This window comes from Orbicella faveolata, unplaced genomic scaffold (assembly GCF_042242905.1).
Source record: "Orbicella faveolata isolate gen_17 unplaced genomic scaffold, um_ofav_v1 contig_1, whole genome shotgun sequence".
Taxonomy (NCBI): domain Eukaryota; kingdom Metazoa; phylum Cnidaria; class Anthozoa; order Scleractinia; family Merulinidae; genus Orbicella; species Orbicella faveolata.
In genome coordinates, this window is record NW_028301536.1 from 33,269,188 (window position 1) to 33,383,412 (window position 114,225).

The 114,225-nt window shown below is 39.0% G+C and overlaps 8 protein-coding genes, 1 long non-coding RNA gene and 1 pseudogene across 11 annotated transcripts; 4 read left to right on the plus strand and 6 right to left on the minus strand.

The window, feature by feature from the left end:
- Positions 1 to 344: 344 nt before the first annotated feature.
- LOC110054112 (uncharacterized) lies at positions 345 to 12,303 on the plus strand. The gene is made up of 10 exons (XM_020760447.2): positions 345 to 479; positions 4,192 to 4,529; positions 6,202 to 6,428; positions 7,213 to 7,317; positions 7,760 to 7,854; positions 8,093 to 8,246; positions 8,632 to 8,695; positions 9,969 to 10,234; positions 10,683 to 10,842; positions 11,470 to 12,303. Exons 2-10 carry the CDS (start codon positions 4,211 to 4,213, stop codon positions 11,637 to 11,639), a joined length of 1,560 nt encoding a protein of 519 aa, XP_020616106.2. The 5' UTR covers positions 345 to 479; positions 4,192 to 4,210; the 3' UTR covers positions 11,640 to 12,303.
- Positions 12,304 to 13,622: 1,319 nt separating this feature from the next.
- Positions 13,623 to 34,025, plus strand: LOC110054192 (echinoderm microtubule-associated protein-like 2). Of its 2 annotated transcripts, XM_020760548.2 has the most exons (25): positions 13,623 to 13,686; positions 15,462 to 15,701; positions 16,341 to 16,613; positions 16,865 to 17,100; positions 18,186 to 18,283; positions 19,071 to 19,246; positions 20,284 to 20,370; positions 20,718 to 20,838; positions 25,238 to 25,387; positions 25,993 to 26,062; positions 26,761 to 26,862; positions 27,401 to 27,499; positions 27,732 to 27,869; positions 28,278 to 28,377; positions 28,892 to 28,938; positions 29,023 to 29,145; positions 29,361 to 29,525; positions 30,206 to 30,337; positions 30,718 to 30,788; positions 31,219 to 31,310; positions 31,402 to 31,499; positions 31,698 to 31,785; positions 32,200 to 32,295; positions 32,669 to 32,799; positions 33,181 to 34,025. In XM_020760548.2, exons 2-25 carry the CDS (start codon positions 15,506 to 15,508, stop codon positions 33,313 to 33,315), a joined length of 3,024 nt encoding a protein of 1,007 aa, XP_020616207.2. In that variant the 5' UTR covers positions 13,623 to 13,686; positions 15,462 to 15,505; the 3' UTR covers positions 33,316 to 34,025. The 2 variants fall into 2 exon arrangements, with proteins under 2 accessions (XP_020616207.2, XP_089129241.1); XM_089273115.1 differs by lacking the exon at positions 20,284 to 20,370.
- On the plus strand, positions 21,700 to 24,377 carry LOC149118816 (uncharacterized). The gene is made up of 2 exons (XR_016201900.1): positions 21,700 to 23,294; positions 23,387 to 24,377. It is a non-coding gene; the product is annotated as an uncharacterized LOC149118816 (long non-coding RNA).
- Positions 34,026 to 40,133: 6,108 nt separating the features above from the next.
- Positions 40,134 to 53,615, minus strand: LOC110054183 (cytoplasmic aconitate hydratase-like). Of its 2 annotated transcripts, XM_089273142.1 has the most exons (23): positions 53,532 to 53,615; positions 53,371 to 53,466; positions 51,820 to 51,988; positions 51,237 to 51,374; positions 50,301 to 50,381; positions 49,433 to 49,502; positions 48,998 to 49,060; positions 48,370 to 48,490; positions 47,823 to 47,962; positions 47,554 to 47,725; positions 46,968 to 47,068; positions 46,399 to 46,606; positions 45,961 to 46,165; positions 45,313 to 45,397; positions 45,000 to 45,156; positions 44,567 to 44,631; positions 44,055 to 44,114; positions 43,340 to 43,444; positions 42,791 to 42,933; positions 42,123 to 42,270; positions 41,489 to 41,611; positions 41,155 to 41,340; positions 40,134 to 40,718 (listed from the first exon to the last, which is right to left on the minus strand). In XM_089273142.1, the coding sequence occupies exons 1-23, from the start codon at positions 53,539 to 53,541 to the stop codon at positions 40,605 to 40,607; spliced, it is 2,760 nt and encodes a 919-aa protein (XP_089129268.1). In that variant the 5' UTR covers positions 53,542 to 53,615; the 3' UTR covers positions 40,134 to 40,604. The 2 variants fall into 2 exon arrangements, with proteins under 2 accessions (XP_089129268.1, XP_089129271.1); XM_089273145.1 differs by lacking the exon at positions 50,301 to 50,381.
- Positions 53,616 to 55,095: 1,480 nt separating this feature from the next.
- Positions 55,096 to 61,467, minus strand: LOC110054181 (uncharacterized). Its single transcript, XM_020760521.2, has 2 exons — positions 58,443 to 61,467; positions 55,096 to 56,998 (listed from the first exon to the last, which is right to left on the minus strand). Exons 1-2 carry the CDS (start codon positions 61,194 to 61,196, stop codon positions 56,564 to 56,566), a joined length of 3,189 nt encoding a protein of 1,062 aa, XP_020616180.2. The 5' UTR covers positions 61,197 to 61,467; the 3' UTR covers positions 55,096 to 56,563.
- A 4,110-nt stretch (positions 61,468 to 65,577) lies between these two features.
- LOC110054182 (uncharacterized) lies at positions 65,578 to 79,110 on the plus strand. The gene is made up of 14 exons (XM_020760523.2): positions 65,578 to 65,718; positions 66,877 to 67,116; positions 67,673 to 69,097; positions 70,032 to 70,286; positions 70,733 to 70,873; positions 71,243 to 71,338; positions 71,826 to 71,923; positions 72,392 to 72,450; positions 72,673 to 72,751; positions 74,357 to 74,462; positions 75,085 to 75,199; positions 75,925 to 76,079; positions 76,733 to 76,847; positions 77,776 to 79,110. The coding sequence occupies exons 1-14, from the start codon at positions 65,692 to 65,694 to the stop codon at positions 78,015 to 78,017; spliced, it is 3,153 nt and encodes a 1,050-aa protein (XP_020616182.2). The 5' UTR covers positions 65,578 to 65,691; the 3' UTR covers positions 78,018 to 79,110.
- A 1,616-nt stretch (positions 79,111 to 80,726) lies between these two features.
- On the minus strand, positions 80,727 to 84,977 carry LOC110054139 (uncharacterized; annotated as a pseudogene).
- Positions 84,978 to 87,730: 2,753 nt separating this feature from the next.
- Positions 87,731 to 89,601, minus strand: LOC110054140 (solute carrier family 25 member 44-like). Its single transcript, XM_089273166.1, has 2 exons — positions 88,824 to 89,601; positions 87,731 to 88,052 (listed from the first exon to the last, which is right to left on the minus strand). Exons 1-2 carry the CDS (start codon positions 89,520 to 89,522, stop codon positions 87,864 to 87,866), a joined length of 888 nt encoding a protein of 295 aa, XP_089129292.1. The 5' UTR covers positions 89,523 to 89,601; the 3' UTR covers positions 87,731 to 87,863.
- Positions 89,602 to 90,695: 1,094 nt separating this feature from the next.
- Positions 90,696 to 94,464, minus strand: LOC149118817 (solute carrier family 25 member 44-like). The gene is made up of 2 exons (XM_089273160.1): positions 92,606 to 94,464; positions 90,696 to 92,045 (listed from the first exon to the last, which is right to left on the minus strand). The coding sequence occupies exons 1-2, from the start codon at positions 93,308 to 93,310 to the stop codon at positions 91,857 to 91,859; spliced, it is 894 nt and encodes a 297-aa protein (XP_089129286.1). The 5' UTR covers positions 93,311 to 94,464; the 3' UTR covers positions 90,696 to 91,856.
- A 4,304-nt stretch (positions 94,465 to 98,768) lies between these two features.
- On the minus strand, positions 98,769 to 101,074 carry LOC110054187 (beta-1,3-galactosyltransferase 5-like). The gene has a single exon (XM_020760533.2). It carries the CDS (start codon positions 101,025 to 101,027, stop codon positions 99,996 to 99,998), a length of 1,032 nt encoding a protein of 343 aa, XP_020616192.2. The 5' UTR covers positions 101,028 to 101,074; the 3' UTR covers positions 98,769 to 99,995.
- Between the last annotated feature and the right edge of the window lie 13,151 nt (positions 101,075 to 114,225).

The window sequence follows — 114,225 nt, forward strand, 5'->3', positions numbered from 1 at the left end:
AAAAGACCCCGCCGATCATGTTTTGACTTTGTGTAGTGTTTGCATTAGATTCAATAATTTTATGCACGAACTGTTTGCTTCCAATGTTTTGTTGCCGTACATCTTCGGATTATACCTGTTAATCGCGTAAACAAAAGGTTTTCAATTAAAAAAAAAAAATTTTTTCCCACTGCTACAATGCTACAATGATTTGCTAGAAATTTGCATACGAAAATGTAAAATCTTGGTTTTACTCGGTAAGACGTTGTTTTTTCTCCTAATTCTTTTCAATATTTATTGTCATACTTGTTAGCGAATCCTCGTTCAGTATAAATTTTTCATCATTAGAGCGCCTTGTTTACGCATGCGCTGTAGCCAAACTAAAAACACCTGAAATTACTAGCGTTTGTGATGCAAATGGTTAGATAATTGAACATAGCCCGAGATGAAGATTTGCCCGCATTTTGTTTCAGCGATTGACTGAATTCTCGCTTTTCAAGGTGAGTGTGGATGCACATTGTGACTTTGATATGAATGCGAGTTTATTTAAATGTTTGATTTTGTATCGCCGGAATATTGATCAATCATGCTAGCAAAAGTAGATCGAAGTTTGCAGATAGCAACCCACGCGAGATAAAAAGCATTTTCTGTTCCTAGCTGCATTTCAGTTTACCTTTCACGCCAGGCACCAATCTATGAATTGTTCTGTTCGTGTATTTATTGCTACTCGAGAAACAGAATGGAAGCGTGCCAGGGATAGAACGTAACAAAACTGATTTCTCGACAACATAAAGATATGTACGCTAGACCATTTATATAAGTTTCCCAGACAAAATATTGTCAAGACAAATACGAATTTTGCAAGCGGTTAATTGCAGATCTTTAGTTGATGAATATTTTTTTTCACTAACGAAAGTTATCACTTGAAGATACCAATTGCAAATATTAAAAATGGTATTTCCCAGGTCGTGGTTTTTGCGTCACCGATTTCAACTAAGCTATCTCCGACAAACGTTCAATGTCGTCCAAGAGACCAACGCGAGACAACAAAATTAGAATTACAAAATAATAAATTCTGAGAGGGGCTTGAAAATAAAATTATAGTGAACGTTTAAAACACAAGAGCTTAAATCACTTTCAATCTGTAGCATGCTGTGATCTCGGTGAGGCCTGATATTCAAATTTTTCATATGCTTAAAGTTAACATGTCATAGCGCGAAATCATTTGGGTTCGATATCCCGCTGTACCTCTGAGACTTGAGCGTTTCCCTCAGAGCTATATGGCAAAAATACTTTATTTTTGAAAACGCCATTACATCATGATGAAGAAATATTTTTGTCATCTTCTCCGACATTACCCCAGTAAAGTACGCAAGCAAATGCAGATTTGAATGGCGGGGTAACTTCAAAAAGGGCGAAAGACGAAATAAGCAATTAAGTTAACTGATTTGATAGGCAAAATTTGGTGCCAGATCAAGGAATACCCATTTGTTGAATGCAGTTATCATTTTAGTGCCATAGCGAGACGAATGCGATTCACGGAGGGCCAATTTAGTTTACTTTCAAATTTTTATGCGATGCGTGTCTTCGGGGTTACATGCTGCTAGATATTTTTCATTAAAAAAAGAGAAAGCGATCTGTTTTTCACCCTGACCGACAAATTTACAGTTTTTCTAGGCTGTCGCTAATTGCAAATAGATAAACAATGGAGATTGCTTTTTCATTATTTAATGTTTCGTACTTTTACATGCACAGACGTAAAAAATATGATCGCAAAAATCTATACGAACAAAAATTTACGTTAAGTCTACATAGTTGGCATCTTTCTTTTTTCAATCAGGGAAATGTCTTCTAATTCTGCTCAAGGAGCTGTCCTGATTTTACTTCTCATTTTTAATTCTCTGATTTTAATTCTCATTTCTGTCGGTTCTACGATTCTTGATTTCTTGAAATTTTCTCATTAACGACTTATTATCAACTTAGAAAGAATTTTGCAGGAAGGGCGTAGTTTTTTTTATCTTAGTCAAGATATCTGATGTCTGCTTACGTAGAGATTATCAGCAAGTCCTCTTTTTATATAGAGGACTTACTGATAATCTCCACGTATAAAAACGTTGTCGGTTATTCTAAAGGTTGCCCGACAGTTATACATGTCTGCTGTGCCGTTATACAAATATCGTAGTTTGCCAAATAAAATACAATATTTAGAGAGGAAGCCACGTCGACCTTAGCTGGTTTTCATACGGGTCCTAAATCCTTGTTGAATTAGAATTTGGAGATTTGGAGAATACCTATAAAATCCTAAATTGTGATTATAGGTCGTCATATCTTGTCCTTGTTGTAAAATCCGCCGTTAATTGCAATGCATGGCTCGCTGCATTTGGAACGATTCACCTACCGCAAATTGCCATAACACTGTTAACAAAGCGCACATAAATTGCAATCCTGAGAACTTAGATAAAATCTTTTGAAGTTCCGTTAAAATTACTACAGAAATGTGAGAACTATCTGAAATCGAATTCTTGTAAAATTACTGTAATATCCACTGTTTGACCGTCCCAGAGGCGGGTTACCTTGATGGTTGACTAGCTGACTATATGGGTGGTGGGTTGGTTGGTTGGTCGAGCTGGCTGGCTACCTGGTTGACTGGTTGGCTGGCAAGTTGGTTGCGACAGTTTAAACAATTTAAGAAACAGATTGTACCAGTCGACCCGGAATGACATGACAGAAAAAAAAAATCACACATTTATATGATTTTTTATCCTTTTCACAGATTATTACAAAACAAGACGGCGTGCTAATGTTACAATTTACGACCAGTCTATTACAAATAACCTGACAACATGTTATTACTCATGTGCGATAGGTGTGGAATTACAAATGTGAATAGCTTTCTTAAAGAAACAAAAAAAAACTAGCAATATGTTTGAACGCCAAAGGAACTATTTTGACATTTAACAGCTTGGAAAAGCTGAATTCCCAAACCACAATAACCCAATTTGGCGCGAAAATATACACCGATGTATGTCCTCCATTGGAACGTCATCTGTTCCTCGAAGCTCGAGGAACAGACAACTCGGAGAAGCTCGAGTCTCGAGCTCGCTCTCGGAAAACTGGTCGCCTCGAGGAGAGATGACTTTCGCAGACAAATTTTTCTTCACATGTTCGCGCCAAATGGAGTTATTGTTTATGCTTTTACAAAATTTGCTATGATATAGTTTACGATAATAGACGTACGTGATGCTAAAAATCATTAATCACAGCAGTATAATGAACATGTCCGACATTCATGATCTGGAATTTTCCACAGAAACCCAATTTAATTTCTTGCAATTGTAACATACCAAATTCCTTTAAGTTCTAAAAGTAACCGGCAACCCTCGTTACTTTCGGATTTAGCAGCCTGTTCCTCTTGATTTATTAATATTTTTTTCTGATAAAACGTTGCGATAGGAAAAAATTTATGAGACGCAAAACACAGGGTCATCTAAGGCAAACATTACATCGGCTCGGTTATTGCTTTCAGTTTGTCTCTATAAGCGAGTCGATCGAGTTGTGTTTGAGGTCGTGCGTTGTTTTCGGAAAAATGCTGCTTTAGGCATGTTAGTCACACTTTTGAGTACACTTTTTCCGTGCGTTGTAGTATGCATATATTAATTCAGTAGCTGTGTTCTGAAAGTCTAGTGTTTCTTATGAAAGTCCAGTTATAGCTATTAAAATATGGTGAAAACCACAGGCGACTAAGAGTCTGATAAAGAAAAATGAAATTACTCCTAGGCGCGGACTTTTTTTGTTACTGATCAATTAATATTTTTCATTATTATTTGTGTGCATCGGTTCTACAGTTCTCGCCAGGAGGTGGCGCCTCTAAAGATTATTGCCTAACACTATAAATTAACAGAGTTTGACAATATTGTGACACAAAGCAAAACATTCGCATGTCTGTAGGGCAGTTAATACTTATAAATGACCGATTTACACTTTGACTTGTACCAAGATCTTAGGTAGGCACTCTCTCTTGCTCTCACACTCTCTCAGGAGTGAACATGCACCTTACCCCTTGAAACTCCTTGAGAAAAAACTAGTAAAACGTATTTCAACTACTAAAACGTGTTGAGCAAATGCAAAATTTACACAGCCAATGAATAGCCAAACCTCGATATTGTCGTCTAGTTATAACCTAAATTAATATTCTTGTTCTTTTTATTTTAGTAAGAAAATTTCAGTTGTTATGTGGCGAGTCATCGTACTCTGCATCGTGGTGTTAATCACAGCGACATCAGTTTCTGAAGGATTATTTGTCTCTTGGGATAAAAACGCCAATTTAACCAAAGATGACATATACATTAGCTACAAGCGCATTTACGTGCCTAACAAATTTGGAAGGATAACTCAAGAGTTCAGGAATCTTACTTCACACACACTGGACGAGCGCTGCCAGAAAGGAATGCCGCTGTCCATATCATGGAGTTTAAACGAGCCGTACTCTGGAGTACTGGGACCGAAAATCGGTAGAAAATTGGGTTTTGCTGCGCGCGGAATATTTCCAAGTAAGTAAGACCAACTATTTTTGATGTAGCTTGGAAGGCCTAGAGCTCGTAACGTAATGTGGACTAAAACGTTTTAAGTTTGGGTAGCCGATTTGGTTTTCCTGTCGATAATAATTTTCGATTTCGTTTTCTGAGTCTAGAATATTTTATACTATAGCGCAAAGCATTTTGCAAAATGAAAAAGGTGCGTGTTTGGGAAAGCTTGTATTCCCCTTCCGCTAGCTTGGCGTTGGTTTACACAGGGAAATTGAGAGAGATTTCTATTCTTTTTATCTTAAGCTTTTTTATCATTCATATCGTTGGTAAGTCTTATCACAAAAGAATGACTTACTCTCTGGCTCAGGGTTCTTGCTCGCCTTTTTGCCTTGAAGTAATTTTTTCCTAGTAAGCTAAGTCTCCGTCCCAGGTGGATCAACGATCTCGGCTGCACGTGCTCTTTTTCCTTTAGAAATCTTCCTTATATATACGATACAGTGATGTCAATGACGGTCAGTAAACGTGACTTATATAATGAGATCGAAAGTATGGCGCCGAAGATTACCTAGTTAAATTTATCCATGGAAAGTAAGCGAGACGCTTTCAAACGACATCGTTAAATTAAAAGCACATGCGAAAATATACTCTAGAATTATAACGTCCCCGTTCCGTCTTCAGGCCATTAATTTTCCCTGGAATAACGTGTTTCGTTTCTTAAAAGAAATTAATGCGAACTGAGTTTTAGTGATTTAGAGTGTCATAAAGGCTCTTTGTGCCATCACGGAAGCCATTATTGTTCCCCAGAATAGCGTGCGGCTAAGTAAAGGAAACTGATATCCCTGATTTGATTTGCATGTAGCGTTTTAGAGCAACTTGCATTGCTTCATCAAGCATCATTCATCACTTTTATAACGCACTGTCAGTATTTCGCGGATTGATTGATTTAAAGATCGCTTGAATTTAGCGAAGACGTTTGGATATGTCTTAAAAGTTCAATAGCTGGAAGATCATCCATCCCTGGAATTAGCGCAGGATTATTCAAATTGTTTATTCTGTCAACTCTAAATGTCCTAAATGCATTCCTAATTGACTTTGTACATGAAAAGAAAAGAATGTAACTCGAAAATCAGACTGCTACTTAATAAACTTTGCCACCTTGCGTTAAATTTGCTACATTTGAATATATCCAAGCTTATCCTTAGTCGGTCTGACGCAGAAAGGAAGCAATTCTGTATAATTACTTCGGTTAAAGGAAGATTCGCCCCGGGCTTTTATCAGTTGTAGGTTCCTGGCTACGTTATGAGGTTGAAATTAAAGCTGCGGACACCGAAACTGTTGCTCGAACGTGTTGCAATATTTCATGTTTTGTCATATTTATCGATATGCATCCCCAGGAAAAATCGGGTGGAAGTGTGCGGTCCGCTTCCCAAAATCCTTACCCCATTTATGACCCAAATCTGCGATTTTCCCCACCCTGTTAATGACCTGACCAAAAATTCGATACCCTATTTATGACCTGAATGGTAAATCAATACTCTATTTATGACTAAAACGGCTGAAAAACCATATCCTTTGGCGCCGCACGTAGCTATATAGCCCATATAAGGGAACACCCCCGGTATGCATATGAAGTACAATTTTAGAATTTTAACGGTCATGTAAATTGCGATCAACGGATGTAAATTGTGATCAACAGATGTGGTTCAACGGCTTGTCCACCACTGCTGTAACGGAAGTGAAATAGTGTATGGTACATTCATGAAGAGCATAAGGGAGGCAGAGGATCACTTTTCCGAACAAATGTACGATTTCACATTCCCGGTGTACAGATCCAAAATGGACAAAGACCTGTACAGGGACCAACCGTTTGTGACTGTGGTGGCCGCACCAAGAGTCGTATTGCTGGTCTACGATGGACCTCAGGTAAAAAAAGTTTTGAAAGTTTAAAACTTTGCAGTTCTTTCAGACAATTATCTGCCTACCTAATCCTACCATTTAATAATTTGGAACGATTCGCTGGCATACCAGGCGAGTTTGGTAGAGCCATGGCTCATAGTATGTCGAGACCTATAGTCGAGCCAAAATCCACGTGCAGAGAACAACGACTGCCCTGAAGCGTACCAAAAAAGACACGATTAGGTATTAACCAAACCCACGTTCGGCCTTAAATCAGGCGATATCTCCCGTTAGTAACTTAATATCGCAAGATATCAACACAGTAGACAAGGTTTCTCATAGAATAAAGGTTTAGCCATTGTTTTGAAACAAGAGAATCGTATTCTCTTGTTTCGGAAAGCACTCTCCAGAGATTGTGCGTAGCGGTCGTTGTGATGAAAAATACACGAAACTGCAGTGCGTCGTGTGGTGCTTCGTCTAGGTCATATTGGGTAGTTTTTATTCTCTAATCATCATGGAGTCGTAAGGTAAGGTTCAACTCTCTCCGCTTAGCGATCATAGCAATCAAATGGAAACCAACCTTTAAAAAAGGGTGTCCGCATTTATAAGAGGTGATATAAAGCGGGGGGCTAAAATAGGAGGCTATGGGACCATACAAAATGTATGGGGATCATGATAGAACATGCTGTGCCGTGGGGCTTGCAGAGAGCTACATAGCGTGGAAGAGGGGCCGTAACAAGTGCTCGGCATGAGTGGCAGGGAAATTATTCCTTTAGCTGAAAGTAACTTCGTTTCACTTTCTTTCGCCCAGAAAACAAGAACACAGAATCTTGCTGACACCATATTTAATGCCTGGCCGTTCCTGATATTTATCCTGGCAGCAGCTGGTGCATCTGGGATGACTGTCTGGTTATTGGTACGAGTTAAAATTAGGATAGTTGAACAGAAGAGCACTACGTTAATAACTAGTACATAGACTAACAAAACAAAGAAATATTTGTGTTAAGCGTTAATTTTCAGCGTTCTCTGATAAAGAGTGTTTAAAAACTCGTGAGTTTTCGGCTTCCTGTCTAAAGCCTTTAAGAAGATGTTCTTGAAAAGATGAAAAATGTTTGCGAAAAGCGAGTGTAAAAAATTATCACTTACGTTTTTTTAACATTTTCTTTTCGCTCGCATATATTTTTCGTCTTTCCTTCTTACAGTTAAGCTTTAGGCTTTAGACTGGAAGTCGAAGACTCACGAATTTTTAAAAATTCTTTAGCATCCCAGTGTTGTCAGAGTGTTGCACTCCGTACCATGTAGTTCAAAGTAATTAATTTTTTCCCTGTCATTGCTCGTTTCCTTTATTTTCCCCACAGGAATATGTTTTCTTCTCAAAAGAATTCTCAAGAAAATTTGTGAATGGTGCCTGGGACGGTTTCTGGTGGGCTGTTGTTACCATGACAACTGTAGGGTAAGTGATAAATGTTAAGGCCACCTGCAAAAGGACAGCGTGTTTGGTTTTGGGTGATTTAGGATTGTTTCACCACAGTGCTTCTCTATGTATCGACATTGCTGATCTGAAATTATGTGTTGGCCAGTTGACCAAACGTCGTTCTGTTTGGTATTTGACAGGAATATTAATGTTGATTTCTGTTTTCACAGGACAGTTCACATGAGTTTATTGTATCAAATCTTTCTTTTACCATCAGTTATGGCGACAGTTCGCCGAAGTCCCTGCCTGGTCGACTATTCTGCTTCATTTGGATAATAACTGGTATAAATATAATATCCATATTTACTGCACTGGTCACAGCCACAGTAACGGCATCAACACGGCCGTACTTCAACATTCATGGCGCCAAGGTAAAGAGATGTCTTAATGAAGCTTATCACTCCACACTAAATCACTCTACACTTCTATAATAGGTTCCTTCAAAGAGAGATTTTTCAATCAAGCTAAGGCCCTAACAAGCGAGAGGTTTTCTGATAGTTGAAGAAAAACCTTAAGTACAAGCAAACAGATCAAAAAATCGCATTCCCGTGGTCAACCATGAAGACTACAAATTTCATTTTACAAAGAGACGCCATGAAAATGAATTCTCAAAGGTTGTCCTTATATAAAAGGAAAACCTTCGAGAATTTATAAGACCTTATTGAATATAGCAGTTATACTTAATTTATATTATTATTGATCAACTTTTAATCGTGCATGGTCAATTAATGTTGATATTTAAATCATATCCATCAGATTGGCGCAGTCAACGGCAGTGAAGAGTTTCGTCTTGGTGTCAGTATAAACTTTGACATGCAAGGTAGGACAATCGAGTTTAAAACAAAAATTCTTCAAAGGCTAGCTATAAAGAGGTCAATTTTTTTTGTATTTATCCATATATGGAATTTACGGCATCTTGAACAGCTCTGAAGGAAACTCTTATTAAAGTAATATATATATACAGTCCAAACCTATACAACTAGTTTGATATTGCTTTTAGAGTAGTCCTTCTCTTTTATCTTCTCCTGCTCCTCCACCGCCACCTCCTCTTTGATCCTCCACCTGCTTTTCCTCCTTCTCTTCCACCTCCACGTCCTCTTTGATCCTCCACCTGCTTTTCCTCCTTCTCTTCCACCGCCACCTCCTCTTTGATCCTCCACCTGCTTTTCCTCCTTCTCTTCCACCGCCACCTCCTCTTTGATCCTCCACCTGCTTTTCCTCCTTCTCTTCCACCTCCACGTCCTCTTTGATCCTCCACCTGCTTTTCCTCCTTCTCTTCCACCGCCACCTCCTCTTTGATCCTCCACCTGCTTTTCCTCCTTCTCTTCCACCGCCACCTCCTCTTTGATCCTCCACCTGCTTTTCCTCCTTCTCTTCCACCGCCACCTCCTCTTTGATCCTCCACCTGCTTTTCCTCCTTCTCTTCCACCGCCACCTCCTCTTTGATCCTCCACCTGCTTTTCCTCCTTCTCTTCCACCGCCACCTCCTCTTTGATCCTCCACCTGCTTTTCCTCCTTCTCTTCCACCGCCACCTCCTCTTTGATCCTCCACCTGCTTTTCCTCCTTCTCTTCCACCTCCACGTCCTCCTCATCCAGTTTTCCTCCTCTAACGGGCACCACCACTTTTTTTCCTCCATCAAGACTTAGTGTGAGTTTATGTTCTTATTGTTTACAATTTAACTTTTCAAAAGAGGTTTTCGATTGAGTATCGTAAATCCAAAATTAAAGTAATCACTCTGGCCAATCACAAAGAACAAAGCCAATCCACTGAACCAGTCAAAACTCGAATGTAAAGCGCGGGAAAGAGCGTGCGAGCGAGTCTCTATTGGTTTTGGTTTCACTTCTGACCGGATGAAAAAGTGGCGCGAGTTTTTTTAAGCCAGTCGCGGCGCAGATAGCGTAACTGATCATCAAATGATGATCTTTTATCGTTTAATTACCAGTGATAATGATTAACCCATTTGACATAGCTGTTAATTAACAGTGAAAATTTGCTATCTCATACTATTTACGGCAATTTATATATTTCAAGTTCACTGCTGGATGCAGGATTTCAACCTCTGATCACAAGGTGTCACTTTCATTACAATAGCATTCAGCACCCCTGCATCGATGACCAAAGCAGTGAAAGAGCAAGAAGTAGACGGAATTTTGATTGACAACTATGCACTGACAAGGTTTTCTAACTTGATGGAGAAGGAACCTTTCCGCGTGGAGCGCACCATTGAGCATCCAATCACATACGGCCTTGTGCTTCCATCCGGGTCACCAAACACTGAACAATGTGTTCGACGCTATATGAGGAACTTCAATCATGAAATATTTGAGCGAATTGCAAAGCACCTTATTCCTATTAAGGTAATAAGTTTGAAATAAGAATATTCTTAGGATTTGCTCTATCGGCCAGCAAATCTCGAGGAACATTGTTTTCCTTCCGTTGAAATTGGAAAAAAAGCAAACTACATGCATCTATTCTAATTCCGTTTCATGGTCTACGCATAAATTGCTTTCAACGAAAAAAGGCGACCCTTTCATAAACCTTAAGTTTCCATAGAAAATGGAACTCCTTTAACATACAGCATCTGTTATCTTAACTTTTCATTTACTGAGGTAACCTCGTTTTAAAAATTGGTTAAAATGAATTAGCGTGAGTAAGATATTATGAATCGGCCTTTGGTGACTACCTAAATGAAAAACTTCTACACCCTTTTCTATACTTCAGCTTGAAACTAAAGGGACCCCGTTCAGATTCTATATCACGCCAATTTACCCACCTTGTGATAAAGAAAATCTTTTCTTTCTCCAGAGTAAACGAACCGACAAGAACTATGCTGTTAAGGCGACGGAAGGTCTCTTCTATCAAGAGCACATGTTTAGTTCTATTGTCAGGATCGGAGTCATTATTGTAGCCAGTCTTGTGCTCATTGGACTCATGTGGGAGTTTGCTTACAGAAGACGCAGGCATGGTACGTCATGGACCTTGGATAATGGACAATAAAGTCAAATAGAACAATAGCTTGGCCATTGTCTAGCTTACTTAGTTTGTTCCAAGAAAATGTTTTAAGTGGCACGGTCTTCTTACGATAATTTTTTTGTTAATACTTTGAGGTGTAAAAACACTGACAAAGATGGATAATTCGTCTAATGGGGAGACAGACAGACACACGAACAGACGGACAAACGGATTGATCGACGGAAGGACAGACCGCGTCTGTCTTACTCTGATTGATTGAACGATTGAACGATTGAACGATTGAACGATTGAACGATTGAACGATTGAACGATTGAACGATTGAACGATTGAACGATTGAACGATTGAACGATTGAACGATTGAACGATTGAACGATTGAACGATTGAACGATTGAACGATTGAACGATTGAACGATTGAACGATTGAACGATTGAACGATTGAACGATTGATTGATTGATTGATTGATTGATTGATCAGCTAACAAACTTTGGGCTAATTTTATGATTAAATAGCTCAGGCAAACGAAAAAAGAAGCAAGCATGTGAAAGTCCAGTTAGTTTTGACGAAATGTGTTTTTTTCTGTAGCAGGCTTCAATTGTCTATTTTTCCCGTTTCAGTTAAGTCAAAGTCAAGCAAGCCGGTTGCCGAGGAAACGCAAGAAATGATGACTTTGCAGTCCAGTGATGATTCCAAAACGAGCAAAAAAGAAGAGCTTGTGCTTGGTTACAACAAGTTTCATCAGCGCTGGATGGAACAGCTGTTCAACACGAAGTTACGAAAACCATAAAGGACAATTCTGGAACCTTGCAGTTGCGTTCTTTTTTATTCGTCAAAAAAAGAGTGCGATACTGACGAATCAAAAGCCATAGGACATTAGAATGGAACCCAGCCGATTTTCTCATTGATGACAGATGAAAACTTTAATACAAAGTTTGGGAGATCTGAAATAGTCAGAGCTCAGACTAATTCGAGGAACTTCTTTAAGAACAATTCAAACCTTGAACTTTCTGTTCGTCATAAAATTTCCCCACACTACTACTAGTACATAATAGCCCTTTCCACGGTTACCTTTGCTCATTTGCATTACAATAAAATCGAGCATGTATGTGAAACAATTTCGGGCTATTTTGTAGTTTTAGCCCGAAATTGCCTCGCATCCACGTTGGATTACATTGTAATGCAAATGAGAAAAATTAACCGTGAAAAGGGCTATTCCCACAGGTCTCTGTTCAATATGCAACATGCATTGATATGTATCTCATTTATTCGGCTACAGCTGGGTTAGTACAAGAAGAATTTGGAACCCCGACGGATGAGTAGATGAACAGAATTCTATTGTATTGATATTGACACTCCTATAAGAGGTCAGAATACGTCGTTCTTTATGTAAATAAAGATTCTGAGTATGTATTTGAATAAGAGACACTAAATTAAAAGATTTTGTCCCAAGATTTCATTTAACAGTCATTTTTTTATGAAAGGAAAGGTTTGCGATGGTTTTTTAAAAAGTAAGAACTCGCTTCTGTTTGGTTCGTACGCAGGTCAGTTTCTCTGATATCAGCTTTTATTACTTAGACACAAGTGTTTTACTGGAGAATTAATACACCACTCGTAAAATTCATACGAAACTGCATTCGGGACTCGAGTGACGTATTTTCCATATCCTCACTAGAGAGGATATTGATGACGTCATTTCCCGTCAGTTTGTCCAGATAATAAACAGAAAATTACACGGTGGCTTGAAGATATGGATTTTATTTTGTCGTGTTAAAAACGATATATTACCACTCGACAATGAAATTCATATCTTTGCGCTGCCTCGTAATACACCCTATATGTATTTACGGTTGCCGTCAGCTAATTAAAACGAAATTGATCTTTTCAGTCCACGAAAAAATTATGGATTAATTGTACTTGCGAACAGCTGCGGCAGCCACTCGTGGAATAACTGAAAAGTCCGATCTGTTCACTCCCTCGGATGTCAAGTTTCCTTTCTTCTGCGAAACATGACACCTTGACTTTTTACCTAGTAGTCTTCTTTTTCTCTTCTTGATCTTCTTTTCCTTTGTATGAAATCTGTAATGAGAATAACCAGACAAAAGAATTTTAGAAAATTTGCAATTTCTATAGGAAATATATCGGTCTGTTTGAGAATCAATTGGGGAGTGTGTTCTTGAAAAGCACGTCTTCAAAAGGCTTATTATCACACTGATTTAACCATTTGTAATGCATAATGCTATCAGAAATGAAAAGAAAGTTTCCAAATAAATTTTCATGCAAAAGGTCAGGTTTATATTCTTTAAGAGAGAATTTTATGGACGCTAGAAATTAGAATGATTTGTATAGGAAGAAGACGCTTTGCCCTCCAGTCACGCCTCAGTGGTTTACAAATCCTTGTAATTTTGCAAGTTTTCAAGCTGCCATAAAATTTTTGTATCTCTTTTTAAGAGCCTCGGATTTTCCCTTCTTCCTAATATGTTACCTCTCTTTCTATCTCCAATAATTACATATCAGGAACTTCCTTTTGTAGTGATTAATAATGGCAAAGGTTTCTGGAGGGCAAAGCTTCCTCGCCTTAAGGCAAAACATGTTAATTTTGCAATATTCAAATCGTCATTTAATCTCAACCTTACACGGCATTGTTCTGGAAATTGGTGGTCTGGCTATCTAAAACATGCTCTTTCCAGTTCTGAAATTCATTTAGCTGAGGCTGAAAGTTTAGAAATTATCGGTCAGGTGACCAACATTGTTGTACCAGAAGTTAATAGTGCCAGTTTCCCGCGCGCCAAATCTTAGAACATGGCGGACCTTAGCAACATGGCCGCGGATTCAAGGTAAGGTTGTCGAGAAAAGCAGTCCTCGTTTGGAAGCAAAGAATCGTTAGTTAAATAGGACCCGTCAGAAACGTTCAAAGTTACTTACTGTAGTCATGAGTATTACAAGTGTTTCAGTGATATTTTTCTAAGTTCACTGATGGGTAATCATAATTACTCTTAAATCATAAACAAATTGGTTGCTTAGGATCACCTAGCGAACTCGTACTTTGCATGTTATTGTGCGTGGCTAGCAGGTTATTAGATTTATAAGCTTATTATCCGCCTCTTTGGTGGTTAAATCTTTGACTTATGTTAAGTTTATGTGGGAATGTCCACGATCGAATACCGTAATTAAATTTGCAATGTTTTTAACTAAGATTTTATAGCAGCACGTCAAGTCTGACGAAGTTGAGTTCAGCGTACGATTAATTACCAGCGTTTATTGTTTAAGCTTAATTTATGTTCAGTTGTATATAAATTTGGTATAAGTTGAGTTCTTAAAGAAGTTGACAGTACATGAAAACATCACTGACAGATAGCCTGACGTCTATTAATATTTTCTTTGGGATCCCTCTCGTGCCTCGTATGCAGACAATGAGTACTGAGAAATATTATTGCGTTCGAAATTATTTTGTCGCGGCAGGGGTATTTTGCAGAACGCCGAACGCCGAATACCACTGTTTGTTTACGGTTTGTTTCACTTATGTTTGCTTGCCGGCTATAGCTTTTATTTGTAAATTGTTGCAAAGGGCAAATACAATATAGTGCTGTCCTTTCCAACTATAATGGCAAGCAAACATTGCATTTGGCATTCTGCAAATTTTGTTATGACTTTTCTTGGGTGAAAGATTTCTATTGTTAAGGACTTTTTGGAGATTCTGCCATTTTTGCTGAAAATAGCATGTATCCGTTTCGTTAGACCTAAATTACAACTGCAAATGAAACTTCCTGTTTTCGGTGGTGGTATATTCCTCCCGGAGGGGGAGTACTCCCTTATATGGGCTATATAGATATGTGCAGCCCCAAAGGGTATCGTTTTTCTGCTGTCTTGGTCATACATAGGGTATAGATTTTGGCCATTTTGGTCATAAAAAGGGTTTGGTTTTTGCACTCTAATCTTGAATTGGGCGTGTGTTTTTTTAAAAAAAGCTACTTTTTCATCATTATCGATAAGACCATCAACAAAATCCCTTCATAAATTATATTTAGAGCAACTGTGCCAGCCGTAATGGTCAAAAATAGGGTATTGAATTTTTGGTCAGGTCATAAATAGGGTAGGAAATTCGCAAATTTTGGTAATAAATAGGGTAAGGGTTTTGGGAAGTGGACTGCCCTTCCCACCCAATTTTTCTGGGAGTACCCCCCAGGTTTATTCCAACAGACAAATACAAATGGCATTATAACAGCCTCACCCTCCCCCCCACCCCGCTCCTTGAGGTGTTAAACGGACGATCATGATGATGAACTAAAGAATGTGGATAAAAATCTGCCATGGATTCCCTTACAGTAGTTGTTTTATTCAGAGAAAGAAAGGACTTTTGATGGTTACATTCTAGATCATTGGACCTTTCTGGGTCTGGTTTTAGACTAATAGGACCTTTTTAGGGTCTGTTGATTTGACCTCATTCACAGTCCTTGTTACTTGTATAACTTGATACCCCACCTCTATGGACGGTCATAAAATTGTTTTGTAATATTTTTATTTGTTTAAAATCAATATAATTTTCACATACATAGCACTCGTAGAATGTCAGGTATAACTCCTGCTCATGACATTAGTTTGCTTTCCACAGGTCATAATGACAATAGAGAATGATGAAATTAACATGGGTGAACCATGAGTACATCAAGATTTGTGACCAAGATTGTGGGTGGAAAATTAGTGACAGTTCCAGAGTACCGTGATCCATCCTCCTCACGGCAGAGTGGCTACAGTTTAAAATCAACCTATCCATGGGGAACATTTGAACCTGTTGCCTCCCATAAGATTGGAAGCAGGACATATCCTGTCCTTCCACCTATCTCTAATCATGGTAATATTAATTACTATGTGGTGGTTTGAATTTCTGTGTAGTTTAATCACCATATTACATGTAAGACCACTGAATTAGGAAAAAAAAAATTAAACATTTTGCAAGATAATTTAGGGTTAAAAAATGTTTATGTACGGCAAAAGCAAATCTCTAAAGACCAGGATAAGATCAACAATTGTCTCTCATGTTAACCCTTCTGCACAGATCTCACTTTGCTGGGTCTATAAATCATGACCTTGAACCAGAAAGTTTCTCATCTGGCCTTTATACATTCTGTTTTTTAATTTATTCAGTGACTTATTATTTATGCTAAGGGATATTGTCTTGATGTACATGGCATAAAAAAATAATATTTTGTTGTTGATAATCAATCTAAAAGTATTCTTCTCATTAATTTGTGAAATCTTTGGAGATTCTCTGGTAGTCTTGGGTATCAATTTACTAATGTATATATATAATTTGTTTTGAAACTTTAGCGGAAAATTAAATTAAACATGCCCCTTGTGTAGAACCAGTCACTCTAACTATTTATTTTTTTAGCACAAATGGATATTTCCCTCTTAATTTTAGATTTTCTTTACTTTTAAGTAAACAAAGTTTGATTTATTTGTGAACATTTTTACCTACAAACGACAACAGGCCGATCAGACCATGGCAGTTCCGAAAGCCAGCTTGCTCAAAGAGTTACAGATGCTCTTGCTAATGTCAGCAAGCAGAAGCTGTTAAATGTCAAACACAAATTTTCACTGCTGGATAAGGACCACTCTGGGCAGATCACTACAGAAGAACTTCGACAAGTGTTCCTCAATTACCAGATATTCATTCTTGGGCCTACGTTGATGGCGCTTGTTAAGAAGTTTGAAGTTGATGGCGGAGGAGTACTTCATGAACCTCTGGCCACATTTTTGCTAGGTCAGTCAAATTTTTGTTTTATACAAAATTAATTAAAGACAGATTTTTCTTTTGCATAGCTAGCAGAGATCACTATAAACCCTTAGCTACAAAAAAAAAAATTTTTTCTCTACTTTGTGTAAAATACCAAACTTAATGTTAAGGTAAGTTGGTAGGTTTAAATCAGCTTAGGGCACAAAGATCAGTAAGAATACGTGTGCAATGAAAATAATGATTTTCTCTTCTACTTTACATTTCCCCAACCTCTGCAGATTGCCATTCATCTACAGTACCGGGATTGCAGGATAAACGGAAATTAAGTGCCGCTGGTTTGTCTAATCCTGTGCGAGTACATACTGGTCAGTCTGGTGTTCAGGGTGATGCTGAGCTGTTGTTGGAGGTTGAAAATCAGTTAATCAAGGATGGAGGAAACTGGGATTACAGTGAATTGAAAACATCATTTCAGCATTGTGACAGAGGAAGAACTGGTTTCATAGGAAACAAAGAGGTGCAGTTACACGTCTTACATGTACACTGTTAGTAGTGCTAAGTCTGTACATACTACAGGGGCACCCCTATAAAGCGGCCGCCTATTAAATGGCCACCCCTATTAGGCGGCCAGCAATCAAGGTCCCAATGATGGCTTTTCTATTGTTTCTACCTCTATTAAGTGACCAACCCCTTTTAAGTGGCCACAGTCCATTTCCTCGAGGGTGGCCGTTTAATAGGGGTTTGACTGTATACACATTAATAAGTTTGAACTATTTAATTTGTAAAACAGTTAGCTGATCATGACATTCACTACATATAGATTTATAAATAATTTGTAATTGGACCGAGTGGAGTATAATTCAGAGAGTAATATTATTACTGGGCAAGTAATTTCCAAATTTCCAAGAGTGCACAGTACGAGGCCATTTTATTTTAAAAACACAATAACTTTCTCTATATATAGTACAACAAGAAAAATTAATCATTATCAGTACAACATTTTTGAGATGAAAAACAAATTCCTTTCAGCTAAAATGTGTGCCAAAATGTGGGCAAGTGTTTTCCAAGAGTTTTCCAAGCAGCAGGGATCAAATGAGTGTCCAGTTACCGTTATCCAATTATATCTCATTATAAAAAAGTCGTAATTGTTTACCTGTAATTTGACACCTTTGTGATCATACACCAATTACAAGACAAATAGGAGTGCAGAGAACCAATCCCAATTGAGAATTTTGGTATAGTTAACCATTAATGTAGAAAGTGGACTGTCATCCTGAAGTCCTGGCTAGAAGCTTGAAAGGTACTTTATATTAGGGAAATTCCAATAGAAAACTGTTTTTCACTTGCAAGCAATTTTTTCTTATGAATTCCAAAACAAAATGCAGTCACAGTAATCAGTTTATTAATAATGTTTGAACAAAATAACATCAGGTACAACATTGTTAAAATTATTATTAACTTTGTTATTATTTATTTTACAGTATCAGACTACATGTAAATTATGTTTTTTTTTTCTTGTTTTGCTGTTCATTTTTTTGAGGTCAGAATTGAGATTCATCATTTTGTATTTATTTGACTCTTTTTTGTTGTAATAATTTGCAGTTGAAGATGTTGTGTAAACATCACAATCTTCCTCTCAGCCGATCACTCTTGGAAAAGCTGCTTGGCAGGTTTGATACTGATGGAGATGGATGGGTAAAGTGAGTACAAGTTACAGTCAGCTTATTAATAAAATTGATATTTATTTATAATATATGAATTCTATTTGAAATTTAATATCGTGTAAAAAGGATAATTATATACCTGCCATAAGGTTCAACTCTTATCAGCTGTTGTTAATTTGCATCTAGGCTAGTTCCTGAGAATAAATCTTGAACTTGTAAAATTGGAAATTAATGTTATTCAGCAATATTATAGTTTATATCAATTAATACAAATCAATTTATTCATACATTTTGATTGGTTCCCACTTATATATTTCCTATTGGAGGACAGATGAGTAGATTACGTCATTAAGTCAACATTGTTTTGCATTTTTTATGGAATTTATAATTAAAAACAGATAGATTCCATGTTGCCATGCATTTGTACATGTTCAGTAACAGATCACAGATGATGTCAAAATGATGTATTAAGAACATTGGTGACACACCTGCCTAACATCTCATGTTACACTTTTTTGTTCTTACTACGCAGCAACATGGAATCTATTTGTTAAATAATTCCAAACCATGGTTGAAACAATAATGCATGTAGTGTCCTTGAGCCTAGTACAACTTTAAATTGGAAATGTTTAGTATTTTAGCACAGACCACAAAAAAATTTCCCCTCAGAACAAATTGAATTATAATTCTACTGTGATTCATTGCTGAATATTTGAGGGCTATTCATCTGAAGTTTTTACACAAAATATACATGCATATCCATGGAATTCTTGTATTGTTTAACTTAGTTGTTATAAAAGAAAATTTTCATCTTTCGTTGTAGCTGGAGAGATTTTTCAAGATTCATTGAAAAAGCTATGTCTGTAGTTGCTCTTGGGAATTCTTTGAGATCAGAAGAGAAGGCTGCAGCATCAAATAGAAACTACAGCAGAACTGGTGCAGCTGTCAAAAAACACCACAGCAACTTGACAGCGAGCACAGAAACACAGACCAGCTCAGGTGTGGTAAATACAGTATAATATGCTATTCATTCTACTTTATTAATTTGGCCTGATTGGCATAACTGGTGTTGATTAACATGAGTGTAAGACTAGTGCATGCATGCCTCAAGCATGTGTCACATACAGGGGTTTCATTTATTTAACATTTTCAGCAACTGGTCAGGCAACGTGGCAAAACATTGAACTGAACCTATTTATAAGAAGAACTTTCCTCTAGATGGTCAAACCAGGGAGGCAAAATCGTCCTTGTTGCTGGTCAATTTGCCTGGTGCACAGACCCTATTAAAACCAGCCTGCACGTGACATTCTGCACTTGAGGGTTGAAGTTATCATTAGTCATGTCTTCCAAAGAACTTCAACCACTAAGGATTCATTCATGTGTTGTTACTACGGGCAAATGTTTGACCAGGAGCAACTTGTTTGTATTGTTTAATAGTATCCCGCTCAGGGAGGAGGTGTAATTATATCACACTGTACTTCTAGTTGCGGTCCATATTTATTTAGTTGTTGTGAAATAAAGCAATTTACCCTGCACTGGGATAATGTTAAAAAGTCTTTCCTGATGTTGATCAGTAAAGAATAATTACCAATAATTTAACAATGGTTAAAACTTTGTCTCTATCAACTGCATCCTTTTTTGTCAAGTTAAACACTTCAGTCTTAATTATAAGAAGCTCTGCGTAATAACGTTCTATGTAACAGGATTGGGAATTCTTTGCTGCTATGTTAACTAGTGGGTTGATAGGGATTAATGCTACTGGCCAGTTTGTTAAATTGTGATGATCATGAAAAAATGAAATTTGTTTCATAAGTAAGCTGTGTTCAGTGTTTACGAGTAAGGTGAACTCTATTACAGTAATCATCGCTGTATGTGTTGGACTTATGATTGTCAAATTCTCTCTTAAATTAAATTAACAATACCAAGTTTTGGCAATATGTTGATGTGTGAGGCTACATAAAATAAATTCCATATCAGGTGCAAATAAAAAAAGTAAATAAAGTAATGTAAACTGCTTGCAATCTTTAAATATACAGATGGCAATAAATATGCCTCTTTAAGAAGACAGTCACTAAAACACAGTGAAAGTGATTTTCAAAAGTCAGTATGGCCAGAGGATAAAGGTATCGTAACGATCATATAAAAAAATGTAAAATAAAGGGCTTTACTATGCCTTTCCATAAACTTTTGTGTGTATGCTCAGATTGCTAAGTAAAGAAGTAAAATAATTTGGACAATTACTAAGTAAAATGAATTTTCGTTTAAGTTTTGAGACGGACTTTTGTTTCCAAAAAATTGGTAAATTACTATTATTCATCAGAACAGTTAAATAAGACATTAAGAAATAGAATTAAGAGTTGTCAACAAAGTGTACATAGCCCAAGTGAATCGAAATAAAATTTGTGATGCAGCACGACATGGAATTAAGCAACCTTTAGGATTTTTTAACACGATTCTTGCCTTTACCTAGAGCCTGACCCAGTGAAGCTCACGCTACGAGGCCGTAATATATATTTGTACCCACCTGATGGGTACCTTGATATGGACACATCACCCCACCCCCCTGAGGAAAAACTGCAGTTGGAGTGGGTGTAAGTAATGCTATTGTTTGGTTTATTCTTCTGGCCCCAGTTGTTTGAAAGCCGATTAAGCTAACCCAGAATTAGCAAGAATTTTGATTTCAATTTTGTAACTTTACAATAAGGTTTACTGTTTATATTGTTTGTCCTTCTCTTTAGAGTTTGAATAATCTCAAACTACACAGAACATAAGCAGTCAAAAACATTTTATTCAAGAAAAATTAATACTACGGTTAACTTTTAATCCTGGGTTAGCGTTAACCGGCTTTCGAACAATCCGGCCCTGGGGCCCGTTTCTCGAAAGCCCCGGAATCTTTTCGGGCCCGAAAAGCCATTTTTAGTTAATCGGTATTTGAAGACATAGAGGTGTATACGCCTGAAACTTCTTGTGTGAAGAGAACCTCTGTTCGTATTAAGAATATATGATTATAATGTAGATAGGACCCTGCACGCGCTCTGATTGGTCAAAAACCCATGTTTTATCAGGGTTTAAAACATAGAAAAAGCGTGTTTTATTGTTTTTGCCACATTACCTCTATATCATAAAGCAAATGAAGAAGCCTAAGCCGTATCTCAAATACCCGTCGTGTCTTTTCACAGTATAATACACGGCTTAGGCTTCTTTATTTGTTAAATAAAACAGTTCTGTAGTCAAAAGGTTTGAGATTCTGCTACGGCTTTTCGGGTGCGAAAACGTTTCGGAACCTTCGAGAAACAGGCCCCAGGGGCCCGGAAACTTTTCGGGCCCGCAAAGCCATTTTTAGTTCATCTTTATCTAAAAACGGAGAAGTGTATATGCCTGAAACTTCTTGTATGAAGAGAACCTCTGTACATATTAGAAATACGTGAATAAAACAGCTCTGTAATCAAAAGGTTTGAGATTCTGCTACGGCTTTTCGGGTGCGAAAACGTTTCGGAACCTTCGAGAAACAGGCCCCAGGGGCCCGGAAACTTTTCGGGCCCGCAAAGCCATTTTTAGTTCATCTTTATCTAAAAACGGAGAAGTGTATATGCCTGAAACTTCTTGTATGAAGAGAACCTCTGTACATATTAGAAATACGTGATTAAAACAGCTCTGTAATCAAAAGGTTTTAGATTTTGCTACGGCTTTCCGGGTGCGAAAACTTTTCGGGAACTTCGAGAAACGGGGCCCCTGGAGTACATTTACACTTTATCTTAACTTTTTGCGTTGTCCAGTCAAGACGGTGTTGATCCATCTCTTAGACACAGCTAGCTAGGACAAAAATACATAGTCAGTTTTTGCAAACGATGACTATGGGGCACTTTCAGTCTTCCTCCGTTTCGTGTTACAAACAACTTATGATTTAAATTAATAAGGAGGTGTCGCACTCATTATTGAAGGAGATGGAAAACTGGGCCTATGGATATTCCTTAGCCACAGTGTGTGATTTCAAATAAGTACTCCCGAAATAATTGCCCATTTCCCAGTTACCTTGTGCCTCTGTTTTAAACCTTTCCAGAGGTCATGTGATTTTTTTCATTATAAATACACTGAAGTGTAAAGGGCCATGTTATCTTGAACAACTAGCAAATGAAGGCGAATACACGGCTGGAACTCATGTGTAGCTCATATCAAAGTGGAACTTTTCTAGTGGATGAAATTGAAATACACGCACTACTTCTACGAAATAAGATTGCAGACATACAAGATGAATTTACTCGAGAAATGAATCACTTCGTGTATGAAGAAGCGAGGCACTGTTGTGAAGGATGTGAAATGGATGACCTTAGTCAGATACATTAGAATTGTATGATGAAGGAGCAGGAAGAAATATGGATCTGTCACTATGAGGAAGCAAAAAAAAATTAAACGTTGATAAACTGTGATCAGCGATAGAAGAACAAATACACAAGAAATTAGATGTTTATCTGGAGGACTCATCGTTGGAGTATTTACTTTACCTTCTCAACATGGATGAGACAAGTTTATATTTAGTGAAAAAAAAACTTTGAACGAAAGCAAGATGAGAATCAAGACGAATGGAGTACGAGTGAAATCAAGTTATTGATATTAACAACTGAATATTGTTTTTGTACTATTTCAAAAAGGAGTGCGAGGGTTTCATCAGGTTTCCAAACGCGAGAAACAATTGAAACCACGAGGCCGCAGGCCGAGTAGTTTTATTGTTTTCGAGCGTTTGGAAACCTGATGAAACCCGAAGCACGAGTTTTTGAAATTACTTCTCTAACAAAGAAAAGTGGTTTAAATTATCATTTGAATAAGTTTTCTCAATTCAAATATTATATTTGAGACGTGAAATGTGATTCTATCACCTAATTGCTGCTCTGTGGCAATTTTTGAGTATTCATCATTGTCACGTTGTTACCTAGCTGTTTGTCAGTTCTGAGCGAACACGTTGCTTCGCAAAGCAAATGGCAGAGTGCAGATTTAGACCTCCTAAAACTCGCGAAGAAGAGGAAAAGTGTGTGGCCAGCGCTATTCCGAGGTAACGTATGCGTCTAGTCTCTTAAATGCAGGTGAAGATAGTAAATTAGTACGCCTTAGAACTGGGAATTTCTAACGTTAGTGCCATTTTAGGTCGGAATTGTACAGCAAGGTTGAAAGGGAATCAAGACACGAGGTCGCCACCATTGAGCGAGAATTGAAATTTAGAAAAAGAATGGCCCTTTCTGTTTTGGGGAGTTTAATGACTGTACCGTTACATTTGACGTTTACGTGCAGATGTTTGATTTCTACTACAACCCCGTCGAGGCAAAGTATGGATCTCGAGCAAACTACTTTTCAGTGACACCGACCCTCTGTGTTTAGAAATCAAGGAGTATGGATATTTACGTGGACATGGCAAGCGAGTCGCATTTGTTTGACTTCTCCTAATGCCCCAGAGACCAGTTCCTCTTCAGCAACGAAAATTAAAATGTGATCGGGAAGTTTAAAGACGAGACGCGTGGCATTGAAGAATTTGCCGGCCTGCCACCCAAGATGGACAAGTTGAAAAATAGTCATTACTCTACAGTCAACAACAAAACGGTAGAGAAAAAAGTGACTAAAGAAACTGCAAAACATGCATGTCATCAAACAAAGATCAGGCACGAACACTGTAAACGATGTATATTTCGTCGAGAACAACAGATGGCATTAATGAAGCAACTTCAATCATTTCAGCATAATATCTTTTCCATCAAACTCAGCAAGATTGGCTTGAGTCCCTTCGACAACAAGCGATGCACTTTGGGCAATGGTTGTGAGACGTTAGCTTATGGACATTGCACTTTGAGAAAAGCTAACTTAGATCAACGTGGCCAGGAACTTATTGAATTATTAGTGGATTTGTAAATAACTTTATATTAGTTAAGGTCCCACTAGTTGAAACAGCTCTCTTTCCTTACTTTCTCTCGATTTCGCTGTTAACTCAGTGAATTGGATCACTCGTTTCACTTCTTATTACTCATTTCTAGACATTGTGTTGGTTATGTAAGGAGAGACTAGATGTGGATCGCTCTTGCGCGACTCTTATGTAATCCCTTGTAATTAAGAACAGTGTAAATAAAACAGTGGAAATGAAAAACAATGGCTGCATTACTGTGTGTTCACCTACAAAAGATTCTCTCCAACTTCCATTCTTAGAGGAAATGTTATTGAACTTTTTTTTTTTTCTGATTGTATTTTTAGTACCTTTGTCAGAAATTAACAAAATGTATTTCTGGAGTCCTAGTTTTTGAAAAACTCACTCGTGCAAATTAATTCCAAATTGAACTCGAAACCGTATGATTACCTATACAAATTCAGTTCAGCGCATAATTGTTCCATTACTGGATCTGAGAATGTATATAATTGTTCAAGAATTGTTAATTTCCGTCCTTGAAAAACACGAATATTATGTGTTTTTAGTTTGGGCCTTTTTACGCATCTTGAAATTAAGACACTGCGTGTTCTACAGTTCGATTAGTGAAAATTACACTTGATTTGGGAATTATTCTCAGGCTTCATCGAAAACAAAGACGTGAACAGTAGGTAATTCCCATGGGTTATTTTCAGAGTTAAAAATTTACACTTACATGCAAGAACTCTGCAGAGTTTCTTAGTTGGCCTCAGTTCTTTTTCTCCGTTTTCTTCCAGTCTATGAGAATTTAAATTTGCATGAAACGGAACCTGTTGTTGGAATACATTTTCGTATGAATGGTTTTGCACGAAGACTCGTTTGGACAAAAAGACAAAAGGCAACTCGAAAATGGTCTATTGTATGCACAATGATGTATTGGTATGTAACTTCATGTATGCCTTGCATAAGTGTGACGACCACTCAACTCTCACAAGCCGGCGACTTTTATTGCGTGCAAAAAAACGAACTGGTTCAGATTCTATAAAAAGAAGATTACTTCTTTTACTGGCAGTGAACATGATTTGTTATTTCGCATTTTTTTTCTCCAGGTATGGTTACCGCGGACGAGACTGTCGTAATAATCTCTATGTGCTTAGTTCAGGGGAGCTCATTTACTTCACGGCTGCAGTGGTCGTGTTATATGACGTGGCAAGTCACAAACAGCGCCATTACACTGAACACACAGATGACATAAAGAGGTAATGTGTTTAGTACTTATGCTGGGAGGCCTTAGAGCTGTTTTCAATTGATTGTCGAAAGTAATCAGGCAATTAGTTTGGTTTTGCTTTTACTTGTACCACGGTTTGAGATTGGCTGAGTAGTCTAATTGATATAAAGTAATTGGTTTGGTTTTGGTTTTGCGACACTCAAGTGAAAACCGCTCTATCTTGGAGTTCGCTTGCGTCCCTCTTAGTTAATATATAACAGGGTTCAAATTTATCGCTTTCGACCATTTTCGAAAATATGAAAAAATCTATAATTTTGAAATTTTGAAATGCTTGCTCCATGCACCATTGAATTTCTCTCTTTTGAGCTCTACGTTATGATAAAGATGGGAACATTTTGAAGCATTCCTGATACAACGAACTGTATTATCCAGCCACACAAAAGCTTCAGAAACAATTATGTATTAGAGGTTTTTTTGCGAAAACGTCCTCAAGCCCTGTAGAAAATTTTCTACCAGTAAGCTATCTTCATGAAGTGAGTCAGTGTAATGAGTTTCTTTCAGCGGTAGCAGCGAAAAACAATTGGGATCAAAAGAACTCTGACTATTGACAGTATCAATAACGTCTTTTCATTGCAGTTTGTGTGTTCACCCCGATGGTGTTACAGTAGCGTCAGGACAAGTCAAGGGGCACGGAAATGATGCAAAGGTTAGTATAGGCCAGATTTGGTAAAATTTCAAATTCTCCCTACTGGTGTCCACAATTTCTCAATAAATAGTCCGTTCTTATTATAACGTCACTTGTGCAAAGGTTTCTGGTAGTTGCAGTAAAGAATTTTGGTAGCTGTAGTTATCGCAGGAAATATAAAACGTGATCACGATGGGCAAAAAAAATTATTTCGGTGAAAAAGTCTTATTAAAACCTCTTGAGAGTATTCTGTTTTTTTTTTTTTTCAGAAATGCCAAGCGGAATTTTGAGGCTTATTCATACTGTACAACATTCTCGACAGTTGGTTCTAGTTTATGACCTTTATATGGATTCCGTAGCAATGCTGCATGTTCGGAAAATTCGTTAAGTCCAAACCAAAATAATTTCTGCAATGGCGCGACGTTTCTAAATAAAGATAGAATACTCTCAATAGGTCGAAATGATTTTTACGTTTTTATTTCTCCGTTTTCTCCTTAGTTTTAGTTTCGATTGAGTAGATATCAAACACTCAAGACAGTGATTGACCATTTTTCCAAACACCTCGAAGTTCGTCTAAAGTACTCCGCTACGATACGGTTCATTTCTCGGGGTTTGGAAATGTGGTCAAGCACGGTCTTTCGTGTTTGTTACGTAATATTATTTATAAACCTAAACTTCTTCAATCTTGTTCTAACTCTTTTTGTTTACCATCATGACAGCCACATATTAGAGTGTGGAATTCCAGCTCTTTAGAGACCATTTGTGTGATTGGTGTGGATTATTTTGAAGATGCAGTCTTCGCGCTGGCGTTCTCTAACAAGGTGAATAACACATCAGCTAATTAGCATAAATTGTTATTTGTTATCCGCCGGTAAAAAGCACTTTTACAAGAAATTCAAACCTCAATTAAGTTTTAATCCTGGTTTAGCGCTGGTTGGCTGTGGAGTAAACGGTGGGCTCGTGGTGGAAATTGAAGCTTTTGGACAGTCCATGTACATTATTATTAGCTATTATTTACCCACGAAACGCGGAAGAGCTCGGATGAACTCGCTATAGAGTATTCGTTCATCGAGATATTACTAGAATTGGGAATGAGGGTTTTATGTGGAGGGAGGAAAGCTGGATAACCCGGCGAAACATCCTTAGAGCAAGATCAAGAACCAACGACAAACACAAACCTTTTTTACTGTATGACGCCAGGTCTGGGATTCGACTGAACCCGAGCCACATGGTCTGGAGGCAAGCGCTCTCGCCACTGTGCCATTCGTGCTCTCCTAGTGTCAACATACGCTTAAGCGTCGTATGATGGGCTCACGCGGTGCCTCTAGTAACGCTGTATTTTCTGTTTGTTTTCATCAGAGAAGCCAGGGAGAATATCTTGCATCAGTTGAGGACAATGAATATCACACCGTGACAGTGTGGGACTGGGCACGAAAGAAAAAAATCACCTCGGCCAGGGTACGATCTATCGACTGATTCGTGCATGCTTCAAACAATTTATTGTTTAAACTGGGGGATATAGTTAGGGAAATATACTTCCACACACTATATGTAGAATGGCTGGCTATTGCGTTATGTAACGTGTATAGACTAATCATGTCTGAATGAGAGGAGTGCCAACAGATAACAAACCAAGATTTTTTTTCTAATGTGACATACGTGTTAATGCTGATTTGCTATTCGTTGTTAGGGTAACATGAATCAAGTTTTGGCGGTGAGCTTCTCGCCGTTCGATAGCCGTCAGTTCGTCACGTGCGGTAAACAACATCAAGTGACATTTTGGGAATTAGAAGATAACAAACTCAAGCAGTCAAGGGGAAGAATGAGTGTAAGTTAAAGGCGTTTTTCTCTCTCGAAGTCTAAACCGGTGACGGAACTCTGGCTCTCAGCGAATTACTACCTCCATTAAGTAAGGATCCTAAGAATCTATGTATCGATGCCAGGTTTACCTCCGCTTTCTGTAGCGCTCCTAGGAAATTATATCGCAAGCCAACCCCGGCACTCTTTCAGCTTGCCCTAATATTTTATCAGTGCGCATCTCTATTGCTGGGTGGAGAAGGCACTGTGAAAGTTTTCAAAGGTGACTCGCTAAAGATCAGAACACTGACTCTGGCCAGCGCTCGAACCAGGACCACTCGATCCGGAGTCCTGTACGCCGCCATTGTATGCCACGTTTAAAATTTCCATTTTGCTTTAATAGTTCTCGTTTTAACCCTTTCCTATTCTGATCTAACAGAAAAACCACAGACCGAAGTATGTGTCGTGCATCGCATTCTCTTCAAATGGCGATGTAATCACTGGGGATACTGATGGCGCCATATGTGTTTGGCCAGAAGGTTTGTGTCCCAATTCCAGTTCTAAAGCCTTACTGAGCCTTGAGAGCGCGACTTTGTCAAAGAATGTCGTAAATTTGTTGACTCACGACAAACGCAAATGAAGAAACACGCAAGTTCTCTAAGCTAATCACTGGCTCAAAGAGTTCTAGAAAGACCACTGACAAAACGCTATTTTCGCAAGAGCAATTGTTATTTGTTATTATTTGTTATAACAACAACAACAACAATCTTTATTTCGTGCCCAAAAAAATAAACGATTTTAAAATGAAAGTGGTTTTCTGAAGTCGATAAGAGGACTCACGGTATCAATGACAATCTTATTTTGTTTCATCACGTTTATCCTAACCTATGTTTACTTAACAATGTAACATGTTAAAGCAATTGGGCAGAAAATGTACTATCGTGTACCATTACGTGTCATTGCTTATCAAGTCATAATCTTTGAAAGCTTGTAGTTTTGAAACGTCTCTACTGGCTTCATAGTTCCTCTTCTTACTAACAAATCTTTCAACAGAATCCAATCAAGTTGCTGAAGAGCTTGGGGTTAGGAACGCTCATGCAGTAAGTATGGGTCTTATTTTATCGATATTTTCCTAAGAACAGAGATCAGTGAAATTGAAGAACTAACACTACACTTGTTACTAGGGCTCAGTCTACGCTCTTCTTGTTCTACCAAACGGTGCGATACTCTCAGGGGGAGGTGGTGAGTCAACAGTGAGAGCCTGGAGTAGAGGACCGAAGTTAGTTCCCACAAACGTCGAGCTAAAGGTAAATGTAAAACAGCAACTGGTTATAAGCTACTTCGCTGAAACATGGGCTTAACGCGCCATGAATATGTAGTCTAAAGGGACGGTAAATCTACATGTACATGTCTTTCCAGGCTGGTTATTAACTCCGGTTTCTTATCATAAAACAAATACGAGTATTTCTGCTCTTTACAAATTTTAAAGAGCGCCTTGATTGATTATCTATTTTCATCGTAGATGCCGAGGGATGTGAGTGGAGTGCGATCTCTAGCTTTAGGGACTGTAGATCATCAGCAGCTTTATATTGGTACAGTCGATAACAACATCTGGTGTACATCACTTAACGCGGGCTCAGAGTCGCCTCTCGTGGGGGCTGGTGCCAAGCTTGTCAAGATTATGGAGGTCAGTGATCCATCACAAGAAGTTTGTAGTGGTAATCTTTATACAGTAATGGCTGACTATCGTGCACTGTATCAAAGTTGACAAGTGTGAAGATCTCGCTCTCTTTCCTTTTTTCCACCAGAATAAACGCACATGATTTGTTCCATGTATTCCTCTCATATCCTATCTTGCCTATCAGTGGGATTTTGCTGCGTTCTTTTGGTGAAAACGGTCCCAAAATTCTAACTACTTTCGCTCATATACGAAATGCACCTAGAAAACCAAGAGGAAGGTATTTTAGGAGATAATTCTTGTTAGTAGAGCTAATTGTCTAAGTGATTTTCCAAGACAAGGTTTCAAGTTTGAAAAGTCTGCGCGACCTTCTCAATTTGAGATCACAACCTCTGGCTCGAGCGTACGCAGTTCATGATAGCACCCCTTCACTAACTTCAGTGCTCTAGTATGCAAATAACCGTTATACAAAACTGTACCATTTCTCAGATTTCCATTAATGCAACTGCCTTTTGGCTAAATTTGACCTTTCGAATTCACACTCACAGTGTTGCCCTTTGTTTTACATGCATGTTTTATTTTAGAATTTACGTTTCACTCGAGACTACTGTACACTACCAGAACACTGAATCAGTTGTCAGTTGAAAGTTTCGCTGATTTTTAATGTGACGCTAAATCACGTTTTGTAGGGTCATTGTCAAGATCTAAGAGGACTTGCAGCTCATCCCAGTACTCCCGTGTTTGCCACGGCCGGAAATGATAAGATAGTTCGATTGTGGAATGCCGCTGACCGACGTGTCGTGTGGACGAATAATAAGTTGGTAAGTCCATTTCACATAAACTTCACTTCTGTTGCAATTTCTGTGTGATTTCGTATTTTCCAACAAGCTCTTCGTCAACTATCACCCGAAACAAACCTCAAGATCACAGTGCAGACGTATTATTAGGGAGCGCAAGGCACTGGCATTATGAGCTCGCGCTCGTTCACCGAGCCGCCATGTTTGATTCAGGGTGGGCCGGGATGGGATAGCGTGAGAGAAAAGATTATCAGACAGTGAGAGAGAGAGAGCGATCTCAGGCTACACTTGCATCTAAGCCTGTCGACGGACTGGATTTATTTGAACTCGTCTATTAAAATATGCTATAATACTTTTTACTGACTAATGGACCCTTGAATTGGAGTTTTTCTGTCATGTTGCAGGCATCAGCTCTGCAGGCGGCTGCTTTTCATCCTGATGGTAGCTCTGTGGCTGTTGGATTCAAAAAAGGAGGGTAAGAATCAAAGTACTCAGTAACTAAACTATAGGTAAAAGCCAAGTGGTCTATACAGCTGGAGCTTATCCCGATTTCTGTGGCACCAAGCGACTAAGAGTATTCTACTCCCCCTGGATGGGGTGCTAGTAAACTGGAGTTGAATTGGGTTACCCCCGCCATTAAATTCACCGTTACCTATTTAGACACCTTGGTGGAGGGAAGAACTGTGGGAGTTGTGTCTTGCCCAAGAACATAACACAATGGCCCCGGCCAGGGCTCAAACTGAGATCACTCGATCCGGAATCCACCGCACCTCTACTGACTAAACTATTGTAAACTTTAAAAGGGATTGATGAACGTTCGTACAAGATTGATGAAAATGATATCCAGATGGTGCAGTAAGCAAAGTAACGCCACCGTTGATGCAGGTTAATTTCTTTCCTTTCAGGTGGATGCTGTTAAATGCAACGACTGGAGAGGCTATTCTTGTGCGAAAATCTGAACCTCCGGAGACAATATCAGAAATTCAATTCTCCCCAGGTAAACGGCCTATTGTCACTAAGCGATTCAATGTGTGAGCTTTTGTGTAGCTGAAACAGACCTAGTATACGTTTCCGTGTTTTGTTTCTAGATGGAAGTCACATAGCTCTTGGCTGCCACGACAACGATGTATACATATATGAACTACAAAATGGAGGAAAGTCGGTTTCTCTTAAAGCTCGTTGCAAGGTAATGCAGTAACCCATGTTTCCGTTAGTTGGTGTTGCTTTGTCCTTGTCTTGTGTTTTGGAGATAAGATGCACATCCATAATTTTGTTCTAAATCGTTGGGTTTTGCAGATTGATAGTTCTGCATATTGTTTTGAAACTTGGTCATTGCAAGTCTTAAATAGCGTGTGTAGCTCTTAATTTTCCGTTGTTTTCGCAGGGTCACACGAGTTCTGTGAGTCACTTAGACTGGTCCAAGGATGGAGAAAAACTTCAAAGCACATCTAGAGACTACGAATTACTATTCTGTAAGAGTCGTGTCTTGTTAACTTTACATATTGCCACAGAACATAGCAAAGATACTTCAGCGGTAGTGGAAACAAATAAACCGTTAACGAGTTGTACAAATGCTCGTAGAAAGAACACCCCAAGAAATTTTCATTATCATTATCCATTTTGTAGCAGTTGTCAGTGCTCTAGTAAGGTTGTTTTTAGTGCTGATATTTGGGTCGCGAGTCAAGAGGATATCGCTGCAAATGAAGAGACTCTAAAACAGTGTAAGGTAATCTAAAGGCTCGGCCTGATAACGACGAAAATGGCCGTACAGGAACTGTAAATTCGCAGTGAAACAGCGAACACATAAAGACGTAACAAACTGACACGATTAAAGCAATGTTCAGACTGTCAGAAGAAATTTAATTAACTATCCTTTTCATACGCAGGGAACCCCTTGCAGGGAGAACAGATAACCCAGGCAGAGAGCATGCGCAATACGGAGTGGGCCACACACAATTGTGTGTTGGGTTACCCTGTTATTGGTGAGTAGCATGTCAATACTAGCCTAGTGATTGACCAAAGTATATACATCACTCGACGACTGCAATATTATTATCAATATTAGCCCAGTGACTCGGCGGAACAACTTTAGTTTCAGTTGCATTCGGATTCTTGTCCGTGAAAACTGTTTGAACCTGTGGTTTTAGCTCAGTACGTGTCTCTGAATCGACCAGCTCACGAGATAACGTCTTGGGTGGCCCTGTTGTTTCTAATTGGTAAAAAATGATCGGCCGAAATCGAGCGTAGAACGTAAGGAGGATTTGTCCCTCACGGCTCGTCACAGAAGAAAAGCGAGGATTTTATTCGTTCATTGCCGTTTTGCAAACCCATCTTTCTCTCTCTTTTCTCTCTCAGGAATCTGGCCAGATGGAGCAGACGGAACAGATGTGAACTCTGTGGACCGCGCGAAAGGAAAACAGTTAGTTGCAACGGGTGATGACTTCGGCAACGTAAATCTGTACAGATATCCCTGTGTCAGTGAAAAGGTGCGTAGTTACTTACGCTTATTCTCCTATTTTGTTCGTTGTCAAGTCTTCTTACCGCTGTCTGTGTGTTAGGTGGAAAAACCATGTAGACTGTATAGAACCTATAGACATTTAATATAGACTACCAGGCCGGGCGAACATGCAGGGCCTCAAAAAAGCCGATTGTAAGACTGGTCTTCCTTTGTGCTCAAATCTGACATATGCCTTCTGAGAGTCACTTTATTTTTACTTGACTGACTGATTGCCACCAATTTTTGAAACTAAACGATGGCCAAATGAATTTGTACTCTTTGCCCGTGATCCAATTTATAGATCACTGTGGTCCGCAGCTCTGCTAACAAGTTTGATATTTAATTTGTTTGTTTGCTTGCTTGTTTTCAGGCCGAGCCCAAAATTGTGCAGGGTCACAGTGCGCATGTCATGAATGTACGGTTCCTTTCCGATGACACCCGACTCATCTCCGTAGGCGGTCGGGATGCGAGTACCATGCAATGGAAAATCGTGAATTCCGCGTAATCAGGATCGTGGTACCGCGCAAATCACGGTCATTTAAGACAATAAAGCTGCTGTATAAAGTATTTTTAATTAATGGCAAAGGGAGTGTGTTATGACTCACACGAAATACGTAAAATTCCCGTTCATGAAAAAGTAGTATTCTCCTTTTAAATCGGCAATATGAAATATATTTTGTCTGGGGACTCTTTAGCAAGGTTTTTCGCTGTCTGATAGTTCACGCAGTCTCAAATGTAAGGTATGCCCCAGGGACGGGCGATCAAGTAGCTGTTCCGGGAATTCGTTTCTGGAGAACGTTACGCTTCATTAGAACACTGGGTTTGAGAAGCCTTGTGCTGAGGTCTATTGTTTTAGGCTGAATTTTAATATATCGAAATTGGTCTATTGGTGGTATGCTGAGGGAGAAGATCATAGAGGCTTGAACTGCTTATTGCGAGATATCGCCCTCATCAGCCATTGACAGGAACTATTGTAGTTTCGGCCGTTAGTGACAGACAAACTAGTGTCTATTATTAACATTTTGCGCCTTCGCAGTACACAGTATATCGTACTAAAATAACAGTGGGGCAAATGTTAGAGGTAGTTCCTTGCGTGAGAGGCTATTTTTACGTTTCGTTCATAATCCTCTTGTACTCACACAACAAAACAATTGTACAGACACACTGGTATGTCCAGTTTGTATACATCCACAATAAAATCGTAATTCAATTTTCCATGTGAGGGTTTTATTGTGTTAAGTTTCTTTAATATCATCAAATATAAAAAAGGGTATAGCTCATGAAGATAGAAATCTATAACCTGATGGGCATAAAAGCAATCATGTTCAAACGATTGTTTGTAAGTTGTCTTTCCCGTTACGAGCCAAAATAGCTTCAAAATGAAGGCTGGAATAACCAGCGTGTGTAAGGGAGCAGGATTTTAAAAGAAATGGGTTGATGGCGTGGTTACAGTATTGTTACCATGTATCGGATCTAGATACATTAGGCGCTCTTGGTTCAGAGTCGCCATCCCACAGCACTCACCGAGTAAGGTGAAAAAAGCTCAAAAGCTTACGCGTTCAATTAGTATAGATTTTGCTCAACCAGAGTTGGAGTTCACCCCTGAAAACTTCACCATTTTGCTACGAGTCGAAGAAAAACACGTCAAAAAAACTGCCCACTGACAAAAATAACGTTGCTGCGCGTATGGAATGTAGTAACGCCTACAATACCGATACTGGTCTTGATATCAACGTCCCATACAAATGTTTTTATAGGTGCACTCGCCTATTTTAATGTTTAACTCTTTCATAGAGATTATGCCGGCTCGACACCTTCCGTGGTCATTGCTATTGTTCGACGACATCGGCCTTTTTTGTGAGAAAAACAAAGGGTTGAAAGAGCCTACGCTTAGCTGATCAACCGAGCGCGAGATTTGAAATTGTCTTAGGACTGATTTACAGGGTACGACTTTGACGCATGCGACAAACTTACGACAGGCCTACGACATAACTTAGGACCATTTACACGCGCACGACATTTTCACTCACAAAACTTAATATGCAAAGGTTTGCACCGGGATTTACGGAGCTAAAGTTCTAAAAAACAGTAAACAAATATTTTAGCTGTCCTGCGCTTTGAAAAACCTTTCTAACGAGATGTTTTTCGCTTTAATCCGTTCAGTACTTTTCGAGAAACAACTTCATGTGAATCAGTCAACAACTTCGTCCGCCATTTTGGCGGAAGAAAACTTCTCTTTCGTCCCCTACTCAGTAGAAATTTGTCACAAAATACGTCATTTTCTATCGATTTTGGCTACGACAGTCACAGCGTTTTAAAACATGTTTTAAAATCATGTAAAGTTTATATGAAATATTTCATATATGAACTGCGGTTATAGATGAAAGTGAAGAATGATCATCGCAGTTAATTTTCCAATTTTGCTTAAATTGGAAAATTAACTGCGATGATCATTCTTCACTTTCATCTATAACCGCAGTTCATATATGAAATATTTCATATAAACTTTACATCATTTCACTCCTCACGGGAAGACATGAACTCAATTAATTGACCTCACTCCCAATGTGTGGCTTCATAGCTCAGTTGGTAGAGCATCGCACCGGTATCGCGGAGGTCACGGGTTCGAATCCCGTTGAAGCCCTGATTTTTTTCAGGCTTCTTCTTTCCAGTTGCTTAAATTGGAAAATTAACTGCGATGATCATTCTTCACTTTCATGTTTTAAAATCCTACGACAATTTTTTTTGACGCACACAACAGTCGTATAAGCGAGTTGTAGGTTTGATTTACACGAAACAATTCATGTCGTAGGCCTGTCGTAAACTTGTCGCATGCGACAAAGTCGTATCGTGTAAATCGGTCCTTAGATGAGCGAAACAACAAACGCCATTCTCTCTGGTGGAGGGTAAGTGAAATTGTTGTCAAAGACAATGACAACCTACCGGTTCACAGAGTGGTATATTTGTTCTAGCGCATATTTTCGGGAGGAAGTTGGGGCTCAAATTACTTGCCATTTCGAAACAAACGCTACCAGAGGGGTGGCAGACTGGTTCTAAAACTCATTCCTGACTTTTATTATTGTTGCTCAGGCCAAACAAGTAACAACTTGATTAAGGTGACTCCCAATAGTTTTACGATCGCACGCGCGCTGAGGACGAAAGCTCGAGTAATTTGCGCGCGCTCGAAGGAAAACGGCAGTGTTTTTGGATATTTTCTGACGTCAGCATGAGCACAAAAAGCAAAACTGGCAGTGGATTTTCTCGCGTTTCCTTCGGTGAAATTCCGTAAAATTTGGCAGATTGGTAGTAAATATTTTACTTCAGTCGGAGCTCGTTTTTCAGGGAAATCTATAAGACCAGAGTTTTTACAGCGGTAAAAGACATAAATTTGAAAAAATCGAAAAAACTGCGTTTACAAACCCTACTTTTTTCGTGTTTAAAATCTCGCTGGAGGCGATGTGTTGTAAAAATTTTGGAAGATTTCACCGAAGAAAATTCAAGAAAACCCCAAATAAAGCCACACAAACAGTGAAAAATACATTTGTTTGGATATTTATAATTCAAGACTAAAGCCCAAACTTTTAACAGAGATGATAGCAAAACACTATTTAATCATTCGTTATTACATGTAATAAGTTTGAAAGGACTGGGTCTGAAAGCGAATGCAAAAACAGTATTCAAAACATAACACTTGCGCTCGCAACGCCATAAATGATTACCCTATGGAGTCACCTTAATCCGCGGGCGTTTTCGAAATTTAAAACTCACGCACTTTTGGGCGTACCGAGCATTTTTAACTCACTCACCTTTTGCACGCGCTTTTTTGCCACGATCGCCCTGACCAAGCAGTCAGAAACTCACTCCGCTACTTTTGCAACATTCAAAATCACTCACTTTCGCGCTTTTGTGGCTCGAGCCAAACAATTCTAAACTCACATGTTCCGCGACTCATTCAATAAATTTAAATTTGCACACTTTCGCGCGAGCCCAACAGGTTTTTAAACCCTTTCCCGCGACTTATTTAAAATTCATAACACAATTGTGGCGCAAGCCAAACAATTATAAAACTCGTACCGCGACTAATTGAAAATTCGAAATCAAGAATTTTCGCGCGAGCCAAACAGTTTTTGCAATCACAAACTCATTCCTCGACTTGTTCAGCATTCAAAAAAGAAAAAAAACATCCTTCACGTGTTTCAAGTGTGCTTATAAGCGGAGCGGACTATTTTTTAGTAAAATAAGAAAACTAACCCTTTAGTGGACTATAACGTCAATTGCCTTTGAAATTCGCGCTTGGTCAACGTCATTGTTCCCTTGTTTTATCGTGAATGGTCTACTTAACAAATTGACGTCAGTTTTTTATGCGTCTGTCCTCTTATTGATAACAAATTGCGTCATAACATTGTCAAACTGGCTGTGGAACCACGAGCCGCAGGCGTGTGGTTCCACAGTTAACTTTGACAATGTTATGACGAGATTCATCATCAATAAGAGGACGGACGCATAAAAACTGACGTCAATTTGTTTTTTACAATAACAAGACCCCAAAATGGTCAAATGCCGGGAATAAATGAGGGGAAAAGACGCCGTAAACTTGCCGTAAACAAAGATAAGTGAATTTTATTCAGAATGATGCAAACATGGTCGATAGCTCTTCTCGGTTTTTCATTGGCTACTTAAAAAAGTCCATAAAATTTCATTGGTTAAAAAGTTGACAGTTTGAGAGCTGAAAGTTGAACTTGAAAGCTTGCATGAACTAAAATTTTATCTGTCTGTACTCTTATTGATGATAAAAATGAGCCAATCGGCGCGCGGGAAAATAGACAGTTATTGTAAAATAAGTATTTGTAATGCTAATGTAAATTCATAGTTAGTATAGAAGCGTGTCTTAGTTTCCTTTCGTTGACATCCGAAGTTCATTCAGCTGGTTAGCAGTTCGTCGAAAATGTTTTCAAAGTTTAAGGTAGAAAAGCCGTCGCATGTCCTCAACAAACGCGGTCCAAGACATTTTGAGGAGGAGAAGTTAGCCAATATACTCTCCCTTCCACTTGTTGAGGCCTAGGACCAACAAATTCGTTTGATGCGCGCAGAAATCGAGCGGCTAAAGGCGAAAGAATCCATTGACCAGGCCATCATACAATCCCAGGTAACGGAACTGACACTCGCTAGAGCCGAAGCGTTCCAGTTAAGACAGGAGATCCAGCTTCTTCGAGACGAGGTGGCATGTAGTCGTCTGCAAGTGGATCCCGTTAAAAACAGAGTCAAGTTCAACGTAACCAGAAAAACCTTCTGGGAATTGGGGAAGTCTGCAAGGTCGTTTAAAAGGAAAAAGATTGGCGAGTTCTTTCGAAATGCAGCAGAAAAAAAATTACCTGCGGAATTCAAACCAACTGAGGTACGTCTCGGTAACTTCTGATGTTATTTTCTTATTATTTTACGGCTCATTCACAATCACTTACAACTTTTCAAATTGTTTATCAAGTATCTATACTGAAACACCACATCTTGCTATACACAGATTAAATTCGACGTTAGCGGGAAGGAGCTGGTCATTCCACTTTCATCGAATCCTCAACCAGAACATGACGATGACGATGATGGATATACTCGTGAAATTGTCCAGCGTATTCTGGCGGCAAAAGATGACGGGCTGGTGAGCGACAAAGCATACCACGAAATCCGGATGGCCCTCCCTGAGCACGTTCGTGCACAAGTACCCCCGCTTTCTTCTTTGCTAGAAGAGAGAAAAAAACAAAATGGAGAAATCAACATTAGTACTATTCCGGAGTTAAACACCTTAGCGAGGCCTTAATAATAAGTGCATTTGAGCTCAAAACATTGACTTTAACATTGGAACAATCAGGTTTTTAAAAACCACCGCTTTTTTGAAAAAAATAGTAATACTAAGACAATTATTTTACAAAACAACAGAAAAAAAGATTCACGAATTGATTACACAACAACAAACGGTAATTCGCTCAAGAAGGCCTTTGTCCACTGAATGCGCGAGACCTAAAAATGGCTAAGGCCCAGGTCAAACGCCGTACTTCACACGAGCCGAACCCAATTCAACCAATTAGACTCATGTGAAGTTCGGCGTTTGACCCAATTAAGTTCGACTGATTTTATTTGGAGCGGCTGAGGCGTTCTTCACACCTGGCCAGCCGTGAAGAACGCGTGAAGACCGACTTTGGGTCAAACGGCGATCTTCACATGAGTCGAACCAAACGCGTAATCATAATAATACGCATAATAATTTTGACCTTACCTTGAAAAACCACTAAACAGGATCGCTTTCGTTATTTATTTGGTGTAGCAGATCGGTTTGACTGAATTAAGTTCGACGTTTGACTCAAACAGGCGTTCTTTTAATTATTTGAGTCGACCCAAACTGTCATTGGGTTCGGCTCATGTGAAGTACGGCGTTTGACCCGGGCCTAAGATTCGAAGACACATATTAAGAAAGAAGAAGAAAAAAAATTCAAGTACAAAAGATCTGTTGCCGTTGTTGCTTTTGTTGTTGTTGTTTTTTTTTAAGATTAAAAGACAGAACAACTGAGACCGCGCTCGGCACGAATGGTATACGTCTTGGGCGTGCTGCCGATTTCTCGAGGCAAACAATTTGTTACTCCCTTTCCAGTGGTTTTACAAGTAAAACAGTTCAGTTAAGGCTTTTTTTTTCTTTTTACTTAGTTACTTTTTTTTTCGGTTGTGTGCTCCGCTTTTTTTTCACCGCGCGCCATGTTAAAAAAAGAAAACAAAAGGTGTGATATAATCACACCTTTTTGAAGACACAGTATCCCAGAAAGCAAATGTTGAAACCTGTGAGCTGATTTTTTTTTTTTTTCGGAAAATTGTCTAGCGGCAAAATTCCTAAATCAAACACGTCACTGTGGACGGAAAAAATTGGTCGTGGAAAAGTAGATTGTAATAGCGGAGCGACCTCTCGGTTGGGCGCCGCTCTTCCCGTCCCCTCTCCCGTGCGCCTTGCTCTCACAACGCGATAAAAATGCTGAAAATTCTGAGTTTATTCTTTGGGAAAGCCGAGGTGGCTGGTTGACTCGTCCGCAAACGTCTCCGAGTCTCCGACGTGAGCGAGAGTCGACTGAGGGAAAGTGTAAAGCAGGGATTGATGGGAAGGGAGAAGCAACTGTCCTCCTTCCCACAACCCACCGCGCTCCCACGCTTCTTCGTTAATTTTTACTGAGGGACGAGTCAGAGGTGGCTGGTGCAGCCTCGTGTAAAACAGTCATCGCTTTATGTACAAAGGAAATACATTACTCTACATACAGGGTGAACTATTCAAACAACAGACCAATACTCTTGCGTGTTCATCTCATTTATTTCCAGACGTGCACCTCCTTCATAGTCTTCTTAAATAGGTTTCCAGTTTCGTGTAACGACATCTAACCTAGCAGTTACTGTAGTGGAATTTTTTTTATTTTTTTTTCCTCTGATATTCTTCTCAAATAGTCAGACCTGCGCATAATTAAAAATATGATTTTGTTTCCTTTCGAAAAAATTCGGTAGCCTTCCTGATATTCTTCTTAAATAGTCAGGTTTAATTCATATTTTATGTACATATTTTGTAGTTGAAAAATTAAGGAAAACTTCTGTTCTAGCGTCCGGTAGCAATAGACATTTTAAAAACACAACAGTAAATGTTATGTGGTAATCCGTTTCGTTTCCACCTGTCCTGTCGTACCCCACCCCTATTTCAAAAAGCGTTGGTTTGGCGTTCGAGAGCATTATTCAAGTCAGTGTTCTCGGGTATTTGACGCATGTTGTTTCTTCTTATGTGAGCATACTCCTAATCATGTAGTTCAAGATGCCTCCATGTTTGAAGTACGCCAATTCCACATCTGTGTCAAAACGAACTTTCACTTTGAAAGTGCGCCCACCATCCAACTAAAAAATAAAACAACTCCATCAATCAATAAAATCAATTAATCAACCAATTAATCAACCAATTAATTAAACCGTCCCTCAGTCAGTCAGTCAGTCAGTCAGTCAGTCAGTCAGTCAGTCAGTCAGTCAGTCAGTCAGTCAGTCAGTCAGTCGTCAGTCTGACCAATCGATCACTATACGGCGATTACATCAATACACAAAACCATGAGCCTTCTCTCTTCTGGTGTTGTAATGCCATCATATGATCGCCATATGTTGCTGCGTATCGTTAAGCCCTTTCTCGCGCAACGATTCCTTTCTACCAAAGACTATGTGTATCTTTCAGTTCACAACCTGTGCAGTCTTGGCCTATTCTTTCTTATCCAAATTTAACATCACATGTTTTTTTGCCTGCTGTTTCTGCTAGTTGGGAGAGCTAGAAGGCTTGCTTTTCTACCTTAACATCCACTGTTTGTCCAGTTTTCAGGTCTTCCGGCACCTCAATGGTGTAGCTTTCTTTTCCAGTGAGTCCCAGGCTCTCTGAGTTTTCGCCGGGAAGATATTCAAGAGGCATGATACCCATTCCTACCAAATTGCTCCGGTGAATTCGTTCAAAACTCTCCGATATCACCGCCTTGACGCCCTGAACAGAAAACACACAGTTGAAGAATTAGCAAGAAGTAAAAGAACATTGAAGAAAACCCGGTGACCTTATTGTTACTGCGCTGTGCTTCAGCGGCCTTCATAAGTAGACTCTAACCCCTAATTCCTTTATCTATCATTTCACACACCTGCATCCAAGGCCCCTTTGCCGCCCAGTCACGTGACGATCCTGACCCATAATCCTTACCGGCCAGGATGATAAGCTGTCGTCCTTCTTGGCGGTAACGTTCAGCTGCATCAAATACATCCATCTGCAGAATACAGACAACAGTATAAACAGCAATGCAGGAAACGGTAGAATAACCCGCTGAATTCCCATGCAGCCAACACCTGCGTTAAATTTGTAAACACAGGACTTTTCTTTCACGAATTTTAAAGCCCCTCTCATAGCGCACGCAAAACAAATTCTTGCAGTAGACGAGACGGGCTCCAGTAATGAGAGATTAACGAATTTTGACACTGAACAATGACAAAAATTAGTAGTAAGAATTCAATAAGAATGCAGGTTAAACGGTATTCGAGCATTGACCCGGGTTGGTTGAAATATGGAAGAAGCAATTCACCGGATAAATCACCATCCAACGGATAGCGTGGTTTGTTTTGTTAACACTTATCCGGCGGATAGCGTCATCCTCAAACAATTTCGAACAACTGGGGCCTTGAACAGTATAGCCAACTTCTCAAGACTTCCAGAAGTCCAAGTGTGCCACTATCACCAAATTGATAAGACACAAATAACTAATAAACAGTTTATCATCATACCGTATCTCCAGAAGGAATGTGAACAGTTTTAGGAGCAGCTTTTCCGATGAATTTGTTGACCAGTCTTATGTTGGCAAATGTTCCACGTGCCATTACAGCATCGTTTCCTCGACGGGAACCATATGAATTGAACTCACGAGGAGCAAGCCTGAAAAGACATTGAAAGCCAACATTCACTCCATGTACTCACGCTTAACAGTGAGATCATGGTCGGTATTCTCACCTAACTAAAATCGGAGTCTGATAGACTTTGATACATTGTATTGAAAATTCCGAAAGTAACGGCCCCTCGAAAGAAACGCTCCCCCGAAAGTAACGGCTCGAATACTTAAACAATAAAATAATATCACTGTGACTGCAAAGATTACTGGACAATCCAGAAAGCACATGTAAAGTACCGGCTACCCGAAAGTAGCGGCCTCTTTTCCCTGCTAAAGACGAAATTTCGGAATACTGGTAATTCAGTTGTTTTTAAACTTACATCAAGATACACGACGACAGAATAGAGAGCGAACGCGGTCAACCTCTCGCAAAAGTGTGATGCGAGCCCAGACTGAGCGAACTTGAGTGGGAGTGGCTTCAAACACTACTGGCCAAACTAAACAGCGAAATCAAACGTTCATGACTGTTTTAACAGACGAAGAATACACAAAACTCAACAAACATACCCTCTTCCAGCCAGATAACGTGCAGCAGGACTGGTGCGTGAAATGCTGCCAGCAGGAGAGATGTGATCAGTTGTCACAGAGTCGCCCAAGTTCAACAGTACAGCGGCATTTCTGATACTTTCACGGCTCGGCAGCTCCTTAGCCTGTTCGTAAAATTATAAAGAAGGGAGTTTCCACTGAAATTGTGTGCTTACTTATTGTGAAAACTTCGCTGTGCATCACACTGCCTTTGAACATTTAAAATCAATTGTGGCTCAAATAAGGTCGTCAGTCATGAGAGAAACGATACCAAGATTTTTTCCAGGATTGGTAAAAATCATTTTCTCTTGTAAAAACGTAACTGCCAAAATTCAAGTGCTACAGAAACAATTCTCGTTATCATTATCAAAGTCTGTAGAAAGTTAAAATAAATAAGGATTTTCAGACTTTTTCCTGACTTCTGATTTACGAGTTCTTTAATCAGATACCTTGTACCTTGAAAGTTGTCACATCAGAACAGTACCACAAGAAAGCAAACCAAGTTCATATTATTAAGTTATAAATTCTCACCATTGTTTCAAAGAAAGGTGGATGTTTTATGTAAGTTGATTTCTCATCCCAAGGGTACAACAAACTGTTTGGTGCCTCCAGTGAGTTCCACCGAGGATTACCACTCTAAAACAAATGGAAATTTACTCTGTTAGAGCACTTTTCACCTCTGTACAAAGTAGAGTTTGTATTTAATTGGTTTTGGTTTTGCATTTGCATTACATGTCTCACGCTAAGCGATAGGCTAAAAAACCTGCGCCACTTTGTCATTTAATCAGAAGTAAAACCAAACCCAATCATAAATTGCTCTCACAAGTTTTCCCGCGCTTCGTGTCGGCTACACGTACATGTAATTGTTTCGAGTTTTGATTGAACTGCACTAATGAGGTCATTTCTAATGACAGTTGTGTAACCAAAAATAACATAGGAGCTTTCTAGTCATCACAGAATGCTCACTGGAAAGATCAGAGCTCTTTCAGATAATTTAACAGTCCACGAGGTCAGGAACAGTCGCAAAAATCATATCACAATTCATTGTTGATTTTGCTGAACGATCAAATGACCAAGATAACAAGTTCGTTCTTGCTGGCTAAACTAAAAGCATTTTGAAACAAAGCCAAGTCAGGGCAAACACATATATTCGCATGTTCTCTAGTGATCTGTACTGCAGCAATGAAAGCTGCTCTGACAACACGACTTAAGACAAAATTGGTAGAATTCATAGAAGTCTTCTTACCGTTACTTTGGCATAGACCTCTTTGAACATGGCAGGAATAACATACTGTCTCTCTACCACCTGTGGATAATATTAAAATGAACAATGGAATTTGTCATCAGCAAGAAAACAAAAAGGTTTAGAGACTTTCGATTTAGCTGCTTTAAAAAGGTGAGAACTGAAACTCTAGCTGGAAGAACATTCAACTACAAAAAAGTGATTCAAGTTATTTGGATGAGATCCAAAAATCACGTAGCCTGTGAACAGGCTCCGGCTGCAAGGGTTTGACTGCAGTTGGAAGGGCCAATGAACTGGCTGAGGGTGAAGTGGCCGAGGGGGCAGAAAATCTTGTAAAAATCATGCCTTGCATTTCTCTGAGTGCTAGCTTTTTGTAACAAGTACTAGTTGCAGTTACAACTACGACTCTACAAATTAGGTTTTTAAAAGACGCTGACATCTACTAGCAAAAGTATTCCTTCCCAAATTTCTGGAAAATGAGCATTGTGGAAATAAATATCACATGCAATGCTTACCTGGAGTTCTTCCCTTGTTGGCCAAATGTCCCTAAGGAAAACTTCTTTTCCATCCTTGGAAATACCTGCAGTATGCAACAGAAATCCCTTACTATTTGTTCTATTACATGTGTAAATCAAATACACAAAAATTCCAGAATCCAGAACTGGGAAATTTCTATTGTATAGCTGTTTAAATTACACTTTTTGGACACTGACTTACGAAAAAGCAAAATGTTATGATACATGTAGCATTTAAACTTTTTTAAAAATTACCATAACTTTAAATTCAAGGAATGTTTCAGGAGTCAGTACTTTAAAGATAATTTTCTCAGAGTTTACCCCTGGAAGAAAATGTAAAACTGCAGGGGTTTTGCAGGAATTCTAAGAGCAGTACAAACCCTGCAAACGTAACACAGAGTGGTATGGTGTTACTGTGATTATATTGGCTTACCAAGTGGCTCCTTCTCAAAGTCAATGAGCACTGTGCCAGCAATGGCATAAGCAATCACCAGGGGAGGGGAGGCAAGGTAATTGGCTCTTGTTAGTGGATGGATCCGTCCCTCAAAGTTTCTGTTTCCTGACAAGACACCCACAGCAACGAGGTCACCCTGAAAAGTAACAGACAGACAGTCAAAGATGAATTGCAACACAACGTTGACACCAAAATAATTAATCCTTCACAGGTCTTATCTTTTTGACTAGAACAATAACACTGTATTTATAATTCAAAACTCATGCAACGGTTTTCAACAGAATTGATTTACCTTTTCTATTGCTTCTGATACTGGTTCAGACAAAGGTCCAGAGTTGCCAATACATGTCATACAACCATAGCCTACAACATTAAACCTACAGTAACACAAATAGAAAACAATCACATTAAAGGTACTGAACACGTTATCTCTGTGCAACAGAGCACTACTAACAAATCGGGAAATCACAACAGAATCTAGCGCAATGCGACAAATTTCATAAGAATTGATACAAAGCAGGAAGCACAGTGGCCTAATGGTTTTGTGTTGAAGTTCAAATCTGGTCCATGTGGTGTAACTTATTATTTAGCAGTACACTACAATACTGAATGCAGCCTTTCCTAGGGCTTTCATTAACGTTTTCATCAGGAGGGCAACTGGTTTTGAATCAAGCTTCTCTTTAATAAAAACTTCCCCCCAGATAGTCAAACCAAGCAGGCAAAATCATCCTCACAACCAGTCAAATTGCCCAGTTCCCAGCTCTTTATGAAACCCCTGTTCTCATAGAAGACCACACTTCTACCTTCTGTTCATGCTATGGAAACTGTTAATTGAAGCACAAGCTAACTTGAAACTGGCTGTCATTCATTTCACTTATGAAGCACTCGTGATATGCGTTATACCAGGTACACTGTAACTTCAAGTTGTACAGAATCCTACCCTAGTTTTTCCAGACTTGGTGTGACACCACTCTCCTGCAGATAGTAAGTCACCACTCCCGAGCCTGGTGACAAACTTGTTTTGATGTATGATTTGACACCAAGTCCCAGCTCAACAGCTTTCTTAGCTAACAGCCCTGCTCCAAGCATTACTGATGGATTACTAGTGTTTGTACAACTAGTGATGGCAGCTATCACTACAGAACCTAAAGAGATAACCAACAAGATAGAGAAGAAATTAAAACCTGTAGATAAATCCAATAGGAAGTCTACACTTTTCTTTAAAAATAGATTCCCCAACACCAATGGCATTCATTAAAAACAGACAAAAACTATAGCTTAAAAGAGGTAGGAAAAGCATGAGAGCAATAATCATTATAAGCATCAGTGAGTGTAAAAGAGACCAATCAGAGCTGATAAGCAAGCTTCAGATTCTTACCATGCGACAACTTGAATTCTTGGCCCTCAAATGTGAAGGGAACCTCTACATTCTGCTTTTCGGCTGGAATTCCAAAACCTTTAAATCCAACCTTGTTGTTCAAACATTCCTGAAAGTCCTGCTTCATATCTGACACAGCAACCCTGTCATGGGGTCTTTTGGGCCCTGACAGTGATGGAGTTACAGTGGACAAGTCCAGTTCAACAATCTGCAAAAGTAACATTTCACAGTAACCACAAAAGAAAACACATGAGTAGATATCCTGTCTTGTAACTCATCATTAGATAGTTTCCTTTTACGAAACCCTTGTTTAATACAAATCAGATATTCACCTTTGGTGAACAATCCCTATGCAATGTCACACATGTAATTTACTGGGCAGAAACTTCACTAAATGGACGTGTAGACATGAAGAATCTCTCTCCCCTAATCAACTGTATGAATTCTCCACATCACTTATGCCAGAATTTGTTATTATTGCATCAGGAAACATTTTCCACAGCATCCATTAGAGGCTGGCTGTCTCATCAAAGTGTAAATTCCTGTGTAAACATCTCTACCTATCCTACCTCAGAGAACACTGGATCATTGCTTGGGTCTGAATAGTCTCGGAACATTTTTGTAGCTCTCATGTAGGCTTCGACGCATTCAATATTCTCTTCTGTGCGGCCTGGTGTAAAAAAATAGAACAGATTATGATCCAAGATACTGCTTACACACAACTGTACATGTATATTAAACATTGTAATGGCATAAACACTGTACATAGCTCATTACCAGTTGCCAAGATCAAGGCTCGTAAAAAAAAAAATAGTGCTATAGGTACAACTACTTCACACTGTCTGAGTTTATCCCCTCTTTCACAACATGAAGTAACTAGGCCACTTCCCACTGGATGGAATGCTAGTCCAATGCAATTTAGCCCCCTGTATTCTGCCGGATTGCCCTAACCACGTGCTGAAACACATTTGAAACCTGGGTCACTTGATCTGAAGTCTGAAGTGTTAATCCTTACGCTGCTGCATCTTGCCAGCATGCTATAAAATAACGGATTCACTTGATCTAGAATTCCTGCAAGATTTGATATTTAACCTAAAGATTACATGCTACATGTGATCAATAATAACGATGAGTACCAGTAACTAAATATTTTACCTGTCTGTCTAAGATACAACAGACTCTTCTCATCAACTGGAAAGAAACCTACAGTTGCACCATACTCAGGACACATGTTAGCAATGGTGGCTCTGTCTGCGATGGACAGATGAGCAACACCAGGTCCAAAAAACTCCACGAATTTACCCACAACACCAGTTTGGCGAAGGTGCTGATGGATTAAAACAAACAAAAGCACATGTTAATTTAGAACAGAAAATTTGAAAATAAAATGTACAGGTATCTAAAATGCAAAATTGTCTCTTTACCTTTGTAATAGTGAGCACAACATCAGTAGATGTGATAAATGGATTCACATGCCCAGTAAGCTTGTAGCCAACAACTTTAGGTAACACCATACTGATGGCTTGACCCAACATAACTGCTTCAGCTTCAATACCTCCAACACCTGGAAAATGTTATTCCAAAGAAAGCACTTACTACTGAATATTTTACAAAAGAACAAAGTAAACAAAGAGAGCCATTTGCTATGAAGTCAACCATTCACACACATCATAACCAGTAATTTTATTTTGAAATGCTCATGGATGGAAGCGCTTGGATTCCTGGTCCCATTGTGATGCACTTGGAGTTCACACTCCCATTTAATATCTAATTATCTTCTGCAAGTGCACTAAACAATCATATGGTCTAGACTATGCAGGTTTCTGATGTCAGGTTAGACTTGACACTAATTCTTAGATATAAAAGGCAGAGAACGTACATAACACAATCATTACTGATAATTTTTTATGGCCAAAGCCAAGTTAACATTTTCACTCTTGTCCTCTTCAATGGTTAAAAATAATTTCTCACCCCATCCAACAATTCCAAGCCCGTTGATCATGGTTGTGTGGGAGTCTGTTCCTACAACACTGTCAGGGTACAACACATTCTCCATGTTGAAGACAACACGGCCAAGATACTCAAGGTTGACCTGAAAGCCAAACCAGTAACTAAGCAATCAGGTTTTGGAACAAAATTAAAATTGAAATCCTGGGATGCAGCAGAAAACAGGTTTTTGCCTTGCCAATGTTGGTCTCTAAGGCCCTGGTCAAACCTCGGACTACACACGAGACAAACTAAATTGCAAATTGAGTCAATCCAAATGGGTAAAGTTTGGCCATTGGGTCAAACTTAATTGGAATTTAGACAGACAAACACATTCTGATTATCTGAAGCAGGCAGATAGGACATGTTGGACGATCTAAATTCAGTTGGACAAACTCAGTCAAATCAAACTCAAACGTACCATGAACTTAATTCGCTCAGATTAGTTCATCTCATATGAAGGTTCACATTTGGCCTGGGCCTAAAATGCACAACCTCATTGAGGAGTTTGATTTAATCATTACTATAACAATGATTATTAATGCCTAGTTCTTTAGTTGCCTATCAAATATATGAGCAAGCTTCTAATCCATAATATATCAGTGATACATACCTGGTGAACTATGCCTGAGCCAGGTGGGACAATTGTCATATTCTTGAATGCTTTTGAGCCCCACTGCAGAAATAACATAACAGATACAAAGAACACTTCCATGAGAAGCTTGTTACAGCATCAATATGCAAAAACACAACTACAAAACAGCACTGCACATTCAGATGTACACCAAACCAATTATATTTTGAGAATGTCATGTGATTTCAACCATCACATTTCAGTGGCCACAAAGAACTGTTCAGCCAATCAATAACTTGAAATCCAAACTATGAGAAATATTATTATTAACCATAATTTTATTTGACATTTTTTGGCTAAAAGTAAGAACAATCCAGCTCTTCATCTTGCAGATAAATAAGTGAGTAAGCACACCAGCAACATTACAAAAAAATTACTCAAAATGGACATGAAATGAGCCAGTAAATGGAGTACCTTCAGGAAAAGAAATCTTTCCTTGTTTCTCATAAACTCCATTTCCTGATTCTTCTGAAGTGCAGTAGAGCTGTAGCAGAGGAAAAACCACAGATAATATAGTAATATAACTATACAAGCTTAGTAATAATTATTAGTTGCATAAAACCATCCAGGAAGGAGAATAGTATATTTAACAATGTTTTAATAACATGACAGTAAGGTGATCTTTGCTTTAACATTATCACTAACATCGCAAATTTAGAAATTCACCTGACTTGAAAACTAGTCAGATTTTAGTTCTTCATTTTTGATGCATTTCTCTAACAGGGCTTTGCTATTTTTCATATACAGCATAATTTAGAAATCCACCTGACTTGGAGACTAGATTTCAGGTGTTCAATTTTAAATTGTTTCTCTTCTGTTTGCAACTGATCCTATATATGGCACAGACACTGTGCTGAGAACCAATTCTATACCATACACCTGCCTGAATAAATTGAAATATTCAACTTTGGGATGGTGTGTTTCTTTAGGAAAATCCAAGACTGGATTATTAAATTCACAATGGAATTTACATTAATTTTCTTGGATTTATGTGTGCAGTTAAAGAAACCCAATTTCCTTTTTTCGGATTTAAGAATCTAATAATTAATTTTTTTAAACCAAGAAATGCATTCTTAGATTATACCACTGAATGCTGATGCAAGCAAAGATCACCCTTTTCATTACAACAGAAGTGAAGGAAACTTTTCAACTTTTACTTCTGTTCTTTCCAAACACCAGTAGCCACAGAAATCACCATTCAAATTGCCAATGGTGAGTAGAAACAGCACTGCAAACAACATTTAATGCTTTAGTTCAATGAAACAAAAGAGTGACATCGCACCAGTCAATGGGCATCAAATGAAATGGACATGGATCGTCCTTCTTAGGCCAGTTGCCCCCTGGATCAAACAACCGACTCTGACTGAAAAAAGAACATCAGATATTCTGTTCTGTTATAGTCCTGATGTAACCTTGAGCAAGTTAATGGTCTGGACTTAAATAAAAGTATTTAGAAATTCAAAAGAAATAAATGGCCTTAACAGAAAGGTTGTGTTGAAAGCATTTTCTGACTGGCCATTGTGGAGCAAAGAGCCTCTCAGAGCATTTTGAGACAATATTAATAATACAGTTTGCAAACTCAAAAACAGGTATGAAAAACAACATCACCTCACTGTTATTATTTTAAAGCCATATCTTGATAGCAAAATGAAATAAAAATAGTATCTGCACAAGTGATAAAGACAGAAAAATAAGGCAACATGCAGGAAAACATTTTTTGTTTTTTTTCCTATTTTCCAGATAAACAATCTTTGGTAGCTACTGGTGTTAGGACACAGGCTTATAAATTTAAGTCTGGGTCAAGATAGAAATTCTCCTGACTGATTGCCATACATTTCTTCTCTTGTTACCAAGGAGAATGCAGTGGTACATACATCTCCATCCATTTAAAAATATTGTGCAGGCAAATTAGATCAGGATTATTAGATAAGAATGTATATGAGGCATGAATTATGGAAAGCAGTACAAGTTTTTCTCTGGGCTGCACTGCAGTGATTACCAGGAAGCATTTATTTTAGATTTTTTATACATACAATTCTCAAAATAATGTTCTTAGCAAAAGCGAGCACTGATCCAAAAAAAAGGTCTCCTCAACCAAATGTTCACACCTCATTCTGGTTGATATGCACCCCTCAGTTTTAAGGTATCACTAACTCGACAAAGAACCTTAGTCAAGCTTACAGACTGGTCTCGAAAACCCAAACAAAGACTTACGTACCTTCTCGATACATCAACCTGCACTGAATGATCAATGACAAGATCAACAGGGCACAGTGGGTTGATTCGGCTTGGATCTCCTCCAAGTCTTTTAACAGCATCCCGCATTGCAGCAAAGTCCACCACAGCAGGAACACCACTGAAAAACAAAAAAGTATGTTTATTTCTCTTCATGGCATCAATAAAACTGATGGCATGGCTGAAAGTTGTTGTATGAACTCTTTTCCACTTGGGATCATGTGGCGTAACTTACACTACAGTACAATAGGCCATTTCCAAATTACCACCTCTTTCTCAAAGTGAGCCTTGGTGCCGATCCTTTCACATGAAAATGCAATTTCATTCACATGCAAATTAAACTCATTTTCATATGAATGGTTGTGCACCAGGCTTTGCTTTGATAGAGAGCAATAGGTCAACTCAGAAATGGGCTATTAAGGTGAATGTTATCTAGTGGTCTAAGAAGATAATTTTTGTTGTTTGCTTCACACATACATTAAGTCTGGTAAGTGGAAAATATCTAGTACATACATAATTATCCAATGACTGGTTTACAAGAAACATTCATCTTTTGGACAACTTACGTAAAATCCTGGAGGATGACTCTTGCAGGCATGAAAGGGATTTCAACATTTTGTTTCTGGTTATTCTCCCAGTCCAGTATATTTTCAACATCCTTGGATTTCACTTGAAAGCCATCACAGTTACGAACGGCAGACTCCAACAGTACCCTGATTGAAAATGGTAGGCGGGCTGCAGAAAGTCAGATCAAATACATCAAGTATAAGAGCAATGAAAAGATATCTGAATGACTACATGTATTATGTTTAACCTCTCAATCCTCTTCTTGCCAAATAGACATCTGAGATCAGCCAGAAAAATTCCATTAATATTCAGGTAAAATAACTCTATAGTAAAGAGATCCATTAGATTGTACAATTTTTTCTGTATATGTAGGACCACAATCAATTTATTTGCATATTTATTACACTTTCAGATTGTTAATAATTGTTTGTTGCTCAGATTGAAATTTTCATGTTAAGGAACAGCCAGTCTTCAGATCACTGTAAAACTACATGTACAAGTACAGGTACATTCATAGTCATCAGTGTGATATTTGTTTACGATCATAACTCAGGAGAACCAGTATTTTCCTCGATATTTATAAGTCAAAAGAGTTTAGGAGTCACCAATTCTTTCAAGTATATATTGTGTTATAAACACCATTATCGCACGCTAACTGTAAACAAGCTAACCTGAGCATTACTTAGGCTAACCTGAGTAATATTCAGGTAATCTGAAACAGTATTAAGGCTACCCAATGCAATATTCAGGCTAACCAGAACAACAACCAGGCTAACTGAAATGCCATTCAGGCTGTCCACAGTCCTTTTAGGCTAACCAATCTATTACTTCAGCTAAGTGAAGTGCATTTGACTTATAAATCAGGTAACCTGATATATATACTCAAGTAGCGAAATTGAAAATTGTAAGAGAGATGTTTGGTCACTCAAGTTACTCAGTAAAGGCACAATATAATTTAAGGGAAGGTCAGACATCAAGGTCAAGTCCAATATTGATATTTTGCAACCAAGCTCAAACCACGTGGGTGAAACAAACAATTCTAGAAATGAATTAGCAATCTTGTTGATGCATGTCATCTAATAGGTCAGCAGTGACCACAATAGCAAAACAGGAATTACAGATGATATGATATATTCTACATTTCTTCAGAGTATGAATTAATTTAGCAGTAGTGAGGCAGTCAATAAAAAAAGCTATTTCCGGAGAAAAAGAAACACAGTTAACTAATTAAGACTCTCTTAAAGCAAAAAACTAGATTAAAAACTGAAGAAATGACAAGAATCTCACAAACATCAAAACGTTTTCATTCAAGATCACATGAATAATCACAAGGGGCATAGTTCACTACCTCACATAAATTAATTCTATATCAATGGCGTCGAAAAATTAAATACAAGATTGTGCGCTTACAGTGAACTTTAGACTATGAAATATGCCCAAAGTATGTACATATCACTGATCAAGAGTAGTCGTACAGAATAAAATAACTGAACTTGCCCCTCAACTTTTTGAAGGGAAGTTCGTAGCTTTTCAACTTGAATTTGCCATACCATATCTTTCTTCGTTTAAGCTGGACACATCAAAGTACCGGTATTCTCCACACTTCAGGGGAAGGGTCTTGATCTGAGCAGTGTACTGGCTTTTTGCTGAAGAAAAAAATAAAGTTAAAAACTGCACAATGCGACGAACGTGAGACACGACACGTACTCACCGGCCGCCATATTGGCCTCGAGCAGGATTGCCTAACAACTGACTGACCAACATGTGACATTTCACTACACTAGGTGGCGCGCAATGCATTACTGTAATGAAAGCTACTCTTGCGTTTACGCCATTCATATTTTAATTTTCGGTCCAGTAGGTAAGGATTTGGGTTCAAAGATTCCACTCAAATGTCTCACTCGACCCGGCTCTATCGCAAGAACCCATTTTTAGCAGAGCAGAACAAATATTGATGAGGTAGGATTTCATAAGCAACACTCATACTTGTACAACTGTTTCTGTCACGCAAGATTTTGAGCGCCACGTAGAAGATATCACACAACGCAAGAACGGGTGAACGGTGCTGATCCCGGGTGACTGACCTCAAGGTAAGCAAAGATGATGATCCCGGGCAAAGATTATCCTTAGATTTTTGAGTACACGTTATTTAAAGTAGAGAAAATACATCTTAAAAGAGGGCAGCTCTTCAGTGACTGTGACAATACCATAAGGCCTCCTAACAGCACAGCTTGCAGGGGCTGGATAAGCATTTGACATGATTTGATCGGTACTTGCGTCTGCAGTACCGGGGTCTGTACATACAAGTACCAAGAGATACTGGTACCAACTGTTTTGATCAGGAGTTACTCTTTGTTAATGGGCCGGATTAAACGGATGTTATTTCACACACTTGTTACCACTTTTAATTCAACAGCAACTAGCTAGTGAGAAGAACACAAAACCTCAGTTTACTTTGCATGCATCATTGGAGAGTATTGAAATTTGCCTTCTTCACAGCTACTCAGAATGTTTTTTTTTTCTCTCCAACTTCCTTTCCTGCCCCCTGCCCTCATCTCCTCGCCACAAGTCAGACCAATCAGTCATGCATATACCAGCTCATATCACGTGTAAATATGCACACAAAGCAAACTGTTCAAATTTATTCCTTCCTTAATATTTAGATAGTATCCAAATTATCAAGTAATTTGGACATGCAATATCAGTTAATAGGTCATATTCGTATTCTTGGTATTGGAATGGAACTAGATGGTGCTATCTTGCCTGCCTGGGATTACCCACTGTGTCCCAAAAGAAATAGTGTTCTTTTTCCATGTAATAAATCCTTTATTGACCAAGCTTGTCAGGTCAACATGGCTGGATATTGGCCTCATTCCTATTTTGCATGTTTATGGACCTTGACTCCATCTCGGTCCATAACCATGCAAAAAGATAACTTGGCCAATATTCAGCTATCTAATGACCTCACACTTGGTCAATAACCCATATATCGTAGTCAAATTTGGAGATAATTACACGAATTCCAAAATTTCTCTGACAGCCAAATTGGACCTTAATGGCAGTCCTTGGAATTTTTTTCATCCAGTTATTTCTAAATTGGCAGTATGTTGTCCTTTTACATAATACAATCCTTGGAGACCAGCGGGAGAGTGGCTAGCTCTTCCGCTCTTAAAGTAAACTTTCACCCAAAACTATTGCGTCACTCGAAAATATCAAATCATCCCGACTAGCTGCCCCTTGGTCTCCCAGGATGACATAATACAAATCCAAAGCAATTTCTTGTATGTATCTGTTTATTGCAAACCTACAAAGTATATGGCATGGCTTGAAAAGTCAAATATATAAATACTATAGGTGGTTCCTTTTTTATCATTCTAAATATTAATAATTATTCATCATAATTATCTTTTAACTACATATTATTTTTGTTAAATATCATTACTAGATCAGCTCTAAAATACTTTGCAAACTTCCTATGAAATCATTGAGATCTATTTTTAATCATCTACTTGGGAACTATTTTACGGTTTCTAATTTAGCTTTACCTTGAATTCTAGAATCAATCTCTATATTTTCTAAAAGCAGCTGCATTTTAGTGATGTCTTAATTAACTTTAAGAAGTGAAGATTAAATATACATAACACTTAGCCGCATGGTTGCCTTTTACACAGCTAGTTTTATAACATACTGCAAAACTCAACATGAAAAAATCAGCAGCTATTGCTGTATTGAATAATATTCTATAGCCTCCTAGATTCTCATTTGAATACCGGTACTCTCCATCAGATAAATACACTCATATTGCCTACATATAATATGCTCATGTTACGATGCTTGTATCAAAGGAAAACAAGACTAAAACAACTAGGCTAAGCACCACTGTGAAGTGGCTCTGATCCAAAGCATGGTCACAGACTGGCTCCAACTGTAAAGTTTGAACACAGGGAGCAGTTGAGTGAAGGGGGGAGGGTTGACTTGTCAGACTGTTTGGAATAGCTACAAGTGAAGTCTCAAGTTTCAGGCCAATACATCATTATGGGCAACTCTCTGAGTGGTAAAAACACTCCAGGAAAAGTGGATAACCAGCAAATTTATCTGCCTCTCACTGCTTTCAGCTGCTAGGAGGATTTGTACCATTTAAGACCTGTGTAGCAGAGGGAAAGGAGAAGGTGGCTGTGTTCTTAAGTTAAGCTCTAAATGGGATACTGTCCTGAATGTTTATTGTCTTTTTCTCTCTCTTTGGTTGCAAGTTGGTTATGCAGTGGGGATGGATTAGAGCTGGAAGAGTATTACCAGATACTGACTGAGAAGTCTGCCTAATGCAAATAAAGAACACAACTTGGTAGACAATCATTAGTAATTTATAACAGCATTGAAAGAAACAGAACTCAAAATGTTGTAAAATTGACCTTTTTGGACAGTCTTAATGCTGACAAGTTTGGGCAGTAGATAGACATGGCAACATGCTCCAAAAAGAAATCTATCACTTCTCCTGTAAAGTATTGAATGACTACCTCTAAACTACTTTCAATGTACTTCCAACACTAAAAGAGTTGTTCAACAAAAATGATCTCCAAAAACTGATCAATAACTAAGTTGTGTATTGGCTTGATATAACCTCATGACAAACATTTTAAGATGATGTAAAGATTTCAATCAGTTTAGTTTGATTTTGGAAAGTTACAAGTCTTCTAGCCATTTTCATTCCTGATTACTAGTTTTAACTTCACAATGATAAATCTATCAAACAACATTTTCATCATCCTCATCAGGCTCGGCAGCATTTTTTTCAATAACTCGGTATTCCCCATCACCGGACTTGTGCATTCCCATCAATGCCTCGTCTGTTTCAGCTTCCTGTTTCTTGGCATTGCTCTTTTTCTTCCAGCAGATGACTGCAACCACCACTCCAACGACAAGCAGGATTGCAAAAACAATGCCAAGATATGCACCCCATGGCCACTTTTCATCATTCTTTGCTGTCACTGCAGCAGCATCTCCGTCAGTTGTAGGCTTAGTTGGTAGAAGTACATTGACAGGAAGGCAGCCATAGACTTCCACACGCATATAAATACGGTCATTCCAACTTTGTGGCAGAAATCTGATGAATCGCGATCTAACTGCTAATGCCAGGCTGTTTCTCACAGTAGTGTCTGAGTCATCATTTCCTTTGAAAACCTAATGTAAAAATTCTAGTTATTTTACTATTTATTGAAGGAGTAGCCTAACAACACATGTGTTACAGTTTTAATGAATTGTAGATCAAAATGATTTCAAACCAGTTTGATGTATTTTCTGGTTTCAGGATTATGGTGGGTTAAGACAAAAAACCTGGAACAAAGGAAAACGCAATGAAACTAGTTTGAAATAATTTTGATGCACAATTCATTTCGCATTGTTATGCTTCCACGCATGCTCACCTGCACAAACACGGATAAAAAAACTCTCATTCTAGAACACTGACGAGGATAGTACCTTTAAAAATGAATTAGCCTGCCTTTATCATCAAGTAACACTTTTCTGAGAAATGTTGAATGCCACGGCTATAGCTGGGAATGTGTTGGAATAACGAGAAGAACAAGACATCCTGCCTTTTCTACTAGGGTGATGGTTCGGCTTTGGCGGATAACCTCTACCTTGACCTTCATTATTCTGGATATCACAAAAACCTCATCCAATAATTGTTTGAAAACCACCAAACCCTGGTACGTGGTCGAATAATAATATTACATGATAGTATTTTGTTCCTCTATTTTGAATTCTGTTTCAAGCCTCTTCAGTCATCCGCCACATTTTCAATATGATCAAAATAAGATAACTCGATCTTTTATATATGACTTAGCCTCTACTTAGCCCTAAACATGGTCCCTGTTGAAAAATAGTAAATACAAGACAATAATAAGTTCGTACACCCAAAACAAGGCATGGCTCCTAAGTGATGACACCTGTGAAATTTGACTTAAACTTTGCAAGACTTGTACCTTTTGAAGGGCCATTTGCCACTCTTAATTGTAGAACCTACCCTTTTCTTAAATTTTGACCTACTATTTTGACCTCCCAGTTTTCATGATCAGATTTTGTTGACTGTTGGTATCTGGATCCTCCTCATCCAACACATTACATATGTTTGCTTATGAATACGGTACATCATCGAATTGGCGCTTATTTCAAATTTAGGACAAGATGAGGACGCCTATTGAGGGGGATGCTTAATCGAGGGGGGGGGGGGCGGTGCTTATTTAATTTTTCCCAAATCGTGGCCTGACATGATCATTTTTTTAATACATCATCTATGCGTAAACAACACTACATATTAAGCTGTTTATCAACATAAAATGCTGATCCTAAAGTTTAAATCGTGGCAATTTTTTTCCAAACTTAACATGTTCACAAACTGAAACAATGCACAAATCTAATACTACGCAACAAAAACTATACATCCTTTGTTGTCTCATTACTTGTCAACAAAATGGGGGGAGTGGAGGGGGGAGCTTATTTTAAATTTTGGCTGATAGGAGGGGTGCTTATTTGAATGGGGTGCTTATTTGAGGGGGGGGCGCTAACTCGAAGATTTTCGGTACTGTAGGCTGTCAATTTGAATTTAGACTATGGCTACTAGTACCTTTGGCTTCTCATTTTCTCTGTATTCATTCCACATTTCTCCATCATCACTCATGCTGAGCTTGTATGCTGTCACATAAAATGCATTTGTGGATTGTCCTTGTGTGGCAACAGCTGTGATGTTGACCTCTCTCCTGAAATCAATCTGCAAATACTCTATATCCCTGGTGTACTTTGCGTGCCATGCTCGCCCTCCTTTGGCATTTAATCTTCCTTCATATGGCTGATAGTTCTTGAAGTAAGTTGACGCTGTTATTTGGTCATCCTTTATTTGACCATTTTCCATGCCAAGAGGTTGACCACAGCCTTGGTCTAAGATTTTGAATGAATATGAAGAGACTGTCAAGTTTCCCACTTTACCATTTTGTACAGCATCTTGAAGGATTTTTACAGGCTCGTAATCAGCTTTATCATTAAATTGAAGGTCAAACTCTGCAATAACACTACCATTTCGTAGGTTGGTGACTTCAACAGCTTCAAACGATGGATCTTGACGAAACTCAAATCTGATTGCAGCCTCTACAGTTTGCTTTGCCTCTTGGTATTTAGCACTGTTTTTGTCTTTGAGTTCCTCACTCCATGTTAGAGACACAAATCTAAGAGATGTCTTGATTGTTTCAAATTTCTCCTCCTTGGCTGTGGCTGTTGGTATGCAAGTTTTGGGGTCACTGGCACCTTCCTGTACAGTTGTCTTCTTGCTTGGACACATTTTGCAGTTCTCTTGAAAATGATTGTTGGCTTCCTGGTATCTGCCATAGGGGCAGGCATTGCACGCTTTCTTGATGGGATCAAAAAATTGTCCCTCACTGCAAGTGGCAAGACAAGATGAGTCATCTGACTGTTCATCGCTGACTGTGCTTTTACCATCAGGACATTGTTTACACTGTTCTTGACCAAAGTGATCCTGGTATTGCCCCTTAGGGCACTTTTTACACTGAGAGTCAGATTTATCCATGTACCAGCCCTTGCTACAACCACACTGAGAAATATTGGACTGTCTTGTAGCCTGAGTGATTTTATTTAAGCCACATGGCTTGCATTCATTGGAATGATGCTCTTCAAGGTCCTGATATGTATTCATTGGACAGTCATCACACGTATCTGTGGAGCTGTTGAGAAACTGTCCTGGTCCACAAAGTGTGACACATGCCGATGAATTATAAAACTGCCCTGGTATGCACTTGCTGTAACAGTCATCACTGTCTTTGCTGCCCACAGCACTTGTAGTCTTCCCCATATAACATGTCTTGCACTTAGTGAATACATGTTTGTCAACATCCATATAGGAGCCAATGGGACAATCTTGGCATGAAGCACTCGAAGTGTTCTGGAAGGTACCAGATGAACAAGGGTCAAGGCACTCTGACACGCTTTGAGCCCCTGGAGAAATGGTCTTCTTTTGATCAGGACAAGGAACACATTCTGGGTTGAGCTTCATTGAGGAGTTTTGGTATGTGTCTAAAGGACACCATTCGCACATCTCAGAACTTGCATCCAACCGTTTGCCTTTCATGCACGCATTCATGCATGAATTCTTGATTGGAGTCAACATTGCAGTGTTGTTTTTCTTTGTGCAGTTCTTGGCTCCTTCAGATGTAAAACTGCCAGTGGGACATATTTGACAGATGTGAGATGTACCATTATATTCATGATGCAGAGGGCAGGTGGAACATACAAAAGTGTCATTGCCAGGGACCTTGATGTAGTCATATTGATCATTACACAGAGGGGCAATCTTTTTGGTAAATGAACCCTTGTCGGCCTTAAATGATTTATTGTCTTTCTTCATGACCAATTCGTCAGAGTCCAAAATGGTTAGAAGCTGCAGGCTTTCGTAAGCTGTGACTAGCTCTTGAAGTTTTGAATTGGCTTCTTTCAATGTTGGCGGTTCCACTATGCGATCTGTAATAGTGACAGTTACCTTCGCTGAATTATTGCCATTCGTGCAACTGAGGTTTGTTCCGTTACAGTTGCCACCTGAACTGAAACACACACCCTTGTTTTGAACGTCGCTGTTATTTTTGATGAACTCCCCGGAGGCATTTTGGACTTGTTTCCGATCGATGTCCTCACATGATAGATTAGCATAATTAAAATTCACCGTCGCCTTGACTTGCAATGGTTTTTGCACCCTCTGACAAGAGAAAGGCGTGCTATGTTTATCAATGTCCCACTCTCCTTTCACGAGATCACACGTTACTTCTTTATTTATTGATAGATACATGTGTGACGGTTCGCACTTCACTTTACACTTTCTTTCACGATCACTCTCAGAGCATTCGAGCAACCCATTCGTGACTCCTCGACAATTGCACGTGTGTTGATACGGTTCAGAGGCAATTTTCCCGCGAAAACTCGAAGGGCCTTTTTCGCCTTGACCGTTCTTAAACAAAATAAACAAAGCATTACCTGAGCTTACATAAATCGAAGGCAACTGACTGTCAGCTTTGGGCCCGAGAATTTGGCCTTTATTCGGCCCAGGACCGTCCTGGATTTCAAAGACCGCTCCGCTTGCAATGTTCAATTCTTCAACGACGAGCTTCACCCTCGAGGACTCCAGGAAGATAACACGGCTACACTCGGTGCCTTGTTTCATCTCATTCTCGCTGGAGAAGTTCAACGAAAGCGTAACATTTTCCTCGCTGATTTCGTCGAAACCGCACAAGTCGACGATGGCGGCTGGCGATGCTAATGTAAGAATTGTCCAGATGCTCAAGCAAAACAAACCAGTCGCGATAGAAAGATTAACTGCCATTTTGCTGGCCTCGCTGAAATGGCAAAATGAAAGCCCCGATAGAGCGAAAAAGTCTTGATTTTTTTCCCCTTTCGATATACCACCAGAAAATTCAACGTGGTCGCCTTTGGGAAACAAAAAAATTAATCAGAGCGCCGCAACCTCGAGTTGAAAACACGTGGATTTGTAAATATTCATGTGATTTACACCCACTCAAATGTTAACAACGACTTTCGTCTGAATAAACAGCTTGACGTGTATTTGACAGGCTTTCTTGGCGATGGTATAGCTTGTACAATATTGAGGAACTTTTGGCTTTATAAGGAATTTAATCTTTGCAGAACGTTCCTATGGCATTATAAAAAGAAGTCTAATATTATCAGTGTTAATGTAGCGTGAATAACGGGAACTTTTGTTGTTCCAGTTTTTGTGTCGAAACTAGGACGGTTTGAAAGGCCTGGTTATTAAAAGTCTATTATTTCTTATCTTTCAATCCGAAACTTGAAATTGGACCAATTACGTCTTGGCAAAAACAAAACTAATCTACATTTAAAATTGGTTTTGTCCTTTTGATAACTCAATAAATTAAATAACATAAAGCTTTTGTGATCGTGGGAAGCCGAATTTTGGAGAGTTTTCGCGACCAATATATACAGAAACAGTTTCTTGACATCCGACCGAGGACATCCTGTGTAGTCATATTTGAATTAACCAACACGAGTTTCGTGTCTTTGGCGCGACAGTTGTGAAAACGTGTCAGTCACGCCTTGAGACATGTGAACCGCAGCTAAAACACAATATATTGCATTAAGAGATTGATTGCATGCAGATCACAGTTCACTTTTGCTTTGTGTGGCACCGGTCGACAGATACCGCTGGAAACCGCCAAGGCCCGATACTTCTTACTTCGACGCCGTACTTCACATGATCGGAATCAAATTCAATGAATTAAGTTCGTATGAAGTACGGCGTCTGAATCGGGCCTAAATTGGCCTTTTGCTATATTAAAATAGCTTCTGAAAAAGACAAAACTGCTTTATTTATTTTATCGCCCAGCGAGCCATACTCTTTCTCTCCGCCTACTGTTTTTCAAATCCCACTGTTATTTGTAAAAAGCCGCCATTAACATCTACTATATGTTCATTTATCGTTTATAATTTCAAGCTTCTTTCACAAGTCTAGCCTGCATTGTCTCAAAATGCTCAAAATACCAATAGTAGTTTTGACTTCGAAACAAAGTTGTACATGTATGTGTAATTCCTGATAACTTGTAATTTTTCAGTACAGTGTGTTGTTTTGTCGACTGTAACGAAAACAGTTAACTTGTTTCTCCTTTTGTAGCGGCCATAGTGGCAGGTGGGAAACTGTTTGTTTCGGCAAGCACATGCCGTTTCATAATACGTTAATAACTTTCAGGCGCATGTGTTTTGTTTGTTTAAAAATTGAACACTGTTTATACGCGAAGGAAACGCTTCGGACAGCTGCCAACTTTTTCTGAAATGCTGTCGGAGTCGGTCGAGGCTGCCAAAACTCGAGCCAATCTTTAAATTTTTGCCAAATGGAAAGAAAACTTTTGCGGGTTCTAAATTTTTCTTTCATTTTCAAACGATCTGTTACCCCTGGTTCAAGATGTTTCCTGTTATCTATTTCGGTATCGACTTTGGTGCCAAAGCTTTTCAGTTCGCGTCAGTTGAGGACTGATTAACGAAACAGAAAACTTCTAACGACCCATTAAATAGAGGAAAGAACGTTCCAGACATTTTATTTTAGTTTTATCGCCCTCATCCATTACCTTCATTTTTTTAGTTTTCAATAGCGGTATTTTCTCATCCCTACTTTTGGTGGCTCGTAACTTTTGCGCAGTTAATACTTAATAAAATCCGGGTTAATATGTTAGCCTAAATGTGTTAGTATCTTTTAGTGACTTTTGTTTTGAATAAAAACCTGAAAAAAAAAAAAAAAGAATCAGTCTCGATTTTTGGGAGTTCCTGCTTTCTGTTGTTTGTGAGCCTTCGAGATTGGGGGATTTTAAGTAACAAACATGTTTAATTGACGAAACCGTAAACACTGTGACACAAACTCCTAGTCTAGATGATATCTGTCTTTAACCATGAAACCCGGATGGAACAATCAATCTGTCATGAGCGCGATCACTCAACCACTACACCCACTCTCTAAGCCAATACTGCAGTCGTTTACTTCCAGTTTTGGCAGTTTACTTTGCAGCTGTTTTCGCCGGAATATTTGGGTCATCACGCGTGGACACGAATTAATCTAAATAACGGACTGCATTCCTTCATCGATCCTACAAGCAAATAATGTGGTAAAAACACATTTCTTTGCAAGTTGTCAGGCAACGTCATTATGCTGAAAAACGTTGAACAACTGGATACATGTGCGAACTGCAACCCGCTTCACAAGTTGCTACCTCCCGCTCATTCCCCCAGCCATTGTAAGAGAAAATGCCTTCTTTTTTTCAAACAAGAAATCCAAACATCGTTACGTTCCCCCATACTCCACTCCCTCCTCGCGCTGCTGCCTTCCTGTCCCGTTTAGTCTGCCCACTTTACCGTAGCCAAATTCGCAGTTAGCCAATAGATCGTTTTCACGTGACGTCATCACTTTCTAAAATCCAAAACTAAAGAGCCACCAAAGTTTTTATCCTCATCAGGCATAAGAGGCGGTGTATTTATGTCTGTTTACAATTTTACAACTCAATAGCTTGCTTTCTTTGGAAACCAGAGCAGTTTGAATTTCAGGGTTATGGAGGTGTGTGACACAAGGCTACGGTCGAGTTTGTTGAAAAATATATACTTGTCCCATGATTTTGAGCCTTGTTAGAAGTTAGAGCATTTCGAAAAGTGCTTATGTAAATGCTTGTTTGTTCAGTAATGATTATCAGTCACGTAGACAAGGTAAGGTAAAGTCTGCATGCGAGCCAAGTGGCCCATCAGGCCGGAGCTTATCCCGGTTTCTGTAGCATGAAGCGACTAGGAGTATTTCTACTCCCCCCTGGATGGGATGCTAGTCCATCGCAGGGTTACCCCCAGCATTAAGTTCGCCGGTACCCATTTATACACCTGGGTGGAGAGAGGCACTGTGAGAGTAGAGTGTCTTGCCTAAGAACACAACACAATGTCCCCGGCCAGGGCTCGAACCCCGACTGCTCGATCCGGAGACGAGCGCACTAACCATGAGGCCACCGCGCCTCCCTTGGTCACTTAGATAGCCATGGTAAGTTTTTGGTGTACCACGGATCGGATGTACACCAACATGGCGTTTTCATACTGGGCTCTGTAAATTTCTGCGAAACATTCGACGAATATCTGAAGTTTGGGGAAACGCACAGGCCTAAAACTTGGAGAAGTGTCTTATTTAGTTATCTCCTATAACATCACAATTTCTTAGCTTTTTTTCGATTTATTTTTTTATTGCGTGACAGTGAAAACGATCTATATATAATACAAAGAAGCCATTTCTAGTGTTCTGATATCAGTCAGAACATGCGGAGTCCGCGTAGCCGTCCGCGGATGTCTTTTTTTTTGGCCTCGCGCTTCGCGCGTGTGCTCGTGTATCGCGCTAGCCTAACTGCAGGCTACATCGAAGTCACTGACCTGATATGGCAAAGAGATGTCATTGTCACTTTATTTCTGAAATGGAGCTGAACCCTCCAGATTTCTTGAATTAGCTGGTAACGCACAGGTTATAATAAATACCTAATCGTACCTTTTGGTACGCTTTGTGGCATAACCACGGGCAAGAGTCATAAGATTTCCCACTGTATGACATTTGCAGATGCATGCAGACTACATTTAGGCCTAAATAGCGTTCAGCTTAGCTAGCCTGAATGTCACTCAGGTTAGTCTGTTTACGGTTAGCTCTCGGTAGTCGGCAGTCTAGTCAGTCTGCAAGTGCAATACACCTATCCAGTTGTGCCGTTTTGCCAGGCGTTTTGTCATGGGTATACGAACCATGGCTCGACCAAACAGTCAACTCACGACATGCCCTCGAAGCGTACCAAAAATTGCTATTAAAAGGTACGATTAGGTATAACAATTTAGCTGTCAGAGATTAACATCGATTAACAATTCAACAAAGGAATCCCAAAGTTTTTCGAGGCTACTTCACGCATCAGATAGCTTATTGAGAAATAAAATAGCTGTTAGCAGCTGATATGAATACAATATAAACAGACAGCATGATTTAGCCTTCGATTCGTACCTTTAAACTCTCCAGGTTTATTCCGTGAGAAACTGAATTTACAACTCCACGGCCTCCGGGACCGAAAAAGATGTGCAATAAAAGTTGGAAAACGCAAACACCGCTATTAAAAATTGCCGCCATTTTTCCACGGCCGTAGAGGACTGGTTCAGCAGGCTTTATTTGGGATTGTTAACCAAATATGGGCAGCTTTCCTTTACATCCTTGATATTCAGCTGAGTTTTCGTGTGAGTGCAAGTGATGCGAAGTTCTTTTGTGTGGTGTTCGATAAAAACACTCATTATTGAGCGTACCAATGAATGATGCAAAGCAGGACTCAGAGGTATGAGAAAGTGTTCTGTCATTTGCGGAAAATAGTGGGTGATGTCGCTTCAGAGCTTACATGTGCACGTACGAACGAAATGCCATTTCAGCAACTTGACGAAATCGTCGTCAGCCACGAGCGAATCTCGATTTCAATAAGTTGCTATTACTGCATGTGGAACTGCCAGCCGATAGTCCTAGAATTGTGTATTCTTAGCATGTGATCGACCAACATCTTCCCTATCAAGCCAGGGTTAAGATAATACACGTTCTGTGTTGACTTCTAAGGGAGAGATCATTGTATAACTGCAGGTGACTTGCTGTACTAGTGGCATAGTTAATCGAGTATACAAAAAATAAACAGATCTACGTCTTATTACTTTCAATCCTGTTTGCTTGCTTCATTTTACCTGCAAGCAACACCATCTTCAGCACTTATATTATTCTACTTCTCTATAAATCAGCTAAAAGTTACGTGTATCTTCTGCTAAATGAGATGAGACCCTTCTTGGCCTCTAATGCAAAGAAAACTGAGTACGCTGTAAAGTGACTGTCTGTTGATCGGTATAGTTCACCGTTATATTTGGCCCAAACTGATCGTGTGCAAGTGTCTCACTGTGCGCAATCTGTGAAGTTGATATACTCATACAATTGCAGTTTCCTCCTGCAGTTTTTGTTGATGAAGATAAGAACTTACCCTCCTACATGTAAATGAATTTTAGCTAAAAAATAGCTCAGAGAAGTAGTTTTTAGACTCAAAGTTTTGCAAACCAAAAGTATATGTATATATACAGTAAAACAGCAAATGAACACAAATTGTGGGTGCAAATCGGCTTCTTGTTCTTCGTGCATTTGGAAATCAAGCGTTCAAATACAACATCAAGTGTAAACATACAAATTTACTGTCACCCAATGAAGAATATATTATTGCCAAAGCTTCAAGTGCTATACAGTTTTAAAACTGTGAATGTTTAAAAAAACTTATGTCGTTTTCAGAAATGCAGTTTAGTAAAAAAATTAAGTTAACAGAGTTTTTATGTCTCAGCAGGAACATGCTATTTTTGTATTAATATAATAGCCTGTTTAGCCCATTAGTTGTAGTCTGTCACTTGCCTAGGGTATGCGAAGTTACTGTAACTGCATCCTCACTGTGTCTCTATATTCATTTGTTTTGCAGAAGTTCACCTCACATTCCAAACTCTCAGCTACAGTTCCTGCATTTGTTCCTGGAGAAGTGTACACTGGACCAACGTTCTCCAGCAGCCTTGTTATCAACTCTAACCTTTCACCCCTAGTACCTGAGTTTAAGCCTTCGGTCTCTTTTACATCTTATGCACCGCCTTACAAGCCTGGACACCATTTCCAGTATCCGTACCATCAATCTTATATCAAGCAGGGAAATATTGAATGGCAACAAGTAAGTCATCAGGACTTGTATGAAAGCATATACCTCCATGGTAGAGTGTGACATGCATGGCGGCCAAGCTTTTCTTTTAGTTTTTTTTTCTAAAAACAGGTTCCTTTGTCTTATTAGGGTCATAGTGATATTCCTCAGTATTAAAAGACCTTGAAAAAAAGTCAAATACCATAATTCTCATGAACAACTGATAACTCTGAAATACCGTTTTCCAGTTGTATTTTCCTTCCTCATGCATTTTTTGTTTTTTGTTTCACTTTTCGCTTGATCGGAAAAGAATGACTGCTTGTGGGCAAGTTCACAGGTTATTTCAGAGCCAAACCCAATGTGTACTGGTGCTATATTTGGAGTAAATACTAATTAGAGAACAAGCAATGTGCAAATTATATTTGAAACGGAAAACTCTGCCTACATGTGCCTTTTGTCAAGTACGTGTAGCTATGCTAACAGGGAATACTTTAAAACCTCAGGAAAAAAACTATCCTAGAGTCCCTCTGCAGCATTCCTTGTGATGTACAAAAGTTGTGTTAATTTCATAACATCTTTTTGTCTCTAGAATGTACCTTTCCAAGCATACCAGACAAGCTTTTTACAATCTAGGAAAAGTACTGCTAAAGCTGGAAAGACTGTTGCAACAAAGAAAAAAGAACAAAATAAGGAAGGACAAAACACTGCAGAAAACAATGGAGGTGAAAACCTTGCTGATACTGACAGCACTGTTGCTGTGAAAAGGAAAAGGCGAAGAAGGAAGAAAAAAGGACTTAATGATTCAACTCTGCAACAGGACCAAGAGGAATTAAACTCAGAAGATTTGTCTGAAGTCCAAAGAGAATCAACTGTAGTCCCAGTGAAAGATGATTCTTCTGATACAAAGCATGGGAATCCAAGCTTGGAAGAAAAGAAACTGTGTTCAAGCAGTGAAAAAAATTCTACAACTTTGCTTTCCTCTCTGAACAGCTCTTCTGAAAACACTGCTGACAGCAAAACAAATGTTGATGTCACTGCTGTTGAAAGTTCTAGTAATACAGATCAACAATGCCACAAAAAGCAACCTACTGCTCCTAACTTTACTGTGAGTTACAGTGACAAAGTAAAGAGCTTGGCATCAAAGAACAGTAACATAGCGAGCAGCAATTTGAACACTGAAAAGTCTTGGGTCAAGGATTTTTCTCCAGACAGTTCCAGGGTGAAAAAGGAGAAACATACACAAAATTCTGAATTCCAGGCTGGAGAAAGTACATTGACAAGTAATGTTAGTCACGGGAAAACAAAGGTGATAAAAGGTGGGAAAAGAACTGGGGAAGAAAGAGGATATAACAGAATAAAAAATGATGAAGCTTCGAAATCATGTACCAGAAATGTTGAACAGATTGGTAGGGAAGGAAAGCAAATGGGAAGGAATAATATTTTAAAGAAATTGGCATGTGATGATGATGACAACTGGAGGCTTAAAAGGGATGATGCAAAAGCTGTAGACCCTACTGTTTTAAGCAGAATGGAAAAAAATACGAAATCAAATGTCAAGAATTGTAACACTGAGTCTGTAAAGAAGAGGACTTATCAAGGGGAAGAAGATGCAGAGTCAAAGAAATTTGATAAACGTGCTAAACATGATAAATTATCCAGTCATATCAATGTGGATAAAGAAGGGAAGTCTTCAAAGAAGCAGCAGAATTTATCTGAATTTGTCTCAGCTTCACCAGTGAATGAGGCATGTACCACAATGTCTAGCTCGAGTATAGGTAATGACTTACAAAATGGCACTCAAAGAACATCTGACTCCACAAACAGTTTGTCTGTTGCTCCCTCAAAAAATAAGACATTAGAAGGGGAGTTTCCTGACTTGTGTGATAGTGTAAAAATCAAAAGACAGTCAGCTGTGGACAATAGAACAACAGATCACAATGAAATGACCAGCTCTCCAAAGCCATCTGCTCCTATGTCTTACAGTGCTGTGTTACGGTCAACACCTCAACCTAAGGTGAGTCTCAGACCTGCAGGATCTATAAATGCCACTACATGTGTAGGTGCATTTTATTTCTTTACTCCCCTTAAGTGGTGATTTTCATAAGAAATAATTTTGTTAACACTTGACAATACATGTTTATTAGCTATCCTTCCCTCCTTTGGGCGATGGTAACAATCCCTGACTCTTGGTTCCTTTTGTGTAGGTAGCAGGGGTGTAGCTAGGGTGGTGGTGGGGGGGGGGGGGGGGGTCCTGGGGTGCCTGTGACCCCCTTTTTGTAAGTCTTTTTTTTGAAGGGGCTCAGTCACGGTATTTTGAGTTATTTTGGCCACATACAAAATTACCTTTAAATGGTAGGAAACCTGAAAATAACAGTTTAATAAGATAGAAAAACACCAAAGAGATAATGATAAACCATAAAGGGACAAGGATGGCTAAGGATGGAGAAGATTAACACGGATTACAAAGATCAAATTTGAAAAATTGAGGCTAAACTTTTCAATATGCACAAACCGTGACGTAGCTCCTTTAAGCAAACAACCTTCAACAGGTGACAAAAACAACATGAGAACCTGGTGAGTACCCTCACTTGACACAGTGTGACTCCCATCTTTGAAAAATCCTTGGTATGCCCCTGGGAAGCTACATGGTACAGGTTCTTTTGCAGAGTTGCCTGATAATTTCACTGGCCTTTAACTTTCCACTTTGTTCTGTAGTGTGTAGTCAACTAGTAAAGTGTGATAATGTTGTAGCTACATGTATAGTTTTTTAAACAACTGAGATTGTGTAGGTATCAGTATAAACTGAATGGCCAACATGTTCTGGCACAGATTTATGGTCTAACCAAAAACCCCAGTGAGGTATATATTTTTTGAAAGCATATTTTTGTTATCTATAATAAACTATTTTAGATTAAAATTAATTTATTGCACTTAAATAATTATACTAGCCGGTTACTGCCAGTCCTGCATGGGAAAGTGAGCATCCTACAAAACAAGGGGGCCTGTTAAAGGTGCCACCTCAAGCCACAGCAGATGGTGCAGACAATGAAGCTGAGGCAGAAGGAAACAAGCAAAAGAAGAAGAAAAAGAAAAAGAAGAAGAAAACTAAAGAGGCTGGAGATAAGGCTCAAGAAAATGCCTCACCAAAAAGAACTGAAAAGCCTATTCAGTTTGACCTTGGTGTCGTGCTTCAGACCATTTCAGTAAGAGTGTATTTTGTGTTTCTTATTATTCTCTGATAAAAGAGGACTTAATTTCCAGGGGGTTTACTTATGCCTGCCTGTAATTTGTGCTAGATGAGAGAAGGGTGAAAACAATCTCCAAGCCTGCCTGAGACTTGTATTGATACATGTATTTATCGTGATTCAGAATACCATGATACAATATGCCATGGATACACAGTGTACTAAATGCTCAGACTCGAGCATCTGTGGTCTTTAAATGTATAATTGCATATGATGCTTGTATAAGCTCAGAATTACTTGCAATTCTGGCAAGAAAAAAACAATTTTTGCATAGTGAACATTGAAAACACAATAATGATGGGGCAGAGAATTGATAAATGTTTCTTCACTGTTTTGTATTTCTTTTTGATTACAATCAATTGCAAAACTGAACAATAACACAATTGTGATTTGTATTACTCTAGACTAGTGGTACTGGCAAGAAACAAAGTAGTAAAAAGCATGTGATAGCCTCTGGTGTACTGCCAAATCAACTGTCAGCTGCTTCAACCTCTGAAGTTAAACCTAGCGTGAAGAATGTACAGTTGCTCAAGAAAGACGACAAGGTAGATTGATAGTTAAATATTATTTATATTTACTGCTAATCCCCTTCCACAGTGTAAGCTAAATGTACAAATGAAGGGTCTTAGTGTGTATTTTTGGAGGTTGTGCTCTTTGATACTGTCACAAGCAAAGAAAATGGAAGTATGATGTCTGCTACCAATGTACATATGCCGGCTTGCTTAGTAGTAGCAACTGTAAGTCATAATACAATACCTGTAAATACAATACCTGTAAATAATGTCCATGGCTGTACACTGCTTATTGTCATTCTCATCTGAAACAACTTGCAAAATTGTTTTGTTGCCAGAAAGCTTTGGTGTGATGATAATGTGATATTTAACTGAAATTATTGATGCTGTTGTTGTCTTTAGGTTCCTCATAATGTTCTGGATTCCACTGCTCCTGTTGTAAAACGTGGCAAAGAGAGGGAAACTCCAGCAAAGAAGAAACCAAGTGCTCTGAAAAAGGTCTCTAGAAAATAATCCATGATTAATTACACATTAAGTCTAGCCAAACACACACAACATATCAATCAACATTGTTGCACACAGCTCAGCTCGTCCAATCCTGTTGCATCATCCAACTTATTTTAACAGGGTGGCCTAATGTCTGGAGCACGTTGTGTGCAATAACATTGCAATATGTTGTGTTGAAATGTTGCATGCTTTTGACGAGCTCTTTACACAGGCAGTAGCAGTTTTTTGCTGCCTGCAAAGTTGTCCATTTAAAATCTTTGATTTTAATTTATCCATCAAAACATTTTATATGTACTTGGTTTCTTGGTCAATTTATATGGTGAAGGTCAAGAGTACCTCTCTGCTATCATGTCAGTGACAAGTTTACGTTGCCAGATTACATACATGTTCACTGTAATGCCTGACTCCCGAAGATTTTATTACTGCATCAGCAATTTCTAAAATGTTTGTTTGCATGCTTTTCAATTTGGTTGTGTAGATCATTCTGAAGGAGAGAGAAGAGAAAAAGAAGGCTAGAGAAGGTGAAACAGTAGAAACTGACAGAGATGATGAAATTTGTCAAGATGAAGAAAACAGGTGGGTAATGGGCTTGGACACCCAAAGATTTGTTTTTGTTGTTGGTTTTGGTTTTTACTGGAATGCCTTCTAGATGTGCTATTTTAAGGGACATTCAAATGATATTTCAGGGTTCATGGAACATATGATAAGTCAAGATCTTTTAGGGCATGTCACGCTGTAAGAGAGAACATGAGCTCTGCCCAAATTGGAGGTTGCATGAAATTTGATAAATAAAAAATTAGATATATGTTGTGAAAAGTGACCTGATCAACATGACACGAGTGTGGGACAAAGAAAAATCCGAGTCCCCAACAGGAATCGAACCCATGACCTCTTGAACACCAGACGGGCGCTCAATCCACTGAGCTATGATTACTCATGGAGAACGAGGTCATTTAACTGAGTTCGTGTATTTTACGTGTATGTTATGAGGAACCAAGTAATCAAACACAGTGTTGTAAGGTTAGAATTTTGTTTCTTCTTTAGAACATGTGAGCCTGGAGATGAGAATACTGTACATCAGGAAGTGCAAAGTCCATCAGAAGGTAGTGTATTTTAACAACAAAAAGAAAATATATACAGTGTACAGGTATATTGTGTGTTAGTTATGAACGTTAGTCTGTGGTGTGGCCATTTGTTCAAGAAAACCCTTATGACAAATCAGAATTGATACCACCTATTAAATAATTATTATTATTGTGTGAAATGGATGGAAATGGATATCACATAAGCTGCTTTTGTTGTTGTTTTGTTGCTGGTCGTTCTAGATGACACGGCGTGTTCGGAACCATCTTCTCCAACAGATCAAGAAATAGCAGCTGAGATGCACAGCCGCAAATTTAGAGAGTAAGATTATAATAATTATTATTATAAACTAAATATTATTGTGTGTTTTTTTGTAAAGAAATGTTTACACATGCATTATGTGTTTGCAGATAAAAAATTAAAATTATATACATTTATCATATGGCTTTGGCTTGTGGCCGGTATAACGCGCGCTCTGATTGGCTAAGAGCGAGATCTGAGCGGTCATTATGCAGCCGTAATGCCCACGGGCCGATTACGGATTATGCAAATTAGGAAGAGCACGGCTCTGAAAATTCACGCGCATTGAAACGATGAAAGCCGATTAAAAACAGTAAGAGAAAGTAAATTTAATTCCTAGTAGTTAACGGTTAAAAGATTTTTCCTTAATAAAATTTATATAGAAGTCGTTTTTGACCCACCAGTCGGTAAACTTGGCGGGCACTAGTGAAAAACCATCAAAGTTTGACGAGTCTTAAGTAAAGCTAAAATCGCTGAGTGAAAAACACCATCGGCAGATCTGTCATGCGTACTGAGCAGAACACCACGAAGAAACTTATAAGTTATCATCTTAGTCACAACAATTAGCGAAATATTGAACTCCGTCACAGTTCTCACCAAATAGATTCCCTCGCTTTAACACAAACAAGTGTAAATCAGCTTCCAGGATCATCAGACGTAAACAATCGGGCGGTTTTTTTGTCGGTTGCCGTCTTTCTGATAACTGCAAGAAGTTTTAGAAGTTCACAAGGCTTGAAAAGTTCATCCATAAACCCCAGAATGAAGAAAGCGAGGATATGTTGTCGAAAGCCAATGCGAAGATCGAGTTATTCTGAGCAGTGCATTCTGAAGCATAGTAAGCATCAGTATTTTCTTTCACCAAAAGACCGTTGGTTTGGACTATTTTGAAGCACTTTCTGTCTTTTTTATATGCGTTGACGTTTCGCCACAAAAGTCGGAAAAAACTCCCCTATCAAGTTGTGGCACCACTATACCAAAATACCTTTTTGAGGCTGTGACAATCACTTTTCCCGTAAAGAAATGTGTGTTTTTGACGGAATGCGTAATACAGTGGTGAAGTTCACTGACTGTGTAGTTTGAGACGATGAATGAATCGGTAAACGCGCGCATCGCCGGATGTAAATTGACAATTTCCGCTCGAAATTTTTTTTTCTTTTCTTTAATTCATGAGCCATATAATAAACAACTTAATAACCCCGACCGTTCGGTCGTTACGGGAAAATCTCAAACCTCGGCCTACCGTATTGACCTCGCTATCGCTCGGTCAATACGGCAAGGCATCAGTGTGAGATTTTCCCGTAACGACCTCACTCTCGGTTATTAAGTAGTCAGTATGCTTCAGTGGCATTGGCTTAGAGGAAGCCCTGTTAGGGCTTTAAGCTAAAATATAAATAATACTTGTGTGTAACACTTTTATTATTACAAAAATACAAGTTCATTTACATGGTCAATTTTCACAGGAAATAGGTAAACTTTCCCCAAATACTGTTCTGTCCAGTTTGCGAAGTCACTTGATCATCTGCCTGCCAGAAAATAATTTTGCCGATACATGACATTCTAGAAATGCACTTTGACTTCCAAGTCATTTGCTGAAACACTTTACGTTTAATATTATTGAATTTCCAGGTACTGTTTCCAAGTTCCCGATAAGGAGGTAGATGCAGTTGCTACAGAGCTTCTGAGAGAACTCGTACGCTTTCAGGACAGACAGTTTCACAAGGATCCAGTTAAGGTGACTAAAGCAGACAATAAATTGACAATCAGTGCTTAGCACTTTGCTACTGGAGGATACTGTGAGTAGACAAGTCGTGTAAATATTCAAGAGAACAAAAAGCTGTTAGCCTCCTGGTTGGTAGGAGACAAACCAGCTGACTACATGGATGCAAAAGTACAGCTATGAAGTTGAACCTTATAGGTGCCCCTAATAAGCACCTCCTCAAGGCCATTACCCCCGCGAATTATGGACAAAAGAGAATAAGCACCCCCTCTCCAATAAGCCCCCTCCCCTGAGCTACCATAAGTAAATACATGCATGCCTGAGGCGCTAATCAACGAATGTTGGTGACATACTTCTTGGTTATATACTTCTTACTAACTAGTCAATTGCCACTGACTGTCTCAGTATTTGTTTTAACCCTGAGTTTGTGTTTCAAGGAAACAGGAACATCCAATTCCCCATGTACACCTACATGTACATATCACAAAGCCCTTCCTTAGAATGTCTTTATTCATGCAGCTGAATGTATAAATGTGAAAAGATAATTTGATCAAATTGCATACATACAGGTGATGATCTCTGAATTATTGTGAAATGTTATTCATGGGCAGTTAATAATTCCAATTTATTCCAACAGGCAAAAGCTAAGAGAAGGTTTGTCCTGGGTCTAAGAGAGGTTAGCAAACATCTGAAGTTAAGGAAGTTGAAATGTGTCATCATATCGTCAAATGTTGAGCGTATCAAATCTGCAGGTAAGCCAATATTATCTAAATCAATCTATAGCTGGATAAATGAACAAAGGTACCCTGGCAAGTCAGCACTGAAAGGTTTATATGTACTGAGGTTGCTTGTTTAATAAAATGTGTAATAACAATAGTAATGTTTGTGTTCCACCTTAAATTAAGGTCATTTAAGTGCTGGTACAATTACTGTAGTTGGGAGAGTTCATTTACCATCGAAACACAAAGTTAGCCAGTATACATACAGTATAGTGCAAAACTAATACTGAGTATGGAGAATACATACTAGTTGTGCAAGGCTTTCGAGTGATATACCATGGAACATCCCATAAGTCACTAGTATTTTCTCACCATACACAGTCTTTAGGCGAGTGTATAAACCAAGAATGTAAGAGTGACAAGTGGGATGTTCCAATGTATTCTACGAGAAAGCTTTGCATTACTATTTTATACCATGCCATAAAAAATACAGTGGCCAACACAGTCAAAGCAGAGCACAATGGAAATGTTGGGTGTCATACCGTCGAGTATACAACGGCTTTCCTGTATTCTGATTGGCTGTATTTCCTATGGCATGGTATAAAGTATGGTACAAAGACAAGGGGTCCACCCTACTGATACAGTTAAATCCCATGTGACAATAACGTATTTGATGTTATATCAATTAATTTTATTTTATAACAACCACAGACATGTTGACTGTCAGGGTGGAAATAATGTGTAAATGTGTTCAACAGGAGGTTTGGATGACGCCCTTGGTAGTATAATAACTTCATGCCAAAAAAATCAGATTCCAGTGGTGTTTGCACTAAAGCGTCAGCTGCTGGGCAAAGTGCTGTTAAAGAAGGTTCCAGTCAGCATAGTTGGGATTTTCAACTACGATGGAGCACAAGTGAGTAGTGTAGAATGAAGGGCAGCCAAACGAGGTGGTTTGTATCAAGATTGCTTTTGTGGGCCCTCCTCTCACCTCTCAGTCTTGACTGCGCCTTTTAATAGCATGCACATATTAGTGTAAGTATGTAGTATTGTAAGTAATGTATTTTATTGTACTGTTTAAAAAAAATAAAATGTCAAAAAAATAAAATAAATGGAAAAAAGAAAAAAAAACATGTGAGCTCTAAAATTCAAAGCTCAACCGACAAATGTGTTTTTCGCCACCGTCAATCAAATGCTCGGCAGCTCCTCCCAGCTTCCGACTACTGCCGAGCGCGCTGTAATCAAATCATTGAACACAGTTCAGACAACGAAACAATGTTCGGCAGTAGTCGGAAGCTGGGAGGAGTCGCCGAACATTTGATTGAGGGTGGCGAAAAACGCATTTGTCGGTTGATCTTTGAATTATAGAGTCCGCATGTTATTGAAAGGCCCAGTAATATCGCCCCGAACAATTCAGTGGCAAGTGCTATGAGACGGGAGTGCTACGTGTATGCGCGAGATTACAACAAGTACATAATGATGCAGTATTTTTTGAATAAAACTGTTTTGCTTTTTGTCTGTGTCTTTGCCGCCGACATAATATTGTTGATGTGTTTGTTTTTGATATAGGAACATTTCAAAACACTCATTGAGTTGACACAGAAAACAAGACAGGCCTACAATGAAAAATGGACGAAAATTAGGGAGAAACTAGAGTTACAGCAAAAGGAAAATAAATCTATAGGTATGTTGGCTTTGCACACCGTAATGAGACAAAATGCCGTGGTGACAATGTTGTAGGTGGTGTGCCCATGTGGGTATAGTTTGGAGTATATTCAGGCGCTACACCTGGTTTTGATCTACAGAATTCTAAGTTCAATTCAGTTATCACGGCATGTAAGATCAATAGCTAGCTGTTCAGCCTGGCGTTTGAGAATTTTAAACCATGCTTGTTTTCTGCTGTGTTAGTGTATGACTGGTTGTTATTACAAGCATTCATCATAAAGGCATTACATGCATGTGATTTCCGCTAGTTATCTTTATATACAGTCGAACCTCCGGTTGCGACCACCTCTCGTAAGTGACCACCTAGTTTACCGAAATACCAAACGTTTCTAAATCTCATCACTATGTTTGGAACCTCTTGTAAGCGACCATCTGGGCTTGACATTTTGGGTATTCGCTGACGGGACGTTCGACTGTATGTTTTTTCTAAAATTTTAATAAACATACTTTTTCTTGTTTTCTAGTATTTTGATTTGCTGTATTTATCTTATTATTTACATTTATAATTTAGATCGAGGGCCACTGGTTTATCAGTTTTACTGTCATGTGCCACCTTCTTAGAATTTAGTTGTAACTTACCTACTATACTTTCAACGTGTGAGAGTAACTCATTTTCAATGAAGAGTACAACAGTGTCACTGTAGGTTTGAAGACTCTTGAAGAACGAACCTTAGAACATCGCGATGTTCTCAGTTTTCTTGCTAATAACATAATCACAAAAGTTCTAATGGTAAAAATAGCGTCATAAACTATGAACAAATCAGGTGATTGATGTGTCATTTTTCTTTGTAATCAGTTTTTTTTCGTACACCTCTCATATCTGATGAATGTAATCTGAACCAGTAATTGCAAGCATAATAGTGTTTCACTCTATTCCCATGCTCTAGTATCAACAACTGAAACAGACAAGGAGCTTATTGCTGGTGGAGAGGAGATGAGCAACCCTCCACAACCTATCACGGAGGAAGATGCTGTCGCAGAGAATCAACATGCAGAGGCCACTGAAAGCAGCGATGACGATGATCATGATCATGATGGCATTGATGACGACAAGGAGAATAGTGATGACAGACACAATGAAACAGATGCTGTCATCATAGAAAATGACTTGGAGATTCAAGAGTTTTAGTTAACTATAAATGACTGCAATATTCTGATTAATCTGGTATCAAAATTAGGCTGATGAAGTAATTAGTAATGAAGGAATGAAGACGTGCTGAGGCTAAGTGAGGGAGAGAAAATTTAAATTTAAATAGATAGTCATTAATAGAAGCTTAATTATTCACAACGCACCAGTTAAACAAATCCAATCTATAATTATTACACACTACTTGTATAAAGTTATCATTTTAAGAAGAATTAAATGAAAACTTGCATACCAATGAAATACATACTTGACAGTAACAGACTTACTGAGTCATAACAGAGATTCTAGCTTTATTATAGTGAATGGTTTGTAAATAAATATTAGTTAATTACTTACATAAAATATTAACAATTCCTCACTGAGTTATTTGTGCAATGGTTTTAATGAGCAGACACTCCTTACTGAGCAGCAAGCAGCCATTGCCACCACACGGATCTCTGGCAAACCGGCAAGGAGTCAGTGATGAGAGGCAGCTGTATTCGCGAGTTATTCCACATCAAGCATTTGGAATAGTCTAAATAATGACATGATCCTCTTCGTGCCTAATTGGTACATATCAGTGAAAAATTCTGGGTTCTCATTTCTTGGTCCTCACTTAAAAGTCCCAACCGCGCTTTGTAGGTTTCACGATGCAATCGAAGCATTTAATTTGTCAACGTTATGTACACGCTTTTCGGCTGGACCTCATGTTCTCATTGCTAAATCTTTCTATTCTGTACACAGTGGAAGGCTTATTAGAAAGATTCTTTTGCGATAATTTGTTTCCGTTTACGATGCTGCTATGGTATTATGGTTAAGTTGCAATTGATACATAATTAATCATGTACGTTTGGAAAATATCGCTACAAAGTGTATCTTTGCAAAGCACGATTCATTAGGCATACTCAGTTGTGCTTTTAATGTATTATGGTTCATTAAAAAAAAACCTGGATTTCCTATATTCTTGTGTAATGTACAAAACTTGATCGTCAAGCTATCAAGGAATTTAAATTAATTCATGAAAATATATTACTATTATGTTGATGTACATAGAAGTCAATCAAAGATCTCATTAAACACCTTTATGTAACAGAAACTTTTTTATGAACTTTCTGTACTAGAGGTCAATTGCCTCGTGTCCGGCAAACCTGTTGGATGCACCCGCTATTCTTGCCTGGTAACGGTGGTCACAACAGTAAGGCAGCGTAAAGGTTGGCCCACGATTAGACAAGTCCCTGTGACTAGTCCATGCTGTGCCAAATTTGTATCCCTGCGACGTCATACGACTTCAGACTAGTTTGAATTGAAGGGGGTGGGGGACTTAACCCCTCAAAATCATGGTTGTCCCTCTGTGTGAACTGTTAGTGGACAAGTCAGTGTGTCCAAATCAAGCTAGGTAAACTTGATGAAATTCTTGACCTGGGTCGTGATGTAGTTTTGAGCAGAAACGTTTCTCTCGTAGAGCCCCAATCCACCTAGGAGTGTATATATGAGTACAAATTCAACTGTTCGGAGAACTTTAAAGGATGGCAAGGAGTACAGTCGACTCTCTTAACGGACACCTGGTGCTGGTCCCGGCCGTTTCTCAGTCATTTTACTACAACCAAACTCTCTATGAGACGGACACCTCCATAAGACGGACACTGAAATCGTCAACGGACACTTGTGAGGTGCTGAATGTGACCGCAAATTACGATTTACGGAAGAAAAGCTGTTAACTCAACTTGCTTTTACCAATTTTTTTTTAGAAAAAATGACATCTTTTTAGACTTGGTGCCTCAAAAGACAGTCCTGAGTCATAAGATGGTTATGTTTCCGTTTGCAGAATGTACTGTACACTGTTTGGACTCCAGTTAACCCGTTAACTATTGATTGTAATACGACAAGAGATTCAATTTTATAAATACGTTTTTGTTCCAGTTTGTAGGTTTCGTTTAAGTAAATAACTTTAAACAAACTTTAAACAGACGCGTATTCACTATGCACAGGTTCAGCATTATTATCTTAAAATTGCTGGGGTCATGTTACGTCGACTCTCTACAAGCCGAACACCTCTCTAAGGCGGACAGCTGAGGCCGGTCCCGATGGTGTCCGTCTTAGAGAGAGTTGACTGTACATTGTGATAGACAAGCAACCCATTTAGAGAGGGTGGTAATTATCCTTGTTGCTCAACGAAAGTGGGATTACGCCTTAGGCCTCCGCTCGATGAGCCATCTCCCGGCCCTCTAACGATCCCTACGATTGGCACGGACTTACCGTTTAACATAATACGTTAAACATATGATTATCAATAGCTCACTTCCCTAGGTGTTCTTCTAACACTAGGTGTTTTTCAAATTACAGTGGTACCTCCATAACATGCCCAAGGAATAACACAATCATTGTGTTACTGATGATCCTTCCTAGATGGCATGGTTTTAAAGAATATATATACTGTACGTAACAATACTTGAGGAAAACGAAAAACCAGAGATCCGTGTTGATGTTTCACTTTCAGTTATACACTCGACAGCGTTTATTTAGAAGACTTATCCTACTTCAAGCTTTTACGAGCGTCACAATTAACATAAAGGCAGTCCTTCAGATTTGGCTGCTAAGCAAAATTTCAGGAAATTGATGATTAAGTATTCCGAGAATAAGCTTTAAACTCAACTCACCGCTGAGTTGTAGCACGAACTCTTCATAAGAAGACTTCGGCCCTCCTTTTTCAGCTTAAAAGACGTCCGAAAAAGGCAGAAAATATGGCTTCAGACAAATGTTCGTCGGCAAATTGCAAAGACGCTTGCACATCTTTGCAGCGACTTCAGAAATCGTCAGATCTGAATCGCACTCTGAACCATGCCGTATTTCTTGCAGAACATAAAATGTGCAGTTCTTCAACATGTAGCTTTTTATCAATCCAGATGGTTTGACTGGGAGAGGTGTTCGTTCTTGGATTTCTTCTGTCTCGAATAAAGTCTCGTTGGTAGATTGTCAATCTCAATTTTTGAACACACCTCTTTAGTTTTAACTATCTTCGCCAGGGCATAGGCGGGACGAAATGTTTCTGGTAAGGATTTCATTAGAGTTATCTCGGCAGGCGTAACCGAGATAGGCAACATTCGTCTTTTCACAAAGGTGCTTTCATCCCCATAAAGTCCTGTGTTCTTGTCTGAAGCATCAGGAAACATCCTGCAGTAAACATGCTTTCATTCATGAGAGAGATTTCTTTGACATTGATATTGGGGGCAACGATCCTCTTTTGTAGACCGCCGGTACTAGATCTATGCTGATCTTCACTGAATTGTTTGAATATCGATCCCATCCAATATACACTGAAGTTGAACACCGGTTTTCCCCTAAGCACCTCCATCTTGTCCACGAAATTGTAGTCTTGTCGTTCAGTTTGTCAAGAATCATACGTAGCAATTTTAACACACAGGGACTCGACGAGGGAATTGACTGCTGACACAACCGCTTCTGCCAACTCCGCAGCTTCTGGCCGTCTAAGGTAGAATGTCGTCATTAAATGATCAATAAATCCATCTAAGTTCTCTTGCAACCCAAGTACTGTCTGTACATTTTGTGCAGACTTAATACTGGAAGAAGGAATCGACGTTGGCATGTTTACAAGGATTTGCGCAAATTTTTCATTCTTGGGGGTCTCTGCAGCATTCTCGTCACCCACATCTAGAATCTTATGGTACTGCAAAGTGCGATGTCGTATAGTAGTATCCAGGGGCTTATCTCCTAATTCATCCAGGGCGTTTTGGTCAGCTCTAAAACTCCGCAACTATTCTACTTGCTCCGGATAATTGCGACAAATGAAGAGGAGTGGAGATGAACATCTCTTGCATTGACATCGATCTCCTTTGCCTTCCACAAGAAGTTTTCTGAGGAGATCTGGAAGGGCCTATGTTTCATTACAGAAACTAACGGACTGTGACCCATTTCTCCCTTGTGTTGAAATCCATCTCAAAAACTTCACTAAGAAACAAACAAAATCCAGGAGATTCTCTGTAGACATTTTCAGCAGTGATGTTGACACCATCTGCCATAAGCAAATCAATTGTTCCGGAATAAAAGATACTAGTTGACAAGCCTATCCTATGAAGTGTTGTATTCCCGATATTGTCGACTGTGTTTACGGAGACTCCGTATGACAATATCTTCTTGATGAATTCTTCCGAAACATTTGCCGGCATCATCTATCATGTTAGTCCAAGGCGTTCTACCCAGAACATTTTTATCATTCAACAGTTCTCTCACGATAGGCAAGTTCGCCTCTGCAACTTTATCCAACAAATCAGAAATTTCTTCAAAAATGTCCGATCCAGCGTAGACATGTAAGAACTTCTCACCCATTTGGTTTTTCGCTTTCAAATCAATTTCTGGAAAATTTGGAAGAATATATTTTGACAACGGAGAACTGTTATCTCTAGTGAAAGCCAGATGTAGGATGGTGTGTTCACATTTAGTCTGGGAGTTGATCTTCGTTCCAGCTTTTACAAGGGCGTGAATCCGGCTTGTTTCAAATCGGAAGAAACTTCTTCCTCGACGTCTGTGTCTCCAAAGAAATCCAAACTTGGATTCTCATCTGAGCAGATCAAACAATGCAGAGCATTGTATGCATTTAGATCTGTGATGTTCACATCAACATTTGGCACCGCTGTTAACCTTAGTAAGTTTTCAAAACGATTTGCGATAGCGGCATAATGAAGAGGTGTCTGTCCCTATTTATTTTGACAGTTGATATATCCTCGGTCCTTTTAACAACTACATTTCAACGAGATTGACGCCTGCGTCTGATGTGTTCCAAGCTGCTAAGTGAAGTGGCGTTTCCCCTTTTGCATTCACGTCACTCACGTTTGTGATTCCTGCAAACTGCATCGACGTCACCCCGCAACACTGCTCGGTGACGACCGTTATTACCAGTCCACTGACGGTCTCCTTACTCTGGTGTTCTGACCATCCGCTGATGCCTAAGAGTAGTTGCATCTAGGGTTGGACGTTTCCCGCCATGGTAGTTGCTCCTGAGGAATTCAACTGCAAAAACAAATTCAACCGCTAACTTAAGTAAGACTGTAAACGTCAATGATGAGGTTTACTGATAACCATGTCACATGACACAATACACCAAACCGTGCCGCGAAGCGCTCTCTGCCCCTCTAATTCGCCCGTTCTGCAGGCTACGGAGGTTCCAGAGGTTTTCTGCAGCAGAAGGGAAGACTAAGAAAAAGGTAAGAGAAAACGTCTGGTGCCAGGGTAAGATATATCTTGTTTCCCAGGATATTTCCAAAGTGATTTTCCTTCATTAAAAAAAAAAAGACAATCCGGTAAATTCTGGTTCTTCGCTTCGTGATCGTCCAGCATGACATTATTCCTCCCATCCCCTTAGGGTGAAGGGTACCCAACAAAGTCCTAATCATCACCCTTTCATATACTATTTTGAGTGAGAAGCTTTCATTTACCTTCCATAGAAAATGGTGCCCCACTAGCCTGCGAACGCAGACGTATTTGCGGTTGTCACTTGGTTCCAAGTGACAGCTGGATTCAAAGTCGACAAATTGTTGGCAACCGGTGGGCAGATTACAATCGATGGAACTGAGGTCTTTAAACCGAAAGTCACACACGCTACAGTATTAGACCAGAGACTTACCAACAGTTATAGCAGAAAAGTGGATCGTAATCACTTCTTGCATGTGCTGTCGGACGAGCGTCGGACTGCATTCTCTTACATACATACATACATACTTTATTGTTACCTCCCCAATGGGGCTTTTCAGGAACAATTACTTAAATTACTAAGTTACTAATAACTACACAATCAAAATTAATCAAATTGAAAAAAAAAAAAACATTTACAACATTATCTAAACTTTGTAGTCGCGAAAAATACTAAAAATAAATGAAGTTTAGGGAGTATTTACAAAGTTGTCTAAAAGCTTATTCTTTAAGATACGTTTAAAAACTTGAACTGAACAGCTTGATTTTAAAAAGGGGTCTAAATTGTTCCAAAGTCCAATAGTTCTGTAATAAAATGTTCTTTGTCCTGAAGCTGTTTTAAAAAAAGGTATATCAAGAGTTGTACGCTTGGTAACTTGCTCGCGGGTAATGAATTGTGACGTCAGATATTTGGGGGCGTGTCCGGAAATGCATTTAAAAGCCATGGTAGCTTGGCGGTAGTATAGTTGGTCCTTAACGGGTAACCAAGACAAACTTTTTAAGTGGGAAGTTACATGATCGTACTTTCTCGCGCCACTAACGATTCGACATGCGTAGTTCTGCACAGCCTGTAATTTCCTTATATTTTTCTCTGTGGTATTTGCCCAGACGTTCGAGCAGTAGTACAACTCACTGAAAACCAATGCATTTATCACGGTTAACAACGACGTTCTGTCAAGACAATGTTTGACACGGCTAATTTGCGCGAGGCGTGCGATACATTCCGATACTGTGGTCTTAATATGATCACCAAATGTCAAGTTCGAATCCAAAATCACGCCGAGATCTTTGGCTGATTGTACTGGGGAGATGTCTTTTCCCAACAAAGACAAACGAAAATCATGGAGCTTCGAAGTCATCTGTCGACTCCCGAAAACAATTAATTTCGTCTTGTCTGGATTTAGTAATAGCCGATTTCTGAAGCACCAGTTGCGCACACCGAGGAGGTCTTCGTTCACCTCCTCAACAATCCGTTGGGTGTCTTGTGAATGAAAAGAAACAAACAATTGTGTATCATCTACATAGCATTCAGTAGAGCAATTCCGTGGAGCTTCCGGTAGATCATTAACGTATATACTAAATTATAAGGGGCCCAGGATGCTACCCTGAGGTATTCCATATTCAATTGGTATTGGATTGGAAACAGTGGAGTGAATTCGTACAACTTGATATCTATTTGTGAGATAGCTGTTAAACCATTGTAGCACACTAGTTGAGGCGCCAACGTCTTGTAGTTTTCGTAACAGTATTTGGTGGTCGATACTATCAAACGCTTTGCTCATATCTAGGAGAACACAGGCAGTTAATTTCTTTTTATCTATTCCTTTAAGAAATGCATCAGTCGTGCGAAGTAATGATGTTTCAGTAAAGTGCCATTTTTTGCTTCCATTTTGTTTTGTCGTCAGCCTCTTCTTTGCTGTCAAATAGGTGACAAACTGATTATAAGCGACTCTTTCACAGACCTTTGACAACACAGGTAGTAGCGAAATTGGTCTATTATTGTTAGGAAGTTCGTGATTGCCTTGTTTGGGAATAGGTGTGATTTCGGCTGTTTTCCAGATCCCTGGGAATGTTGAAGATGAACGAGAAGCATTGATGATTGATGTAACAAAAGGGAGTATAATCGGCAGGCAAAAGTCTGGCGGCGTCGACAAAATATGGATCGGATCGGACCGGATCACGGATCGGATCACGGATCGGATCAAGGAAAAAAAATTCAAAATTCAAAATTCAAGATTCAAAATTCAAAATTTTGTTGAGCAAATTACACTAGAGTGACTACTGAGTAGAACGTTTTATTTAATTCAGGTGTGATATTCCTTTATTCTTTTATAATATCAAGCCAACTGGGAGCTGGTCACAGATGAATTTTTTTCAGGCTGTTGGGTTTTGATTGCGATGATCAATCATGTCTTCATATCTTTCTCCACAGTTCAGATAAATGATATTTCGTATACTTGCTTGCATCAAAGGTAAACTGTCATAAAACGCATCAGCATGGTAATAATAGGACGAACGTATGAATCGAAACACAAAAACTAAAAACACTAATAATATTAAACACCTGATGATTTCAAACAATTTCCGTTTCTGAGACAAGTCTATACTTTTACAAGATGTGAGTTTGGAATACGATATTTCATACTGGAATAAAACGAAACAGACCATTTGTATTTCAAGGAAATACAGCTGTTTTACAAAAAATATGGGAATAACATCGATAGTGTGAACGATAACGCAACCCAAGAATAGACAACATTTTAGGAGTTACATCACAATTTTTAAAGTCATTTTTAGGGTCGTAAAGAGTTGCCTTTATGTGGAATAAAACCTTAAAATATCGTGTTCTAGTATAGAAAGCACTTAAGAGGCAAGAACAAATCAAAACGGAATGAGGATCGTTAAGGATGGCAAAGATTAATGAGGACTGCAAATGACGAACTTGAAAAACTAGGCTAGTTTTTTCAAGATGCGCAAATCGTGACGTAGCTCCTTTAAAGCAAGTCATGTCCTTAAGCTTTCGTACGTAAGCTTTCTCATTAACTGTAACGCTAACTGTAACGCTCACATCTGACATGAAAAAGTAGCCAAGAATTAGCTACTGATACTAACAACAATTTCAAAAACGAGAATGGGAGGTTCACGCAAGCTTCAAGCCAACTAACGATCAAATATAACTACATCTGCCTGTTCATTACAATTTAAATTCGTCGTAAATCAGGCGCTTATGTGGCTTTTTAAATGACCTCTTGTCATTCTCTGTAATTAACATGTCATTGCGTCAAATTCGGGATTCTTATTTTTATTTAACATATTTTAATTTTCCACTTTTATTTTTTATTTACTATTATCTTATAAACGATTTGATATTTTTTTCTTTAAAATGTTTTTTTTTCTGTGATCCGATCCGTGATCCAATCTGTGATCCGATCCGTGATCCGATCTGTGATCCGATCCATGATCCGATCCATGATCCGATCCGTGATCCGATCCGTGATCCGATCCGTGATCTGGTCCAGTCCGGTCCGGTCCGATCCAGATTTTGTCGACGCCGTCTTCCTTCTGCCTCCGAACTTCCTTTCAATCTCTCAATGCCGTCCCTGGACTGGGTCGGGATAATGCCGGGATTCCTTCCCAGATCCAGGGTCCCTCTGCATTTTTCCTCAAAACTCTGAAAATTTCGAAACGGGGACAAATGGTATGGAAGTTTCCAGGGAAAGTTTCCAGGAATCCGGAAATTGTTCAATTTCAGACAAGCAAACCATTCAACCGAAATTCCAGGAGGAAAGTCAAATGTAATGGAAATTCCTAGAGATAAATTTTTGAAAATCTCAGCATACCTCACAAGGTTGTCCTCCTTTCTGGAAATTCCAGAAAATGCTGTTTCATTTGTCACTGGAAATTAATCTCCACAAAATTCAAACAGGAATTTTTTTATCAAATGGAAAGCACCCTACCAGTGAATGGTGGTCACTACATTGGACTTGATGCTTTTTAGGGACATAATTTAACTACCACTGCTTGCAAAATACACTCTACCATCCCTAGGCAGGGTCTTGACACAAGGTAAATGTGGTTTTAGGAAAAGATCAGTCTGTGATGTTTTCGGAAATTATGGAAACCAGTCTCATAGTACAAGAATCTAGTCTTCAGAGCCACTTGAAAAAATGGGCCCTTTTTTATTTTAGCTTGAAAAGGGAGCCACAAGTGTTGTTGGTGTGTCTTTTCTTGCATCAATAAATAATCAAAGGAGTTAATTTTGCCACTGACAAACTCTGTTGCTGAGCATAACAACTTAGGTCTCAGTTTTAACCCACAGGGAGATAATATCTTTTAAATAGCAATAAACAAATTTGATGGTTAATTTACTTGTTCACACAAACTACACATATATTTCTATTTTTCTGGATTTGCAGTGTGTTGCCAGATAGTCTAGAAGTGCTGGAACTATTAAGATCCAAGATTTTATAACAAGGTTTGGAAATCAGAGTTGAAAGAATGAGACAGGTCCCTTTGAAAACAATTGTAACACAAGCAGATTTATTTACAATTTCTCCAAAAGAGGCAATGCAACCCCAGTAACCTTGCACCCAGGATTTTCCCATAGAGAGAATGTTGACTTGAAAACATTCTTTTAAATGCCTGTTACAGGAACAAGTCAATGGCTTCCTCCTTTAAGCTGAGTTTCTTCACTGTTTCATATGAGGCTATCATTATGACACTTGAGGGAACCCAAGACACTATGCTAGCAAGCATTCCTTTTGTGAAGGACTTTGGACCTTCTTTCTTTAGTAACTCTTTGAAAGATCCTGTCATCGACTTTCCACCTTCAACCTGAGAGAAGAGAGAACATTACAGTTCCTTTTAAAACCTATTAGCATAGAGCACGTAGTTCCAGGTAATTTAAGCATCTGACAGTCCAAAAAAGCAAAAAGATTTTTAATACACATAATGGGAAATTTTGAGCCTGTTAAAACTGAATGTAAGTAAATTAAATCTGTACTTAACAGCTATTTCAGGCCTACATCTCCTGTCAGAGTTTATCCTCCCGAGGGGGCCTGAAGGCACTCCCGTAAATTTCAGATAGGTGTGTGCCTGAAGGGTCTTAAACCCTGACCCTAGTTAAGGATGAAGCAAATGCAAATTGTACCCTATTTAGGCACAAACCCAAAAAATGACCTGCTATTCAAGGGAATTTTTTCTGGCTATATAAAAGGCCCTGTAAATTATGACAGGCTTTCTATATAAATTTGAAAATTATCAACTTTATCTGACATGGAGGTGTCCAGCTTATACAAAACCAACTGAGGTAATTGTTGTAATTTATTGGCACAAATAATTCTGAGATACTGGTGTATAAAGCTCAGCCTCTCAATGCACAATTAAATATACATGCCTGTTTTACTAAAAGTAAATCTGTCAAACTGAGCATCTCCTTCTCATCTTCTCCTCTTAAATGATGTTTTACACATTTTTGGCTCTGAGACCATTCAGCAGGAGGTTTAATATGCATATTTATTTTGGATCTACCTTTCTTCCTGACATATCCAGGTACCACTGGGTTAAGCACAAGATAACAACCCAAATATATCTTTTTCATTTTACCTGCAGCCTTGTTTTAACAATATCAAAGGGATTTCCAATGACTGCTGCATTTAATCCTGAAAATCCACCGGCCACACTCTGAATCAACAGATGAGAGGTGCCTTCTGGTGCGTAATCTCCAATCATGTCCAAGTACACACCATACGAACCCCACCACACAGCGCTCCACAATGCTCCCGTTAACAAAGAGGCCACAAATCCTCGGTAAAACCCACCCATTCCGTGGTCTTTAAAAAGGTCTGTAGAGATATGTAAAGCTCCTTTGAGTTTTGTGCTCGTCTCTCCCTGTCCTTGAATCATAAGCTTTTGAGAAATTACCTCGATCGGATTTCCTAAAAACTGCTCCATTACGGCAGCAATTCCACCAGCCACAAACCCGCGAGAGCCATCTCCGAGGAATGAAATCTGCGAACGCGAAACCTCATAGCTTGTCACGTAAAAATGCCCCGTTAAAATACTTAACTGGCTGACCACAAACCCTTTGTAGAGCCCTCTAATTCCTTCAGATCTGACAGTTTTGAACACAGCATCCAAGGTGCCCTTGTACAATGCATTTGCACGCTGAACTTGAAGTCTAGTTTTGATCACATCAGCTGGATATAAAATGGCGTTCACACCAAGGAAGAAAGCACTACCGAAGGTGTAGTATTTGAGCTTATCAATATGCTGCCATTCTATCTGTTTCACCTCCTCTGGCATCGAGGTGAGATTTTGATGGAAGTGCGCGCCTGCGCGCCAAAACAAAATTGATCCTTACGCTGTTCGTTACGCTAATCAATTAAGTACGCACCATATAATGTTACGTCAAAATAGTCACGCTAATTGAAAGAGGTGGACTTGATTGGCCATCTTTTAAGGGAATAACGTTTTTGCCTCTGAATTTTGTGGCGCGATCGGAAATGAATTTTTTAAGTCCAGTGTCGTTTTTTCAAGCCTTTATACAACGTGGATTACGTGACTTACCTCGGGGCTTTATATCGCTAAGATCACTGAAGTGTAAAGTCACGTTAACTTCTGTTCTGTCCTTCACAAAACTACAAAAATTTAAAACTTTATTTAAATTCAACACTTCAAAATTGCGGCCTGAGAACCACTATTATTTTACTCCACATAGGATCAGATTTTCCTGTTTTCCACCTGATTGCTCAGAGAACTTATGTTCGTCAAGTCAGGAGGGTTGCATTATCAACGGACCCCTCAAATAGACGTTGATTTTATTTTATCAATTCTCTTTGATTGATGTTGAAAATAATGTTTGTTCATTTGTCGTAGGACCAGTATGGAGAATAAGTTTTGATGAATTCATTTATTTTTTGGTTTGGCTACCATGATCAACGTTTTCTCTTCACCTGTAAATATGTTCAACTTTCAATTGATATTTTGAGGGGGACCCGATCACCATTGGTTTTTTTTTTCTTCTTTTGCTGATTAGACAAAAATTTAAAATATCAAGTTCTAGTTGAAAGGACTTTTCTATTTGTCGCTTATTTACATTTTTTATTTATTTTTTTCCCTTTCATTTGTTTATTTTCAGTTTTTATATATTTACACTAACATATGATCTTTTTTTTTTGCAAAATTATGGTTTTGTAATTACACATACCCTGATTGGTCGGTTGCTGTATATTTCGTACGAGGCAACACACTTGTTGCCATAGAGCCCGATTACATGAGACAGGCTGGACTGGTTACATAGACCTGCCAACTCTCCAAAGAAGTGTTCTGGGGAGGAACAGGATTTTAGGAAGGGGGTTCGAGTTATAGACCGGGCCAAAGGTGGTTTCCTGTATGGGGTTCTGGGGCATCCTCCCCCAGAAAATTGTTAAAATTGCCCTCAGAAATGGGATGGTAATCGCAGACCAAGGCAGCGTGTTGTCTCTTTTTTTTTTTTAATTCACGGGATTCAACCGAACCCTAGATCCGTCCCATGTGTCCAAACCCACTAAGTCCGTCCCAGGTGTCCAGCCTACAACTTGATAGGCAAACTTTCACCACAGATCAAACCAGCTGGATTTGACACAGTGATAAGTTTTCAGCCTCACACAAGATTTTCAGCTGAAAATGGGTAGTTCACATGGTGATACTAATGTCACTTCACAAAAGTTATGGCATGTTGTAAACCAAGGGAAAGACTAACGAGAACATAGAGAAGAGCTCTGGAAGATAAGATGAAAGTGACAGACTGTAAAGGTGGTATGCTGTTGGGGCTGTCCCAAAACTCTGTTCTATGGAGCTGTTTTGATTATGGCCTATATAACCTCTATATATACAGTCTCCGCAAAGTACCAAGGGCCTAAATATACAACTTGTGTCACTAAGCTATTGTTCTGCGGTCAGTAACCCAGCAGATTGACCTTGTAGACAGCATTGCATACCAAGAAATGATTAACCACCATGCCAGCGCTGAAAACTCAGGAGCCCAATTTCCAAATCTGGCCTTGTTCCTGCCCAATCCACAGCTGTATCTTATTCGTCTCAATTTACAAGAGAAGCATTATTGGTTCATAGTCCTAGGGCATAACTTAACTAGCCCAGAGACTCCACGCTGTACCTGGCTAGCTGTAGACTGACATTTGGTTGTAATATGGCCACCACATTTTGTTCATTTGATCAAACCAATTATTTATTTACCCTCTCTCCTCCCCTGGGGGCTTTCGTCAAGCCCTCATTGCCTCTCATTTCCTCAGTAAAGGTGCCCAAATAGAGCTACTGACTTGTTATGTTCACTGTGTTGTGCAAGAGGATCATGCCTTGGGATAATTAGAAAGATGGGAACAAGTCAAACTGGCACGCAATAAAGGGGACGATGGGCCCCACATGCTTCTCTAACTCATGATTCTTTTGCTTATGTTTAAAAATAGACATAAGAGATGACTGGGGACAAGTCAGGTCCTGTTCTGTCTCAAAGCCATACCAGTCCAAACAGGCTCAATGTGGTAAAAAAGAAAAATAAACCTACTACAGTCCAGTTTATTCACATTAGCCTTAAATTTTAGCCATTAATTTTAAGTACATAAAACAAAAAGTTCTTGATTATTCAGCACCAGAATCCTCCTTTTCCTTTAAGCTTAATTTCTTGACCATTTCATAGCCTATTATTGTAATTGCACTGCATGGCATTTCAGAAAGTGCACTAGCAAACATTCCCTTTGTTAATGCCATGGGTCCTTCATTTTTCAGTAGATCTCGCAGAGTTCTCACAATAGACTTTTTTCCTTCCACCTAAAATAATAAAGAGACATGATAAACTTGCCATCAAAACTTTTATGAGCCAACAAAGCAGATCCTCTCTTAAAACTTGTCCTGGATGGGATGGCATTCCAGCACAGGTTACCCCCACCTTCCTTCCCCCAGTGTTTGTTAGCCTAATGGTCCAGCTTGTGCTCAAATCCAGGCTACTCAACCTGGAATCCATGCACTAGCCTGATGCCATGATCCTTGTGGTTAGCACCAAGAATTAAGACCTCTGGATCAGCATAAATCACAGCAGTTACTCTCTCTATGCGTGTTTAGAAACCATTATAGAACTTATTATAAAATAATGCGTGCAAACAATCAAACTAGAACCAGGATTTTCTGGTTATAGTTTTTGATTTTGTCCAGAGTAAACAACAAGAAAATGTGTGAACTCTGAGAATGTGATTGATTTGGCCACAACACAGCACCACCCCAAATATTTTCAGTCTGCAACCTGCACTAACTGATATAACCCTCATCTTGTGTCTCATCTAAATTACCTGGATTGCTTTCCAGTGACCCACCATTCAAATTCTTTAACTTACCTGCAATCTAACTCTGATGATGTCTAATGGATTTCCTACCACAGCTGAACTGATTCCAGCTAGCATTCCTGATAGTCCCTTAATAACAAGGTGTGACGTCCCATCAGGGACCATTTTCCCAATCACATCCAAGTACAAGCTATAAGAGGCCCACCAAGTGGCACTCCAAAGACCCTCGACCATTAAAGACGCAGCGAAACCACGGTAAAAACCGGAAACTCCATGCTCCTTAAACACTTGCTTAGCAATTTTAACAGACTTTATGGTGCCACCCTGTTTGTTTCTTTCTCCTTGCCCTTCTACCATCAGACGTTGAGATATAACATCTACTGGATTGATAAATGTCTGCTCTATGACGGCAGCTATGCCACCAGCTATAAAACCACGGAATGCATTCTGGAATGTGGAAAATTGTTCCCTGGATATCTCGTAACTTGTAGCGTACACGTGGCCGCTGAGAACGGCGAGCTGGCTTACTGGAAATCCTTTGTACAGCCCCAAGAACCCCTCGTGTTTTATAGTCTTCAAAACGACATCCAGTGTGTTTTTGTAAAGGGATTTTGTGCGCTGGAGTTGAAGTCGCGTTTTGATCAAGTCGACCGGATACATGACTGCATTTGTGCTCAACATGTACACGTTCAAAAACAGAAAGTACTTCTTCTTTTCCAGCTGATGCCATTCTATAATTTTTACCTTTTCCGGCATTGTGACAAAACTGATTCCAACAGTGTTCTATTTCCATTTCTGAGAACAGGAAAATATTCAACAATAATCGCGATCATGAGGTCGCCATCTTATTTGACTTAGGAACCAAGCCAGTCCTTTAGCAGCCGCGCCTGTTGGCGACTGCCGTTCAAGTTGTCTTGAGGGGTTGTACTTGTTGCTTGCTTTCCACCCTTTCCACGCCATGATCATGTTAAAAATATGGTTTGTTGTTACCGCGACTGAAGATTTTCAAGGTACCATCCGCCATCCCTCCAACAGAGTTCACCTGTGTTTTGATCTACTTTAGTATATCGGAGTGGCCAGTGCCGTGGTTTGACTTCAAATATCTGATGTTGTGGTACAACAATCTTGTTACACAACACATGTGAAGTCAACGTGTATTATATTTCTTGTACTTTCTTTTGCAAAATTTTCATTGTGTAAGGCGTCCTTTGGTTTCAGTCAGCGGAATAAATCTTTTGCAACTGACGTCAACGCCGCCATGTTGGATGGCCATGCATGGGTCTTTGTCATTTGGATCTCTCGGGAATGGTTGCAAACCACCACATTTCATTGAAGGGTTAAAACATATGATCATGTCTTAAAATCCCGGGGATGGGAAATTTGACATTTTATTACTTTGTGCCCTCCCCATGTGGTCTAGGTCTTGCATTTGACAAAGCATAACGAGCCAGACGTTCTTAGCTACCAAAAAACAGACCTGGGATCCCGTGGAGATGTAGAACTTTTAGTCCTACATCTCCACGGGATATCCAGTGGCTTACAACATTCCAGTGTAATCATATCCCTGTCGGTGATCGTTTATGTTCCACAAAACGCGTCAAGTTTTGCACGAATGTGTCATAATCCTAAAGTGTGAAATTAAATTTACTGTAAGACAATTCCATCGTGTCAGAAAGATACAAAACATTTTACTAGTCGGCGATTCGGGAAATCGCGCGACTGACGTGAAGAATTTGGATTAAAAGAAAAAATAACGTTGAAACAATGTGTTTTCTAGGCTGGGGCGCAAACGCCAGTTTAAAACTTAGACTTTTTGATACATTTCTTACTCTTGTAAAGCTACGGAGCACGTATAGATGAAACGTTTTCGCTAATCTCAGTTATCACTGTTATTCAGTAAGCGAGGGGACTATGCCCAGCAGCCCAGAAATGTCCGAGAGTCAGAAATGTTCTCAGATTTTCCGCGGAAAGCCTAATTGAAACCTGTTTAGGGTATTCTCTGTATACATGTTTGTTGCTTAGCGATTCCAAAAATAATCTGAATTTTCTAGTATTCGAATTCGAAGATCATGTGCACCGACACTTTGAAAATCAGTTAATGTTATGGGCAGTCAGGAAATTATCTCAAAACTTATGTCAAAGTTCTCAAGAGCGATAGAAATCTCGAGTACATGATGTAATTCTTTACGAGAAATGCCGAGCGATTCTGGAAACAGCACGACGGAAAAATCACTATCACGAGTTTGTTACATATCCCGAAGCACTCAGCAACTGTATTGCATGGACTTCAGCCTGGATGAACCAGAAAGGATATGTAACATGTTCCTATAATGTCACGCACGACGGAAAAAATAACTATGACGATTTTGTTACATATCCCGAAGCACTCAGCAACGGTATTGCATGGACTTCAGCCTGGGTGAACCAGAAAGGATATGTAACATGTGTCTATTATGTCACGCACGACGGAAAAATAACTGTAGCGATTTTGTTACATATCCCGAAGCGCTCAGCAACTGTATTGCATGGACTTCAGCCTGGATGAACCAGAAAGGATATGTAACATGTTCCTATAATTTCACGCACAACGTAAAAATAACTATGGCGATTTTGTTACATATCCCGAAGCGCTCAGCAACTGTATTGCATGGACTTCAGCCTGGATGAACCAGAAAGGATATGTAACATGTTCCTATAATGTCACGCACGACAGAAAAATAACTGTGGCGATTTTGTTACATATCCCGAAGCGCTCAGCAACTGTATTGCATGGACTTCGGCCTGGATGAACCAGAAAGGATATGTAACATGTTCCTATAATTTCACGTACGACGGAAAAATAACTATGGCGATTTTGTTACATATCCCGAAGCGCTCAGCAACTGTATTGCATGGACTTCAGCCTGGATGAACCAGAAAGGATATGTAACATGTTCCTATAATGTCACGCACGACGGAAAATAACTGTGACGATTTTGTTACATATCCCGAAGCACTCAGCAACTGTATTACATGGACTTCAGCCTGGGTGAACCAGAAAGGATATGTAACATGTTCCTATAATGTCACGCACGACGGAAAAAATAACTGTGGCGATTTTGTTACATATCCCGAAGCGCTCAGCAACTGTATTGCATGGACTTCAGCCTGGATGAACCAGAAAGGATATGTAACATGTTCCTATAATGTCACGCACAACGTAAAAGTAACTGTGGCGATTTTGTTACATATCCCGAAGCGCTCAGCAACTGTATTGCATGGACTTCAGCCTGGGTGAACTAGAAAGGATATGTAACATGTTCCTATAATGTCACGCACAACGTAAAAATAACTGTGCCGATTTTGTTATATATCCCCGAAGCGCTCAGCAACTGTATTGCATGGACTTCAGCCTGGGTGAACCAGAAAGGATATGTAACATGTTCCTATAATGTCACGCACGACGGAAAAAATAACTGTGGCGAGTTTGTTATATATCCCGAAGCGCTCAGCAACTGTATTGCATGGACTTCGGCCTGGATGAACCAGAAAGGATATGTAACATGTTCCTATAATGTCACGCACGACGGAAAAAAATAACTGTGGCGATTTTGTTACATATCCCGAAGAGCTCAGCAACTGTATTGCATGGACTTCGGCCTGGATGAACCAGAAAGGATATGTAACATGTTCCTATAATGTCACGCACGACGGAAAAGTAACTATGGCGATTTTGTTACATATCCCGAAGTACTCAGCAACTGTATTGCATGGACTTCAGCCTGGATGAACCAGAAAGGATATGTAACATGTTCCTATAATGTCACGCACAGCGGAAAAATAACTAAGGGGATTTTGTTACATATCCCGAAGCGCTCAGCAACTGTATTGCATGGACTTCAGCCTGGATGAACCAGAAAGGATATGTAACATGTTCCTATAATGTCACGCACAACGTAAAAGTAACTGTGGCGATTTTGTTACATATCCCGAAGCGCTCAGCAACTGTATTGCATGGACTTCAGCCTGGGTGAACTAGAAAGGATATGTAACATGTTCCTATAATGTCACGCACAACGTAAAAATAACTGTGCCGATTTTGTTATATATCCCCGAAGCGCTCAGCAACTGTATTGCATGGACTTCAGCCTGGGTGAACCAGAAAGGATATGTAACATGTTCCTATAATGTCACGCACGACGGAAAAAATAACTGTGGCGAGTTTGTTATATATCCCGAAGCGCTCAGCAACTGTATTGCATGGACTTCGGCCTGGATGAACCAGAAAGGATATGTAACATGTTCCTATAATGTCACGCACGACGGAAAAGTAACTATGGCGATTTTGTTACATATCCCGAAGTACTCAGCAACTGTATTGCATGGACTTCAGCCTGGATGAACCAGAAAGGATATGTAACATGTTCCTATAATGTCACGCACAGCGGAAAAATAACTAAGGGGATTTTGTTACATATCCCGAAGCGCTCAGCAACTGTATTGCATGGACTTCAGCCTGGATGAACCAGAAAGGATATGTAATATGTTCCTATAATGTCACGCACGACGGAAAAGTAACTATGGCGATTTTGTTACATATCCCGAAGTACTCAGCAACTGTATTGCATGGACTTTAGCTTGGATGAACCAGAAAAAGGATATGTCACATGTTCGTATGATATGAACGAGCGAGGGAAAAAGGACGATTTTGTTGTTGTTTTTGTTTCCTATAGGGTCACGCATTACTGAAAAACTATGTGGTTTTTGTAAAATATCCTGTAGCACTCGGTAACGTAGGAATACTGCGAGGACGTTTGCGTGGGAAAACCAGAGCAGATTTATAATATGTGGCTACATGGTGATTTTACTATATAACTGGATTCGTCTTTCAGAAAACTGGTGTACCATGGACTTCAGTTTAGGGTCTAACCCACGACTGAAAATAGTGATTTAACATTTTAGTAGCTATCTAGTCCCCATTCAATCTAAAAGCATGACAATGGGTGTAAGTTATGATACAAATAAAATATTAATCGGAAGACTTAACTTGGTGCGTTTGACTTGTTGAGTTTTGAAGCTGTTGTCTTGATTCGATGCTCTGGGAGGTTGGTCACGGGCAGCGCAACCTGAAAACACTTTCTGGTTCTCTCCGTCGTTTTTGGGTGAATGAATTCATGTATAAATCAATCGTGGCTGGCGATTTCGTTTGGTTTTCAACAACTGTTTTATGGTTCAAGCGAAAACCAATCCAAATGTATAGTCAGGGCAGCTCCTTTGTTTCCCTTCCCGTGAAAAGAAAACCCATGCGCCTTCTTCAACTCCTCAAGGCAAATTCGATTGGAAACTGGCTCAGTTTCGCACAAATGCGTCAGAGAGACACCATATCTTCTAACTCAGAGGCACATCTCGTTTTGTGTCCGTTTTCAACGACCGATGACGGGTTCATTCGAAGTCGAAGTCTTTTTTTTATATATGACCGCGCAATATTCCCGCGTTATGAAAATTTATTATAAAATATCAATTATGTGGCCAGATCATATCTGAAAATAACCAGGTTACTTTTGTACACAATTACTCTCACTGAAAGCAATTATTGCTAACCACAATAGAACCGCAAAAGTCACCCCATAGCAACCGGACCTGGCGAATTTTTGAGCTTCCGGTTAGCTCTGGCTCGTGATGTGCAAACATGATGTTGTCATGTTATCTTTTTCATCTCCCATTGATCACTTGTAGATCAAATTTCATTTGATCCAATATATGATCAACAGGAGATAAAATAATCATATACTAATTATTGATTTTAAAGCTCTCTGAGATGATCAGCTGCATAAAAATATTTTGCCTGTTCCGTTTGCTAGAGAAGGATCATGCCTGGCTATTGGCTGATTTTGCTTCAGGGGTGTGTGGGATGGGCACTGCTGTAAAGTGACTAATGCATAAGTGATATTTAACAAAAACTGAGTCTAGGCACAGAAAGCCCTCACTTGAATTTGAAGGATGACACAAAGTTTTGAAGTAGCTGGCCTTAGTAATTGTTGGAGTTAAATAAGGTGGCTGATTTTGCCACACATCTCACCAGATTACCCTGCATTTAGAATTCTGCATATATGTAAAAATTCAAAATAGCTGCCAGAGATCAGAAGACACTTATCCACAATTATCTTATATTTGTCTTCTGAGTTGTTGTGGAGGCCCTTGAGATCTAGTCCTATAAATTTAAAGATACAATAAATAGATACCAAATGAGAATTTTTTCCTTTGTTAAATACATTACATGTACAGACATTTGTATAGCTACATAACTAGATTCTCACTTGGCAATCTTGTAAAACAGTATATGATAGTTTTAAATTAATGTAATGTATTTAGATTAGTATACTATATACTATTGTAATTACTGAAGATTTTAACCAAGTTTTAGAAAATGATTGATTGATTGATTGATTGGTTGGTTGATTGATTGATTGATTGATTGATTGATTGATTGATTGATTGATTGATTGTATGGCAATATCTCTTCAAAACATTGACTGACTGCAAAATTTTAAAAGCAACTTTCTCGCAAAAGCATTCATCACCTGGCATTCAATTATTTCATAAACCAAAACAGTCAAATGAGTTAACATCATTGGTTGCACTAGCACCAAGCATTGAAATGATCCCTTTATCCATGAAATAGATTCTGGAGTACTATACATGCTACTGCTCCCTTTGTTCATTTATGTCAACAGACCCTTCAAATAAATGATGATGATATTTAAATAACAATACTTATACATCCTAAGCTTCATTTCATGTGAAAAATCATTTGTCTGGAAACATGAGTGTGAGGCTAAGGATGTACGAAGTATTGTTATGCAAACGTAGGCACCATTCATGTCAAGGGTCTATGAGACGTAAGGTAGTATTGTTTCATACATCAAATGAAAATCACTCTAAGGCACACCCTAAAGACAGACAACTGTCCACTCAAAGCACATGGATGGACATAAAAGAAAGTTGCCCTGTCCTCCATTAACAAATATTACCACCTCAAATTAAACATGAAATTCAGAACCACTTACCAAAATAATAGATTCATCGTTGCCACTTGTCTACTCAATAGTTGATCACAGACAACATTGACATACTAAGCATAAAACAGCTTCACACGCTTGCAAAATTCAAAATGTACCAGCAAATTTGATTGCCTCATTAAAAAGATGCTGGTCCTGCGTAAACTCAAACCCGAGAACTGAATTACGTGCAACCTGCTCACAAAGTGTTTGTTTACCCAGCTGTTTAGTATGTAAATTTCAGTTTCAACCTACTTAAATATTCGCTTTCTTATACTTCATTTACCGAACGTTGAACACTATAACTCTTTTCTAAAATGTACATTGCTCTCATTTTTAAACTTGTTTTTCGCGAATTAGTTTTCTTTCACCTTTAGCCATGACTTCCCTGTCTTTAGTCGAAATTAATTAACCAAAACACCCTCGATCATTTTATTATACAGCTTTTTCAGACAGTCACCTCTGGCTGGGTGCTGCACTAAAGTAGTTTCCTTGTATTCACACTTGTCTTCATACATGCGAAATTCTTTATTATGAGTAACTTTAACACCAACCCGGTCCGCCAGTATACCAATGTACGCATCATCGATTTTTAAAGGTTTTAAAACATCAAAATACGACAGAAACTTTTCCACTACATCATGCGACAAGACATAGCCTCCCCCGCTACAATATGGCTTGTAAACAGTTTCGTTGTATTCCTCAGGTGACACCGCATATCTACCATCTCGCAAGACAACACTGCCAACCATGATGTTCCCGGTGTAAAACTTCTTCTTTGGTGTTGTGTATTTGCTCAGGAAGTCCATCAGACCAAAGGTATTCACGAACACGTCATCATCTGACTTCAGGAGGTAATGAAAATTGCAATATTTCACCGACCATTCGAATCCCATGGCAACTTTATAACTCATGTTCCAAAAATGTTCATGGTAGTCTGCCTGTACCATGTCGCCGTAAATTTCGGCCTCTTTCTTCGCTTTCCTCATTTCTTCCTCGTTGCTGTTTTTGCCCAAGAGGAAAACGGTTTTCCATTTTGTTTTGATAGAATAATCGGCTCCCCAAGTCTTGCGTATTAAGTGGCGCCTGTCAACATTTCCCACATTCGTGGACACCAAAATGAGCAAAAACACAGAGTTCGTACAGATAGCCGTACTCAGTAATTTCGTGCGATGAATGTGTGGTTGAACAACTGGTGTACCGGTGATGGTGTGATCGTTTACTAATGAACCGAAGTAATGGCTTTGTTTGAGGACTTCTGTTCTTGACTGCTCATACGGAGAAGGAGTCGCGAGATAATTCACCGCGTTTAGGTTGATATCGTTCCACACACGCCAGATTCGAACGGTTAACAAGAACGCTACGCAGGTAAGCAGGAGTGGAAGAGATTTCTTCAAGAAACGCATCGTCAATCGGATCAAACTCCCCACCGGCATGTTTGAAGACTTTGAAGCTTAAAGACAGGCCGAACACCTGGAATCAATTCGTCTTAATTACTGTTTAATTATTAAACTGAGTTGTGGAATGTTTTTTTTTTGTGAAGTCCATGTAAGGTTGCGTGACATTCTGATGGCGGGAGGGACAAAATAATATCGAATATTATTGTTATGCGAAAATACGAACTTGAAGATAACATAAATCAATAAGAATTTGTCTGCAATTAGTAGACACAACAGCAACGCAACGAGTTTGGGGCAAAAGAACAATTTATTGAAAACTAAAGGCTATGAAATTAAACCCAGGGAGGGTAGGGAGGGTAAAACCAGCGAGGAGAAACCACAACTGATCTTTGAGACGACGCTGAACTCGATATGACCGAGGAGAAACCTGACTCGACTGCGAAAAGACATGAACCACACTAGGGGGTGTGTCACAAATTAAGCGTTTTGACAAAGCCAAAACCACCACATGCATCGATTTTGAATGAATCATTCATGCGTGACCGTAGATGTAAGGAAGTGATATAAACTCACGACGGCCGGTATACCAGGCACGATTTACGGTCGGGTTTTGTGGTAAGGGTTTTCTGTAAGGTTTTACAATTTTACAGGCTCAATAAAACAGTTTAGTGTATGGCCGTCGACTTGTAACATATTAACATATTTAGTATTGTTATCTGTTACCATGGCAACGAGTAGAAAAATAATTTTATATCTACCGCATTATGCATTTGGCCTTAGGGCTCACCGAGTGAGTTTACAGCCTTGCAACCCTTCGGCCTTACACCCCCACAGCCTTACATCCCCACAGCCTTACATCCCCACAGCCTTACATCCCCACAGCCTTACATCCCCACAGCCTTACAACCCTACGGCCTTACATCCCCACAGCCTTACATCCCCACAGCCTTACATCCCCACAGCCTTACAACCCTACGGCCTTACATCCCCACAGCCTTACATCCCCACAGCCTTACATCCCCACAGCCTTACATCCCCACAGCCTTACATCCCCACAGCCTTACATCCCCACAGCCTTACATCCCCACAGCCTTACAACCCTACGGCCTTACATCCCCACAGCCTTACATCCCCACAACCTTACATCCCCACAGCCTTACATCCCCACAGCCTTACATCCCCACAGCCTTACAACCCTACGGCCTTACATCCCCACAGCCTTACATCCCCACAGCCTTACATCCCCACAGCCTTACATCCCCACAGCCTTACATCCCCACAGCCTTACAACCCTACGGCCTTACATCCCCACAGCCTTACATCCCCACAGCCTTACAACCCTACGGCCTTACATCCCCACAGCCTTACATCCCCACAGCCTTACATCCCCACAGCCTTACATCCCCACAGCCTTACATCCCCACAGCCTTACATCCCCACAGCCTTACATCCCCACAACCTTACATCCCCACAGCCTTACATCCCCACAGCCTTACAACCCTACGGCCTTACATCCCCACAGCCTTACATCCCCACAGCCTTACATCCCCACAACCTTACATCCCCACAGCCTTACATCCCCACAGCCTTACATCCCCACAGCCTTACAACCCTACGGCCTTACAACCCTACGGCCTTACATCCCCACAGCCTTACATCCCCACAGCCTTACATCCCCACAGCCTTACAACCCCACAGCCTTACAACCCTACGGCCTAACAACCCTGCGATCTTACACGACCTTACGTCCCTACAGCCTTATCATTTAAGATGGTTTTAATAAAATATCGGTATTCACGTAAGCCAATTCTCTATCCACACCATTCCACCATCCATGTCATTCCTTATTTTTCGGATCGGGATCATTTGCGGTCCAATATCATATGGGGATCATTTCCGGTCCGGGATCATTTGCGGTCGAAATTGGGGATCATTTGCGGTCCTGGGATCATTTTGAGAACCAGAGTACCTCATAGGGGTGAAACAAATTTCAAGCCACGCCCACAAAACAGGATCTTGGTACCTCTTGTTATTTTGAAAACAACCCCTAAGATTTTGGGGGTTGTTTTCAAAACTTCCGACGAGCACCCCCGTCCCATGTTTTTTTTTTATGGGGTTGGGTAACCTTAGTGCTAAGGTTACCCTAGCAAGAGAATTACCATGCATAGCAGTCCCACATTTCTTATTCTTTACATAGACGCGTTTACAAGGCTGGTAGGGTTATCCTGGCACTAGGATAACCCTAGCTGAGCACTGGGGTTACCCTAGGCCAGGGTAACTAATCCAACGCCCTGCTAGAAACAACTCGCCTACCCGGGACAACTTTATCAAAATATGATTAAAAAATACCGGCAAAACAAACGTTACGAATTGTATATTGTAAATTAAGAAACATCGTATTAATTCACAATTTGTTTTAGTTTTGCTTTGGATAGGAAAATTTCCAATAACGGCTTTTTGAAACGAAATTTTCGTCGTTACTGGCGCTAAAATATTCGACTGCAGAAGCCAGGAACTGCTTCCATTCTTGCTAAATCGTTGTTCTACTTTAGCAAGGGTTGTGCCTTTGACTGCTAAGACCTAAACAAAACTACAGCCTAGTGCGTTTATTTATGTTTTTTTTCCGCGGAGTGACGCGAACTTGTATAAGCCTCAATTCTCCGAAAAAGTTCATAGAGAAATTAATTGTAGGGAAAATTAAAAACTGGACGCTTTCTACTACAACTACATCCCTCAAATATGTTCAATGCAATCCTTTGTCTAGCATCTAGACTTTGCTATTCCTAAGTTGTTCAGAATTCAACTTTTAACAAAATTATTTGCCATCGGATTCTCATACAAACACTAACCCTGTTGCCTAGCCAAAATGACTTCCAAAAATCTTGATAAGGCAAAGTATGCATGCATCATACTTCACTTACAATTCGGTTCGAGTACCAGACTTTAACGGCTTCAGGATCTCTATTAACGAACTCGAGAAACAAAATTTTAATTTTGCAGCTGTTTTCTCTATTTTTGTAACGTAAATAACTGCATGAAATATTTACCCTTACCAACAGAACCCAGAGACCCGAGATCAGACTTGGATTTAATTACTGATCATCAGATATTGCTTTTTCAGCCCATTACTGAAGTACCGTATAAATTAAAACTGCTACTTATAAATTGACTAAAACCTGACACGACCGCAAAACTTCTTTTGATATAAAGGTTTAAGTGACTTTGAATTTAACTAAAACGCTCGGTCAAACAGCAACCAACCAAGGTTACCCAGCACTGGCAAAACAGAACGGCCGGGTTTGACAAAACAGTTTCGTCGCTAAGAAGAGGATTAGCCTTCAGCAAGAACATGAGTCTCCTGCCTACAGCCATAAAAAGAATCATTCAAGAAGATTAGAAAGTCACTAAACATACCTTTTCAATAGAAGACGAAGCTTTTTTACATGTAAAAATGTCTGGTGAGTGGTCTTATTGCGAATACAGAACAGTCACACTGCAAATATAAATTTGATGTTGTCTAATTATAAATAGAAGAATTAAATGTAAATAATATCCCAATTGCTTCAGCGTGTTAAATGATAATTAGTTGAACATTTTCCCGTTTCGATTTCCATCTGTCAGGAATCAAAAAAGTAAACATTACGTTTCTAATCCAACTCTTGGTTTCCACGCACTGTTCTTTCTATCATATCAGAGAGGGTAAATTCTATGATGTTGGCAAAAATACCAGGAGATATTCTAAAGAAACTTTTGCTAATGGAAACTCAGTTATTGTTTTCGTAGAAGACTTCCTGCAGACAATGGGTCAACATGCTATGTTGTTTTAACTATTGGCTGAATTTTCCGATTTGGGTTTTCACATGGCTGTTAGGTATGAAGAAACAAACATCACGTTTATAGCTTGATCAATAATTTCTGACGCACGATTAGACCGAATATTCACGAGCTGTTCGTAGTGTTTCGAGCAACAGTCCTTTCTTTCCTCAAGCATAAAATGTATTGTCCAGTATCAACGAGGTGCTTCCAGATACTGTCAGACGATATTTTTTCGTTGCGATTTCCTTTCAGCTGCTTCTAATAAAGTGAATTCTTAAAAATTATCATCAAGGTATTTACGCTAAACTTATAAGGCCGGTTATTTTAATGAAGCTTAAAGTTAGACATTGTTAAACGCTAATTCGTGTTTTAGATGATTGTCTCTATAGAAGCTTACAGACAACGGTCAAACAATGGTTAAAATGATTAAAATGCCTTCGAACCGTGATTTTTCCAGTCAGTGGCTGAACAATGTCTTATGAGGCAATGCATGGTTTGTTGAAGGACCGCAAAGCGGAGCACCATAACTATAGGAACAGAACCACATGCATGCATAAAATTAAAAATAGAAAGCAACTCTTTTTCATGGTGAACATGGCTAGCGGCATGGATCGCTAAGACCAAGTCATGTAGCCTTGGTTTACAGCGTGCATTTTTGATACTGGACGTCTCTGTTGTGGTCAACTGATCGACACCGGTCAAAACAAGATATCCACTGACCAGTATCACGTGACCATATCGAGTGCTCAGGTTTAAAGCTCATCGAGATCAGGTAGGTTTTTAAAGTTGACCGCTGACCAAGTACTAGCTGTTTTCGATTGAATGATAAGCTCAAGGCAGGTTAATTTATTCCGCTTTTAGGCTTGGCTAAATCTATATGTTATGCACATTTTAATTGAAGTTTTTGAGTCGACATGGCCACTAATAAATACGGTCGAACAACTTCCTTTAGCGAGGAAGATTTTGATCTTTTAAATCAAACCGATGTAACTTGATCGCTACATCAAAACCTTATATTTTATGATCAAGATAATCATCACATTTTAGCTTTAGTTTACAAAAGTTTTTGTAAGACTTAATGCTTTTAAGGTCATGCAAATAAAGCTGCCGTAGTTATCGTTGATGATGACGCAGAAGACGCGCCTAATTTCCTATAACAGAAGATGCGATGAGGACAATTTTAAATGTGAAATAACAGAAAATCAGTGTCATCGCTTCGCGATTGCCCTTGAAACGTTGTGAATTACTGTACATGCAGCAAACACAGAAACACCAAATAATTTCGCCCATAGCCCTCTCGAAAATTCCAGTTGCCTAAAATATCAAAACAATCAGAACTTCCTGCATTGGTGACAGAGTTTAAACCTACCTGTAAGTATAGTCTAACTCGCTGTTGCTCTTCAGTTGGTGTTTGGACCTAGTCTATAAAGATGGGTATGGTGAAACAAAGTTTGAATAATCAGTTTTCACGTTTTAAACATTGCCGGGTTGGACGACGACTTTTGCAACCGCTGTCTAGACCTCGTTTAATATTTGACTCATAACTTCCGCAATCATAATCATTATCATGCATAGTTTTTTCATGAATTTCGTGTCGGCTTTTAACTTTGTCTGACAACGCAGGTGGCGTGCTGACGACGCAAAAGTCAATCCTAAACAGCTAATAAAAAATTTAAAACTCTTTGAAATTCAGATCTTTGAATATACAATTGTATTACATGGCTTTATTGGCGAAGTAAACCATTTTCTGTCTATCAGGTTAAATTCCCTTTAATTTTTTCTTTATTATTTAATAATCCGAAATTTGTTTCAGCTAATTGCGTTAAAAATACTAGAAGGGCTACATCGTTGGGCCATCACTGAAAATAAGTCCCTAGAGGGAAAATATTATTTTTAGAGGAGAGGTAACGTTAGTCATAACATCAGGAATATTCAAATCAGAAAAAAATGCTAATAGCGTCGATTTTATCGATCTAAACATGGTCAGTTGACGGAGAAAAAACAGCGGTTTTCCTCGTTTTTCCTTATTTCTCTAATCCTTAGACAGAGGATGGCCTGGTTTGAAGTTGCACCAGTATTTAGCAATCGAAATTTTCCGTCCACGGTTAGGTGAAAACGACGGTATATTAATATAATGAACTCTGGATATAAAGTAGCTCTTTACAAGAAAGAAGTGTACAAACGTACGATGCTTCATGAATGTCATGACTAAATTATTCTCAGCGACCAAGAATTTTTTTTCTTGTGTAAACGCAATTACTTACATTATGACAAAGAATAAAATGTATATATGTAAAAAAAAAGTCTGTTCTCAGAGCGCAATTGAAAATCTTATTAAAAGTGGAATATTTCGTTCTTTTCGCTTCCCCAAAACTTCATCAGCCACAATAAAAAAGGGTTATCTGATGTTCATTATATAACCCTATAATCCTAACCTTGAAATATTCCACTTATAATAAGATTTTAAATTGCGCTTTGAGTACAGATATTATTATTTATTATTTCATTCATGATTCCAGAGCTGGAACACAATATTTTTGATTCTACAAAAAGAAAATAGTCCTCAGTACGAAATATTGGAAGAAAGGACCGCCAATCATGCTCAATTAATTTTGCACAAAGACTACATCAACTCATAGTTACACTTCTGAAAAAGAGATTTCAAATTAAAGTCGCTCTTTATCTGACTTAGGAATAAGCTTAGTTTATAATAACGGTGAGCTCGAGTGGTTTTGTAAATAATGTAAATTTTCGATAGATGAAGGGTAGATGTGATTTTAGGTTATAAGTAGGCTTAAAATCGCAGTTCTCTTGTAACAATAAGAGATTTATTAATATGACTTTTTGAAGGAATATTGTTTTTCATTTGCTGCCCTCGAGCCTCGCGTCCACTAAATGTCTCTGAAAACAATCAACAATGGGTCGAAAACTCATGGATAATAAAATGTTTACGAACTTACTTTTTCCAGATTGAGCTTCGGTTTAGAATGTCCGTAGTAATTCATTTAACTTGCGATCGGAGAAGCAAATTATATAAGGAGAGTATGTGGAATAAATGACAAGAATGAATTTTGTGTACAGTCATTAACACTGATCGCAAAAAGGCGTGGGGAGTTATTTCACCTGTCTAGGGACTTGTTGTTTCTTTCTGCGCAGGCCTGAGTGAAATCAGCTCTTTGCTAAGAAGATTTTGTGAGTGTGGGAACTTTTATTCCGCAGACTGTAAACAGATGTACGCTTAGAGAAAAAAATAATTCAGTAAAAAAAAAGCTAGGCATCAAACTTTAAATCTTCAAACGAAATACATCGTCAGAGTAAGAAAGGACTAATACAACAAAAAAACGGAAATAGAAATTTTGTTTTTGATTCTTTCTCTGAGTTTTAGAAAACAGATCGTCTGGACAATATAAATTTATTTCGCATGTTGGAACCTCAACTGCTCGGGGAAAACTAGGGCAGATATTTATAGGGCCCTGCCAAAATATCTTGAATATTAAAACGCGCCAAATGGATGTCAACTCAATTACAAGTATTTTTCGGTTTTAATCATTTCAGGGAGAGTGTAGAAAAGCGATGCAATGTGGCTAATAATAAATGTGATATCATTTTCTATGAAAGGTATATAAAAGACATGTAAGATTAATTTCACCCTTTCTGTCAAAAAGTGGTATACTAAGTTTTGTCAAGTTACTTCAGATGGTAAGAGTCACTGGGAAGAAATATTCAACCTATCGCTTCATGATCCTATTGTAGGGTAGAGGCCTCAGAAATAAACGGGTTTTGGGCGAGTAATGGCTTTGTTCGTTTAATGTTGGGTTCATTCGCGTACTTTATTTATCCAAAATTATAAACAAGAATGAAGACAAAGAAGGAGAGGAACTTTTAAAAAGCATGCCGAGGTTTCGCCGTCGTTGATGATGAGAAAATGATTGACCTATATCTACGCGAGATTTAATCCTTTACAATTTGAAAAACACTGTTGCAGTTATCGACTTCAGTTGCTGTTACAATATCATGATGTCGCTCAAACAAACAAACATTCGGATATGTCTTGTCGCATGATGTAGTGGAAAAGTTTCTGTCGTATTTTGACGTTTTAAAGCCTTTAAAAATCGACGATGCGTACATTGGTTTACTGGCCGACCGGGCTGGTGTTAATGTTACCCACAATGAAGAATTCAGCATACATGAAAACAGCTGTGAATTCAGAGAAACTACTCTAGTGCAGCACCCAACCAGAGAAGATTGTGCTATAAAGCTTTACCATAAAATTATTGGATGGGTTAAACAAGTGCATTGATATAGACTCGATTACCAGTACGTTACGTAAAAGGAAAATGAGCCCTTATTCGTTAGGAATCCGGGCTCGAGAGAACAGTGGAAATTGAATGGCTTCTAGCTAATGGAATGATTGACTCAGAAAACACGCTGTATTATTACAAGAAGCGCAATCGAAAGTTTATGAGAACTAGAAAAAGACATGTAGACACTCGCTAGGCGTATAGCTCTTGTTCCCAAAGTATTTCTCGTTCTCCCAAACTTCCACTAGTCGGTGTTTCTGCCACTCGATTACTCGATAAAAATACAAGACTGAAATGGTTTTATTTAAAATATAGGACTTACTGAAATTATTATACGGAAAAATGAAGAATTTGCTCGAGTCGTGTTGAGAATGTGGTTGGAAAACTTTAACGTTTCTGTAAAAAAAAAATTTAAGCTGAAAATTGAACATTTTTGAACTTGTTCAACCGCCTTTGTACGTGTAGACAAGATAGGATGTAACTCATGAAAGAAGAGACTTTCAATGGAATTACGTATCAAAGGAGAACAACATGGAATTAGAACTAACCGAAACCTAGCATTGCTTATCAAAAGCTCTAGTGTTGATAGTTTTAAGACTTACCTTAATGTGAAATAAAAGTGGAAATCAGGAATTGCCAGTGACCGTAAAATGAATTACTGTGTAGGTGTTTTGCACCATGTTAACACCTGCTTTAAGAACAATGCCTTTGTAATAGAAAATGTAACTTAAATTCTAAAGGTGTAAAAAGTAACTTTCTGTTTGCTTATATGACCTTACGTAAGTCAAAAGGAGTAGTCGAACAACTGTGATTCGCTACGAGACTGGCAAGTCAGAATTACGTGCGATGGCCGCTGCTGTTGAACACAATTCCTTGAAGCGCCTCTAGTCTTGCTTAGCTAGCAAATACAACTACTAATTGAGATCCAGGAATTCTTCTACATTGCTTTTACATCTGTTACATTGTAAGAATAGAGGTTTTTAGTGTTCGCTAATCCCATGCCCATTTGAACGATGATTAAGGTTTACACTACTCGTGATATTTGAAAATTCTTTCCAGTTTTGAGATAATTTTCAAATATCACTTATATGTAAAATCCTCATTGCACTCCCTTTCATAAGTTACCTATGCAAATTACTGATCAATCAAGTACACAGCATATCAATGTGAGCCAGTTTAATTTTTTTTCAATATCGTATAGTATTACATTGAAGTATTCAACTGACACTAACTGGTATGATACAATTTACTGTGGGGGGACACGAGGCTTGTAGCAATCTGCAGTACAACCGTAATAGTTGTTCCTGCATTTCCAAAAACACTGAAAGTTGTTATTTCCACTGTTCATACAGTCATTCACACATTTGATGTGGTTTTTGTTGCAGCCGTCATAGCGGGCTTGGTTTTCAGCGGCGAAACTCGCAGCTAAGAGAAGGCAACAGAGGAAAACGATCAATGCGGACTTCATCTGTGTTACTGAAAAATAAAACACCAAGATATAATTAAAAAATTAAGGTGCCAAGGAAATGGAAAATAATTCCTGCTCATTTGAAAGGTTTTTCAAAATAAAGAAGAATTGTGTTTTCCTTTTTGGAACATCTTCTTTCGTTTTAGAAATATTGACGTTTTTATATTATGCAAATTAGGAAAGTGATGACGTCAGAAGTAATGCAACTAAAACAGTAAAATAATGAATCAAGAATATCTCTAGAAATATTGGGGCGGTGTTCTTCACACTTGGCACCAGAAATGTACATCACAAAAGAAACAAAATGACATCCGTTGCGCTGTTGCCATGACAACAGTTTTGCCGCTGGTTCTGTCTAATTAAGACTGACATTCCTAGTTTTTGTGTTCACCGAGGATCATCGACTCCCAACAATCTAATGAGGAGAGTTCAGACAATGTGGGAACCATGTCTGTTGCGAGCAGGACCCTCTGTCGCGCATTAAAGGTTGCAAAGGAATGGAAACCTGGTTTCTTAAAGAAATTATTAAATGCGGATTTAGTCAAAAGTTTCAAAAAAGAAACTGTCATTAACCGGGTGAAAGTTATTGGTACATGTCAAAATTGACTGAATATGCGTTGATCTTGCATGGTCGTAGCCAGGATTTTTCAAAGGGGGCGGGGGGGGGGGTGTCACACTGTGTTAAAGAGAGAGTACTCACCAATTTGTCGTGTCGTTTTTGCCCCCTGCTGTAGGTTGTTTGCTTAAAAGAGGCTTACAAAATGGGGGGGGGGGGGGGTCACGGGCACCCCAGGACCGCCCCTAGCTACGTCCCTGATTCAATGACTTACCTTATTATACTCGGTATGGCTTGCCGACTTGTCGTCTCAGCTGATCTGTATGAAAAACGAGAAAGATTGAGTCGTACAGTGATCATGTTAATTACAAAAATATTACTCAAACAACAGGTTAAAACTGATCATTGAAAAACAGACCCCGAAAATCCGACTGATCTATATCCGGAATCTAACAATTACTTCACTGCGCCACCTTCAACTTATTTAGTCTTAAATATCGGAAATTTCGACTGAGAAAATGAGAACACTTATTTGGTTCCCCCTAAAGTATGTATATATAGGAAATTCCTGAAAAACGTCTTTGTTCCACCTTTTTAAAAAGTGCTTTTTCCTGCAATTTTCACTGGCGCGAACACAAAATGCGTTCCCCATTTTTCCCGAAACGAAATTTCCAGAATTTCACTAAATAGAGAGGGACTTAATTTATAGAAAGGTTAAAACAATAAAAAAACTGAAGTATTGTAAGTATTTCCGACCAAAGATCTGCATAACCCCAGCAATCTTTCTACATCAATTGAGCTTTGACTTACCCTTGATCTCTTTGAACTTGTGATGAAAAGTGGAAACAAATTTCACCCCATATATATTGCTTAAGTTTGCGTCTAAATAAACATTTTAACGCCGTATTATTTTTGTCAAAAACCCGCCTACATTGGTAGAATTCAAATTGAATAAAGGTTCACTTAACCTTACACAATCATACAGCCAGGTTTGTCAAATTTATTTTACTTTTTTCCACCTCAGTTATACACATCGCTGCCGTTGTACTAACAGTTTGATATTACAGCATCTAACTGATATATGTGGAATGTTGCAGAGTTTAGAATGGGCGGGGAATTTCATATCTCAGGACAAAAATTGTATATAGATTTTCGGCAAATCAAAACATTACTACTTCACAAAGAAATCTGACTACTCTGTAACGAGTTTACCAATTTCAACGCTGTTTCAATCTCTAGCAAGCTAACAAAACATGTATAACCACAATAACACGTACATTGACTGCTTTATCTTACATTGTAATCATCTGCTACAAAAGTTGACTTAAGCCGATCAAATGATTCTTTGATTTTTTTTACATCTGAAAGGTTTAAGTAGCAATTCTAATGAACGAAGGTGTGGTTTGTATAAAGGCTGTATGTACAGCTGATACCAGATATTTGGCTTCATTACTGTTTGTATTTGCGACCAAGAGCCGAACCATGACAATCCACTGTCGGGCATACACCTTGTGCATAATGAGAAGACAAACTTTGTAAAGAAAGTGGCAGTCTTTGATGAAAGCCTGTGAATGCAAACGGTGTTACGCATTAATTATTGGTTTGTGTTACGTTCAAGGGTATTCGAAGTGTCAAAGAAGGCTTCTTCTCTTTATCTTTCTTTTCTTTTGATCTGAGGAATCAAGAAAAAAACCTGACTCGTTCAAATCGGGGGGAGGGGGGAGCACTCTAGAACGGTACTCTCGTTTGAGTATGTTCTTTTATTACTCTTTCTTGTCTGACTTTAGATATACTTAGGGCGGACATGTTATGCTGGGACATTTCACATGTAATACTCATCAGACAAAGAAGACGTCACTGGAGTTGATGAAACAGAATCAAACTCGCGTCAACAACTAGGTTGCAAATAGCGCCGAAAGGCCCTGTAATCACACGCTTTTCTAAAACAGGATAACCCAAATTTTCAGTTAAGTCTGAAGTAGGGTGAATATTGATAAAGTTTGGTCGAAGATTGAGAAGGTTTTTGTGATTTGAGTGCCGAATTTCTCTTACTCTACTACGAGACATGTATGTGAGGTCATCCTTGCATCGTGTACGATTAATGTCCCTTGGCAGTGATCATTGATGCACACGAATATAGTAAAATGCATCATGTTACTTAAATCAAAGAAGTAAAGAGGTGATAGACTTAGAAGACAGATGTTTCTCTGGCTAAACATTGCCATGTCAATAATGTTGCCAGTATGCTTGCACATTTGGACATGGAAAAAATGCTTGAGCATTAGTAATGTCGGTTTGTTCCTTTTTGCATGCATTGTAGACTTTTGTACTAACAAAAAAAGAAGTAAAGCCTTGTAAGTCTAACCATCAGTCTCATATTTTTCAGTGTGTTTCACTCCGGTTTCTGTCGCATGTAGTGGCTAACAGTCGTAAGATTATTGCTACTTTCCCTGCAAAAAAGTAGTGCCCATGACAGCCCGGAGAGGGATTTAGTTAGCATTTTTGTAGCAAAGATTCTACAAAATGTTGGCAGCACAAAATCACATGGGCTGAGCTGCACACATGCTAGGTATATATCGTCTTCTTGATCTCACTCTAGATGAAATACTTCCTATGCCATATATGGAAAGTTCAAGAGTCACAATGGCAAATCAAAAAATATTCAGTACAGATTTGTTGTTGTCTTTTGATGTTGCTGCAAAGGTATAGAGACGTTTACGTGTATTGTTCTACTGTTACATCTCGAGGATGGAGGGGTCTAGATGGGGGTCTAGGAGGGGAGGGGGTCAACGTTTTGTACTGTGCTTTCCCCTGGATGGGATGCTAATCCATGGCAACTTTACCCCAAATAGCCAATACGATTTACACACCTGGCTTGAAAGAGGCAATGTGATGGAACACTGTCTTCCTCAAGAAAGCTAACAGTGACACAGGCCTTGGCTCAATCCTGGACCATTTAATCTGGAGTCTATTGCAATTACCAACTGCTAAGTACTAAACAATAAATGGTAATATACCAACTGGTGAATATTGTTTTTCATGCATTCTGATTGGTTACTTGGTCTGGGGATAGTGTGTGCTATCCAGACCTCC

Excerpts from the sequence above, each read along its gene's own strand:
- LOC110054187 (XM_020760533.2), bottom strand. The coding sequence starts at position 101,027 with ATGCCGGTGGGGAGTTTGATCCGATTGACGATGCGTTTCTTGAAGAAA.
- LOC110054183 (XM_089273142.1), bottom strand. Across the intron at positions 47,069-47,553 it reads GTTGTATCTTAGACAGACAG|GCCGCACAGAAGAGAATATT; the intron begins GTAAAATATTTA and ends TTTTTACACCAG. Across the intron at positions 46,166-46,398 it reads AGAATTCAAGTTGTCGCATG|GTTCTGTAGTGATAGCTGCC; the intron begins GTAAGAATCTGA and ends TTATCTCTTTAG.
- LOC110054112 (XM_020760447.2), top strand. The coding sequence starts at position 4,211 with ATGTGGCGAGTCATCGTACTCTGCATCGTGGTGTTAATCACAGCGACA. Across the intron at positions 8,696-9,968 it reads TATAAACTTTGACATGCAAG|CATTCAGCACCCCTGCATCG; the intron begins GTAGGACAATCG and ends TCATTACAATAG. Across the intron at positions 10,843-11,469 it reads TTACAGAAGACGCAGGCATG|TTAAGTCAAAGTCAAGCAAG; the intron begins GTACGTCATGGA and ends TTCCCGTTTCAG.
- LOC110054192 (XM_020760548.2), top strand. The coding sequence starts at position 15,506 with ATGAGTACATCAAGATTTGTGACCAAGATTGTGGGTGGAAAATTAGTG. Across the intron at positions 15,702-16,340 it reads TCCACCTATCTCTAATCATG|GCCGATCAGACCATGGCAGT; the intron begins GTAATATTAATT and ends AAACGACAACAG. Across the intron at positions 31,786-32,199 it reads AGACTACGAATTACTATTCT|GGAACCCCTTGCAGGGAGAA; the intron begins GTAAGAGTCGTG and ends TTTCATACGCAG.
- LOC149118817 (XM_089273160.1), bottom strand. The coding sequence starts at position 93,310 with ATGCCGGAAAAGGTAAAAATTATAGAATGGCATCAGCTGGAAAAGAAG. Across the intron at positions 92,046-92,605 it reads TCATCAGAGTTAGATTGCAG|GTGGAAGGAAAAAAGTCTAT; the intron begins GTAAGTTAAAGA and ends TTATTATTTTAG.
- LOC110054181 (XM_020760521.2), bottom strand. The coding sequence starts at position 61,196 with ATGGCAGTTAATCTTTCTATCGCGACTGGTTTGTTTTGCTTGAGCATC. Across the intron at positions 56,999-58,442 it reads GAGAAAATGAGAAGCCAAAG|GTTTTCAAAGGAAATGATGA; the intron begins GTACTAGTAGCC and ends TTTTTACATTAG.
- LOC110054140 (XM_089273166.1), bottom strand. The coding sequence starts at position 89,522 with ATGCCAGAGGAGGTGAAACAGATAGAATGGCAGCATATTGATAAGCTC. Across the intron at positions 88,053-88,823 it reads TTGTTAAAACAAGGCTGCAG|GTTGAAGGTGGAAAGTCGAT; the intron begins GTAAAATGAAAA and ends CTCTTCTCTCAG.
- LOC110054182 (XM_020760523.2), top strand. The coding sequence starts at position 65,692 with ATGAATGATGCAAAGCAGGACTCAGAG. Across the intron at positions 69,098-70,031 it reads GGTCAACACCTCAACCTAAG|CCGGTTACTGCCAGTCCTGC; the intron begins GTGAGTCTCAGA and ends TAATTATACTAG. Across the intron at positions 76,848-77,775 it reads AAAGGAAAATAAATCTATAG|TATCAACAACTGAAACAGAC; the intron begins GTATGTTGGCTT and ends CCCATGCTCTAG.